Here is a 111,434-nt window from a genome sequence, read left to right as displayed (position 1 = left end):
AAGATTTTGCTTCAGTTGATGAGATGGATACGGACGGTGATGTTATCGAATTAGAGGATCTGGATAGATCAATAGGAGACATAGATTTTATTGATGACAGTTATGATTCATTGTCTGAATATACTGTTATATCAGCCTATATAAGGTTTAGGCTGGGGGAGGATTTAGAAAAGATAAACTATCTAAGGATAGTTCAACAAAGGATGAGTCATTCCCCATGTCAAAGGGGGGAGAATGTGTATGCTAATGAGGAGAAAGAGGAACAAAGTTTGAATAGAATGAGACGCTATGTGAGAATGTTCACGCGGAAGGTAAAGGAAAACTTATACGCCGATGCGGACGAGGAAAAGGTCTGATGATTCGAGAGGCACTACCGCCTCGACAATCATCCTCAGGTAACATTTAGATATGTGTCTTACGTTTAAGTAAGTACATTTATGTGTTTTAGTATGAGATACTAAAACTAGAAAACATAAAGTACAGATAGAGAATATCCTTAAACAAGAATACACATACAAATGAACAATATATGTTAATAAACATCCTGACGATGAATAATAACATAAAAGGTAAATGATAAATAAAGAATGATAAATCCTAATGTGAGGATTAGGAAACCTTGAAATGACACAGAGAAGTAGTTTGAAAAGAAATTTGTTAAAGTTTTGTTTAACAGTTGAACGTATAATTGTGCTCAGATGCATTAAAGGTGCATGTTGCGAAAATCACTATAGAAGAAGCATACCTGAATTATATATATATGATATATATTACATAAAATGATTTTGATTAGGGCATGCATCATATATATTGATATATCAGTATATCAATGAAAAGTGAATTAAAATAGCAACTCCTTGGGGATGAGAGATGTCATCACCCTGAAGCACAATTGTATGAAAAAAGGTTTTGAACCGTGAATTTGAGAATTCACAATTGGTTTTTAAAGTGAGATTTAAAGAAAGGCTTGCAAGCAAAACAAATTGATTTGAAATTGTTGAGCGTCAGTGTACGCGAGACAAAACTGTATTTGCTCAAACGAAAACTCTGTGATAGTGACAAGGTAGATGGGAAAAAAGGGATAAAGAATAACGGTTTTTATTATAAAGACTAATAATAAAGACCTAAATTCTAATGTTTCATACCGAGACATTAGTTAATGAAAGTACGGGAAGAGTAGAGTGAGTGAGAATCTACATTCTTACTCAGGAATAGACTGATATAAGTCTAGTGATGAACTTTTATGGTAAATAAAAGTTTGAGGGTAGACAATAGAAGATTGTCACGATTAAGATAAGAGAGTAGGATCTAATTAAACACAACTCGGTTAGTTTGACTTCAAGTAACTATATGTGAACAAAGTCATACGCATGTGTTTAATTAAACGGATTGGAGATTAGTCCTACAGACAGAGCAGATGTCAGTAATGGACATATCTCTTATATCCATACGAGTGGTTAGATAGAATCAAAATTCATAAGTCTGAGAGGAGTAACCTCAGCAGTTAAATAATAAACAACAACGAAACATCTACAAGAAAGATGGTCAAAGAAAGTATGAGTATTCTCAGAACCGAGTAGGTACGCTACTAGTTCTGAAATGAATAAAGAGGATCAATGAATATGTTAACGACTAACGGAGTTGTTAAGTCGTGTTAACAGATATTCATTAATGAAAATGATTATTAAATCATAAAACGAATAAATAATATACTTAAAAAGTATATTAAACGCTGAACTAAGATAGGATAAAGATGTTATCAAGGTGTAACGGGGATGAAGATAGTGAATTGGACAAGTGAGTTTCATATGTTGTCTGTAAACTACCAGGGTGTAGCAAAATCCTAATAACTTGCGATCGAGCCGTTAGATCGGTTTGATATTGGGATATGATGGTCCCATGACGGTTATCTAAGTTTTAACCGTTGCGATCGTCGAACGGAGAGGTAGGAGATGCTCGATGATGGAGATGTTGTCGTGGAACTTGCGTGAAATTTTGGCGGTAAGCCAAAAGTGCAAGTGACAACGATAAGAAGTATAAACTTTAATTAACTTGGAATTATCAACATAAGCTCCAGATATGTATATAAATGAATTTGAAAGCTGTAATGAGACAGTAATTTCAAAGGATGAAAATTCCGAGAACCAAGCCTTATGACTATGAGGTCTAGGCTAGCTGGTAACGGAATACACATGTGATGTACATGTGTTCTAAATGTCGGGCCAGAAATATGTATAGTACGGCCGACTAAAAGTGGAAAAATGTTTAATAAACATTTTGTTTTCAAAGTGAAATATTTTGAAAACGGAGCTAAAGTTGATAATCAGTTAATTAAATACAATAGTAACAGCTAAAGTACAGTTGTGATAACTGTTAGCTGTGAACAAGGGAGTAGATGTGTGTGGAAAAGAGGTTAAGAAGTCTAATTAACCTTGAAAATACCGAAAACTAGTAATAGATGTATGGTTTTACGGTAATTATGAAGTAAGTTAGAAGGTGTTTTATGGTGAGATAGTTAGGTTATAACCTACACATACACCTAGATGACCACATCATTAGTGAGAGGAACCCAATAATTCAATCTGTAACAGGAAGTTACTATAGATTAATGAGGAAATAAAAGACATTCTATACAAGATATAGAATCATGAGAGCAATATATGATGAGTAGTCTGTTTGTGGAACAAGAGTTCAGACAGATGAAGAGGGTAAGGTTGGAGATTAAAAATTCTTAACCAACATTACCCTAAAACGAGTAAAAGATGTGAAAAATTTCTAATAAGATTAAAAATCTTAATGATAAAAAGGTACAGTAAAATGTACAACCAATAATAAATAATGAACTAGAAAGTTCAAAAGAGTAAAGAGAAAGTGAATTCAAAGGTGATATCATAAGACTTAGTAATAAGCTGATATCCCGGAAATGAGTTCAAAGTTTGTACTGTCTGTAAAGAAGTACAACAAAAAGAAAAAAATTAATAAGATGTAATAAGAATACAAGTTTGGCTAGTAGCCAACTTTAAGGATGATTTCGGAAACCGAAAAGAGGTCGGATTAAGTTCGACTCTTCACGAAAGTTGTAGATTGAATGTCAAATTATATGAATATGAAAAAATATTTGGAAGAAAACTGGTTTAAATGCTTAGTTCATTGGCTTCAATAACAGCCATGACGGCAGTTTCGCAGTCTTTTAAAATTAGCTCAAAGAGCTAACTTTGAGGTCAATTTCCGATACATTCGAGAAAGAATCTTAACTCGAAGTCTAAACGGAAGTTGTAGAACGTATTTCCGACTATAAGAATACCAAATTTATTTGGTAAACGGACGCTTCATGATAAGCGATCCGGGTAGCCAAAGTAGGCCCAAAAAGAAGTAACATAAGGGAATAATTCGAGGTTAATGAATACCAAGACTTCTGATAACAGAAGTCAAGGTTATAGGTTTAGAACCTATAAGTGAAAGTACAGTGAGATGAGATGTAAAGTGATTGAGAGTTGTAAGATGCAGTTAGAGAAGAACTGCAAGGTTTAGATAACCAGTGTTCGTATACTAGTAGAGAAAAGTATACGGTCTATAAGGACAAGTAAAGTAGAGATAAAAAAAATTTGATAGATGAAAGGTAGTAAGTTGACAATAATGCACAGCTGTGCAACTATGCCATAGACGGCAGTAATTTTTATGCTGTGCAACTATGCCATAGACGGCAGTAATTTTTATGATGTGCAACTATGCCATAGACGGCAGTAATTTTTATGATGTGCAATTGTGCCATAGACGACATCAACTGTGCCATAGATGGCAGCAGTTATGCCACAGACGATGGCAGTAATGTTTATGCTCTGAAAAGCATAGAATAAGAAATATAAAAAATATTATTTGACTGTATAAGTAAAAGAAGAAGTATAAGTAAATTCGAGGACGAATTTATATAAGGGGGAGAGAATGTAATACCCCGTATTCTTATAAGCCACGTGTAAGGATTTTATTAGTCGGGAATACGTAAATTAAATTTAAGCGTAAATTTAATTTATAAGTATCCCTAAAAGTATATCGTAATAATAGAAGTTTAAAATTTAAATTGGGGATTTAAATTTTAATAATGGGATATGAACGGGATTAATTGAATAAGAAATACGACTGGAGTCGTAAGATAAAATATATTGATAATTAATATATCAATATACCACTCTTATCGGAGAGTTTAATATTTCGGATAAAACCCCGAAATTTAAAATGTCGAAACTCAGAAGTTTCGACGAGTTATTAACGAATATAAGTTAAGATATATATATATATATATATATATATATATATATATATATATATATATATATATATATATTAAAAAGAAAAAAATAATGAGATGATAAGAGGAAGGATGAGCGGTGAGAAGTGGAGGGCAAGTTTGAAAAAGGGCAATTTTAATCCCTAAACTTTTACTTCAATTAGTTTTCAATTATTAACTAATTAAGTATAGTTCGTTAGTCCAAATTAAAATAAAATAATTTATAAGTCCCGAGCGAATAATTTTGGTGTCATTATTCGCGAAATAATTGGACGAAGCTATCGTCAAAGTTTCATGAAATTTGGACGTAAAAAGTTTAATCAAATGGGACTGATTTTGACCTAATAAATCTTCTGAGATTTATTGAAAATAAAATATAAGTCGGATGAGAATAAAAATTATATTTTTATTCTTATTTTATTTTATTAGATTTTTGGGTAAAGTTTCACGAAATTTGAAAGTCATTTCCGTTTAAGCTACGGACGACTATTTAAGAATTTGAGTTAAAGTGGTATATTGACCAACTAACTATATATATGTTTCAAATGACCTAAATCAATACAGATAAGTCATTTGCTCATTTGTTTAGCAATTGAAGAGCTGCTTAGCTCTCAGGGGCTACGGAAGTTAGGGTTTCGGATTCGATCCGTTCATTTCTCGATTCTAACTCCGTTTCTTCGACGATTACTCGAGTAATCGAGGTATTAATCCCGTATTAAACGTTTATTTTAATATATTTCGATATATATCGAATATATATACGTTTATAAACGGTTACCGTATCGAATCGAACGTATACCTATTATTTTTACGTTCCGAAAGTGAATATGGATAGATTGGATTGTGTATATGTGTTAGGAGCAGAAAAATGAGGATGAATCACGTCGGAATGCCCCGGGAATCGAGTTTCCCCGGGGCTGTGCACGTTGGTGCACGGACGTGCACATATGGTGCACGAACGTGCACCAATCTGGAGGTGCACGAACGTGCACCAAGGTGCACGAACGTGCACCATCCAGGGTGCACGACCGTGCACAATGGTGCACGATCGTGCACTAGCCAGGGGTGCACGGACGTGCACCAGGCCGACGCCGAAGGGGGGATTCCTTTGGGGCTTTTTGCCCTATCTGTTTGACGTAGTTTTGTCGAACAAAAACGTTTAAAAAATGATAACTTCTTTTGAAGAAAGTGAAAAGAGTTTTTAAACCGAAGCTAAAGACTTTTAAAATATGATTTTAAAAGTAAAGTTAAACGTTTAAAAAGGACTTTAAAAGAGTTAAAGTCGACGTTTAACCGGTTTAATAGATTTAGCAAACGATGTTGCTAAATAGTTAGTAGTCGACTGTGAATGGCTTTGGCAATCAAGTCGATGCTAGTAAATGATTTTAATTAGGTATTGTTATACCTAAAATGACTTCTAGAGTGAAGTCTAAACGTTTTCTTAAGGTGAAAACGATTCAAATGGTTTTTAAAAAGAAAAGGACCATACGTGCTATGTGTTATATGTTAGATTAAACCTAGGTTTCAGGACCTAGATGTTTATACCAGAAATGAGTATTGATGTATTGTCTTGTGTTATTTGTATGTTTGATCCGACTAGCTGTCCAGCAGTCAGACCAGGACTCCAGGGAGTGTGTCACACACACGGCGGTGCTAAGTAGTTACTTAGCAGTACTGTGAGTTTACGTGTTTACTTTTGAATATCAGTATTCAATTATTTTAAATCCATAAATCGCAGTAGTATAAACTAGCCAAGAAAGGTCCATTGGAACGAGCTACCTATTGGGCAGCAATAGGGTTGCGTGATCACCAACACCGATTACTAGATGTACTTCTGTCGAGGTATAGAGGTATGTCTGTCGTGTAAGTCATTGGGAAAGTAGATGCCCTGACTTCACGGGTAAACCCTGAGACGACAGTAATACAGTTACGGTCGCGGGTAAAACCGCGATGGCAGTTTCATGATTACGGTCCAGGTACCAGAGATACAGAATTGGACGGCAGTGACTCGGGTCACGGTCTTTATTCTGTTGTCTATAAGCTCGTGATAAGAGTGTGTCTGTAAGGAAAATTGTGGACTAGGGTTTCATATGGATCAACGTATTGGTAATATTTTATATATATATAACTGTTTTATATATATTATGCGATTTTGGTATTTATTTGTAAACTGTTTACTCACTCAGAAATATTTATATTTCTGACCCCGTTGTTGTTATCCCATTTTCAGGAAACGAACTTTGAGGTCAGTCGAGCTTCCACATCCCTTCTTCAGGAAAGCTCTTCTTTGGTAATGTACATAGGATTTTGTACTCTTAGTATGCTGCAATAGTATAGGTGTGATGTGCCAGCAGCCGTGGCACTAGTCCTCTGTTTAGACACTCTGATAGGATCTAGTGCAGGTGTGTACCTATTGGGTGGCTGCTTAGTGGCATATTGTATCTAGTTACCGAGTCGGCCTCGTGTGTTTTTGTGAGGTAAAAAACAATATGTTTTATATTCGCCGGCTATGTGTAACCGGTCCGCTGTGTATTTTAATATGTTTAATACCACCGTTGCGAGACGCAAAGGTGTCCGCATTATTTTATTAAACATATTAACGGTGGCGTGTGGTCTGGAACAGGGATGCCTATGTGTTAAGGCAAGCGAAAGATAAGTCCCCGGTTTCCAGTAATCACCACGCCAGGTTTTCAGAAGGAAGCGAGGGTTGAGATAACGAGGTTATCCAACCAGTACTTCTAAAACCAGATTTCGCCTATATGTGTGTTTTCAGAAATGTGTTTGGTTAAAAGAGAAAAGTTTTAACGGTATTTTCTGAAAACGGATCGTACGCGAGGTGCGATCTTTTAATAATATTTGCGAAAAATTTCTAGAGGTTCTAGGCTTGCTACGGGTTTCGGAACAACCATTCCCATTCCCTAGCGCCGGTCGTGACTTGGGTTAGGGTGGAATTCGGGTCGTGACAAAAACTATGTATAATAGTTCATGCGATTTAAATTCAAAATAAAATAAAACATTTGCAAATCATGTAAAGCAGTTCGCAATATTTTTAATACTAATATTTAGCAGTATAAGTTGTAAACACACTCACAATACTCGCTTATTCCAAATATAAAAATACCACCCGTCGAATATTCAAAACCTTTGCTCGCCGGTTTCCACGACAAAATTCGCTGGATCTAATTTAGAGATTAAACATTAATAAATGTAATAACTCTAAATTCTAGGATCAACTCTAGACCGACTCAACCATATAAACCACATAATCACAAACCAAATTTGATTCCGACTATCTATTTCCGCGTCATCGTATTTCTATACGATACACCACATAGTTTATTTATTTCAATAAATAAACATAAAATTATAATTCCATATAATTCTAACACACATCAATTCACATAATTTTCTAAAAATACACTTTTAGAAAATCTCAACAAATATACCACATTTCATAAATAACCAAAAATATTTTTCCGTAAAATATTTTTGACCCGGGGCTCGGCCCCCCCTTATTTTCTGCCAAAAACATTTTGGCACTAACTGCTGCCAACTGAGTTTAGGACTGAGCCAACATGCTCTATCCCCTCTACTCATACTCCGGTCACCGTATTCCGGTGGTTTTGGCCGGAAAACTCAAAAACGCTAAAAACGCTTAAAAATTCATTTTAAGCCATTTTAACACCGAAATTTACCAAAATCAGTTTCAAATACATTTTTGATTTTTATCTTGTAAAAACAGCAGCCCAAAATTTTTAAAAATAATATTTTTCATTATTTTAGCCATTAAAACCGAAATATACGTTAATAATCAAAACTGATTATTAATCCTTCAAAACACTTCGATTAAATCACTTAAATTCCATAAATAATTATCAAGCATATTTCCAGAAGTTTTTCATGATTTATTTCTGTCCAAACATTAAAAATGACAAAAATGCCCTTTTTCACAAATTTTAGCCGAATAGAGTTATTAAAATTTAAACCCGATTATTAAACCGCTAAAAATTAACCATCAACCATTTAATTAACATCAACCACAAATATAACTCATTCATAAATAAAATTATTTCCAAAAATTAAAAATCCCTTTATTTACCATTTTTAAGCTATTTTTAAGCTTTAAAACAATTAAAAATCGAAACCCAACTAATTAAATTAACACCCGAATTAATTAACATTTTTAATCCACAAAAATCACACTTTAAAGCATATATAAACTTCATCATTTAGATCAGCCCAGAAATTTAAAGAAATAATTTAATTTTTCTCGGAAAAATTATTTAAAACCGAAACCCATATAAACAACAATCAAAACCAACTAATTAATCAATTAAACATCATTTTTAGCAATCCTAAGCATGTTTCTAAACCTCAACCAACATCAGCAACTAAAGACTAAGATTTGAGTTTGAAATTATACCTCAAACGAACATGCAAATACACCTTAACGATCTACGCAATATTTCCGACAATTTTCGTGAAGAAAGTTTTGAGAGAAAATGAAAGTGTAAAGCTTGGTGTTTTGATCTATGGTGTATTCGGCACCCACAAGAAAATGAAGAAGAAGATTGAAGACTTGGGCACCAAGTTTATATAGAGAAAATATCTAGATATTTAGATTAACTATTTCAATTATTTACAAGTTTGCCATTATGGCATTCCTGTAAATATTTCGAACTGTAAGGACAAAATAAATTCAACTTTACCAAATATTCAAAAACATTAAATCATAACATATGGGCTGTTTTAAAATATTTTTGGGCCTTTAAAAATATTAAAAATAATTATTTTTACGGTTTTTAGTGAAAAATCGCAAAATTCACTTTTAACACGTAAAATTGCCAAAAATCACATTTAAGGCAAACACATAGCAAATCACATTTTTACCCTGATAAATTCATCCGTGAATTTATTCACTATTTTCGAGGTCCTAATCAATTAAAATCGGACACACACGAAAATAAACGCTAAACATTCTACGGGGTATTACAGCTAATCTTTTGGTAAAAACTTAAAGTGGTTTGGAAGCTATTTGTTTGCACTCTAAGTCTGTATATGTTTTATTGATTAAATGCCATTGTTTGCTGACACAGATGTCAAACCTTGACCAACAGCAAGTTGCTGGTGTTGGTGTTGAGGGGGTTGTTGGCTCATTTCCTGAGTTACCCCCTTCAACTCAGCAGCAGCAACCTGTTGTATCTGATGGCTTGAAAGAAATGAGTAGCTCTGTTAAGAAAGTTAGAGATTGTGTCTGTTACATTAGGAACAGTCCATCTAGACTTAAAAAATTTAAAGACCTCATTGCTGATGCTAAACTTGGCACCAAAAAGTCCCTCTGTCTTGATGTGGCAACCAGGTGGAATTCCACTTATCTTATGCTTGACACTGCTTGTTTATTTCAGTCTGTTTTTGAGAGTTATGAAGCATCTGATGAGAATTTTAGGTCTGATATATATGATTGAAAGCATTCCTAATTTTTTTGATTGGGAAACTGTTAAGAAATTTGCTACTTGCATGTCCTATTTCTGTGTCACAACTTTAAGAATTTCTGGTTCTTTGTATGTCACATCCAACATGCAATTTCACATGTCTTTGATCCAACAAACAAAATGAAACATCTCCTGTTTGCTTTATCTAGTTTATTTGGGTCTCATGAAGGACCAAAATTGTTTCAAACTGTCAATGATAAGTTGACTAGTCTGTTTGTTGAGTATCAAAAGGCCTCTGTGAATGCTACTACATCTGCATATGTGAGTCTTAGTCAATCTTCAGAGGGTGTTTCTGCTCAAACACCAGTCCTGCCACCACCTGCAAAGAAACATGTGTCCCTTATGAAGGCCAAATTTGATATTCAGAATAAGGGTATAGAAAGTGATAGTAGGAAATCTGAGCTGGAAGTGTACCTGAGTGAAGCTACGGTTGAGAATGATGATGCATTCAATATTTTGAAGTGGTGGAAGCTAAACTCAGGGAGTTTTCCAATCCTTTCGAGGATGGCTCGAGATATTCTTGCTGTCCCTATCTCTACCGTTGCCTCTGAATCTGCTTTCAGTACTTCTGGAAGAGTACTGGACTGCTTTAGGAGTTCTTTAACTCCAAGATTGGTGGAAGCGCTGGTGTGCACTCAGGATTGGCTTAGAGCAGAATCCTCCCCTTTGGTGATTGAAGAGTGCTTGGAAGAATTGGAACCATTTGAGCAAGGTTATGTGCTTCAACTTTGCTTTTTTTATTTTAAATGATTTCTTTATATACTTCACATTATCTAATAATATTATCTTCTGTGTTTGTTCTTATTGCAGAGTTGCCCAACTAAGAAGTTGGACTCTTGCTGCTTTTTGCTTTTGTGTGGCAACTTGGTGTGGAAGCCAAATTTTGCTGATGTTGCTTAATGATGCCTGTTGCCTAATGCTGCCTGTTGCTAAATGCCTAATGGTGCATGGACCGTCCATGTCCCTAACCGGAAAAACATGGTGGTGGAAGCATAAAGGTTTTGATTTAACTTTGACATTTACATTCATTTTAACTAGTACTGCATTGTTTTAGTTTGAAATTTTAATTGCTTTCTAACTTCAAAATGCTTTACTTTATTGTTTAACTTGTACATTGCTTTAAAACTATCTATTTTAAAGGTTTTTAACATTTTAATTTGATGCTAAACTGTCTGTTTTGGTTTCAACCTTTTATTTTCTTTTAAGTTTGAGTTTTTGGGCTATGATGAAGCTTCCACCACTTCAAAATTCTGATACATATAAGGCCTTGATTTATTTGCATGATGAGGCTCTTTGTTAGCCACCGTGCGGATTACATCGCCTTATCCTGATTTAAAAAGCTTAAGTCTGAGCCCCTGGATTTTTAAAAATATCATTTTCTGACTTTAAAATGTAAATACTTGCTGCATCCGAGCCTCTGTTTTTTTTAACAAAATCATTTTTTGACTTTAAAATGATACTTGTTGTATTTTAAAAGTTAAAGTTTGTTAATTTCTGATTTCCAATTACTTTAAATTGGTTTCAATTCAGGAAATGAATCTGAATTCTGTGAATCATCATTAATGCTCCCAATTTGCTGCAAATGGCTCTTTTTTGAATGCTATAAATGGCAGTGAGTGGCACAGTTTTATAGTTTTACATTTTTGCTAACTTTTAAACATTAACTTCATTTTTGGATGAATGTAATATTTAACTTATTTTTGTCATTAAATTCAAAGTTGGATGAATGTAATATATAAAGGCTTAGTTATTGATTCAAGTATCTGTAATTTGCCTTAAGTTGTATTTCAATATTTCTGTTTCAGTTTGTATTCTGAAAAATTTTAAGGGTCTGTAATTTGTTTAATTAGTTTGTTTTGATAAGTTTGTAACTTGTAAATTTTTTGTTTATACTTATTCTTTTTGAATGAATGGAACTTAATTTTACTAGTATTTATGTTTGCAATTTTTTTTAAAGGCTTTAGCTAAATTGGCCCTTGAATTTAATGGGCTTTTTAAAAGGCCCAAACCGATTTAATTAACCGATATCAAACCGAACCGACCGACAAATTCGGCTAAAAATTATTTCGGTTTTTGGTCAAAAAAATTACGGTTCGGTGCCCAGTATTCTTCATTTCGGTAAGGTCGTTTTGGTTATTTCGAAACCGAACCGAACCGACCGATGCTCACCCCTAGTTCCACTTCCACCTTTTGTAGAAACAGAAATAAGAAAAGCAATTCCATTTCTACTGATGGTACTAGATTTCCTATAGAAACTTGCAGTCTAAACAACGGGCGGTGGTGATTCAATGTAATATCAAGTTAGTTTGAAAATGACCAATAACTTAGAAGCTTTGGAAGATATAACAAATTTGAAGGAATAAAAAAAAAGTTAATTACATATAAAATTACCACCTTTATACGAAATTGCAAAAATAACACGACCTTTAAAACGTGTCAATACAGGGCACCACCTTTCGTTTCTTTTCAAAAACAACATGAGTACACTTTTAATGCGTTTTTGCTGACGTGGCATGACACGTGACACTCTCATCAGGTGTTCAAGTCAGCAAAATTTTATCTAAAAATGTGACCATATTGTTTTTGAAAAGAAATAAAAGGTGATGCCCTAAATTGATAACTTTTAAAGTCGTGTTATTTTTGCAATTTCGTGTAAAGGTGGTGATTTTATATGTAATTAACCCTAAAAAAACTACCTCTACCAATGAGTTTTATCTCAAAAGGTGTAAGCGCTAGGCATGCAGCAATCTAATAGCTAGGTTGTGTGTTCGATTTCTCCCACAATCACTCCCTTCTTCAATTATAAGAAAAAAAGCACCTCAATAAGGATAAAAAGATGGAGTTAAACAATAATTAGTGTCTATATGAATTTTCTGTTTAAATAAAACGATAAAATATTTCTATACATTGGATAGTCGTAGTGTTTAGAATACATGAATTATTCTTAAAATAGGGTTCGACTGTCTCGGATTTTTAGCGATTCTTAACTAGGCTAAAAACGGGTGGACCTTACTATAGGTTAAGTGTACCGAGCCTTGATGAACATAGCATGGTCTTTTTAAGACTAGGATAAATTTTAATTCGAATTGTCGTCGGTAATGTTCAAGAGAAGAAAGTAAGGTTTAAATTTGACTAAAGAATAGTTAAAAGTCTAAGCTATCGGAAAATAAAATTGAACTAAAAATTAAACTCAATTGAGAAAAAGTCTTAAGCCGTTTCTTAAATTGTCGAAATACTTTGTGAAAGAAAAAAGGTTTAAATTGTCTCGGGCCGTTTCAGCTAAAGTTAATTATTACGATTTAGATGGAGAGGTTGATTCTGATGTGATTTTTATTCCACACCTTAAATTATCTGTAGATCTAAAAACCACGATGAATTGTAGAAATATTTTGAAATTACTAATTGAGGACTTATAATCAGTTATCAATTAAACATTATCCAAACTGCTAATTGCCTGTTTCTGGTATTTTAATTCATTAATTGTTGGTACTGTTCATGGCTACCGCTAATAACAATTTATTAAAAATACACGTCTATCAAGGCCAAACTAATTTCATACACATCCTTACGAAATAATATTCATGTTCATATTAATAAAAAGGCTTAGTTATTTAAAAAAACCCCACTTTATAATATTTTTTTATTTATACTTTGACCTACGAAAAACTTCATTTGTACCCTTTTTAAAAAAATTCATTTTCGTCTCTACCTAAAGAGCTAATTTGACTTCTTTTCATTTGGTCTAATATTCAAAATGATCCTTTATATTTAACTTAAATTCTAATTGAACATTAATATTATTAATCATTTATAATATTTTCATCTTTTAATTAATTTAATTGTCAAAAATTTAAATTTTAGGGTAGAGATGAAAACGAAAAATCAAAAAAAAGTTACAAAATAACTTTTTCCTAGGTGAGGGTATAGACGAAAAAATATTAAAAGCTGTGGTTTTTTTTTTAAGTAATTAGGCTTAATAAAAAAGAAAATGGGCTTCTTTCACAAACAACTAACTTTCTCAATTTTTTTACTTTTATACAGTCCCAATTTTTGAATCACTAAATTACGGTACACGCTACTAATATTATCTTTTATAACCTAAATCTAAATAGAATATGATCTTCTTTTCCATCATCTTTATGTCAGATCTTTTTTCTTCTTCCTCATCTCATCAATCTTTCTAACTCTCCACCTGCACCCACCGAGACATTATCTGCCAAAACCTCCGACGACATCAGCTTGTCCTTTAGCGACTTGCGTCGTAAACGGCGATCTGCATTTCATTCAAGCGGCGGCAGCGACAACAATCTCCTAGCAACATAGGCGGCGATCTTCTAGTAGCGATGGCGATAATTTCCTAGCAGCAGTTAGCAGTGATGACCTCGTAGCAACAGCAGCGGCGACAATCTCTTTTAATTATTGATACACTTACTTCCATTTTTTATTTCTTATTTTTCATTTTTTTTCCTCCATTGATTAACGATGTATCTCAAATTTTTATGCTCTGAACCTCAATTTGTTTTTCTGTAGTGGAGGGAGCTGTGATCATCAGGTTCTTTGCCTTACACTTTAAGTGGCTTTAATTTTATATCGAGGTGTCAGTTAATTTTATTTTCTTCGTCTTTTAATTTCCGTTGGTTTGATCTGAAATGAGTACTCTTACGAACTGAATGGCAGAGTTTTGTGAGTTTGTTGACTCTGTTTTTGCCTTTAATTTCTTGGTTTGTTTGTGTGAGTTTGTTTTAACTGAGTTTGGTGCTAATGTTGGGTCATAATTTGCTGACATTGATTTGATGCTGAATTTTGACCATTTTTTGATTTCCTTTACATGTTTATAATTAACTTTATTATGGATGATTTCTAATGTTTAGAAATTTTTCTGCATTGAAGGGCTTGTGTTTAGATTGGATGTTGATTGCCTTGTTTTGTTTGGCGGAGAGGAAAAAGAGGAATGCTTAAGGATATGGGTGAAATTGTTGCAATGGCTGAAGACTTTGTAAATGATGGACATGCTCTTAAGACATAAACTCATGTTAAAAATAATTGTTTAATATTTTTGAATAATTATAATGTTATTTTTATGTTGATTTTTTTACTGATTTTATCATTGATAAAAAAGACGATATTGTATGCAATATAAACTAAAAAATTAAAATTAAATTGAGACTGGATAATGATACTATCTTTTTATTAATTTTGGATTGATATTTGGTTGATATTGTGTTGTTTTTTTGTTGATATTTTGTTGATTTTTAGCATTGCCAAAAAAGATAAAAATGATGTTGAATTATTATAATTTTATAATGTTGCCATTATGTTGATTTAGTGTTGATTTACGGTTGATATATTATTGATTAAGCATTGGTGAATAAGACAATAATTATGCTAAAATATTATAATGTTACAATGTTAATATTGTGTTGATTATATATTGATATTTGTTTGATTTTATCATTAGTGTAAGCCATATCATATATGAAATAAAATAAAAATATTAAATTAAAGCAATGTTGAAAAATTTAAAAAGGATTTTTTATATAAATTTTTTTTCTCTAACATTTACTTTTTTACTATCATTTTTAAATGTTTACATTTCATACCAACTTTCTTTTATTTGTTACTATTCTTTTTAAATCTTTACATTTCTATACTAATTCTCATTTTCCAATATTTTCTTTCATTATTTTTAATTTTTTTTTCACCATTATATTTCTGCACTTAATATTTATTATATATTTGATTTTTTCTGACTTTTTTGACTTTTATTAAATTTTGACTTTTGTTGACTGTTCACATTTTTCGTCAGTTTTAATATCAAAATAATATCAACACAATATCAACATCATTTAATAAGTTGGATAATATTAAATTTTTAAATGTTTTTATATTAATTTTTATTTTTTTAATATTATTTTAATTTAATTTTAAGTTTTAAATTTCAAATTTTTTCACAGACAATGCAATTTGTTTTACTAAAATTAACTAAATATCAACATAATATCAACACAGTATCAACAACATTTAATAAATTGGATAATATTAATTTTTTATTTTTTCAATATTATTTTAATTTAATTTTAAATTTTTTAGATTTTTTTCACGGTCAATGTAATTTTTTTTACTAATACTAAAATTAAACAAATATCAACATAATATCAACAATATTTAATAAACTGGATAATATTAATTTTTTAAAATATTTTTTATATTAATATTTATGTTTTCAACATTATTTTAATTTAATTTTAACTTTTCAATTTTATTTCATGTATAATGTAATTTTATTTGCTAATACTAACATTAATCAAATATAAAAATAATATCAACATAATAATAATAGAAGATCAACAATGTAATAAACTAACTATTTTATATTTTTATATTTTTTACACTAAATTTAATTTTTTTAATATTGCTTCAATTTTATTTTATTTTATTATATGTCACTTATAATATGGTCTTTTTTGCTAATGCTAGGATTAACCAAAAATCAACACTATCAACATTATAATAATCCAACATTATTATTATCTTTTTCACTAATGTGGAAATCAACACGATATCAACATAATATCAACATTATAATAATCCGACATTATTATTATCTTTTTCACCAATGTTGAAATCAACACGATATCAACACAATATCAACATTATAATAATCCGACATTATTATTATCTTTTTGGCTTAAATGCACAAAAAATCACCAACTTTCGCGTGTGTTTGGTATTTAACACGAACTTTTAATTTTGGCGTAAAAATATATGAACTATCAAATTTTTGCATATAAGACCAAGTTTGCATTTTTTTCAAAAAACGATGTCGTTTTAAGGCAAAAACGGTGCCGTTTTATGGGGAAAACGGTGTCGTTTTATGCCCAAAATGATGTTCGTGTTATTATTGCAAAAATCAGATAGTTCGTGTATTTTTATGCCAAAATTAAAAGTTTGTGTTAAATACCAAAAACACGCGAAAGTTGGTGATTTTTTATGCATTTAAGCCTATCTTTTTCACCAATGTTGAAATCAACACGATATCAACATAATGTTAACACAAAATCAACATAAAAAAATTAATCCGCTACTCTGATTTTCTTAAGACTCATTTTTCATGTTGAATCAAAATTTGATTTACAGGTTTCAGTTAAGCAGATACACAGCCATAAGATGAAGCCATTAAAAGAAAGGCAGCTTGTTCTTCCTCCCCCGGCTTCCTCTTCCACATATTTTGTACCAATAAATTGTTATTAGTTGCTATGTTCTTAACCAATTTTCTTTTTATTCTCTGATCTCATTTTCTCTAATCCAACACCACTTCTACATTTTATCCTGTATCTGATCCCACAAGCATTATACAGAGTCTGCAATCAAGACCAATTTTTCATCAGACACAAATTTAATAAACAAATAAAAAAAAGTGTTCAATTAATTTCAAGATAAATTACTTAAAGACCAGCTGGACTGCTTCTCCAGCAAGGCGTTCTTGCGGCTTGACAATATACGCAGATTTTCTTCAACTCGTTACAGTTACTACTGCTCGTACCACTGCTATTATTCTCATCATTATTAAGGATTTAGCCAATAAAACATATAACAGCTGCAACTTATATATGTCTGCTCAATCTTAAAATTGCTATCCAATACAACATTGAAACACAAAAACATTTTTGCATTAAATGGTGACATAATTGATATTTATAGATCAATCAATCAAATTCTAATCAACAAAATATACATACTAGCGCAAGAAAATGCAAACAATTTAAACAAAATCAAAATGCTGAGATAAACACTCAAAAACTTGAGCAACCACTAACCTCCTCCGCTTAGGTTCCACTGTTAATTGACATCACCTGAAGTTGATGGAGAAACCTCAGAACCCATGATTCTTCTAACCCGGGTGAATTAAACTAAACCTATAGAAACATAGAAAATTTCCAATTGTGGGCAAATGAAAGATTGAATCTTTAGGGAAAAAGATACCTCAATCAAAATCAAGAATTAGTATTAGGACAACAGCACTGAAAAGTTAAAAAAATTGAGCAAATACAACAAATTGAGTAGCAAAAGAAAACCATGACAATTTTTACAAATAGAAATAATATTTTGGTATGGCTATCTATATTAAACATTTTGCTAATTTTCAAACTAACAGTTAACAACATAAAGGAAACATTTAAACAAAATAAAACCTAAAAAATCAAACATATAAGCACAAATCTAAACAATGGCTCCATATTTGTCTAGTAGCACAAATATAATCTGAGAAACAGGAATTAGAATGTATTACTCACAAGTAGAGCAATGTACTCCAGATCTAAAATATCAACTAATTGATTTTGCATTCCTGGAAATATAGAGCCATTGCCATTCTGAAATTCCCCTGCCATAGAGTTAATCTCCTTAATCACCCCTTTCTAACTCAAATAAGCAAGGAAAATTGGAATTTTTACCGAGATAAACTGCAAACAATCACTCTCAATCAATCAATTATGGCGACAGATCGACACAATCCTTTTGGAGTGAACGATGGCGGAAGGGTGGCGGAATGTTGTCGAAACAGTGGCGGAATGTTGTCGAAACAGTGGCAGAACGCTGGCGGAAATAGAACAGTGATGACAGGACAATGATGATTAGAAAAGGACGACAGCCACACAAAGCTTCAACGGCAGCGGCACATGCATCTTCAACGGCAGCGGCACAAACAGCTTTCGTGCGGTAGAGATGTGGAAAATAATACGAAATTTTCAGCTTCAACTGCTACATAAGAGATGATGTAGAAAATTGAAGATGGTGATAGATCTTAATAAAAAGAAGAAAATGAAGAGGAAGTAAAGAATGTCGTAGAAAGGAAATTAATTAGAAAAGTTGAGTTATGTTTGTAAGAAAACATGGTAGGCAAAGTAAACTTTTGAATTGGACTGTATAAAAATAAATGGGACACAATATACCGTATTTCGTATAAAAAGCCCAAAGAAAATATGCATGTTTATAAGCTTGGATGAACATGGGCTGGACCCAATCAGGATTGGATGAATGTGGGCCGGACCCAATCTGAAAATTATACATTTGTTTTGATATGAATCTGCAGAATAGCCCTTAGCTTCTAAAGCCATGGATTTGGGCTGAACTATTACATGGTCCATATATACAGTCATCTCCTTTTTGTTATAATAATCAATAAGATTAATATAATTTAAAAAATTAAAATTGAATAACAACACAAACACCACCACCACAAACAACAACAACAACAACAATATTCCACTAATAATTATAATTTATGTTTAACTTTTTTTATTTATATTAATTGTAATACCCTTTTATAAAATTACATATAATATTAGTATTAAAATTAAAAAATGTAATATAATATCAATTTTGCTTAAAATATAATTTTTTTAATTATGTATAACTGAAGTTATATTTATTTTAGAATTCACAGAATTTATTGTTAATAATTCTTCGAATAAAGGGTTAGGCTTTGTTTGGTTCAACTATTTGATGCAGCTGATAGCTGGTGGCCGGTAGTCCATAGTGTTTGGTGAATTTTATTGAGCTGTTGCTGTTTATTAGTAAAATTACCAATATAGAAATCTTTGTATAATATATGCTATTTAAATTCTACATATAAATTAATGAATCAAAATTAATATTATATAAATATAAAAATATTCAAATATTAAATAAATAATAAAATTATTCAAAAATTTAATTTAATTGTTTAAATGCTAAAAATATAAGATTAACTTACATATCACCTCTTGCTCTCATTAAACTATGAGCAATTTGATTTTTTATTATTTTCATTTAAACAGCTTCTACTTCTTCATAATTTTTATTTGACCGATTTTCATTTAAGTTATTGAATAAATAATGAGGCATAAAATTGGGATTCTGATCTAAGTGCAAAAATGTTGGATCCTCTAGAGCTTTTCTTTGAATATAATTGTGCAACGCCATTGATGTAACAACAATATCTCTTTGTATATGAAATGGATATGAAAGATTTTCTCTTTAAAATTTACACTATAACAAAAATAATTTAATTAAGCTGAGCTTTCACTTAGAAATTTTGAAAAATATAATATTAAGCTTTCCATGTTAGCAATAGAAAGTTTTGTAGCTGAAGCAAAACTTGTTACACGTATATTCAGGTAAAGCTATTAATATGAAACCAACGATATTACAGCCAAATAGTTAGAGCTGAGAATTATAACTGTTTTGATAAACTAAAAAGAAGACAATTATTAAAAAAACAATTGACAGGATTAAAGAATAATAAGATAATTTACCTTTTCAATGGATCAAATCAATAATAATTCTTTTGTCTTCTTGTTTTCTTCAATTATAAGAAGTTGATATATCAACAATTTTTTATAAACAATACGTTGAACGATTAAAAAGTTGTTGATATATCAATACGTATTCTCCTTTATATAGGAATGAGGTTATTTTTGTCTAATAAATTTTAAAAAGGAAACTGGTGAGAAAAAGCTACAAAATAAGGCTTTTTGAAAAGCAGCCGTTTGAGGCCTTAAACAGCTAACAGCATCTGTTTCAAATACTTCACCAAACAACTAAGGCTTAATGGCGTAAAAAATCATAAACTTTAACGTGTTTTGCAAATTTAACATAAACTTTCAATTTTGGCAAATTAAATCACAAACTTTTAATTTTTTGCAATTTTAGCACCGATCAATTTTCCTTCAAAAAAATAGAGAAAAATTGATCGGTGTTAAAATTGCCAAAAATTAAAAGTTTCTGTATTAATTTGCCAAAATTGAAAGTTTATGTTAAATTTGCAAAACACGCTAAAGTTTGTGATTTTTTACGCAATTAAGCCAACAATTAATTGCAGCTTTTTGAAAAGCAACAACTATCAGCTGCATCAAACAGCTCTACCAAACGGACACTTAACACGCCCCCCCTGAACTTATAACACGGGGTCATTAATCCAATTTATATTTTTTTTGGTCAAATGTTATAAAAAAGCAACAACTATCAGCTGCATCAAACAGCTCAACCAAACGGACACTTAACACGCCCCCCTGAACTTATAACACGGGGTCATTAATCCAATTTATATTTTTTTTGGTCAAATGTTATAAAAAGGCCAAACATTTCACAAAAATTTCACAAAAGTCCCGACCTTTCAATTTTGTCGATTTTGGCCAAAAACTGATTATTTGGTTTTACAAAAGTTCTGACCTTTTAATTTTGTCGATTTTAGCCAAAAATGAATTATTTGGTTTCACAAAAGTCCCGACCTTTCAATATTTGGCATGCCACATAGGCGTCACATAGGCAAATTGAAATCAAATTGAGAGTTGGCCACAATTGAAACCAAATAATTTGTTTTTGGCCAAAATCGACAAAATTGAAAGATCAGTACTTTTGTGAAACTTTTATGAAAGGTTTGACCTTTTTACGACATTTGGCCTATTTTTTTTAACAACTAACCCCAAAACTCTTCATTTTTGGGTTAGATTATCCCATAATTATATTTTTAATACGCGTAAAATACAAATCAAAGGTGAAAGATGCAAAAAATAAAGGATTAATATCTCAGAAAACCCCGATCTTTTAGCCCCTTTTCAATTCTACCCGACGTTAAAAACCGGTCAATTTACCCTATTTCGTATTTTCTCGTTTCAATTGTACCATAAGTATTTAATTTTTTATAGTTTTTTTATTTAAATGATGAAATCAATTAATTAAGTACGTTTAAAGATAAATTTAAATTTATTTTTATTAAAAAAAGTACAAATAAGTCTATTATTTTTAAAAACTAACTAAAAACCATAATCAAATTAAAACTAATTTAAATTCTTAATTAATTTAATTAAATCTAAATAAATTTTCATCATATACAATTAATATTTGCTAGACATGGATAACGTTTTTTAATTGTTTGCAAACGAAAAAAGCATCAATTTAATATTTCGGGGTACAATTAAAGTACGATAATGTGAAATAAGATAAAATTAACCAGTTTTCAACATTAGGATAGGATTGAACATGGGTTAAAAGGTTGAAATTTTTTGAGATATTAAGCCAAAAATAAATTAGAGAGGTTTCTAATTGTTGCAATAAAATTACCCGAAACCTATTTTTTGCAATAAAAATATAAATTATAAGATAATTTGATGCAAAAATAAAGATTTTTCAGATTAGTTGTTTAAAAAATATAAATTGAATTAAATGATTATTTGTCACAAATTCAGGGAGAGCGTTGAATTTTTATTCATAATTCTTCTACCTTCTTATGTGTAATAAATTAAATTAATAGTATAAAATAATTGCAATTATAAAATTAATATACATTTATACAGCACCGGTCTAAAAACCGGCAAGTGTAAAAATGAGGGCAAAGAAAATTAGAGATATTTAGTGAATACTAATAAAATGAAAAACAGTCAAAAAAATAAAAAGAAGACCATAAATTCATAACCCCTCTTCCTCTAGAATCTCCATTTTCATTTCGTTTCTTCGCATCCAAACACGCCTCACCTACACCCAATTCATAAATTGAAAGCTTGTACGGAATTAATTACCCAAATCGAAGAATAAAGATCGTGTATTCGGTCTCTGTGACCTGCCCATGGCTTGGCGACGCTTAATTACTCAGGTCAGCTACGCTCGACGTCTTCTTGTTATTTTCACCGTTTTGTAATTTGTATTGATATTTCTATTTTGGGTTTTGAAATTTATGAATTTGGGTATTTCCACAGTCCTATGTTTAGACTGATTTGGGGTTTGATTAGTGTGTAGGAGCTAGTGCCAGCATGTGGGTACTTTGATTTAATGTTGAATCGAGGTTTATTTGGTTAGCAATTGCATAAGTACCTGTCAAGTCTTTCTTTTTTGATAGGTGTTGCATATTGTAAGATGGGTAACCATATTACTTTAATCAATTCATGGAAATAAAATCTTTGTTTAAAAGTTTGTACTCGAATTCATTTTCTTGGAATAAGCTCTTAGTATTTAGCCGAGGTGGTCTAGGAAAGAAGTTTCGAGTTGTGATTTTTTAAGCCTTTTCTTGAGCAATTGCATTTGTTGGTATATGCATTCGTTATCCGTTTGAAGAAAGTAAATATTTCTTGAGATGAAAAGAAAGACAACAGTGTACATTAGAAATGCTTTGAATTTGAATGCCGTGTGCAATAACTTTTGCCCCCTAGCCATGTTCTTGGAACTGATTGCAAAATGCTGATTCTTTTGCTAAGCTGCAATATATTATTATACATGGGTGATTGCATGTCTAATTATATTGTTATATTACAATTGAAATCTAGTCGTTAGTTGAACTTAGTTAAATCTATCATGTCTTAGTTAAATCTATCATGTCGATATGGCTCCCTTTCCTCTATAGAATGACAGCTGTTCTGTGCTTGCTTTCTGCTTTCATCAAATTCCTTTTTCTTCTGTAACAGGTTTCAAGGCATCAATCAGAGTTGAGACAATGCAAAAATCTGCTTGCTGGAACATCTTTTCCTGTTAACAAGTTTGGAGGTAGTGCAGGTATGCTCTCTACAGTTTCAAATCTCTTATGTGTTTTTATCTTGCAAGTGTCCCGTCGTGCCATAAGTGTCTCGTGATGAAAATTGCCACAACAATGCTTTCCTTTTGTCTGTCTTTATACTCTAGGTGTTCATGCATGCTTATTATCTAAATCAGAGTCAATGAAACACCATTTTTTTTGGGTATTGCATTCACTGGGATTTAAGTGAAATGTGGAACTTCTTTGTATTTATTACAGGAAATGGATTTTTAAACACTCAAAGTAGGTTTAGGTCTAGCTATGTGGGTAGCTTTGCTCGCAGAGTGCGTGATACAGATGAAGCAAGTGAGATTGCACAGCTTCAAGAACTTTACCATCAAAATGATCCTGAAGCAGTGATAAGAATATTTGAAAGTCAATCGTCGTTGCATAGTAACCCTTCAGCGATTTCTGAATATGTTAAGGCATTGGTCAAAGCTGACAGGCTTGATGGCAGTGAGTTGCTCAAGACCTTGCAGAGAGGTGAGCTTTAAATCCAATTATTATGTTGTAATTTCTTTTGCTGATACTTCTATTGACAGTCTCTAAGTATTTGTGATAGAAATCGTGCCTTATGCTAATAAATTTTTCATAAGTAGGACTAGAAAAATTATAAATGGTTTGCAGATGGAGAATATCAATATATTGATAGTATATGACTAGCCTTTTAGCCATGTGCTACGCACGTAAGTGCTATTTATTTGGATCGTTCTTAATTATTTGTAAATAAATTCATAAATTATTACATTAACCCGAAGAAGTTATAAACTTTTAAAAATATCATTGGTTTTATTATCTATAAATTATTCAATATTAATAAAGTACTGAAATAGCCCGAATAAGAATTTGTTTTCCTTTGTCCCCTCTTTAAATTATTCTTTAATAAAATACTAAACGAACTGAATAAATATAGTTTAATAAAGGTTATTATAATACTTTTACCCCTGCCTTTCCTTCCTTCCTTCCTTCACACTTGAATATATGTTATTGTAGATATGTATGTTGCCATTGAAACTTATCATTTTTCCACATATACGATGAAAGCTAATTCTTTAGTTTCTTGGAAAATGTACTTGCTGTTACAGTTCTCTTGCAAATCTTACAAGTTACATCAATGATTTTCTTGGATGCCTGTTCCTTTGGACTTTTTATTTACTAGATTTTTCTAGCCCAGAATACTATTTCTTAAGGGCATTGTCTGGTCATTTAGGCTATTTGTAAAAGCTTAATAAGCTGTATGGAGTTTTGTTGCTGAAGGAAAAAAAAGACATTATTGATTTTTTCGAGGGCAAAATAGTTTATCCTGGGAAACTAATATTGCAATCAAATAATGTCGGTCTGTTGTATCCTATTTGGAATGCAGTTGATTTGAATTATGAAGTCAAAGTAGTTTACTATTTTGCTTTTTCCCACCCTGTGGTGCTAATGACATATAAACTCAGTTGAACATGTAACATATTCTTCATATTTTACTTTTAACTTTCTGAAATTAATTAGTTAGCTGCTAAATTATTTGTAGTTTCTCTTCTTCCCTTCCATTCTTTTATTTCACTGTCTTTGTAATCACAAGTTATGTCATGAATCTGTAGGCATTTCTGGCTCAGCAAGGCAGGAAGAAAGCATTGGAGGTCTTTCTGCTTTAAGAAACATGGGAAAATCAACAAAAGATGGGATGCTTGGTACTGCTGCTGCACCTATTCATATGGTGGCATCAGAAGGAGGTCATTTTAAAGAGCAGCTGTGGCGTACTGTTCGTACTATCGCTCTAGCGTTTCTAGTGATTTCTGGTATAGGAGCACTTATTGAGGATAGAGGAATAAGCAAAGGTATACATTTTCATGACCCTTTATGTGCTCTATTACTGATCTTACTGTGTTCCAAATTAGTAAAATCTTTTCTTCCTTTGGTTGTCGTCTATTGTTCCAGGACTTGGTCTGCATGAGGAGGTGCAACCCAGCATGGAATCTAACACAAAATTTAGTGATGTAAAGGGAGTTGATGAGGCAAAGCAAGAGCTAGAAGAAATTGTTCATTATCTTCGAGATCCAAAGGTAATCACTTTGTGCCATTATGTTCAACAGTCAATTCTTCATTATTGCATCTGAAGATTTTGTTATCATAATATATTATTCAATATTCTCATAGATCTCTATGAATAATGTGAATATTTAATAATCAAGTCCAAATCTGCTTTTATATTGAACAAGTTCAAGAGCATCGTTATTCTTGTTGCTGTCTCAAGTTATGAATAAGTTTAAGATTAAAATTTGAAATTTATATGTGTCTGTCTTTATAGTTCGGCATGGTTTGAACTATAGTAAGCATTGTGATGACTTAATTATAGATTTCCCTTGTAGTTGGAGGCCTTTATTCCCCCTACATCTTATAAAAATTGTACATTTTCTCGAATGTTGCCTTGACTATATTTTCCATGAGTCCACGACTATAAAGTGTGCTCCGGAAGAGTGATTTTCCTTAATGTTTGGTGTTTGTCCTTGGTACCAGCGCTTTACTCGTCTAGGTGGCAAGCTCCCAAAAGGTGTTTTACTCGTAGGCCCACCTGGCACCGGTAAGACTATGTTAGCTAGAGCTATTGCTGGTGAAGCTGGAGTTCCTTTCTTCTCATGCAGCGGGAGTGAGTTTGAGGAGATGTTTGTTGGAGTTGGAGCCAGGAGGGTGAGGGATCTTTTTTCTGCTGCAAAGAAGCGGTCACCATGCATCATTTTTATTGATGAAATAGATGCTATCGGGGGAAGCCGTAACCCTAAAGATCAACAGTATATGAAGATGACTTTGAATCAGTTGCTTGTTGAATTAGACGGCTTTAAGCAAAATGAAGGAATTATTGTGATTGCAGCTACAAATTTTCCAGAATCACTGGACAAGGCCCTGGTGAGACCTGGACGGTTTGACCGCCACATTGTCGTTCCTAATCCAGATGTAGAAGGAAGGCGTCAGATTATGGAGTCCCACATGTCAAAGGTATTCTTTTCCTCCTAATCTTAAGGCATTTTTGAAGGTCTGATATGGAACTATGAATTGACAGACCTTTAAATTTTGTGGTCAAACTACGAGAGTAAAGATCTTTTACACTCTACAATATGCATGCAGAGTGCAGCATGTTTGTTTGTGCAACTGTGCATCATTGTAATGTTACTTCACGTGCTATCATTATACGGTAATTCCCTCACTATATTTCTTTCTTGTGGGATTATAGGTCTTGAAGGGTGATGATGTGGATTTAATGATCATAGCGAGAGGGACTCCTGGGTTTTCAGGAGCTGATCTTGCGAACTTGGTAAATATTGCTGCTCTCAAGGCTGCAATGGATGGTGCTAAGGCGGTAACCATGGCTGATCTGGAATATGCAAAAGACAAAATCATGATGGGAAGTGAACGCAAGTCGGCTGTAATATCTGATGAGTCGAGAAGGTTAACAGCTTTTCATGAAGGCGGGCATGCCCTTGTGGCAATTCATACTGACGGCGCTCTTTCAGTTCACAAGGCAACAATTGTTCCTAGAGGCATGTCTCTTGGCATGGTAGCGCAATTGCCTGACAAAGACGAGACTAGTATATCCCGCAAACAGATGCTTGCTCGGCTTGATGTCTGCATGGGAGGGCGGGTTGCGGAGGAGCTTATCTTTGGAGAAAATGAAGTTACCTCAGGGGCATCTTCCGATCTCCAACAAGCTACTAGTCTTGCAAGAGCAATGGTTACTAAGTATGGCATGAGTAAGGAAGTCGGTGTTGTCACCCACAATTATGACGATAACGGAAAGAGCATGAGCACTGAGACGAGACTTCTTATCGAGCAAGAAGTAAAGAATTTTCTCGAAAGGGCTTACAACAATGCAAAGACAATTCTGACCACCCATAGCAAGGAGCTTCATGCACTGGCTAATGCTTTGCTCACCCATGAAACACTCACAGGGACTCAAATTAAAAGTCTGCTTGCGCAAGTAAACTCCCAGCAGCCGCAGCAACAACAGAAGCAGCAACCGATAATTGCAACACCGCAATCGAATCCTGTGCCTCCTTCGACTCCTAGTCCTGCAGCATCTGCAGCGGCAGCTGCAGCTGCTGCTGCTGCAACTGCAGCCGCGAAAGCTAAAGGTGTTGCTCCTGTCGGATCTTGACGGAAAGAGGGTATTGCTATTGGCTATCAATTTGATTCGATGTGCATATAGTGATTGACTAGCAAGACGTTACTATGTCCAATTGTAGCTTGTTTGCTGCCGGAAAATTTTGTTTGTGCATCATTGTGAGTCTTGATTTAGATTGACCACAAGCTGTATACGATTTACGGCAGTAAGAAAATCATGCCAAATGTAGCAGTTATGTAAGAGCACATGGGTGAACGTCCACAGCGGAGACCTTTTTTTTCTTTTTCATTTTACGGACTTTGCTTATACAGTTTCAATAAATATCAAATTTAGGCAGAAAAGAACTTTTGTTTTTAGTTTTTATCATTGCACAATTTCAATTTGTTAGGGGAATAATTCTGTTCTACTTAAGATCAGGGTTGTGCAATCGGTTTGAATCTAACGAACCGATTTGAATTTTTGCTATTTTTGAAAATCAAACCGAACTAGTCGGTTTGGTTTTTCCTGTTTGGTTTACATTGAAAGTGCTTGAAATTTTTTTATGCTCAAAACCAAACTGACCAACTGAATTGAACTAAATTTGTTGGTTTGGTTCAGTTTTGCACACCGTTGCTTAAGATCGGCTAATAATCATCGACGGTCCTCGACCTTTACCCTTAACTTCCCCTAAACCCCCCAACCTTTGTGGCGGCGCTTATTCACGGTACTTATGGACGATAATATCCCTACAAAAAAATTTGGCGGCTGGCGGCGCAAAAAAAAAAAAAAATTTGACGGCGCCACATCATCATAGGTCCAAAAATATTCAAAAACCCCAAAACACCCTTAATTTAACCAAATCAAAATCAAACCAAAACACCCTAGTCTAATCTAACCTAACCCAAAACAGCCTAATCAGACCATATGGCCAACAACCGCCGCCGGTCCGGCCACCACCTCCGGCCGCCACCTCGGCCGCCACCTCCGGTCGCCACCGTCTGTTCTGATCTGTTCTTCAAGAACAGATTTCACATCTGTTCTTGAAGAACAGATGTGATCTGTTCTTAGAACAGATCTGGAAATCAGATCTGTTCTAAGAACAGATCTGTTCGTCTTCTCAGACGAACTGAGAAGACGGTACTTGGATCTGCGGTTTAATGAGTTTGAAGGGTCTGTTCCTTCTAATCTGTTTGATCGTCCGTTGGATGCTATTTTCCTGAACGACAACAGGTTTCAGTTCGGAATTCCTAAGAATCTTGGGAACTCTCCGGTCTCAGTTCTTGTTCTTGCTAATAACAATCTCGGCGGTTGCATTTCGGGGAGTATCGGAAATATGGGGAAGACGCTGAATGAGATTATTCTGATGAATGATAATCTCACCGGTTGTTTGCCACCGCAGATTGGTTTGCTTAAGGAATTAACGGTTTTTGATGTTAGTTTTAACAGTCTTCAAGGCTCGTTGCCGTCTACCATTGGTAATATGAAGAAGGTGGAGCAACTTACCGTTGCGCATAACAAGTTTACAGGTGTTATTCCGGCGAGTATCTGTCAGTTGCCGAACTTGCAGAACTTTAGTTACTCGTTTAACTATTTCACCGGCGAGGCTCCCAGCTGTAGTGCGGGTAGAGGCGGAGTGGTTACGAATGGTACTCAGAATTGCATTGCTGGAAAAATGGATCAACGATCTGCTATGGAGTGTTCTTCTCAAGAAGACCGATCTGTTCTTAGAACAGATCTAGATCTGTTCTAAGAACAGATCTGTTGATCTGTTCTAAGAACAGATCTGTTGATCTGTTCTAAGAACAGATCTGGGTTTTCAGATCTGTTCTTAGAACAGATGGTCGCCGGAGATGACGACCGGCGACTGTACCGGCGGCGGGTGGATGGTGGATGGTGGTTTGGTTAGTTTGGTTCATTTTTTTTTTTTGGTTTGGTTGGATCGAATATGATTGAATTTTGGTTTGATTAGCTTATTTTAGGGGTATTTTGGGGCTTTCATTTTTTTTTAAAAAATTCTGACATGTCAGATGACGTGGCGCCGCCAGCCGCCAATTTTTTTTTTTTTGTAAGGGTGTTTTCGTCCATAAGGACCGTGAATGGCGCCGCCACAAAGGTTGGGGGGTTTAGGGAAGCTTTTGAAAGTATAGGGGGTTTACGGAAGTTAAGGGTAAAGGTCGAGGACCGTCGATGATTATTAGCCCTTAAGATCATATAATCTCTCTTTCTAGTTATGGTTTACTCGATCTTGCAATTTGTATATGCAGGCAGACACAAAATCAAGTTTAGTGTAAATACAAATACGACACAGTTATTATATAAAATTCAAATACAGAAAGTTCATAATATTGACGTATTGATGGGTCAACTTGTTTTTTTTGTTTGATCAAAGATAACAATATATATAAAAGATATAGAATGATAATTCCATGAAAGTAAATGAATCATCCCTCTAAATGAGGAATATAAATGGACTTAATAGCTACTATATGAGTCATATCCGTTTAATAAAATAAAGAAAATATATTGTGAACAATTTTATTAAAAGAACGGTTCCAAATATAATTATTTAAAATTTGAATAAAAAAAACACTTACCTTTAACATCTTTTAAAATATTTTGAACATCACATGTCTACTCGCTTGATAAACCACATATTTTCTAGTACATCAATGAATGTTGGCAGTGGAGTGATCCAACCAAACTGGACGGATAATAAGAGGTGTTTGAACGCCTCTCTTTTAAAGGTATATGTCTAAAAATAACAAAAAATCCAAATAAAAAATATATAAAAATATAACTATAATAAAAAATTGTAATAATATGTAATTTTTTAAATAGTATTTAATATAATACTAATATAATTATTACTACATATTAAGATAAATAACATTATAATTACTATATGTAATATGAAAATATAAGTATAATTAAAAATTTAATAATATTTAACTTTTTAAAATAAATTAAATTTAATTCAAACTAAATAATCGTATTTACATTAAATTCAAACTGGTTTAACTAACTTTGTTATCAAATCATGTCAGGTCTGGTTCAGTGATCTTGGTTATGATTTCAACCAGCTGGTTAAATTTTCAAAGTTAAAAAGTTTGTACAAACGAGGACAACTTCATCTATAGATACGCAATTTTTTGTTTTGGCGCGAATAAACAGAAGAAGAGCCATGCAATCAAGTCAACCCCCAGGTGATCAATTCTTTCAAAATTAACACCCAACTGCTTAATTTTGATGTCACCACCACAAATTTCCCTAATTTTTTTTAATCTTTTACAGTACAGTTTTTGTAACTTTTTTTTGTTATTCATATTTTGGAATTGAATTTTATATGTTTATGTTAGGTTTTAGAATCAGATTCAATTTTACATTTCCTGATTACTTTTGATCTGTTTGTAGATTCCCAATTACAGAGAATTATTATAGAGAACAAGCATGGTGAGAAGCTTGTGGGTATATTTCATAATACTGGTTCTGAGAAGCTTGTTATTGTCTGCCATGGATTTCAATCTTCTAAGGTTTTTAATTTTCTTTTTTCTCTTTCTGGGTAATCCCGTATTTCTGCCTAAAGGTGGTTTTTTTTATCTTGTAGGAATTTTGATTTTGAATCGTAATTGAGATTTTATTTTTCTTTTAACTGTGTAGGATCGGATACCAATGGTGAACCTTGCTGCTGCTCTAGAGAAAGAAGGAATTAGCGCCTTTCGATTCGATTTTGCTGGAAATGGGTAAGCTTTTCGTGATCAGATTTCAATGTTTATTCTGTTGTAGTACATTAATATTGAGAATGTTGAAATTTGAGGCTAAAATCGACACTGTAGATAGATATTGTCGATGATTTATCGACAAAATATTGAAATTGGAGGTCAAAATCAACTCTTTCTCGAATATTAATTAATTTTGGCCTAATTGTAATGCTCTTATAATAGTTTTTATCCCTCCATGTTCCAGGGAAAGTGAAGGTTTGTTTCAGTATGGAAACTACCACCGAGAATGTGATGATTTACGCTCTGTCGTCGAACACTTTCGTCTCCAAAGTCACGTGATACGTGCAATTATTGGACACAGTAAAGGTGTGTTCTCTCATTATTACTAAATATTCTGTCGCTCGCTTGTTAAAATTATCTTTTGCTCACTTCCAGGTTGCGTTGGTGTACTTTTAGCTATAAAAAGTAGATTTACGCAATTAAATCATTCGATGAATTTTCTTGCTTAAACTCCTCATTTGTCAATGATTATAGGAGGAAATGCAGTGCTTCTGTATGCTTCAAAGTACAATGATGTGCATACAATAGTTAATATTGCAGCTAGATTTGATCTGAAGAGGGGCATGGAGAGACGCTTGGGTAAAGACTTCTTACAAACGATCAAACAAAATGGATATATTGATGTAAAGAATAGAAAAGGTAAGCCGATCAATTCTGACTACAACCTGCAACGGTATTTCCCAGAAAGTGTTTCACTTTTTGTACTTCTTCGCAGGAATCTTGGAGTATCGTGTGACTCGAGAAAGTTTGATGGATCGTTTAACTACCGATCCTCATGCAGCCTGCTTATTGATTCATCCAGAGTGCAGGTCAGACTCAGAATTGTGATTTATGCAAAATTTAAATAGTGCTTTTAGGTGTTTCAAAATTTTCTTCATTAAATATATAAATATCACAGAAAAGCAAAAAGAAAAACACCAAAAGGGCATACACAAAATGGTGTTTTTTTTTTTATAAAAATACGTTATAAATATAGAGTTTTATAATATTAGAAGGGTTTCTGAAAATAAAAACGAAATGCTGAAACGTAATATTGAGCAAATTTCCATGCAACATAGACAAACAATTTATGGACATCTTTTCTGATTACTCAAGAGTCTTTATTCACTCTATACAAGTATACATCTCACACTGTATCTAATTAGAAAAATATATATTTTCTTAATGTTATTTCATTCCTTGCTTAGAACCTATACTTTATGGTTAAGAAACTTTTCGAATCCCAAGTTCGATATTTCATTTCTATTTAAAAAAATGCTTTTGGAACTTCCAGTTTAACTTCATTACGCCTATCATGACTTCAGTGCTATTACTTTCAGGGTGTTGACCGTTCATGGAACCATGGATAAAATGGTATCTGTTGAAGATGCTTATCAATTTGCTAAGTTCATACCTAACCATAAATTACACATCATAGAAGGAGCTGATCATGAATTCACTTCACATCAAGATGAGTTGGTGTCAATTGTGCTAGATTTCTTGAGGGAAGATCGTGATCTAGGTAACAGCATGCACAAATTACACTCGACAGATTATTCTTGTCGTTCGAGATTATGATAAGAAAAAAGAAAAACAACAATTGAAGATTAGATTTTGAAGTGTTATGGAAGTTAGATTCATAGGTTAGACATGAATTTATGATTCAGTTTGTAACAAATTTTTATGTTTAAGGAAATTATTCTTGATTTCCAGTTATTATCTGCATAATCACTAAGCAACTAGAATAGCGAACGCTCTGCCACAAGATATTGAACTTGAAACTGGGAGAGAAATGCTTACATCTGATTAGCTTATATTGTATACATTACAATTACCGATTGCATACAGTGGAAAGTCAAAAATGCTGCACGAAACGACACAATTCGAGCTCCACGAAAACTTTTTCAGGTGTCCATCCCTAAACTATGCTTATATAATAACTAGGATGCAAGAGTCTTCGGCTTGGCACCAATTTTTTTCCAAGAAACACTCGGCATAATTTGTTTAGTGTCAACGCGATCCTTGAACTGTACAGCAAAGTTGAGCAACGAGTCCAGGAGAGAGTCTGAAAGAAGGTGTGGTTTCAGACCCAACTCGATAAGCTTAGTGTGTTTGGCATTGTAGTAATGTTCTTCTGCCTCCACTCTAGGATTCGGCACAGATATTGTTTTGACATCTATCCCGAGCTTCTCTCCTGCTTTTGTTACAATGGAAGCGAGTTCGTTGACGGAGAACTGCTCGGTAAATTGATTGAATACCCGAAACTCTCCGGGATTTGCTGGATTTGCAATTGCAAGTTCCACACATTGAACTGTATCCCGTATGTCAAGGTAGCCCCTCGTCTGAATCAGAAATGTTAAACAGTGAGAACAAAAATAATATGCTCGAAAAAAAAAGCAATAAACAATGATGCATTGATCACAGTTGTGAAGCAAAATCACAGAAAGTAGCGAAAAACAGAGATATGCTCATAAGAACGGGGATCACTCTGGTTCATACTATGGTACAGGGATTTTGCGGTTTTCACAGTTCGAATTTCTTTTATTGTCAAATAAAAATATAATATAAAAAATCCGTTTTTAACTGCCATTTCCCATATCTTTTTAAACATTTGCATGAACTCCAAGGCACAAGCTAAAAAATATTTTTGACATTGAAGCCTTCATCAAAACATCTGATTTAGAAACTGAAATAGCATCAGTGACCAAAAAGATCATTTTCCCTCACTTTTATATCAAAAGCATAGAACAAACAACATAAGGTGGTATAGCAAAACAATAGTAATAAATCTTACCTGGCCTCCTTTTCCGTACACAGTCAGCGGATGGCCAACAGCAGCCTGGACGCAAAACCGATTTAATGCAGTACCAAACACTCCATCATAATCAAACCTGTTGCAGAGTTCTTCATGCATCTCAGTCTCATCAGTTCTTACCCCATAAACCACTCCTTGATTAAGATCAGTAGCTCTAATTCCCCAAGCTTTGCAAGTGAAGGCTATATTATTCGAGTCATGGACCTTACTAAGATGGTAGAACGAGCTGGCTTGCTTCGGGTAAGGCAAAGTGTCTGTTCGTCCATTATGGTTGATTGTTATGTAACCCTCCTCAATATCAATGTTCGGCGTTCCATATTCTCCCATTGTCCCGAGCTTTACGAGATGGCATTCCTCTCTGAATTCCTTGATAGCAAAGAGAACATTAAGTGTTCCAATAACATTGTTGTGCTGAGTAAACACAGCTCTGGATCGATCAATCATTGAATAAGGAGCCGAACGCTGCTCCCCAAAATGGACAACAGCATCAGGTTCAAATGACTTGAATGTTTCAGTTAAGAATTCAAAGTCGCAGATATCACCGATATGAAGGTCAATTGTTTTTCCAGTGAGTGATTTCCAACAACTGATCCTGTTCTGGATGGAGGATATTGGGGTCAGAGAATCTAGACCGAGTTGATGGTCAAAAAGACGACGAATGAGGTTGTCGACAATTGCAACCTCGTAGCCTTTCTTCGATAGGTGGAGGGCAGTGGCCCAACCACAGTAACCATCTCCACCAATGACCATGACCCTCTTAGGCTTCGATGATTCACCAAAAATCTGGTTGGCATTCGAGCTAGATTTCGTTGGAGCTTCCTGGCTCACGGGAGCTGCAGTTGCACGGGGAACACAACTTCTTTTTGGTCTCTCTCCTAGCAAAGCAAGCTTTCTAAAAGAAGATTTCGAAGTTTGAAATGTAACAAAGGTATGATGCGTTATTGGACATTGGTTCAATGGCTGAGAGTAAGATCTGCAGCTAGAAGGCAACTTTAAAGTGCAAGAAGTTGAAAGCAAATGCGCCATACTGGAGTCGGTTTCTGCTTAAACAAATGCACATACACCTGCAAAAATGTCAAATACATTAAAGGGTAACCATGATCGAACTTCAGCACGAATAACATATGCACTGCACTGTCTAAATCAGGCTGCCTGAGAGACAAAATTTTACAATCAAAAACTTCTAGAAACATCTGAAATCTTGGAGATTCATTTATATATTAACATGAATTGGATAAAATAGAGCTGAAATTGCTACTGAAAATCCATAAATGAGGATAAGCACCCAAAAAACCCAAGTGGTAAGACCATTATTTCATCAATTAGTGCCACTAAAGCCCAAATTCCTGATTGAAATACAAAAACAGTCCACATTTCTTCAATCTCAAACTCCATAACAATCAAAATTTCCAGTCTTATAAACAAAGAACAACACAGTACACGAATAGGCAAAATTGGATACACATCAATTATGGGCTATTAATTACGCTATTTTTAAAGCACAGTACATTAGAAGCAGTTCAAGGATCGTGAATTTCCCATGATAAAAAGTAAGATAAAACATAAGCAGAGATAAGAAAAAGAAGTGATTGAATTACCTCGGAAACAACAAATAGGATGTAAGAAGGGAGATGATGGATTTGTTTGTTTGTTTAATGTCTACTGGTTTCTCAACGAAGCATCAATTTAGTGTAATCGCTGGTATATTCGCTTTATCTATGTATTATACACGAAATAGGTATAAAAAAAATATGGGAAAAGGGTCAAATATGCCCTCCATGTTTAGCCTGAGGATCAAATTGGCACTTTATGTTTGGAAAATGCTAAAACACACTTAATGTTTTTAAAAATGCTCAAATTAGCCTCTCTTTCTACCACCGTTTGAAAATCTGTCAGTTCTTGCCTAGTTGGAATTGGACATGACATTTTGAACATGAGGTGGTTCAAATATGCCTTCAATGTTGACAGGCGGTTCAAATATACCCGTCATGTATGAAAAGGTTCAAATATGCCCTCCATGTATGAAAAAGTTCAAATACGCCTTTTATATATGAATAGGTTCAAATACGCTTTTCATGTATAGATAGGTTCTAATATCACCAAAAAGGGTGAGCATAATTATCGATCGACCAAATTAATCGACCAAGCTAATGACTTTCGGTCGGTTTGATTATAAATTCAATTTATTAGTTCAGTTTTGATAAAAAAAATGTAGATTTTAAATTTTGGGTTCGTTTTGACATTAAATTATCTAAATCAATCGAATGAGATGGCCTTCTGAAACTTTGATAAATCTGTCTCGTATCAAAAGATATTACTATTACTTGATATTAGCAATAGAGTAGATTTTAAGAAAAATACAATCACTTTCGAGATCGATTCGATTTTAAAATTTAAGTTTGAAACTTAATTTGACAAAATATCATTTTAGAAGTTCGAGTTCAAACTCGATAGAATAATTGAAACTCAAACTTTATTCGACTTGATTATATGTATAAATATTTAAAAATTAAATTTTATGAACAAAAATAAAGATTTTATTGTATTTATATATATAATAATAAAGTATAAATTTTTTTACTAAATATTAATGCTCAAATTCATTTTGAACCTTTTTATACATGAAGGACATATTTTATCCTTTTTATATATAAAGGGCATATTTGAACCTTTTTATACATGAAGGACATATTTGAAAAATTTTATACATGAAGGGCAAATTTGAAAAAATTTATACATGAAAAACATACTTGAACCATATGCTAAATATTGAGTGCATATTTGAACCAACTCAAGTTCATTAAGTCACGTCGGATTCTACCTAAGTAATAAATGACGGTTTTTAAAACGGTGTTAAAAAGAGGGACTGATTTGAGCTGTTTTTCAAACATTAAGTGTGTTTTAGCACCTTTTCAAACATAGAGGGCCAATCTGCTTCTCATACCAAATATGGAGGGTTTATTTAACCCTTTTTCCTTTTTTTTTTTATCGAATTTATCATATTTTACTAAATCAAATTTGAAACAATTGTATTTATTAGAAAAATTGAAAAATAGATTTGGTGAATTGACATAATATAAGACATACATTTTTACGTTACATGTTTTGCATGATTCGTAAATCTACTTATAAAAATAAAAAATATCGAACGAACGACGTTTTAAACTATGATATTTTTTACCTTATCTTTTCTTTTTTTTCACAAAGAAAATTTTTCCTCTATTCTCCTCTATTATATTTTCTATCATAAGCTAAACTTTATTAAGTGAAGACTAATACAAATTAATTGTAAAATAGTTATCTATAATTTGATTCTTGATTTCTTATTTACTTACAGTGTACAAGCTATAATTTAATTTTTTAAAATTAAAAATAATTGTCCTATTAACTTTTTGATGATCTTTAAAAACAATGACGATTTATGAAAGTAACAATTTCTCTACATGTATTTGAACTTTCGATTCTTCTATCATAATCAAAAACTACAAACAAAATTAATTATCTTGTTATTATATGTAGATCTATAGTTATTTTATTTGTATATAATAAATATTATTTTATCTATTTATGTATTATTGGATGAATTATAATGCTGTTTATTTAATAGTAAATACATAAAGTTCATAAAAAAAAGTAAATACATAAAGTATATTAAAATAAAATAATTATAAAAATCCATCTAAATATTATTTTTGTGTTATTTTTGTATAATATTTTTGAAAAAAATCAACCAAAAACCATTGTATCAACTTAAGAATAAAAGTAGTTACATTGTAAGGTGTAAGGTAACTTATAAATTTGATTAATAATTATGATTTATACTACAATCATAAGAGACCTAGTCTCGGATTCATTTTGCCAACCTACAAAAAAATGAATTAAGTAATTGCGCTGAAATTGGATACAAGTTTGATTGTTCGAGAAATCTATAACTAAAAACTTGAAGTATGACAAAGATTGTTGAAACCAACAAGTTAATAATCATATATGACCTATGATTTTTGGGCATCCTTACAAGAAATCTCCGGATATTTAAAAACGATCAAAAATACTCATCATCTTTGCGGCGTTCAAGAAACCCCCTAAACTCCAAATATGATTAGAATACCCTCATATCGTCGTTTTCTTGTGAGCTATCATTCTAATCAAAAAATTGATGCGCCATGCCATCAAAACACCCTAAAAAATTAAAATACCAAAAATATCTTTAAAATTATTAAAATTTAATTAACCAAACCTAATTCAACCAAACCTAAATCATCTAGTCAGTCCATCCACCGCCACCCTTTTCCGGTCACCGCCACCTTTTTCCAACCACCGTTATCTTCTTTGACCTGTTCATCTAAGGAAGAACATACCTCGATCTGTTTTTCTTTTGAAGTACAGATTTGGATCTGTTTTTCGAAGAAGAACAGACCCAGGACGGTTCTTCACGAAGAACAGATAGGTATGTTCTTCTCGACATGAAGAACAATCCCTGCTGTACTTTGAGAACACAACCATTTGTCTTTGAAGAACAAAGATATGTTCCTCATAGAAGACATAAAAATTTTCTGATGGCGGAGGTAGTTGAAAAACAGTAGCGACAGTTAGGGGTTGAGTAGGTGGCGGCGGGTAGCGGTTAGAAAGTCAAGTAGGTGGTTGGTTTAGATTGGGTTCGGTTTTTTTATTTTAAATTCTTTTAATTAAATTTTAATAGTTTTAGGGGTATTTTAGGTGTTTGAATTTTTTATGATATTTGATGATGTTTCACCGTCATTTTTTTAAATGATAACTCACCATAAAAAGACGGCGCCAGGGTATTTTAGTCATATTTGGGGTTTAAGGGATCTTTTGAGTGCCGGCACAAAGATCATGCGGTTTCTTGATTGTTTTTAAAGATCAAGAGATTTCTTGTAAGGGACCATGAGTGATTATTAGCTAAAACCAACACAAATCTGCGACAAAACCAATTAGAACCATTACAAGAATCTCGAGGAAATCAAAAAAACATTATAAAACATAATTCATCAAGAAGCAGAATAGTTAATCGCCAAGAAAGATGAGATACTAATTAAATCTGAAAAACACTCGAAAAAACCAAACATATCAACTTGGAAAACACACTAAAACCAAACGATAATCTCAATAACAAAGCAATTTATATATAAAAACGAAATATATATAAATGGGCAGATTGACTATGATTCTCAGTAGGAGTGTCAAAATGGGTCATGACACGATAAAATGATTCACCTAACACGTAAATTTGGCGAATCCGGCTGAGGCTTACCGGGTTCGTGTCATAAACGTGTCAACCTGTTTATGACACGAAATAAATGGGTTGTGTCACATGTTGACTCGCGAACCCATCTAACCCGCCTAACCCGTTTACAGATGATATTATTCATTATAATATAGAAATAAAATAGTTATAATCTCATAAAATAAAATTATTAAAGTAATTAAATATAGTTATATTAATTTATAAATAAACTTAGTTATATTAAGTTTTTTAAAATTAGACTATTAATTGATAATTTGAGGTTAAAATTATATTTTTATGATCGAAATATTTTAAAATGTTAAACGGATAGTGTTAGTCGTGTCGTGTTAGCCGTGTAACTGTATTAATCATGTTATCCGTTTATCTTAACGTGTTAATCAGGTCGTGTCGTGTCACTCATTTAAAATTTGTGTCGTATTAGGGTTGAAAGTTTTGACACGATTAGTTAAATGGGTCGTGGTTCGTGTTAACCCTAATCGTGTCAGTAGAGTGGGTCGACACCACACGTTTACGACTCGCTAATCCATTTTCACGCCCCTAACTTTCAGTAAAAGAGTGGAGATCGGCGCCTCCCACCTACCAAATCTTGTGATCAAATCATCGCTTTCTTAATTTTTTATTTGTTTTTATTTTTCTAAAACCCTATGGAGTGCATAGTTGTACAATACCATTTATTAAAGAATTTAACTATCCAAACAAAAATTTGGATACCCATTTCCAACGCTAGCAGTTGATGAAAATATCTAATTATTTTCTAGCTAGAATTTTAGACTTTTAAAATTATTATTAAAAATTACCACTAGTAAACGAATAACATTATTTTCATATAGCAACAAATAAATAGACAATTTCTATTTTAAAACCCCGCTAACATGGCTACACTGACAACAAGCACATTGCTCAACTTTAACTTACGAAAATCCCACCACAATTTCTTTTGCAATAAGTCCTCTAAAATAAACGTATTTGTTATATATGAGAAGCTAAGATATTTTTGGTTTTAGCATATGCATAGGTATATTCTTCTCACGTTAACAACTTTTATAAAATAACATTTCTGTCCGATTTTAAAGTAAATATTATATTTTATATTCTATTTTTACTAATAATTGCATTGTAAATTATATTTAAACTATTAATAATTTATTTAGACAATATAATAAAAATAAATAAAATTAACTACAATATCAGTAGAAATGAAATAAAATATTTTATATGAGACACTAATATATATATATATATATATATATATATATATATATATATATATATATATATATATATATATATATTATTTTCATTCGCATGTATTAGAAATATATTAAATATTATAGGTATTTTTCTTCCATACCCCCTCGTTTTTATTATGAAAATATAATATAAAATATATCATTAATTTTATTTATTAGTCTATATAACACACTCATTAATATTCAAGAAAAAAAGTATGAGTTTTTTTTTCTTCAAAACTACATCTAATTATCAAGTCGAATATAAAAGAGTTATATTTATAAAAAAATTGGAAAAACTCAAAAATTAAACCTAACAACCTGACATGGAATAAACAAAATGCTCCTGATTCGCATATCTACTTACAAAAATAAAAACCAAATTATTAAATATTTCTTTAATAAAGTGCAGTCTTTAATTAAACTTCTCCAATTGCCCCCAACCTAATTTCTGATATCACAAACTACAGTCACAACATTCGATTCAACCATTATCTGACAAGCTCGTCATAAAAAAAGGGATAACAAACTTTCACAAAAAAAGGACAATATAAAACTATTTTAAAAATAAGATAAACAATAAAAAATAATAGGCTTAATCATAAAATATACCAAAACTTTTCGAGTTTTGTCGGCTATATCCAAACTCTTAAAAATCGGCCCGTTTAGCCTAGTTAAGCATATTTGATACCTTTTATAGCCATTTTTTTAAATCGAACTATTTTTTGCCCAACATGTCTGCCACGTCATTGACAACTCATCGAATTGTTGACACGGCAACAATCCTCATGACAAAACCACATAATAACCAAACCAAAATCAAACCCAATATTTAAATCAAATTAATTAATTATATTATTGTGAAATTTATATATATTTAAAAATAATTAATATTTCTTAATTAACTAATTGAAAATAATTTAAAATCCTAAGTAATTTAATTAAATCTAATTAAACTTAAATTTAAATCAAATGAATCTTTTAAAATTGATTTAAAATTCTATTTAATGTAATTAAATTTTAATTTATCTCGAGACTTCATATTTATTACGAGATAAAACTAATTTTGAATTTTTAGTTCATGAGGTACAAAGCCTGGTAATTAATTTTTAGGTGAGAGTCAATTACCACATCACTTGAAACTAACGATGTTAGTAAAAAACTGACTGTAGTTTATGGACCAGAGGGTTTGTGGACTGAAATTGATTTATAAGGATGATGGTGATAAAAGGCCCACAAGTTAGGGACAGTGGGTGATTTTAAAAAAATGCCAAAAACACAAGGAAAACATCAACGATACACCTTCAGAGTATGGTGACCAGTCGCTGGAATTTAGTTGGAATCTTTTTTTATCAACGACGGTCAACACGTAGTATGCTAATTGTTGACCAGTGGACCGTTGACTCTATTGACTATATTTGTATGCATGTTTTATAAGTGTTTTAAGATGTATTTTAAGCGTTTTGTTTAGTGTTTTTTGGTGTATTCTTTAATGTTTTTAGTGTATATTTGAATTTATTGACTAGTATGTATGATTGTGTTCTAAGTGTTTATTATTTGTAAATTAAGTGTTTTATTAGGTATTTTTAGTGTCTTTCTTTATTTTTTTGTTGTAGTTTTGGCACACTAATATTAAAAAGTAAACCTGTTTAATTTTAGTTAATTTTATTTGTTTTTAAATCAGTATTTTTTTATAAATGTTTGTTTTTTCAGTATGTCTAGAAATTAACTTTCCTTGCAGTAATTTTATAAATAATTTTTTTCAGATAGTTCTAAAAATATCTCAAACATGTTTTTTTTAAAACATGACAGAAGAAATATATTTTATGTTGTAAAGAACGATTTTGAAGGCGGTGCCCTCCAAATATTCTTTACAATCAATTTAGGTTATTAGAATCAAATTATAATGTAGGGTATTTTTTTATGACATTTGAAATTTTGGACAAGCCTTTCACTTTACGTCGTTTCAGTACACTCCAAGATCAATAAATGTCGAGGCGCACAATTGGACTGAGCAAGTTAAATTACCCCTGTATGAATATAACTATTAATTTTTTGTATTTGTTCCTTATTTTGTGTTATTCTATTTCAGCTAAACAAAAAACAAAAAAAATTCATAAATTGGACGAAGTAAGCATTTTATATATGCATCTCATCCCGTAAAAATAGAAAAAGTTACTCTTTTATAAGAATTAAGAAATCAGTTATTTATAATTAATTTTTATTAAATTTTTTAAATTACTCTTTTATATTTTGAAGTAAATTAATATAAAATAATAGTTTATTAAAATTAAAGTCACTACATAAATATCGTCCAGTAGAATTTTATCTATATCTATACCATATATCTATATCTATCTATCTATAACTAGGGGTGAGCATTTGGTCGGTTCGGTTTTTCAAACCGTCCTAACTGAAATTTTTGGTTTTTATAACCGAACCGACCGAACAAGAGGCATTAACCAATACTGTTTCGACCGAAACTTATTTCGGTCGGTTCGGTTAAGTGGGCCATTTTGTGGATTTTTATGGCTTTTTTTACTGATCCATGAAATTGCATTGCATGTACTAACTTTGCTAAAACAAAAGAAAACGAAGTTCAACAGTTCCAAAGCTTGCATACGAGATCTGAACAAAAGCCATTAAAATTTGAAAGAAGAAATATGAAGAATTTACAAAAATAAATGTTACTATGTTAATCAAAATTAAAGATTAATAAGTGATTTGGTGGTGTATGATTTCAAAAAGAAGAGCTATCCCTTATTACATCAATTTTTTAACCTCCATTATGAGTTGAATCGGTCACTTTCAGTTGAGATTGATGAAAGAAAAGAGTAATTAAGGTTAAAAGATTTAACAATTAAGAGTTTGCAGCTATTATGTTGAGGAAAGAAAAGAAAAATTAGGCGGCTGGTGTTAGGGTTGAAAGATAAAGATGGTGACAGTGTGTTTAATCCTTTAGTGTTGGAGTAAATTGAAACGCTGAGTTTTAGTCAATACACAGTGTTTCAGTTTTCGGCCGGTTCGGTTATAATGTGTAATTTAAACTGAAAACCGAACCAACCGACCAAAAATCAAAAATTAATAATTTTATAACCGAACCGATTAACATTTTAACACCGAACCAAACCGATCAAAAATTTCGGTCGGTTTGATCGGTTCATTCAAAATTTTGCTCATCCCTATCTATAACTATCTTATATGTAGGAAGGGTGGGGGGGGGGGGGGGGGGGGGGTAGAACAGGCGAAATTACAATAATAGATTTCATTAAGGGTAAACTATTAAGGTAATAGCGAATTAAGTGCAAGTTCAATTTTAATAAAAAAAAACATTAATTTCAAACGTAGTAATACAGTACAAGTTTAATTCTACCAACAAAATTAGTAGTTAACATGGAGTTAAACACATGATCCTCTTTATGTTAATTTCTTTATTCATATTAAATAGTATATATATTTTGCTAAATTAAATAATGCGGCTAAGTTACTCTATTTACAAAAGAGTTTAACTTGAATACTAGTATCAAAATATAGGCTGCATATTGCGAACAATTTAAATTGAAATCTATCAATTTTTGATCGATAGTTTATAGTATGACATGGCATGCTACGAAGCACGAACTGTTTTAATTGAAAAAGATTTGGTTCCTCAACCGCACTTGCACCCATTGGAAACATATCAAAAAGGAAAACTACAATTTATATTTGATGATCAAATGTTCTAATTCTACAATATCAATGAACTGAATGACTTAATGTGTCATGTGTGCGCCAACATCAATTATCACTAGCAGTGTTTTAAAAACCGGACCGGACCGGCCGGTCGGACCGGTTGAACCGCGAACCGGCCAGTGGTCCGGTCTGAAACTGCAAAAAACCGGATCTTTTGATTGGACCGGGTTGGACCGGTTGAACCGGATTGAACCGGTAAAAAACCGGATGTTGAACCGGATCGGACCGGATTGAACCGGTAAAAAACCGGTGAATCAGAATTTTTTTTAAATTTATCAAACCGGTTGAACCGGTCATTAAACCGGTTCAACCGGTTGAACCGGAAACCGGTGGCCTCACCGGTTCGGCCACCGGTTCGGTTTTTAAAACACTGATCACTAGCGAGCAACATTGCTAGAAAATCACATATAAATAGTGCACACATTAAGAAAATAAGTAAACAAAGGTACGGTCATTAGTTTTACGTACAACGGATCATTCGGTGTTATAATTATAAATTAAATAAAAAATAAGTAATAATTTACTAAAAACTAAATTATAGTATTAAATAATTTTATTAATATTCAGCATATATAACGGGTCATGTAAATGTCGTTCACGTGCATAGCACATGTCTAGAAAATTAAGAAACAATAGATCAATAAAGAAAAGAAAATCATAAAATTTAAAAGGACTATACCGCCTTTGGGCGTTGTGTCAAAAATAATATTTTAAAAATTTATTCAAATATGTATTTATTAGATTAATTTGAATTAGTCCAAGAATAAATATTGATTATTTAATTATTTATAATATAAATAATCAATAATTAAAAAATATATAAAATTATGTACAAATCTAATTCCAACAAGAATATATATATTAGTATAATTAAAAAATATACATAATTAAGTACAAGTCTAATTATAATAAATATATATAATGGGTCATAAAAATATCATTTACGTGCTATATTTTTAATTATAAAAAGTAATTTATAATAATTTATAGTTAAAATATTTTTTTAATAATTTAATTTATATTTAAAATAATTAATGGGTCACATAAATGCCGCTCACGTGTGTAGCACGTGGCGAAACGCTAGTACTATATATAAAAGTACGGACGAGGGGGGGGGGGGGACAGGCAAATTTACTGAATAATCCCTTTCAGTTTACTACTAATTAAAAGTTTTATAGTCATTAACTACTTAGTTATTTGATTGATCACTATTGTAATTACAGTTCTAATTAGAATAGGTAGCTAAATTATCTCCAATTTAGTTTTTAGTATGTAAGAAATAACTAAATTGTCTCCAAATTAGTAGGAATACTTATCTTTTAGTTTGATTGAACTACAAAATTAAAATACTCTATTTGGTCAAAATATTATTATATAAATTTCTATCTTATATTTTTAAAGATATTATTAATAAAATTAAATTAATTATTGTTATTATAATACCAAAATAAGAATAAATTCAGTATGCAAAAAAATTTAATAACCGAATATATTATATTTACTTTTACTATTAATTATAAATAAAAAATTAATATAAATATAATAAATTTATTAATATGTTCATCTCTTTATTTTAAGGTGTCTAAATGTAAAGATGGACCTGAAGCAAATTGGATAAACTTGATTTCTAAAAAAAAATAGTATAATTTGTTATAGTAAAACAATTGAAAATTGCTCCGGTTTTAACTAACTAAAAAACCGAATGCTAATTTTGTTGAAAATTAATGGATTGAACCAAATCGGTTTGTTTAGATTTAGAAGCTTGAAATTACACATATAGAAGAACAAAAATAAAACGGCGACTAACAATTTGACCACAATTAATTATTATCCTCGTTAGCAATGATGGAGTTAGGAGAGACATATAGGGTCGAGCTAACTTTTGAATGTTGTTTACTACTTCCTCTGTTTTAATAGAATTGTCCACTTTACTTTTTTTATTTATAATTTATTTTTAATTTATTTATTAGTGAATTTTAAATAAAGATAATATAAAAAAATTGAATATAAAAATTAATTTATTTTTGAAAGTGGATAAAATTTTAGGACAAAAGAATTTCTTAAAGTGGACAACTTTATTGAGACGAAAGGAAATTATTTTTACAATCAAATAAAAAATTCTCTAAAAAAATATATAATTAAACAAAACTAACAAAAATCTTGTTTTTTTTATTTCGTATAACCCCACAACATTTAACAATTACCAAACGATGATGCATAATGACATAATTGCACAAAATGCAAAAGAAACATTTCCAAAGGATTAAAACTACAATTTGGTTCTGAAAACTCATTCCCACAGCCTGGCAAAACTATAAATTGTCTTTTTATATCTTTAAACAATTTAAATTTGTGGCCGTTATTCAGTCTCCTTCATATATGGAGTCTTATTAAACAAATTATGCTAAATTAGATATATTTGTTTGTTTTTAAATATAAATTCAAAATATCTATAATTATTAGTAATGATATTTTTTATCATAAATTATTATTTTTAAATATAAACATTTCTATTTTCTATAATTCAAATACATATGTACTGATACTATTTATTTCCACCTTAAATTACTAAAATTTGACAAACAATAGCAAAAATAGTATAATACCCAAAAATAAAATAATTATAAAATAAAAAGCTGAATTATTTTTTCCTGGGAAATTCTATAAAAAAACAATCTTTTACTCTCACTCTTCTCATCTCTTCCTTTCTAATAACCAGAAAGGAAGAGAATTAGAAAGCTTCGGTCCGCCATTAAAATTCCTTGTTTTTTTTTGCTTCAATGGCAGAAACCAAGAAATACATTTCAAAAGAAGAGCTTCAAAAGCACAAGCAACGGGGAGATCTCTGGATCTCAATACAAGGCAAGATCTACAATGTCAGTGACTGGAGCAAAGAACATCCCGGCGGCGAGTCGCCGTTACTGCATCTCGCCGGCCAAGATGTTACCGACGCTTTTGTGGCGTACCATCCCGGCTCCGCATGGCAATATCTTAACAAATTCTTTACTGGGTATTATCTCGAAGACTATTCCGTTTCTGAAACGTCCAAAGATTACAGGAAATTGGTCGCTGAGTTTTCAAAATTAGGGTTCTTCGAAAAAAAGGGGCATATCGTTTTTATTACTCTTGTTTCCATGGTAATGCTGCTTGCTATGAGTGTTTACGGAGTTATATGTTGTGATAGTAAATGGGTCCATCTCCTTTCGGGTGGGTTGTTAGGGTTTATGTGGATTCAGAGCGGGTGGATGGGTCATGATTCGGGTCATTATCAGATTATGTCGAGTCCTAGGTTCAATCGTGTGGTGCAGGTTTTATCTGGTAATTGTCTTGCAGGGATTAGCATTGCGTGGTGGAAATTGAATCATAATACTCACCACATTGCTTGTAATAGTCTTGATTTTGATCCAGATCTGCAGCATATGCCGTTTTTCGCGGTATCTTCGAAACTTTTCAATTCGATCACCTCTTATTTTTATGAAAGGAAGATGAATTTTGATAGTTTTACTAGGTTCTTGATTAGCTATCAGCATTGGACATTTTATCCTGTGATGTGCCTTGCTAGGCTTAATTTGTTTGCTCAATCTATAATTCTGTTGTCTTCTAAGAGAAGAGTGGCTCATAGGGGTCAGGAGATTTTGGGTGTGCTTGTGTTTTGGATTTGGTATCCTTATCTTGTTTCTTTCTTGCCCAATTGGGGTGAGAGAGTTATGTTTGTTCTTGCGAGTTTCGCGGTGACCGGTATTCAGCACGTTCAGTTCTGTTTGAATCATTTCTCGTCCAGCGTTTATCTTGGTCCACCTAGTGCGAATGACTGGTTTGAGAATCAAACAAAAGGGACTCTTAATATAAGTTGCTCAACGTGGATGGACTGGTTTCATGGTGGATTACAGTTTCAAATCGAGCACCATTTGTTTCCTCGTTTGCCTCGATGTCAACTTAGAAACGTCTCTCCGTTTGTCCGAGAACTTTGCAAGAAACACAAACTACCTTATGATATTGCATCATTTTTGAAGGCTAATGAAATGACGGTCCAGACTCTCCGGAATGCTGCGTTGCAGGCGAGGGATTTTTCTAATTCAGCGCCGAAGAATTTAGTTTGGGAAGCTGTTAATACTCATGGATGAGATTGGACTCGTTTGAAGCTGTCTAAGATTTTGATTAGGTATCTAAAACTCGATTCCATTGATTTAGGTGGAAGATTAACTATCTGTCATTTCTTGGAGGCTTCAATTGCTTGTATCTCATTTCATTTAGTTTTTTCAATTAGGATAAAGATCATTCATACCGGTTATGTGCAGTCTGATGTTCTCGTATCGTATGTTCTCAACTCTGCTGCAATGGAACTAGTGGGATGTGAAGTTAGTGTTGTTTCTTGCTTTTGATAATATAGTTTGTTTTTACAAAGCTTTCTGTTGCATTTAGTTTTCCTTTTGTTCATTGCCTGTCTTTGAACATTGGGGCTGGCTGTTAAGAATGTGTTTCTAATTAAATGTCTCATTTCCGGCTTTATCATGCAATTGGATTTTACATTGGTTTCCAGATTCCGAAAACCGTTTCCGATTACTTCATTATTTGTCGAAATCAACTGTTGCATTCAAATTTTAGTACTGGTGTGTTATATTCCAGCATTATTTGCCAAAAATGCTGATATTTTTGCTTTTGTTGATGATATGATAAGATAACTATTATGAAACACTAGTTTTTAAGAGGACCCCCAGAATTGGTGGCTTCTTCCAATTATTTTCGCCAAAAACTTCTTCCAAATAAATGGAGTGAAATTGGGACCACTTTTGCTGATATTTATTATCCAGGTGGTTTTGGAGAGACTAGACATCTAGATGAAAAATCGAAATATCAAGAAATTGGACTGTGTTTTTAGCCTTTGATTAAAAAAATAAAAGTTGGACTGTGTTAAATTTTTAGGAATTATTATTAAAAATCCTCTAATGTTAGGTTTGTAGCTAGTAGTTGCTAATTTCTTCTGACTTTTAGAAAGTCGATTATTTTTTCTTAATTCAGTCAGTTATTTTTATTAATTTAACTGGTTAAAATGTTTCATTGTTAAAAATAAAATTCAATTTGGTCTTTAAGCTTATTTTCTAAAAAAAAAAAAAAAAGTTTGTAAAATCAAAATGGGTTGCTCATAATTAGCATAAAGTTGTTCTAACAGATTTTCCTTTGTTGTCAATTTTTGCCAGTAATAAACTGCGTGCTATAATTAGAGGTGGAACTACCTTTGAACTAGAATAAACTCTGATGCGAATTAAAATTAGAATTTTTTTCAAAAATAAAGGTAATTTTAAAAAAACTAAAATTAGTTTATAGTAAATACAGGGTTCGTTGGATTATCAAAATATTAAAGACAAATTATAAAATTAAGCCGAGCAGAAAAAAAATATTGATCTACAAAAATTGTGTACTATTGAGAAAGGTGATATTAGCACTACTGATAGTGTTCAATTTTTTTCCAACGTAATACCTAAACATACTTTAGTTCGTATTATAATATGCATGAATTATAATTTTGTAATAGCAAAGTATGTTATATTATACTTTCTCCGGTTTAAAACATTAGTCTATTTTTTTATTTTCATATAGTTTAATAAATAGTAGATGAGGACTTGGCCTGCATGAGGTCGGGGGTTCGAATTCCCGATTTTTCTCAGGCCGTAATTTGCCTGATTTAACTTTAAAAAATATATATTAATTTCCGCTAACCCCTACTAATAACTAACCCTAAAATAAGTCTCCCTTTGATAAAAAAAATATAGTTTAAAAAATACAATTAATGTTCTATTTTTTCATAATTTTATCTTCATTATTCTAATTATATTTTTATTAAATATCATGACTAATTTATATTTTTTTCTAAATAAAGATTAACTTAATTAAACCAAGCTGGGCTTATCAGCCATTACAAGATGATCAACATCAGGAGGGACAGATCCCCTCCTTCTCAGACATTCCAAACTAGAGGGATAGAATCAAGCTGTTGTTTTTGAAGTGATCTACTACAACCTTAGAGTCAGAGATCAACTCAAAGGGGGTTATGCTTTCTTCAATAGCTAACTTGATACCATCCCTGATAAGGCTTCACCCATACTTATCTCCATGCTGCCTACTAATTTTTTTTTTAGCCTAATATCATTAAATGATAACCTTTAAATAAAAATAAATGAAAAAAATCAACAGTTTAAATAGTGAATTATGAATATGGATAACTATTTAAGACAAAAAAAAAGATGAAAGTGGACTACTATTTTAAGATGGAAGGAGTAATAATTTTATGTAGTGTCACACTAAATTTAATGTAGGTATCACATAGCGCTACGTGGAATCGTTATTTCTCGTATATTTGCCAACAATGGCCCAATCCCAAACTTACCTCAAGTTCATCTCTAACTTTTGGCAATCTTAAACCTTTCCCTAATCCTGAATTAAATATTATTTCTATTTTAAAAAACAGTTAACGTTCGGATTAAAGTCTATCTAAGTTTTTAATAGATAAATCATTGTATATCAGGATCCAACACTGTGTGAATTATTATATGTTACTTCCTCCGTTTCATAATATTTGTCGCATTTGGAAAAAAAATTGGTCCATAATATTTGTCATATTTAAAATATCAAGAGAGCGTTTATTGTTATTTTCCAAATTTGTCCCTAACAATAAATAACTTAATAAGAATAAAAAGATTAATCAAACATAAACAAGTTGTAATTAATACGAACAATTTAGTAAAAAAGCATATAAATCAAGACACATTTATTATTTTTTAATTTATGTGAATGCGATAAATATTATGGACCGGAGGTAGTATATGCTTAGTAAGACGAAAATAAATATTTATCGAATATATGTCCATTCCACTACTACAAAAAAAAATGAAAAAATTCCACATTATAATTTATATAATTAATTCCAACATTTTTTTTGCTAAAAATTCCACATTAAGTTAATTATTCTTAAAAAGCATGATAGTCAAAATAATTCAATTTAAGTGAAATTAGTTTCTTTCAAAACAGATTACACACGCACTAACACAAATACGACACACGTTTCAAATACTAAACCGCCCCATCTCTCGCACGCTATAAAACAGTACGGTACGACGGTTACCAACTTCATTTTCAAACCCAACTGATTATGATCCTCAAACAAACCCTGCAATGCAAAGATCAGCGCCTGCTGGTAATTTCAAGAACACTGCACCATCATCATCACCACCACCACCTTGCATTGCATGTAAATATCAACGTAGAAAGTGTCCACCAGATTGCATTCTTGCACCACATTTTCCCGCAAATGCACCACCTAATAAAGATTTTGAGAACGCACGTAAACTGTTTGGTGTAAGTAACATAGTGCAAACTCTCAAGAACATACCCGATTTTACGCAGAGAAGAGATGCTGTTGTGAGTATGGTTTATCAGGCTAATGCTAGAGCCAGAGACCCTGTTGGTGGCTGTCAACGTATTCTTGTTCAACTGAATGAACAAATTCGGCAATCTGAAATGGAACTTCAGTCTGTTATGAGTCAGATTGCGTATTATCGGAATCAAGAATTCGCGGCTAGTTCTTCGTTTTATGCTCACAATCTTGCTCGTACATCGGCTGTGTATGAACCTATGCCAGTTCAGCAATATGGGGGGTACTCTATGTATGGCTTAGAACATCAAGAACCTTTACCAATTCAGCATTACCCTATGTATGACTTGCAAAATCAAGAACTGGCGCGAGATCAAGAAATTGGAATTGCTTTGAAGGATGAAGCAGAAGGATCGTGTGCAAGTGGCGGCTTTCGTAATTCAACTTCTTCACGAGAAAGCGTATCGGATTTTGGTGGTGTTAAGTACGGTGGTATTGAATCTGTTTTTGTTGGGTCTGATGAAAGAAACAAAACTGTTTCTTTGGAATTTCAAGATCCTACAAATTACAGGTAGCTTGGTTATCTTCTTTTACTTCTTTCTCAATTTTTGGCTATACAACTTAATTAGATGTTTAGATGATACATTGGTTGTGATATAATTAGAAAGATTTTCTAGCTTGTTTAAATGGGAAATTACTGTCTGTCAAGTGTGTTAAGAATTAGATGTTTAGATGATACATTGCTTGGGACAAAATTCTAGCTTGTTTAATTGGTAAATTACTGTATGTCAAGTGTGTGTTCAGAATTACAACTCCTTATGTAGCTGTTATTAATTTGTTTTCATGAGAGTATGAATATTCTCTTTTTAAAGAATTAATTACTCTGTTCTGTGAATTTTGTAGACTTTAACATAGTGAAATCATCTCATGCATGTCATAAAGTTACTAGTTTGTCATATCAGTAATGGCCTTGCATGAAATAACATGTTAATTAGACTTAAGTTTCAGCGTTTGTATTGGTTTTGGTATATTTTCAGAGCAAACTAATTTGATTCGACGAAAAGAACCGGTGATTGAAGAAGATCAGAAATTAACCAGTTAGATATGAGCAGGATCACTATCTGAAGGATGCTTCTACACAATTTACTCAGAAAAATGGTGAAGGATCAATGTCCTAGACTACAACAGAAGTTTCTATAAAAACACAGTGAAATTTCACTTATAGCTAGATGATTTTAGTTATGTAGAAAAGCTGTGCATTCTGATACATATCATTAGACTTGTTTGATTCTTTGAGGTTAGATGAAAATATTGTAGCTTCTTTGAGGTCCTATAGCTTTCAAACAGTAATGCTGTGTAAATACATTTCTTTGATTGGGTTCTGAAATGAATCAAACTCATACTTCATTGTGAATAATGTATATATGTAAGTCCAGACATTTTTTTTTAATTTTAAAATACATGACTTTATTAATTACGGTAGAAAGATAAGTTAATGCTCGAGCTAGGCAATATACTCGACGAGTATTAAGCTTACCTCGAACAGAAACGTGTGTGGCGAAGTTTAAACTTGAGGTTAGCTTTGAAATTCGTCGAATTGTCAACCTAATCTCGAGTTTAAGATGAGTTAAGACACGAGATAGGATCCTGACACATCCAATGTATTGCTCAACTCGAGCAAAAAAAAACCATATACACACAATTAACAAACTTCTCGTAAACATACATGAACTTTCATTTTTTTCCCAAATTCATACACGGTGCTGACTTCACTTATTTATTGGTTAAAAATGACTTACACCTCAACAAATTGCACCAATAAATGAGTGTCGTATCACCACCGTGTATAAATTTAAATAAAAAATAAAAATTGGTCTATGTTTATAAGAAATTTTAAAGAAAACCCAAAAAATCAAATACATGAGGGATAACATTTTTGAAGAAAAGCAACTACCAAAAATGGAATAAAAGCAAACCTTGATTCCATTTTCGTTTTAAATTCAATTAAAATTGCTGAGATTTACGATTTTTTTTTGGATTGAGATTCCCTCAAGTTCATTTGAATTTAAGGGGGTCATGTTTATAATCTACACCGTTCATTGTAAAATAAACGGTGTAGATTAATTTGATCAAAATTGTACCTTTTTGATCTACACCGTTTATTTTACAATGAACGGTGTAGATCGTGAACATGACCCCCTCAAGTTCAAATGAACTTGAGGGAATCCCAATCCTTTTTTTTTTGGAAATTTAATTATAATTGACATCCATTTTGAAGTAAACTAAGTCAGAATTAATTTCTTCCAAAACAGATTACACTCGCACTAACACAAGATGACACACGTTTTAAAATGCTAAATCGCCCCATCCCTCGGACGCTGTAAAACAGTACGGTACGACGGTTATAAACTTCATATTCAGTATTGAAAGATACAAAATTTGCAAACCCAATTGATTATGATCCTCAAACAAACCCTACAATGCAAAGATCAGCACCTGCTGGTAATCTCAAGAACACTGCACCATCATCATCATCGCCACCAGGTTGCGCTGCATGCAAACATCAACGTAGAAAATGTCCCCCAGATTGCATTCTTGCACCACATTTTCCTGGAAATGGACCACCCAAAGATTTTGAGAATGCACATAAACTGTTTGGTGTAAGTAACATGGTGCAAGCCCTCAAGAAGATACCTGATCTTAATCTGAGAAATGAGGCTGCTAAAAGTATGGTTTATCAGGCTAATGCTAGAGCCAGATATCCTGTTGGGGGTTGTCGAAGTGTTCTTGATCAACTGCAAAATGAAATTACGAAATCTGAAATGGAACTTCAATCTCTTACGACTCAGATTGCGCATTATGGCTTGGAAAATCAAGAACTGGCGCAACATCAGGAAACTAGTAGCCATTTATTTGCTACTAGTGGTTTGAGAATTGCTTCGACTTCTTCACGAGAAAGCGTATCGGATTTCCTTGGTGGGTCTGATGAAAGAAACAAAACTGTTTCTTTGGAATTTCAAGATCCTACAAATTACAGGTAGCTTGGTTTCTTTTTTCTTTTCTTTGGCACAAGATTAATTAAATTGCTTAAAGATTAAAACTTGAATTGAGTAATTATTCGCTTGGCTTACATAGAATTGAAGTATTGAGATGAGATATTGGGGCTGTGATGAAATCTTGAGTTATATTACGCAATCAAGAAAATCGAAACCATTAGATTTCAGATTATCGAAGTAAATATTCTTGCATTTATTATTCCTACGAGTTAAACAGAATAGTTATTGAAGTACTAATATTCATTCATGTACCATTTCTTGATTCCAGAATATTAGTTATATGCTATCCAGCCGTGTTTGGCTCTTTCTACAACATAATTAGATGTTCAAATGATACATTGCTTGTGATTTAATTAGAAAAAAGTAATTACATATGTTCTGTAAATTTCGTAGATTTCAGCATAGTGAAATCATCTTATGCAGGTCATGAAAATAAAGTTATAACAGAGTTGGTTTAAGTTTAAACTTTAAACTAGTTTATCATGTTAGTTATGACATGTTAATTAGACCTAAGCTTAAGCATTTGTTTTGGTTTTGGTATAATTTCAGAGCAAACTTATTTGATTCGACGAAAACGTTAACACCATTATAATCTGAATTTTTCTCAATTCAGTTGTTATCTTTCTTTTAACAGTAAAAAAACCGGTGAATGAAGAAGATCAGAAACTAACCAGTTGGAGATGAGCAGGATGACTATCTGAAGGATGATGCTTCTTCACAATGTACTCAGAAAAATGGTAAAGAATCCATATCCTAGTCTACAGCAGAAATTTCTATAAAAACACACTAAGATTTCACATATAGCTAGATGATCTAGTTCTGTATAGAAGTTGTGCATTCATCATCTGATACATATTACAAAACTTGTTTCATTCTTTGAGGTTATATAGCTTTCAAACAATAATGCTGTGTAAATACATTTCTTTGATTGGGTTCTGAAATGAATCAAACTCATACTATATACTTGAGCCTTAATTCATACTTTTTGTTGTTTCCATTTGGCTATTTCTTTGTTATTTGTTTACATCTCTGATTTTTCAGTCTGCTTTGCATTTCATTTTGCTATATTCTTTTTGTATTTCCATTTTTTAGCATTAGAAAATGATATTGAATAGTGAGGTTTTGTGAATAGTAAACTGCATTTAATAGTTAGACTATTTGCTATTAGCCTCTCGGTAAACCGGGGTAACCAACACCTCCCAACTTCTTGATAACAGCTCTTTGCATCTAACCAGCAAATTTACAGCAGATAACACTTGAAGATTGCCACCTAGAAACACCTGACAAATCGCCTTGGAATCGATCTCAACCACCAGACGAGTACAACCTGTTGCTCAAGCTATCTCTAGACCTCGAAAAAACAGCCCATAATTCTGCAATGAAAGCAGTACAAGACCCAACATTACAAGTAAAGCCCTTGACCCAAGTTCCATTATGATCCCTAAGGATACCACCGCAGCCGGACCGGGATTACCTCTACAGGCCCCATCAGTATTCAATTTCCACCAGCCATTAGGAGGAGCACTCCACCTAACAGAAATCACCCTTCTTGCACGAGGAGTTCCATTGCTAACAGGAGATAAGCTGAACGCCATATCAATATGTTCTTCCAAAGATTATGAAGGAAAGACAAGGTTTGCTTGAATTTGAGAAAAAACATAGTTATTCCGCCATTTCCAAAGCCACCAAACAGTCGTAGAAAAATAAGCCGGCCAAGTAGATTTACTACCATTATTAACTTCCCCTTGCAAATTATTTTTGATCCATCCTTTCCAGATTTGCGTACTTAAACAACATTCACGCAATAAATGAAGAAGAGTCTCATCTTTGGATTTACATAACTGGCAAACAGCATTCTGATCAAAACCATGCCGAACCCTTTCAACATTAGTCATAACTTTCCCATGCACAACCCGTCAAAAAAAAATTCAATTTGAGGTACAATTGAAACATAAAAGGACAAATTAGAATAAAATTGAAGTTTTAATGTAATTGCTAAAGGGGCTTAAGGGGGGAGGGTTTTGAGTGATTAGGCCTATTTCCAAATGTTCGTACTGATCATTAAAATCTAAATCCAACAATAATTCATGAAAGCGACAAGAAGGAGGTATGAAAAGAAATTACAAAAAATCAACACAGTTTTTTTTTTTATTTTAAACGCCTAATTATTTTTAAAAAAACCACCTTGTAATTTTTTTACGTTTATACCCTGATTGAAGAAAAAATTCAATTGTACCCTATTTTGGGTTTTCATGTTTCACCTCTACTCGAAGTACTAAATTAATCTCTTTTTATGTGAAAAAAGTCTAGAATAATCCTTAATATTTAACTTATATTCTAACTAGACATTAATATTATTAGCTGTACAAAAACATCATATTACTAATAATAATAATTTAATTGATATTATTATCAATAATGTTTTTAAATCAAAAACCGTAAAAAATTAAAATTTACATAAAATAGTATTTATCTACAACTTCTTTTAAAAAAATTCTGGATCCCTTTTCGAGGGAGGAGCACGAGCTCCTCCTCCTTCTATGGAAGGAAGGAACAGATCTATGCTCCTCGCTTCCATGGAAGGAAGGAGCAGCTTGTGCTCCTTTGTGCTCCTTCCTTCCATAGAAAGGAGGAGCTGCTCGAGCTCCTTCCTGAAAACAAAAAAATATTTTTTTTTAAAATTTAGTTGTGGGTTTGAAAAATCGGAGGAGTACGGTTTTAAGTCGGAAATATTTCTTTAAATAATTTAATAAAATATCTAAAAATAATAAATTATTAGGATTTATTTGAACATTTTTAAAGTTGAAGTACTTATTTGTATTTTTCAAATAAAAAAAATATGATGTAACCCTTCTATTTAGTTGTTATTAATGTTTTTATCCTTAAACTATTTAAATCATCAATTGTATCCTATTTTGTGGTAGAGGTGAAACATAAAAACCCGAAATAGGATACAGTTGAACTTTTTCCTGAATCAGGATATAAACGTAAAAAAATTACAAGGTATGGAATTTTTAAGTAATTAAACCTAATTAAATACTCAACTTTACCAATTATGGTGAAAAAATAAGTTAATGCAAGAGTTAATCAATATACTCGGCGAGTATTGAGCTCACCTCGAGCAAAACCTATCTGGCGAAGTTTAAACTCGTGGTTAGCTTCGAAACTCATCGAGTTTTCAGCCTAACCTCGAGTTTAAACTCTTGCAGATGGGTTCAAACACGAGATAAGCTTCTTGCATGTCCATTATAATGCTCAACTCGAGCACAAAAAATCATACCATCAATTCACAAAATTTCATAAAATTCATATTGAGAGACATATTGAGAAAATAGTTTTGATTATTAAGTAATTTTCAGCATTTCTACAAAATTGAATGTAAAGAAGAACAAGAAAAATCTAGACTTTCAATATGTTTTCACTTATTAAGAAATAAAATAACAAACCAAAATAATCAATGAAATATACCTGGCCAGCAAATGGCGGAGTGGCAAAATATAATTTTCGGCAACAACGGAAAAGCACCAGAGAAAGGAATAAGAACAATTGTTATATGTTCAAACTGAAATGGATCTTCAAATACTCTTTAAAAATTATGATGGATACGCCTTCTTGATTATGACGTGAATTGTCAAAAAAACGTAAATCGATCAAACGTCAATTGCCAAATACATAACTTACTGATTCAGTGTCAGGTTTATGAGATATTTTAAACGATGACAAAGAAATTTCTGTTGATTTTTTTTTGAAATAAAAAAACTGAATTGATAATTTAAAACGATACAGATGTTTGATATCGTGATTAGGTGGTTATTTTTAATTAACCAATTGAATTGATAACTTGTTAATTACACTTCACATCCATTTTGAAGTAAATTTAAGTCAAATTAATTTTTTCTAAAACGGATTACACTGACACTAACACAAGATAACATACATTTTAAAATGGAGGAGGTATTGCCCATAATATATAGTCAGCTAATATTCGAAGCAGACTGTCAGATTTTTATTTATGCTGTCAATTCCTCCTCTAGTACTGATAGAGATGTCGGAGGAGTTATGCAAGATATATTTAGCTTAGTTTTCCAATTTACAGAAATTAGGTCAGTTTTCCAATTTACAGAAATTAGGTCTTTATATGTAACCGCAAATATAATTGGTGGCGAAAAAGACACTTGTCAATTTTGTAGTTTCACAATTCATAAAAAAAACACAAGATGACACAGTTTTAAAATGTCAAACCGCCCCATCCCTCGCACGCTATAAAAACAATACAGTCGGCGGTTACCAACTTCTTATTCAGTACTGAAAGATACAAAATTTGCGAACCCAATTGATTATGATCCTCAAACAAACCCTACAATGCAACCATCAGCGCCTGCTGGTAATTTCAAGAACACTGCACCATCATCATCATCATCATCGCCATTCAAACCACCTTGCGCTGCATGCAGACATCAACGTAAACAGTGTCCCCCAGATTGCATTCTTGCACCATATTTTCCTCCAAAGGGACCCCCCAAAGATTTTGAGAATGCACGTAAACTGTTTGGTCTAAGTAACATATTGCAAACCCTCAAGAAGATACATGATCTTGATGAGAGAAATGAGGTTGCTAGAAGTATGGTTTATCAGGCTAATGCTAGACACGCAGATCCTGTTGGGGGTTGTCAAACATATTGTTGTTCTACTGAAAAATGAAATTGCGAAATCTGAAATGGAACTTCATTCTCTTATGAATCAGATTGCTTATTATCGGAATCAAGAACTTGCGGCCAGTTCTTCGCTATATCCTATCAATCTTGTTGCTCCATTGCCTATGTATCATCAACCTTTACCAATTCAGCAGTATGGGGGGCACCAAATGTATGGCTTGGAAAATCAAGAACTGGTGCAAGATCAAGAACTGGTGCACGATCAAGAACTGGTGCAAGATCAAGAACTGGTGCAAGATCAAGAAACTGAAATTGGTACTACTGGTTTGGGAATTGCTTCGGGAGGGGAAGCAGAATCACCAACTTCTTCACAAGAAAGCATCTCGGATTTTGGTGGTGTTAAGTACGCTAATATTGAATCAATGTTTGATGGGTATTATGAAAGAAACAAAACTATTTCTTTGGAATTTCAAGATCCTACCAATTACAGGTATCTTGGTTATCTTTTTCTTTTCTTTGGCACAAGATTAAATTGCTTAAGGATTAAAACTTGAAATGAATTTTTATGCACTTGGCTTACATAGAACTGAAGTATTGAGATGAGATGTTGGGGTTGTGATGAAATCTTGAGTTATATTACGAAATCAAGAAAATTGAAACCATTAGATTTTAGATTATAGAAGTAAATATTCTTGCGTTTATTGTTGCTACGAGTGAAAGAGAATAGTTATTGAAGTACTAATGTTCATGCGCCATTTCTTGATTCAAGAATATTAGCATCCACCCATGTTTCGGCAGCTCTCTCTACAACTTAATTAGATGTTCAAATGACTCATTGCTTGTGATTTGATAAGAAAGATTTTCTAGCTTGTTTGATTGGCAGCTTATTGTCTGTCAAGTGTGTGTTAAGAATCACAACTGTAGAGATGAATATTGTCTTTTGAAAGAAATATCTACTCTGTTCTGTGAATTCTGTAGGCTTGAGCATAGTGAAATCATCTCAATTCTCATGCATGTCATAGACTTAAAGTTCTAACAGAGTAGGTTTAAGTTTTAACAGAGTAGTTCATGTCAATAATTCTATAGTCTTGTATGAAATAACATGTTAATTAGACTTAAGTTTCAGCATTTCTTTTGGCTTTGGACTCGAATACGGAGAAACGAGACACTCGGAGACGGATAAAGTAAAATGTTATTATTTCTTAAGTTTTTTTATGTTAAAATTGAGGTTGTGCACGAAACTCCAAGTTCTTAAAACTGAAAACATTGTTCGAATTGTCCGTGCTATTTAACTAGTATTTTGTATGGAAACAAAAATGACGCTATAGGAAATGCCTAAACGAAAGAATAACGTGATGATATTTTATAAGAATATATAGAGTTTTAGAGTTTCAAAAATGTTCGCGCAATGCAAAAATGTAGGATTCGATAAATTTACGTAAATATAGGTTATAGAAGTGTGGATACCAGGTATTCTAGGAATCAAATTTCAAAGGAGGGGCTGCCAAAAAATGCTAAGCATGTGAAAGATATTAATGGGCCCCAATGACAACCTATTTTTATTTAATTAGACCAACCGTAAGGAGATTAAAACCATTGAATAACGCTATTTTTGTTTTCTTTCACTGTTAATGGCTCCTCTACAGCTCATTGTATTCTGTGTTCTACACTTACAGAAAAACATTTGGATTATATTTGAGGTGTTGAATTGACTTAAAGTTGCCAACAAATATTTACAATTTAGATGGTGACATATTAATGAATTTCTCATACAATTAGCAAGTTGATTTCAATACACCTTGAATTAATTAAGCAATGTTAATTTTATTCTATAAATCCTGTCTCTAGACCAACCAGCAAATAAACGGTAGTACGGTAAATCCTTATTGCTTGATGGCATGACTCCAAATCTATCTATAGTTTTTTCTTGCTTTTTGGTTCATTTCTTTATTTCTTTTTTTTTTGGTAAGCCCATCCGGTTTTCAAGGCTTTGCCCTGACTAATCCGGATCCGACCCGCGTCGCGCATCTGGCATGTTGGGTGAGTCTTCCAGTGGGAATTTTCTGCATTCACAAGGACTCGAACCCGAGACCTTGCTTAAGCGATACCAAGCCGCTTACCACTTGGACCAACTCCCATTGGTTGTTCATTTCTTTATTTCTTCTTATACAGGAGTGTTCAAAAGTCAAACCGAACTAAACTTAAAAATTTGATATGGTTTGTTTCTCAAATTATAAAATTATCATTTTTTTTAGTTTGGTTCGGTTTTGAATTCAGAAAATATCAGTTGAGTTTACAAGCCGAATCATAAACTCCCTCTCCAATTAAGTTTGGTTTAGTTTGAAAAATTTAATTTCTTAATCTTTTTCAGTTCTATTTAGGTCACTTTGATTTGAAATAAATGCACAGATGTATTCTTACGTGTTATGTAACCAAACCATATATAGTTTTATGTGGGTGTATTGTGAAACTTATTTAGGAAATATTAGTCATTTTAACCCATAAAACTGTATGACATGATCAATTTGATATGTTTCAATCATAAGGTATTTGAATCTATTGAAAATGATTTTAAAAAGTTTTAGATCTACTTGACTTTAATTGATTAAATTTAATATATTTAATTATGCGATACAGGTTTATAGATTGAATTTACTCTTCTTCTCGAAATTTAATTATGTTAACATAGAATAGTAGTAATAAAAAAATTAACATAGACCAAAGAATCCGAAGGTCATCCATTGATCAACTGCTACTACTGAAATCAATAGCATTTTCTGATAAAGAAGGAGATGAATCAGAAGAAAGATCATTAAGAATAGAGCCTGAAGAATGAGCTTCTCTTGCACTACCCTTATTCCTAATATCTTCAATCATTCTATGAACCATACTCATCTTCGGACGGTCTCTCGGCAATTCAGCTAAGCAAAGCAAAGCCACTTGCATAAGACCGACCATCTCGTCCTCCGTCTCCTTACTCCTCAACAACTCGAAATCAAACACTTCCCACGTCCACTCGTCGCGGGGAACTTTCTGAACCCATTTCGTTAAACTAGTTTCTCCTTCCCCACTCGGCGTTTTCCCTGTCAAAATCTCGAGCAAAATCACTCCAAAACTATACACGTCGCATTGTTGAGTGAATCTTCCGTACGTGATGATATTGTTGTGGTTCAAGATTAGCTCGGGGGCTTTGTAGGCAATGTTCGAGAGAGGCGGCGAATGCAAGATTTGGTGTATGCCAATGTCGGAAATGCATCCGTTTCCGCAATTATCGACTAAAATGTTTGAAGATGTTAAGTTTCCATGAAAGAGCTTAGCTTTATTGTAGCCATGGAAAAATGCAAGTCCTTTTGCTGATCCTGAAGCTAATTTTAGCCTTGTGCTCCAATCTAATGGTGTTCTCCCTGGTCCTCTATTGCCTACATACATCATCAGTTAAATAAAAGTATTAGCATCATAGCAAGACATTTAGGGGGGCAATGATGCATACGCAAGATTAATCATGGATCTTACATTATTGGTTATTTAGATTTTTTCAATTGATTAATATGGAATACTCCTTGATATTCTCACTTTTTAAAACTTATGGAGGTTTCGAGTTCGAGTCTTCACACTACCACATTTATCTATTTAGACGAGAATTTATCACATTTACAATGAATGTAAGAAAATGAGCTAATCATAGCAAAAAATTATATGTTCATCTCGTATTTAATCATGAATTTTTTTCAAAAATTTGCTATAAAATTATGTCTACATCAATCAATTAATATTGATTTATTTGTTTCTATTTTAAATTGGTTATCAAGAGGTACAACTACAAAGTATTGACCAATTTAGTATCAATTGAGTTAATTAATTGTTTTCTAATCTACTAAATGAACAAATTAAGGTGAGTAATGAAATTGTAATTACCATGTAAGAGAGAATGTAAGCTTCCATTTGCTAGAAAATCACACACCATTAGCAACTCATCCTTAGAATTATAGTAAGCTCTAAGGCTCACAATATTAGAATGCCTCAACCCACCGATCATTCTCAGCCACCCACCAACCTCCGCCCTCCGCCTCCTCCTCTCTCTCACCCTCTTCACCACAACCATGTCGCCGCCGTCAATCTCCACCTTATAAGTGGTCCCCACAGAACCTTTCCCCAACAATTCAGCTGATGACTTCAATAAATCTTCCACGTCACTGAAACCCTTACACCCTTCAAACACCACCATTTCCTCACTGCCAACCGCCTCACCGCCGCCGTAATAGTATCCTCCGATTTTGGGATGGTGGGACCCACCTTTTCTTTTAGTAACATCCCCACGGGCCCCACTGCTGTTTTTTCTTTTCCTGTAATAACAACAGCACGTGATGGTCAAAATCGCCGCCACAATCGCCGCCGTGTCTATGCCAACGATCATCACCACCACCCAACTGCTCACTTTTTTCTCCACTCTTGATTTTACTGGCATATGCACACTCTGATTATTTTTATTATAACATTCTCTAGGCAACGGCTCACCGCAGAGCTCACCATTGCCGGAGAAAGAGCTCGCCGGGAAATGAGACAGCCAAGCTGGAATCTTTCCGGTGAGATGATTATCTGATACATTGAATTCCACCACAGAAAACGATGACAAATCACCAGAGTCAATACTCCCATCAAAAGCGTTACCTTCTAGCTTAAGTGTCAACAACCGTGGCAAAGAAGCAACTTCACTCAACGGAATGTGACCGGAGAATTCATTATACGAGAGGTCAATCCGGTGGAGACGCTTGAGAGAAGAAATACCAGACGGAAAACCACCTGAGAGACGATTATAAGAGAGGTAAAGATGCTTAATATTAGGCCATGCAGATAAATTTAAGCTAGTGAAAGAATTAGTGACGAGTTTGTTGTGCTTAAGACTAAGAAGTCTGAGTTGAGTGAGTTCACTCAGTGTATGAACAGAGCCGGAGAGGTTAAGATTTTCAAGAACGAGCCTGGTAACTCGTTGGGTTGACGGATTGCAAGTGACACCATACCATGAGTCTAAACAAGGGTGGCTCGAGTTAACCCAGGAAGATAGGGTTTGTGATGATTCTGATAAGGAATTCTTGAAAGATAAAAGTGCAGTCTGGTCGGAGCTCGATGAAGAAGAAGAAGAGGCAGAAGCAAAAATGAAGAGGTAGAAGAAGCAAGAAAAGATGAGAGAATGTTCCATGTAAGCAAAAGTCAACTTTTTTTCGTTTACAGAATCAGAAGTAAAACGGGGTGTGGTTTTTAAGTAGCCGTTGAGATAATAATTGTTTGGTTACATGGACTTGCTTAAACCCGTGGTGGTGGAGCGCAAGGGTACGCGTTAGTTTAAAACCAAACACATGGTTTTTTTTTTTTTTTACAAATATAATTAATATTTTTCTAACAAATAAAGTCAAGCCATTTATCTTAATTTTTAAAAAATGAATACATATCTATTGGATAATTTCAGATAATTCACAATAAAATAAATTTTATTCTAAAATTATCAATTTAAGCACTCTTAATTGTTTATGTTAAAATGAATTAAAGAAAAATATATTCAAATAGTATGAGGTATGGACAAAAGTCGTTGATATTGTGGGTTCAACTCTTCTCACAAATACTCTTAACACTTCTTTTCTATTAATAAAAAAATTTCTGTCAAATTAAAATGATCAAACAATAAACCTTTAGTAAATATTAGGATAAGAATAAGAAGCAGCTTATATTGTGATGTGGGAGAAGGACGCTACGTAAGCCAAAAATGGAGTCCAGTTGTTTTGAAGTAGACAAAAATGGACTCATTGAGACTTATTTGTATTGGGTGAGGAGTGACGAGTGATGAGCAAGTGTTTCTGTCGTTTATATGAATGAATTGTATTTATGGATATAGGTGAAGATTTGTTACTATAATTAACAATCTGCGGAGAATTGTTGAGAATATTGAAGAAGATATACCCCAACTCTGCCTGCATCACATAAATAGAGTACTTTTTTATATTAATTAAATAGTTTTATAGATTCATCTTATCAATTTACATGAAAGAAAAAAAAATGAACTGTAAGCAAAATGGTATAAACGCTGATATTCTGTTAGATCGAGGTTATTTCTTTCATAAGCATTTTCTCGATTTGAAAAAGGCTTAGTGCCGAAATGTTGAGCAATCTCAAATTTTTTAAGGAAAAAATTCTCATTTACTAGGGATGCAATTATTCAAAAATATCTCACATTTTTTATTTTTTCGTTTATAATTTTATCTTTTAATTTTTTTAATTTAAACATATTTTTCAATGTTCACTTTCAATTGTAATTATTTGTTTAAACTGCGGCGAGAAAAATGTTCATTAAACCTCTTATATTACTTCATTTTTAAAAATATGATAAAAATATAAATTAAAAAAATATGAAGGAATATAAACGACATATTTGAAATTTTTTATGCTTCAATTTGGACAAATGTGTTTGGTATGAATGTAAAATCTTTTCGCCCAAGATCTTTGGTATTTATTTATTTCTCTCAGGAGGCATAGACTGCTCGTATATAAAGAAGGTCTTATCTCGGCAGGAAAGAACAAGAGGGAAAATGGAATTCTTGAATTTTTGTGACTCGCCCCCGTGGTTCAGGACATCTCTCTTTCAAGGAGGCAGCGGGGATTCGACTTCCCCTGGAGGGTGGCTAAAAGTGAAATTGGAAATTGAAAAATTTGTTAAAATTGAAAATTTTAAAAGGTGAGACCATAAACGAAAAAGAATCAAAAAGGTGAATTATTTTTTCGTGATAAAAAATCCTTTTAACTTATTGATTTTCAAGATTTGTTATATTTAAAAGAGTTATTCTTATTTGAAAATATATGTTTGGTGTGTTTTGAGTGGGTGATCTAATTTTATTATTTAATGTGTTAATTTTTTGTACTACTACTAATAACATTAACATTTAATTAGAATATAGACTAAAAATAAAAAACCGTTTTATATTTTTATTTAAATAAAAAGAGGTCAATTTAATATTTTTAGATAGAGTTAAAACATAATGATTCAAAGAAAATTGTGCAAATGATTATTATTTTTTACGTTGGAATATAAACGAAATAAAAAATCAACATAGATGGTTTTTAAGTAATTAGGCTAAAATAAAACTAGTTTTACATTTGGTAAATTATGTCTAGGAATGGGCCATTGCTGTATACCACTAGCATCATCAGCCCACTTTACCTTCAAAAGCCCAGTCCATAAGGATACTTCAAAAAAATTATATATGAATGAATAAATTTTTGAAAGACATTAATACTAGAAAATAAGGGAAAAGGTGCAAATATGACCCTAATATATAGCACGCGTCTCATGTTGGCACTTCATGTATTCTGGATCTCAAAAAAAACCCTAACGTCTTGAAAACGTATCAAATATAATCATTCCGTTAACATTTCCGTTTAAGGCCGTACACATTTATATTTAACATCATCCATGTTTTGTGTTTTTTTGATACTTTTTCGTAACGTTAGGGTCATATTTGATATTCGAAATATATGAGGTGTCAATAAGAAATATGAGATATACATGAGGGTCATTTTTGCACCTTTTCTCTAAAAAATAATACTCCCTCCGTCCCAATAGAGTTGTCCACTTTGAAAAAAAATTTTGTCCCAAAACTCTTGTCCACTTTCAAAAAGTAACTAACTTTTACACTTAATTTTCCTATATTGTCCCTATTTAAAATCCACTAATGAGTAAATTGAAAGTGGACCCTATATTTAATAGGGGTATGACAAGAAAAATAAGGAAAATTTTATAAACCCTATAAACAATAATTGCTTTTCTTAAACTGTGTGATAAAGGGAAAGTGGACAACTCTATTGGGACGGAGGGAGTAACATTGATATTGGAATGTTGTATTCTTCTGAATTTTTAACGTTCAAACCAGAAAGCAAACAACCTTTTCTTGATTTTTTTGACTGTTTGTCTCTAAAAAGAATTCACTGTAACTCAGATTTTCCAAACCATCTGCTCGGACAGCGGGCTCTGACAAAATTCCAACTGCACCTCTCAAACCAGACCAAGACCACACCGTAAGTAACCACGTGCATTCTAATTTAACCTTTTCTTCCACCATTTTGTGTCGAATGGGCCTCAATCCAGTGTGAGCCTAATTCTTTCAGGGCCCAACACCTTAATCGCTGTGATTCCGGAATTTTGCGTCTCAGTTGACATCACGTTAGCCAATTTCTTGTTTCTATTAGACTAAGTCAATTCTTTTTGACAGAAATAAATTTGTTTCTTTATATAAATCAGAATCTTACGAATACCCATATATATTATCTTAAATTAAAATAAAAAGTTTTTCCTATAAAAATTAAATTTTTATACACATCATGAATGTGAATTTTTTAGGTAGACTCATTTTATCACGTTATATGGGGTCATCTAACCCAATTTATATTTTTTTGAGCAACGAACCCCCGAATTCTTCAATTTTAGGTCAAATAACCCCATAATTATATTTTTAAAACGTATAAAATACAATTTGGAGGCGAGGGATGCAAAAAAGTACTTAGATATTTTCTTAATTATTGCGATATAATTATTCTAAATATATTTTTTGAAATAAAAATATAAATTATCGGGTTATTTGACCCAAAAATGAAGAGTTTTGGGGTTAGTTGCTCAAAAAAGTATAAATTGGGTTAGATGACCCCGTGTCATAAGTTCAGGGGGCGCGTTGACCCTTTCTTCATATTATAACATACTATTAAAAATAGTGGCATGACTGTAATTTTAATTGTTACTTTTTTTTACACTTTTTAATACTAATATTACAATTACATCATTATTTTAATGATGTGTTATAATATAATGGATCAATACATAAATGAAGTGGTGGACTGAGTATCTAAATATTTCTCAACAATTTCATGAACTCCCTCACAATTGAGAGTTATGAATATAGCCTATATAAAATCTATCACTCTAAATAACATTGTAAGACAGGAAGTAACCACCAATTAATTTTTTTATTCACAAAATAACGTTAAGGAAGCAATTTTTGATGGAGTAGACCCAAAAAAAGTCACTAATTAAGTGAAGATGCATTGCTTCTCTTAGCCTTAGGGTCTGTTAGGCTTAGCTACAGGTTGATAATTAAAGATCATGAATACAAAAAAACTTTAACCTTAAAGTCATCAATTCAATTCATTTGATCCAAAATTTACTCATGCTTCCTTTGTTTGATGTGGAGAGACCATCACTGCTCCATGCTATCAACTTGGCATTTTCTATTGATTATGGCTATTGTCAATACTATGTAGTATCATCGTTCGAGGGGCTAGACTTTTCAAGTGTATTTTTATTTGGCTTCGAGTCTCAACGCTGTCAATTTAAACTGATTTAACTTCATCTATATCTAACACTAATTGTTGTATAAGTTTCATTTTTCAAAATCTATAATCGCACATTGCTTATGTGCCGCTTATTTGTTGTGTCTATTAACGAAAACATCTCATGAGCTAACAAAGAGTTTCCGTAACAAATCGGGCTTGCACGCACAAAAATTTAGGCCAAAAGCTCGAATTTAGTGTAAAATCCGTCAAAAAAATAATGCTTATTTTAAACTACCTATATTTGACTTGCTTTAAAATCAAATATCTTAACGTAACATTTTTTCCTAAAATCTCTATGCTTATTATGCTATCAGATTTTTACTCACAATTAGAATTTTGTTTTAACATTTATTTGTTTGTCTGTATAAATTATAATGCAGTCAGTTTATATACATTATTTTCGTAAACAAACTTATTTAATGCCGCTGCTTCTCCTGATTATCTCATATCCAACGAACTTGTATTTTGGAAGGTGCACTTCGAAAAGGCGAATTCGGCCTCAAGTTATATTTTATTCTCCATCATCTTTTTGAGATCAACACTAACAACTAACTTCGATCTCTCAAGAAAAAAAAAAGTCTAATGAGCAAAGGATCATCGCGCTTCTCAAACTTGAGTGTTAGCATAAATTAATTCAGAGTTAGCAATTTTTGTCGATTAAAAAATATTTTCTAATTTCAAGCAATTAATCTATAAACTGACTTATCGCGGCCTGTAAATGAGTTAATTGTATACAGTTTGAAGGTTAATTAGCCTAAAATTAAAAAATACTACTCTTTAATTGATTTAGCAATTAAAACGCATAAATTCAAAAATGATGAACCTTACTCATATCCCAACTGCTTAAACTGAATGTTAATAATGGTTTGAATTTCACAACTCAACAATTTAATCAAGATGACGCATTTCCTGGTACAGATACAAAATTTATTACCAAGAATACAACAATTCTTTAAAGAATCCTAGTTAATGAAAGTTTGATGATGTATAAACAAAACAAAAGATGAGCCAAACTAATCAATTACAGAAACAAAAAAAGTATATCATAATGTAGTAAAAATAATCTCGATTTCAAACAATTTTTTCCTTAATCTAATACCAGAACAAATCTCAATTACCCTGTTTCCCCAATCCATAATTGCAAGTTAATTAATACTCATTAAAAATTCACAAAACCAAAATTAAAAAAAAAACAGTAATGAAACAGATCAGAAAGTCCATTTCCAGATCTTGATTCTCAGGTCAACCTTACACTTAGAGCCACTAGTGACCGCCACCGTAGGTGACTTACCTTTAGGTAGGGTGCCTTTAATTCCGTCGCAAGTAACTCTAATTCCGACCTTCTTCGTCTTTAATCCGCCCATTTTCACTTTCACTTTGGTATCCAACTGAATCTTCAACGTCACGGCACCGTTCTTTTTCTTCAGATCAGATCTCAACGCGTTTACTGAGTCGGCATCGAGATCGTTCGACCCGGAAACGATGACGTTTCGGAAACTAGTCTGGTTTTTCTTGCTGAGGTTATGAGCCGGTAATGTCCCGTTCCCGAGAAACACATCGCCGTCGCTTGAAAATGAGGAGATTGTAAACGGGTCGTAGAATAAATTTAGATGAGAATTCGGGTTCTTGGAGATGACGGTGAAGTTAAACAGAGATGCCACGTGTGAAGAGGAGGAATCCGCCGATGTTGTCAGATTAAGCCGGTGAAGGCGGAACGACGGAATTGAGAAATCCGGGCGGTGGGGACGGTAGAGAATGTAGAGAGCAGCCCCGGCGATTGCGGCCATTAGGATAAGGAAGAGGAGGATGAGTAAGCTCCAGAAGCAGCAGCAGCAGCAGAGTTTTCTTCCGCTACGAGTGCGACGGCGGCGCGGCTGAGGACGGTAAGGCGGGCGGGAAGTTGGGTTATAGAGATGTGATTTGGTGGAAGCTGGCGGTGGATTTGGAACTGGAGTAGTAGTTGCTGGAGTAGGAGTAGTAGTGGCGGCGTTGTGGGCGGTTCCGCCATTCACGGCGGGTTTGGAAGAAGGGAAGACTCTGTCCGACATTTTAGGAGAAGTGTAAGAGATTATCACAAAGGGAGTGAATTGTGAAATATAGAAGAAGAAGAAAATGAAAAATTGAAGAAGAAGATGTTAACAGTGGACCAAAATATATGAATTTTTTATTACTAACTTTGAGGTCAAGTTTATGGCAAGTTCTTGAACGGACATCTAATCTGATGAACACACGTAGTGTTGAGGTAAATCTTTGGTGCTTGACACGTGATTGGTGCTACCGCGTGGGCTCCATCTTTTTGTTTATGTCAAGCACATCAGATTATTAGCCCCATTAAATTTCATTTTTCTTCTCATTTATTTTTTAATTTCTTTTTAACACACAAAATCTAATTACGTTAGTAGTTATTAGTCGGATTTCAAATTTTAAAGCGGATTTAAACTGGGACTACTGAGCCTTGAAACCGAATCCTCAGTTAGCTATTAAAGTAATTGTTTATAGTATCAAATAAATTTAAGTTCATGACTTGAGGAAATTCCCTCTACAAAAATTATTTAATCTGATTTTACCTCTTTAATTAGATGGCAGAAAATAATTAAAATATTTTATATACATTAGAGATAGGATGGTAAATTATAATAAAAATTAAAATGAGTCAAAATGTTCCTTACAAATACTTTTGTTTAAATTACTAATGTGACTTTATTTGATTTTTAATGGCAAATTTGAGAGATAAGATAAAACCTTTATTAATTTACAATTATAGGAAAATGTCTATTTTAATAATTAAGACCTTAAAATTTTGGAGAATATAATGATTTGACGCTTTCTAAGATACAAAATTAGTGGTTTTGCCCTTTTGATATTCTGTACTCTTTCTATGGATTTTAATTAAGTGTTTTTAGTCCCAAAAAACTATAAATTATCTACAACTAGTAAAAGGATGACATGTTATTAAACAATAATGGAATTAAGAGTAAAGTCTTCACCTAGTATGAAGTAATTTAGGATTTTTAAACTCAATGCGGAAGGCAAGAATATCAAGTTTTCTAAAGACATGTTGTAAAGAATAGTAAGATTTGCCTTAATCAAAGAAAAATTAAATAAGTTGAGAGGCTAAAGGGCAAAATAAAAGATAAATATAATGCAGATAGTATAACAGCAAGAATTGGGAGAAAAAAGAATCATATAAATCTTGTCTACCACCATCGATTTAAAATAAAATGAAAATGTGATTTAATTAATTAAAAAATTAGACATTTATTAATATTTTAATATAAAGTCCATATGATAATGAACAAATACTTAGGGGCCGTTTGGTTCAAGGTTGGGAATGAAAATCGGAATGGAATCGGAATGAGAAGAAATGGGAATGGGAATGATTGTTTTCATTTTTTGTTTGGTTCAAAATTAGTGTAGGAATGGGAATGGATAAAGTTTAATAAAAATATTATTTATTACTACCTCCGTTCTTTTTTAGTTGTCCATTTAGGCAAAATTGCACATATTAAGATAGTGAGATTTTTGTCTTAAATACTCCCTCCGTCCCACTCTAATTGACAAAATATGGAGTTTTTGGTGTCCCATTCTAATTGACAAAACTAACATAACTATAATTTTTTTCTTTAATTTTCCATCTTTATCCTTATTTAAAGTCATGTCTTTTATGAAAAAAATGGTGAATATTTAATGAAAATGTGACTAATATACTAATAGCATTAATTAGCTCTATTATCAATAGAAGGGTATACAAGTAACTTTTTATGTCATTTATTAGTTTGTATTGGTTATTATAATTTAGTTATTTTGTCAATTAGAGTGGGACGGAGGGAGTAATAGAAGTAAATACTAATATAACCCTACTATATAATAAATACTTTGTAAATTGAGTTATAGAGTCATTTATTAGGGAGGGTTAAATTTGGAAGATAATAGCTTATATTATCTTAAAATTCTAAATGGACAACTAAATGTAGACAAATTTATTTGTCTAAATGGACAACTAAAAAAGAACGGAGGGAGTATTTATTAAAAATATATTTTTTATTTTTTTAAAATATTTTTTATATAAAGAAATAAAATTATTTTAAAAAAAATTTAGAAAAATTAAAAAAAATATTTTTAAAAAATAAAAAAAATATTTTAAAAAAAATTAAAAAAAAATTTCGAAAAATTAAAAAAGTTATTTTCGAAAAAATTTAAAAAAAAAATTAAAAAAAACTAAAAAAATATTTTAAAAAACTAAAAATTATTTAAATAAAATTTATAAAAAATATTAAAAAAGTTTTTTTTTATTATTTTAAGTATATTTTTTAAAATAAATATTTGAAAATAGTTTTTTTAATAATTATATATTTATTATTTATTATTAAAATATTTTGTAAAATTTTGATTTACATTCCCAAAAGTCCATTCCCATAGGGTAAGGGGGGAATGGGTGATTCCCATTGAGGGAGTAATCACATTCCCATTCCCTACTACAATTTGACAAAACAAACATAAACAATGGAAATCATTCTCATACCCATTCCCATTCCCCCTTTTTATGGCGAACCAAACGACCCCTTAATGCTGCAGGCTCAACATGACTAATTCATTAATTAGTTAAGTAATCAAGGTCATTAGTTTCAAATAACTTTAGCTTTAATTCTAAGTCACAATTTTGGGTTGTTTATAGTATGATTTTATATGAAGTTTGTCAGTATCAGAATCTTTAATTATGAGGGTTATTATATTTATGTTATTGTTAGAATTTTTATATGATGATGCTTTTATTGTTCTAACATATAAAAAATAAAAATTTGTCTTATTTTTTTGAACTGATAGAAGCTTGAAAACAAAAGATTATAAAATGGAATAAATTGCAATGATGATAAGTTTTTTGTACTGCCTAGGCCACCGACACTAGAAGCATATTTAAATCTGCATGTACGTATGAATGAGGTAATAGTTATTAACAATTATGGTTAAAAAGTGGACTAGTTCCCTTAATAAAGTCTTATAATAAAATATTTCAAGTATGATCTTGTGAGCAAAACAGTTGGTTTGGTTAAATTTCAATAAATTTAACTTAAATCAAATTGAATGAGTTATTACATTTGTTTAACCGAGCCGACAAAATCAATAGTTTCAATTAAAATCGTGTAAAAGAATTAATCAAAATCTTATAAATACAAACCAACTAATAGCATTAATCAATTAATTTGATTAAACAGATAAAAGTATAAAATGTAATAATTACAAATAAATAAAAAATATATACATATGGTTAATTAGGTTAACCAAAATTTCAACCATAGCCATATTAAAACAATAATTTACCGAACCGACCAAACTAATCGAAAACTTAACCGTAATAGATCTATTCATTCAATTAATTCAGTATCAATTGTAAAACATGGCCATGCAATAGCTTGAAACGGATTGAAACTAATCATTAAGGAACAAGACATGACAAGTTTAAAGACAAAATCCAACATTTAAGAAAACAAAAACCTTGAGAACTAATCAAAATCAACCCCATGAAAATGAAAAAGTAGCAATTGTCACCATAGAATTCAATTCTTCTTTCACTTTCACCAATTCTACTACTTGATTAAATGTCGTAGATGATGATGGAGACCCACTAAATTGAATTTCAGGTGGGTGTGCCATTCTCCTAATATATACAACTATATAACATGAAAATGTCAAATTTATATTATACACTAAAGAATCAAACACCTACTAAATACAAATGACTCATATTCACCTACCAAGTTCCCCCATGTGTGCCTCTAACCAGGGATCTGTCTGCCATCCTCAGGTTTTATTGTACTTAATGCTACTCAATTGTCTCCAAAGATTACTCGATCCAACAAATGTGTCACGTCAATATGCATTCAGTTTAAACCGAAGCGGGCGGGGACTTTTTTTCTTTTCAAAAGAAAACCAAAATTTTAACGGTTGATTTTAACAGGCGGAGACTTTTTTTCTTTTCAATTTTTCAGTTCGGTTCCAATTATTTCGATTTAGGTATACTAATTAAACTAAACATTTTCTGTCCAAAACCAAGTCACAAATCGACTTTTATGACACTAAACCAAATCTAACTTGATCTATCAGTTGAGTTTGGTTTACATTAAAACATAACTAAACTTTTTTATGTCCTAAACCGAACTAAAAATTAAATTTTTTATAATATCAAACCAAACCGAATTTGTTGGTTTGGCCTGGTTTTCAGTTTAGTTTGATGTTCACACCCTCCTATGCAACATTTCTTTCACAATTAGAAGATAAAAGTCCCACTTTAGATATTTATTGATTATTTGAATAAAGAAAGTAAATCTTATCAGCCCATAAAATAATTATATTGCATATTGACATGACACATTTGTTGCATGAGATAATTAATCATGGGTTTATCTACCTTACAAAATTATATAACAATCAATCTAACTTTTGGACCTCTCAAACAGATTGCTAATCAATTCAGATCACCTATTAGAGTCCCTTCTCTAAATCACAGCAAATCCCTGAAATTTTAGCAACTCACCGGACAGACCGGTGAGTCGAGATTTCCTGTTTACAATTATGACATATGAAAATGAGAACAATAATTGTAAATAAGAAATAATAAGATATCTAATTGCTGAAAAATAAATGTTTATTGAAAGTAGACTGAACTTCAAAGACAGTATGAACACATGTGCCTTTATGTTATCTTTATCAATGTTCTTTAGATTGGAGCACAATCATATCCAACCATGCCACAGCAGCTTTTACCACATGCACATGCATGTTAGTATTTTAGATGCACAAGCCAGGAAAAAAAAAATTCAACCGAAAAGGAATAAGCTGCATGTGAAGGCATGAGCATTAAGGGTATAATATGCCTAATAAAAGAGAAGTTATCAAAATAAACAGAATCTATTAAATTTCAATTAGTTAAAAAAGAAAAAAACTAAATTTCAATTCACTAAGCTACAACAACACCTCATGTATTGTTATTGATTGTTGTCAATGACGAAAATAGATCTATAATCTAAATGGCACTCCTGTAAAATTTCATTTTTGGTTCACACAGCCTTTCAAAAGAATGAATGTAATCATCAAGGATTTTGAACGTAAGAAATTTATAAGAGGAGTATGACTCATCTAGTTGCTTGGAAGCCTTTTAATGAATGATACAATGACAGATCATTTGCAGCGTGTACCACCTCCCGGCTCCTCCTACACGGACTTTTTCAGCTGACGGTGGATGGTGTCACTTGAATTTCCTTCTGTCTCTCTACTCTCCTCACAGACGCTCTTTGATGTCACCTAATCTGTCATAGTCGAAATTCACAGGTAAGTAAGTATTTTGGTCTTTTCCTATTCTTTCCAAACAGCATTTCAAAAAGGGTTATCCACATGATAAATCATAGTGAAAATATGATTCCAGATCTAAAATTAGCTGTGGACTCTTTGTCTAAATCAAATGAAAACATAGAGACTAGCAGTTGAGTTTACATGGGAAAAGGAGATATCAGATGAAAACATAATGAATTAGCAATTGAGTTTACAAGGGAAAAGAAGATTAATCACAACACACACTCAATGGGATAGCGAACTGGACAGTCAACATCCTAGAAAATGCAATTTCAGTGATACGGACCCTTCAAAATAATTGAAGATGCTCCAAACTACAGCATGTCAAAATTGTGTCATTAGCATCCTTCAAAAATTAATTTTCATCTGGAAAAAGAGAACCTACACCAAGAACGAACTGGAAGCATACAGTGTATACATTTCTGATCAAGGGCAAAACCATAAACCTTTTTAAAGGAACACATTTTATAGTATAGTATAAAATAAAAGAACAAGGTGGTAAATATATATCAAAAATAACGCAATATGTATAATTAGACTGATTGATATGATAGATTAACATTTTCTTTTTGGAAAAGGTGGTCAATTGACCACCTTCTCCATAATGTGGCTTCGCCACTGGTTCATCTGAAGGATGGGAAAATGGTCCTTGCTATCCTAGAAGATGCAAAAGCAATTGAATGGACAAATTGAAACACAAATAAAACAATTTAGAGGGCCATTTAGTAATAATCTAGGAAACATATAATTGACCTTATCTATACCATGAATGAGATGCATTGGACAAATGGCTGTTAGGATTATCTTTAGTTTCTTTCATCGTCTCAGTTGACATCAGCTTATAGAGTGACTGGATGATACATACCTCTGAGTGTTTATCTTTCTATGCATGAGCATGATAGTCAATAAAACAGGAACCATTGCTGAGCATAAGTGCTCCAAGGAGTGGCCACTAATAAAGTAATGAGTTGCACGGTATATCTTTTTGTCAAGAGCGCCTTCAAACTTGGCTAGAAGGGAAAAACCTGTGTTACATCATGTTGGCATTTAGACAAAATAATTGAGCAACAGAAATAACCAGAGTTCATTGTACAAAAAATTATTTTCAGTTTACAATAAGTATAAAATTGGTGTTCATTAAGTTTATCCACTCAAGAATTCATGCAGTCAGCTTGATCATGAAACCTAAATTAAATTGGGGAAAAGGAATTGGAATGTCATACCCATGAAAGGGCAACAATTCTTAAAGAGAATAAACAAAGGTTAAAAAATGGCTACTGGATGGAAATTTGCTTCAAAATTAAGTAAAACTTGCCTCATGAGCGAGAGAAGGTGAGAACTTTCTCATGTCTCCTAAGCCTATCCTCCATATGTTGGATTGGTTACACTATCCTAACAATCAAATTAAAATCAAGTTAGAACTTAGAAACACCCTACTGCATTCATCATATGTCTTGATAGCAATTGGTACAAAACTAACTAGGTCTTTCCATATGTTACCATAACCAATAAAAGTTTACCACTCTTGGTTATAAGAGACAAACTTTCTTTCCACTAAATCCTTGCTTATATTATGTTTCATCTTATGAAAGGGGGTTCAAGAGTTTTATTGACAGATGTAATCATGTGCATCATCATAATTTATGGAGCCAGGCCATACTTTTGAATCATCCAATAGCAGACAAAGCGGACAAAACAGAGGCCTCGAATCTATCTTCCCTAAAATCCTATACAAGTTTTGAGATAATGGAAATGGAAGAGACATAAAAACAAGTGCAAGACAAGATTCCGTCAAAACTTATAGAAGCTAAGAACAATTTTTTTACCTTACAGACTTAAGCTAGTCTCTTTTAAACTTATATTTATGAAATCCCAGCAAAGCATTTTGGCAACTTTTTAGAGTGTTGCACATATTATGCTTTTGACTAAATTAATGAAGTTGCTAAAGAGGTGCCACAGCTCTTTCATTGAATGCACATACATCCATATAGAAAAATGGTATTTGTCACTGTTAGTTTACATATTTCTTTTTATGTCATACATAAACAAAAGTTCAAATTTATTCACTCTTCACTAAGTAATATAAAATCAGATAAAGAAATAAGTGAGGGCGTGAAATACCTGCTGCCCAAAGCCAATAAGTTGAGTGTGTATATTTCGGTGGGTACAAAAATGTCATGCCCGGTATGGCTATGCAGGGAATCAGCTGGGACATCATGCACAACCGAAGGTCATTAAATATTCTGCAACCAACTAGCAACCAAGGCTCAGCGTAAAACTATACAATGCCAACAAATGAACAGTTGCATATAAAAAAAAGGATTTGAAAAAACTACCTTGCATATGCTGTGGTGATCAAAATTACAAAAAGAAGTCCAAAAAGACAACAAAATCCGATTCGCCTCCCAACTCTTTCTACAATAAAACCAGAGAAAAGCGAAGAATATGCTATCATCGTCTGCATTTAAATTGCACACATGAATAAATAAACTGAAAGCAAAACCATCAGATATTAAAAGATACAAAATGAATCGAATTCTTGAATAAGCTTCGATCCATTCCAATTTCCACATACAGCAGAAATAAGTAATGCTAACCGGTAAAATATCCCACATGACTCTACCATCATCAGGCTTGAGATGATAATAAGCAGACCCAAAAGCAACACCTATAATTCCTCCATAAAACACAGCCCAACTCCAAACTTCTCCTCTTAAACTGCACAAACAGAGCACAAAACATCATAAAACATTACATAACAAAATTCAAATACATAACAGTAACACTAGGTAGCACGGATACTTCATCCCCGTTTCAGAAACATTTCAGACACTTATGTTTTGGACACGAAATTTCATATTTTTACATACAAAACCTTAAAATAGCACTGTTTCGCCGTGTCCACTGTCGGTGCCCGTGCTACCTATCAGACTATAAAGAAAGAAAAATGAATAACCTTACTGTATATTTAAAAACGATCCTTGCAGAGATAAAACAAAACCCACAACACCCACAACAAGAAACGGAAAATTGGTGATAACATTCAAAGTATTAGGCACTCCTGTGACACATAACCTCGCAAAAAACGACAAGTCGTCTCAATTTACAAACATTAAACCCAGAAAATACAGTTTAGAGTGACGAAGAAGATGAATTTTTACCAATTAGATTACGCATATCAGCAAATAGATGGTGATGATTATGAGATAGCGGGATTTTGGGCGTGGCTAACATTAGCAAAACCCAAAATAAAACTGCAATTAGCCATATCTGAAGATAATTTCTCTTAATTTTGCCGCCTCCGCCTCTTCCTAAATTCATTATCTCTACCTCTTTGTTTCCGATTATCCATCCCATTTCTTCCTCTCCGGTGACACTTTCGTCTTTCTCTCTCTAGAAATTAAGAGAGAGATAATGAAAATACTGGTTTTGTGAATTGTTTGTTTGGTGATTTGTTTTCATGTCGTTAAGCTGAGTTTAAATTTTCATTCATCAACTTTGGTCTGATTTGACGATGTTCTTGTTCCAAGTTTCACAATACAACGCAATGCATACATTAAATATACTGCTGATTTCTGCAGTACGACATGTAGTTACGGCTGAGCAAGACCGAAGCAAACCGAAAAACTGAACCAAGACAAACTGAGAAACTGAATCGAACTGAATCGAAATTGTTGTTTGGTTCGATTTTTAATAAAAAAAATGGTTTGGTTTGTCTTCAGATTTTTGAAAGATTTGGAGTTTTGTAAATGATTCGGTTTGGGAGGTTGTAAAACCGAAATAACTAAAATACCGACAGAAGTAAATTTTTCATTAAAATTAAGATTTTTTTTGATTTTTAGTCTAAATTTTGGTATTTTTTGTTATTTAACCATAAAAATTAAGATTTTTATTTAATTTATATAATAATTCAAACCAAAATTTGAAACCGAATCGGCTAAAAATTTCGGTCAAAAGTTTTTTTTTGTTTGGTGAAAATAACAACAATTTGGTTTGAGATTTAGGGAAGTTTGGCACCATCGGCTTTGATCGATTAAGAACCGAACTAACCAATTCTCTTCCTATATGTAGTTCTCTCTAGGGGTGTCAAAATGGGTTCGCGGGTCGTGTTCGTGTCGTGTCAACCCACTCTGTTGACACGATTAGGGTCAACACGAACACGACCTATTTAACTAATCGTGTCAAAATTCTCAACCCTAACACGACACGAATTTTAAACGAGTGACAAGACACGATACGATTAACACGTTAAGATAAACAGGTACACGATTAACACAATTACACGGCTAACACGACACGACTAACACGACCCACTTAATATTTAATTTTTTTTTAAATCATATAAATATAATTTTAACCTCAAATTTATCAATTAATATTCAAAATGTAAAATTTTAATATAATTAATTTTATTTTTAATATTAATATAATTAATTTAGGAATTTTATTTTTTATTTTTTATTTTTATAATAATAACTATTTTATTTTTATATTATTATAAATAATAAAATTTGTAAACAGGTTAGGTGGGTTAGATGGGTTCGCGAGTCAACCCGTGACACGACCCATTTATTTTATGTCATAAATGGGTTGACACGTTTTCGACACGAACCCATTAAGCCTCAACCCGGATTCGCCAAATTTACGGATTAGGCGAATCGTGTTATCGTGTCATGATCCATTTTGATACCCCTAATATAAAGGAGAGATAGAAGAATACATCCTTCCATAGCGATTACGAATGCGGAATAATAGAATAAACACTATAATGAAGAGTTTCGGTTTCTCTCCTCTCGCCTATATATCTTTTAGTTATGTGTTTGTTGGTGTGATTTTGTGATGGTCCAAAAGCACTATATATAAGAGAAGAGAGGACCGAAATTCCAATTAGGGTTTCCCCTAAAACTTAATCTCAACCGTCCATCAAGGTAGAGTTATAATAGATAAGGATCTCCTTCTTAATAACCAAATTAATTAGGTATATCTTACTTCCTATAGAAAATAAGATTCCTAATTAGACCACATTACGGGAAAGGAAATAGGCTTGAGGGTCAAGTAAGGACCCTTAAGGTATTTTTTTACAGTCTCCCACTTGGTCGTTAGGAATATTCATTGATATTTTCATTAGAAATCATAAGGCGCACATAAAAAGTTAACCTTTCTTTAGTTGGTTATCATAAGTGCCTTGATTAATCTAGTAGTCAATGTGAGTCATGGCAGTTATATAATTTTGCAACATGCTTCCTTCCATGTACCACGTCATTAACAACTATCATAATTAGGCCATTATTAGGAGTTTATCATAATGGTCCCATAATATCTTAAAAAGACAAATTCTGTTATCATAAGTAAAAAAAATAATATGTGTGCACAATGGAAAACATAATGGAAAAGATGTAGAATTCTATTAAGAGCTCAATGATAAATGTCAAATACAGACATAATAAATGGTCAGAAAAGTAATAACTATGAGCTATCTTCAAGACCCATACTTTCAGTGTGTTTCTGAAATGGCTTTGGAGGTAGTCCTTTCGTAAATATGTCTGCAACCACATCATGCGTGCCTAAGTGATCAATGACAAACTTTCCTCTTCTAACATCTTGTTTCAGTGATAGATATTTAAGGTCCATGTGTTTGGCTCCCTTAGATATCCGATCATGCTTGGAGAATTGGATTGCAGCATTATTGTCACAGTAAATAGTCAAAGGCTTAGAGATGAAGCTCAAAGCCCCGAACTGAGAGACAAAATTTCGCAGCCATGCTCCTTGATTTGCAGCCTCAAAACATGCCACATATTCAGCTTCCATAGTAGATGTATAGAGCAACTCAGATTTCTGGCTTTTCCATGATATTGCACCTCCAGATAAGAGGTACACATAGCCAAGAGTGCAGTGTCTAGAATCTAAACATCCACCAAAATCTGAATCAGAAAATCCAACCATCTGTAGATGTGTTGACTTTCTATATGTGAGCATGTAATTTCTTGTTCCTTTTAAATATCTCAACACTTTCTTTGCAGCTTTCCAATGAGCGAGTCCTGGGTTACTTTGAAATATGCCTAACATGCCAACTGCATGGCTAATGTCAGGTCTCGTGCAAACTTGTGCATACATCAAACTCCCAACAAGTGAAGCATAAGGATAATTTTCCATTTCTTTACGTTCCAATTCATTCTGCGGACATTGATCAAGATCAAGTTTGTCTCCTTTATGCAATGGAACAACACTAGAAGAACATGTCATCATGCCAAATCTTTCAACAACTTAATCAATATAGGCTTTCTGAGACAGTCCCAAAATTCCAAGTGATCTATCACGGAATATCTCTATTCCAATTACATAGGATGCCTCGCCCATATCTTTCATTTCAAAGTTCTCAAATAAGTAATGCTTAGTCTCATGTAAAAGACCAAGATCACTACTGGCCAATAAGATGTCATCAACATACAGTACCAAAAATATGAACTTACTCCCACTGATCTTGAGGTATATACATGGATCAACAATGTTTTCCTTAAAACCAAAAACAGTAATGGTTTCGTCAAACTTTAGATACCATTGCCTCGAAGCTTGTTTCAGTCCATAAAGTGATTTATAAAGTTTGCAGACCATGTCTTCCTGACCTTCGATAATGAAGCCTTCAGGTTGACGCATGTAGACTTCTTCTTGCAACTCTTCATTAAGAAAGGCGGTTTTTACATCCATTTGATGTAACTCTAGATCATAATGAGCTACTAATGCCAAGATAATTCTAAGAGAGTCTTTCCTGGACACTGGGGAAAAAGTCTAAGTATAATCAATGCCTTCTTTCTGATTAAAACCTTTGGCTACAAGTCTAGCTTTATGTCGTTCAATATTGTCATTGCAGTCGCATTTGGTCTTGAAGACCCATTTACACCCGACTGGCTTATGTCCTGTAGGCAATTGAACAACGTCTCAGACTTCATTTTCAGCCATAGATTTTAATTCATCTTTTATGGCATCAATCCATTTATTAGAATTAACATCTTTAAGGGCTTGTCTGTATGAAATCGGATCTTTAATAATCCCAATATCAGATTCTACTTGGTAAAGCAAATAATCATCGGAAATAGCTGATCTTCTCTCACGAGTAGATCTTCTTAATGCTGGTTCCTCTGGTGCTTCAGCCATATGATCATTATTGGCAATAATCTCATTATGGAGTTGTGGATCGTTGTTTGGGTATTCCTCATTGTCAATTTGTTCGACAACTCGGAGATTTCCAACACCTTTCGGAATTGAGGGTAAAGGGGTAGGTACCCTTATTTCCTGAATGATCACATCTTGTACTTTATCACTCCCACTGATTTTGCCATTTTCATAGAATATAGTATTTTCGGTTTCAACAATTCTTGTACTATGGTTAGGACAATAAAACCTATATCCTTTGGACTTTTCAGGGTAACCAATAAAGTAACCACTGAGCGTTCTGAAGTCCAATTTCTTTTCATGTGGATTGTAAATTCGAGCCTCAGCTGGGCATCCCCAAATTTGGAGATGTTTTAAACTAGGTTTCCAGCCTTTCCACAGTTCAAAAGGGGTCTTTGGAACTGCTTTGCTAGGAACCCGGTTTAAAATGTAAACAGCGGTTCGTAAAGCATCCATCCACAAGGATATTGGTAAATTGGCATGACTCATCATGGATCTAACCATTCTCATATAAGTACGATTTCGCCTTTCAGCTACACCATTCTGCCATGGAGAACCAGACGTTGTGTATTGGGCAACAATTCCAAGTTTTTGGAGAAGTTTTGCAAAAGGTCCAGGATGTTGTCCTGTTTCATCGTACCTTTCATAAAATTCACCACCTCTATCTGATCTTATGATTTTCACTTTTCTATCTAAATGCCTATCAACTTCAGTTATGAACACTTGTACAGCGTCCACAGACTGAGATTTTTCATGCAATAAATAGAGATAACAATAACGTGAGAAATCGTCGATAAAAGTAATGAAATACTTCTCACCTCCAAACGTTGGAACGTCGAAGGGTCCACAAATATCTGTATGTATGATTTCAAGAAGCTGTGTACTTCTTGTGGCTCCTTTCTTTGTATGTTTAGTTTGCTTTCCTTTAATGCAATCTACACATGCTTTATGATTGGTAAAATCAAGACTTAGAAGAATTTCATCTTTTACCAATCGCTTTATTCTTTCACTGGAAATGTGTCCCAGCCTTTTATGCCACAAGAATAAGAGTCGTTCTTAGACGATTTATGTTTTGTTTCACCATTAGTATGCAGGGTGAGATGAGTTTCAGAAATTTGACTAGGAAGATTAAATCTATAAACTCCATCAATTAAAATTCCAGAACCAATACGGCTTGAATTTATAAATAAATTAAAACAACCATCTCCATGATTAACTTTAAAACCAGCACTATCAAGTTTACTTACTGAAACTAAATTACGAGAAATAGATGGAACATAAAGAGTTTAAAATAAATCTAACTGAAATCCACTATCCAAAATAAGACGATAAGTGTCAATAGCTTCAACTGGCGCTTTGTCTCGGTTTCCCATGAATAAAAAGTTTTCGCTTGGGCTTATGGTTTGGGTCGTAAGAAATCCCTGCATGGAATTTGAAACATGAACATTAGCACCAGAACCAATCCACCAAGCATGAGAAGTAACATAAGAAAAGTTTGATTCAAAAAAGCTTAAGAAACCCATGGGGTTACCTTTCTTTTCGAACCATTCCTTTCGTTTTTGACAATCTTTCTGAAAGTGTCCAGGTTTATTGCAAAAATTACACCTGGCCTCTTTCTTTGCCTTCTTCTCTTTTGATTGATTAGAATCATTCATTTTTTGGATGGTGCTCTTTTATGGCTTGAGTTATGCCTTTTCCCAACTTTAGATCCAGCTCCTTGGACAAGATGTGCAACCTTAATACCTTGTTGGTTTAGTATGCCCTCTTCTTGAACCAATTTATTAGCCAACTCATTCACCGTCCATTTATCCTTAATGGCATTGTAATGAATTTGGAAAGGTCCATACTGAGAAGGCAAAGAATTTAGGATAAACTGAACAAGAAAAGAATCGTCCACCATCATTCCTAAATTCTTTAGCTTTGCCGCAAGATTCGTCATCTTAATGACATGATCATGAATTGAGAGTGTGCCATCAAACTTCATGGTTGTAAGATCTGCCATAAGTTTTCCTGCAAGGGATTTGTCTGCAGTCTTAAACCGATCTTCTATTATTTGTAAATAATCCTTAGCATTTACCGGTTTAGGTAGGGAAGTTTTGATGTTGCTAGCAATTGTCATACGTAAAAACATAAGGCTCAATCTGTTAGACTTCTCCCAAACTTTATGGAGAGCCTTTTGCTCATCATTACTTGTTTCTATAAGAGGAGCTGGCTCTTCAATTTGAAGAGCCAAATCCAGATCAAGTACTCCCAAGGTGAATTCAACTTTCTCTCTCCATTTTGATAAGTTGATTCCCGTGAGAAGTGTGACAGACGAAACAGATGATGACAAATGCGCAGGAAAAGATGATGCAATTTGTAGAGATAAAATTGAATTTTAAAGCATTCAAAACATAAACAACACATAAAAATTGAATATATATGACAAGAAAATATAGTGCTCATGTGGGACGTCACTATAAATTCTACAAATAATACCATTAAAAGTCATAATATTCATCATGCATAATTAAGTAATATATTTACTTTAATTAGACACATAAAAAAAATCTGTAGATTTTTTTAGTCTGTATATATATTATTTTTTTATTATTAATCAAAATATAATTTTAATTATCTGTGGATAATTATTAATTCATATATTGACTAAGACATTATAATAATGGTAATATAATATTTTATGATTTATAATTTTTTTTTAAAATCGAATTTAATATATAAAAAAAATAACATAATTGATCTAGTTATAATATATAAGTCTGCTAATGTCCGTAATTAACAACTCTATCTGACCAAATAATAAAATAAAACATTATGGTAAATACATATATATAAAAAAAATAACAGAATAAGAAAAAGATATAATGTCATTAGAATTCATCATTACCATGAATAGTTTTATGATTCTTTGCCAAAAGAACAACTTTGCAACGTGATAATTTATGGCCAATCGAAACACATAATTGCGATTATATTTATAGCAAAAGAAGAAATTCAATGACATTTTAACATTAATTAAACTGTTCATATAATAGTAAGACAATAATAAATATAAAACAGTCTAAAAACGCATGAAACATATTTAATCGACATTATTTTACCCGTACAGCAATAAACGATTAATTCAATGGAAATCAATCACGATTTAGATCTATTTTATTTTATGGACAATATGTGTTCGATAACCTAAGTTCCGATACTATATGTAAGTTAATTTACTTGAACCCTAAGATCTTTGAATAAACATGATAATCACAAATAGACTAATATAAAGGAGAAATAGAAGAATACCTCCTTCCATAGCGATTACGAATGCGGTATAATAGAATAAACACTATAATGAAGAGTTTCGGTTTCTCTCCTCTCGCCTATATATCTTTTAGTTATGTGTTTGTTGGTGTGATTTTGTGATGGTCCAAAAGCACTATATATAGGAGAAGAGAAGACTGAAATTCCAATTAGGGTTTCCTCTAAAACTTAATCTCAATCGTCCATCAAGGTAGAGTCATAATAGAAAAGTATCTCCTTCTTAATAACCAAATTAATTAGGTATATCTTACTTTCTATAAAAAATAAGATTCCTAATTAGACTATATTACGGAAAAGGAAATAGGTTTGAGGGTCAAGTAAGGACCCTTAAGATATTTTCTTACAACCCCTAATTCTCTCATCTTAGTGGAAATGTTTTTCTTTTACAAAAAAAATTAATTCAAAATTTTGACTATATAAATTTCGAATCTAACCACACCAATTATGTTAAATTGTTAGTATAAAATAAAGGCTTAATTCCTTAAAAACCCTCACCTTGCATTTTTTCTTCGTTTATACCCTGACCTTGTAAAAACACCATTTGTACCCAATTTTGGGTTTTTATGTTTCATCCCTACCCAAAAGTATTAAATTGTACTCTTTTCATTTGTAAAAGAGTTTAAAACATAATTTTTTTTATTTTAAAATATACAAATAAATCCTTAAACTTAAAAAATAATTAAATACATCCAAATAATTAATTAATTTTTTTAATTTTATAAAATAAAATAAAATAAATAAAATTTATTATTTTTTTTAATTTTTTTGTCGGAAATATTTTTTTATAAAATTTAAAAAAATTAAAAAAATATAAAATATTCGGAAATATTTTTTAAAAAAATTAAAAAAATTATTATTATTTTTAATTTTTTGAAGAAGATGATATTTTTGTACTATTAATAACATTAATATCTAATTAGTATATAAGTTAAAAATGAAGGATTGTTTTAAACTATTTTTCAAATGAAAAAAGTACAATTTAATGCTTTTGGGTAGAGATGAAACATAAAAACTCAAAATTAGATATAAATGGTGTTTTTACAAGGTCAGGGTATAAACAAAAAAAAAATACAAGGTGGGATTTTTTTAAGGAATTAAGCCTAAAATAAACTATCTCTAAAGGTTTTATTTAGCCAAGATATAATCAGCTAATTACAAGATCTCCTAACAAAACTAAGGGCTTGTTAGCACCAGCACTAATAATATTTTCCCGTCTCCTTCGTAAATTGAATCAAGTAACTTTAAACTAGCAGCCAAAAAAGTTACCGAAATTTTGGAAAAATATAGAAAAATTGTTACTACAGTGTATTTTTTCTTTTAGTAAAAATACCGAAATTATATTAAATTCAAACAACTATTCACACAAGCAAAACAAGAAGCTCAAAAGCTTTACAAGTGTATTTTATTTTTAAAAGAACAATTACATTATATAAATTTAAATTTTTTTCGCTGAAATAACAAGTAGTTCCAGTTTAATTGTTTAGTTACTATTGTGTGTGCGTGCGTGTGCGCGCCCGCGCGTATTGAGTGTGTGTATGTTCGGGTGGCTCATTGATAATCAAAGCCTTATTGGATGACTGTTTTTTAGTATCATCATTTGATTTCGATATGATGAGGAGTTGTATCTTTATATTATAAATACTTGGCCTAATTACTTAAAACTCATCATTTTTTACACCCGACGTTGAAAAAAAAACAATTAAACACTTTTTTGCGTTTTTAGATTTCATCTCTACCAAATTATTAAATTGACGGCTTAAGTAACAATTTCCCCCCTCAACTTGTAATAAATGGGCAATTAACACATAAATTAACTATGTGGACAAATTAGTCATAAATTTGCATATTATAAGCAATTTGCCTCCTCAACTTGTAAGTAATTTGTTCCTCAATTGGAAATTTGCCCTATAAAATTTTAAGCTAATTTTTTAAAATGGGACTAATTGTATAATTTGCTCATAATTTGCTCATAAAATTTTAATGTATCAACAAGTTCATGACTAATTTGCTCATAAAATTAATTTATGTGTTAATCATCGTTACTTACAAGTTGAGGGGGGAAATTGCTATTTTAATCTTACATTGACCTCTTTTTATCTAGAAATATTTTTAAAACAATTTTTTATTTTTAGCCTATATTCAAATTAAATGTTAATATTATTAATAGTACAAAACACTTCTTCAAAAAATAATAAATATTTTTTATTAAAATTTATATAGATTATTAATAATTTTTAAAATCAAAAACCGTAAAGCAAATATACTATTTTTTTTAAAGAAAATTAAACTCAGAAGGAGCTGCGTTTGCTCCTTCTCTAAAAAGTAATAGCGGCTCCTTCCGTTGCTCCTTATAAGATGGAAGGATCAGCCGGCTCCTTCTCAACGGCAACTCCTTCAAATATAGATTCTGCCTAAATACTTTTACTTCACCAGTTGAAGTTTAGCCTATAATAATAATAAAAAAATGGGTTATTAAAAATAATAGTAGTAATAATTAAAGAGGGAATTTTCCAGGCTACACTATTCTCTATTTTATTTATAATTTTACATTTTTTTTCTTCTTCTAATTTTCTAACTTTTTTTTACGAACAAATATCTTCTTATTTTTTTTAATTTCACAAATTTCTTTTCACTTTTTTAAGATTTATTCTTTTTTTTTATAGATTTTTTCTGGTGTTTTTTTATTGTATTTTTTTAGTGTAACTATAGTGTATTATAGGATATCCATTATATTTTTTTAGTTAACTATAATTTTTTTATATTGTAATAATAGTGTATTTATGGTGTTTTGTAATGTTTTATGGTGTATACCAGAAAAATACTATAAATACACCATAAATACTGCAAATACACCATAAACATTACAAATACACTATAGATATACTAGAAAAACGATAGAAATACATCAAAAAAATATACCAAAAACACCAGAAATACACTATAAATTAATCAAAAATACACTATAACGTAAATAGATTATAAAAACACTGTAAATACACCATAAATCAATTCGTTCTTTATAAAATCAGTAGTATTAAAATAAATAAATAAATCCATGAATAAGAAAAAAAATAAAATAATTATATAAGTAATAAAAGAATATTATATACAAAAAATCATAAATTTACTATAATTTATTTACAAAATCATAGCATCACAAAAAACTTAAAATTTTGCAAAAAAATCTAAAACGATATCGAGAAATTCATAGCGCAAACGAAAGAGGCGATCGGAAAAGCGCGAACGGAAGAGATGAACGAAAAAATAACCGGAAAAGACGAAAAACCCATTGGAAATAGACGAACAGAAACACAAACAGAAAACCGTATAGAAAAGACGGACGAAAAGACAACGGAAAAAGACAAACAGAAAATCAAACGGAAAAGAAGAAACAAAAAATGTAAAATTTTGAGAGGGGAGAGAAAAGAAAGTGTGGTTATATAAAATTTTAACCTACATGTTAAGTATTTTTATAAATATGTTTATTATTAGTGTAGAGTGAAAAATTATGGAAAATAGTGTAAAAAGTGATAATACTTTTCAATATCTTGTATTTGACAATTTACCTCGTAATTAAATTCGAATTAATTTTTTTTCACTTACTAAACAAATATTGAGAAGTAAACAACATTTTATTTTTTAAAATAATACTACTAATTTTGTTTACCTCGAATCTTGTTTTTAGAGACAAATAAAGAAAATTATGAATTATAACCAGCATAACCTCATAATATAAATATTACATTATCAAAAACTACAATTTACATATTATATAAATCTAAAATTTGAATGTTCAATATTTTTTCCTTCATTAAAAAATTATAGAGCCTCTTTTATCAATTATTCATAAAAATAAGGGCTAATTACTTAAAAAAAAACTCACCTTGCAATATTTTTTCGTTTATACCATGATCTAGGAAAAAGTTCATTTGTACCCTTTTTTTGATTTTTCATTTTCAACTCTACCCTAAAGCACTAAATTGAACTTTTTTTATTTAAAAAAAGCTTAAAATAATCGTTCATTTTTTTAATTTATTTGAATTTTTTCAAATAAAAAAAAGATGATATAACCCTTCTATTTAATTATTTTTAATATTTTCATCCTTTAATTAATTAAATTGCCAAAAAATAAAATTTTGGGGTACAATTGAAAACGAGAAATAAAAAAAGGGTACAAATGAATTTTTTCCTAGATCAGGGTATAAACGAAAAATTGTTTTAAGGTGGGGTTTTTTTAAGTAATTAGGCCTAAAAATAAAGCAGTTGGGAAAATATTTTAAATATGCAATGAGTTTAATTATGCATTTCTAGTTAACAAATGAAAGATGAGTACTCGCATAACATAGATTATCATTCACATCACCTAACGATCATGCACATCTGCTGCTCTACTTGGTTGTCAGGTTCCAGCAACAATCAATTCAAGATGGTGAAGATGCAATTTTTGTGCATTGCTTTATGGAAAATTTAGAAACATGGTGAAGATGCAATTTATGTGCATTGTTTTATGGGAGATTGGTGGCATCATTCTAAATATGAATGGTGACTATATTAGTTAGATTCGCAGGTTTTATAATTTTTTCTAGCAATCTTGAGACTCAACTAGATGAAGCTAATGTGTGAATATATATTAATTAAAGTCTGATCCATGGTTTGATCGTTTTGTTCTCAATTTTTTTTTAGATACCTCTTAAATTGAATTTGATTTAAAAAAATTGCTTAATCTATTGAAAGGTCATACTCCGGCTCCTTAGATTATAAATTAATTCAAAATTTTCATTATTTAATCGATTGGTTCTTCAGATTTACAACATGTTTTCAGAGAAAGAAACGGCAGATGCGATTTTCAAGTTTAGTTATAAATTTAATTTGATTAGTTCTTTTTCTATTTATCAAATGATTTTGTAGACAATAGTTGTAGTTTTTTCTTTAAAGAAGCTTCAACTTTGAAGTTATCATTTTTTCTTTGTAATCATTGTTTTCCTCCGTCATAAGCGAGATATTTAATAAATGAAAGGATCACTTTACCTGTAATATCCCTAATTTTCAAAATAAGGAATTTTTGAAAACGCGGTGAATTGGAAATTAGCGGCGGTAAAGTACCGGCTTAGAAATTAATTTTCGGTGTTTAAAATGCATGTGATTGATTTATTTGCAATGTGTGATTAATTATTTAAATGTTTACGTGTGCATGGCTACGAAAATTGATTTATTGTGCATGGGTGGCATTTTTGTAATTTTCGGCCATTAAATGATAAAACCGATTTAAATAATTAAAATGTTAAAAAAAATAAGTTATAAATATATTTGCTCAAGAATTGACCTTATAAGAGATTAATTTAGTTCGGAAACGTTTTTCGAGAAAGATTTTTACGGAACTTCGAAAACCGTAAAAATAAGTAAAATAAGCTACATTAACTTAACTTGGGGAGAAAGCAAGTGAATATGAGGTGACACATGTTGGACACTTGTCAACATGCATGTAGCCTAAGAGTGGAGCTAATGATTGAAGTTAAAAAGGGCAAATTAGACCCCACAACTTTTCAACAAAAATGCTATAAGTGGAAATCTTTTTCTTCTCCATTTTCTTAGGAGTAAAAAGTTTTTTTTTGAGAAAACCAAAAGTCACTCTCTTCTTTTCCTTGTCTTGGCCGAACCACACTCTAAGAAAAATAACAAACCCCATTAATTTGTAACTCAAGCTTTTTGAGAAGGTAAGATTAAAAGCTTTTAAATGGGTGTTATGTGATTATTTTCGTGGGTTCTCATTCTTCTTCTTCTTCTTCGGTTTTATGCTTGAATGGGAGGTTTTAATCAAAGTTTTTAAATATGATCTTTCTTTTAAAATATGGGTTTTTAAGAGGATCAAATATTTGGGTGTTGTTTGTTTTTGAAAAAAATTTCGGTTTTAATAAAATTTTAGTTCAAGAGTTTAAAACCTACATGCAATCATGGATTGTGGTTTTAATGAGTAAGATAAAACATGGGTAAGAGTTGGTTTTAAAAGATTCAAATTTTTTAAAGTAGTTATGTGTTAAATTTTTATTTTTAACTTGAACAAGTATTTGAACTAAGCTTAAAAATGCTGGAAATTTATATTTTTAGTGTTAAAGCTTGATTCTTGAGGAAACTTAAAGGTTTTTTTAAAAGAAAAATTTAAAGGGTTAAGTTTATGGTATAATAAGCCGAATATTTTCATGATTTTTCATGAAGTAGGGTTTGAAATTTTATGATTTAAAATGTTTTAAATTATTTAAGAAAATTTAGTGGTTTCAAAGATCAAAGTGTAAAAATTTAATAATTTTTTCTTGAAACCGAAAACAATGGAATTAAAAAGAAATATTTATGAGATAAATTATTTTAGGTTAAAAATTGTTAAATGGGTGAATATGTGTGTTATGTGTTTAAAATTTTGAAATAAAGATTTGTGGGTAATTTATTTGTGATTGCCGAATAGTATTATGATTTTCTATTCCTTGATAATTTGTTGTGTTTATTATAATGTTTGCATGATTATTTAGATTGTTTACAAGATCAACTTAAATGTGATACATGATATAATTTTTGATAAAATTTGTTAGTGGAAATTTTAATGTGGCCGAATATAATTCTATGATGGCATGAAAATATTATGAAAGTTATTTAGTGGGTATGCCGAAATGTATATATGTGTGATTTATGTGATTATTGTAAAATGATTTATGGGAATTTCCATGTTATATGTTGATAGTAGGAATTTATAAATTTTGTTTGTAAAATTTTTGGTTGGCCGAATATGTCTTTGGAATTGCATGCTTAATTTGTGGAAATTTGATTATGGGTAATTGTTGAAATTATATGTATTGGATTTACATGTTAAGTTTGAATGATATTGGTATGGAATATGCTAGATAGGTTGTAATTGCATGAAATGGTGTAAAATATGCCTAGGATGCAAATGTTTGAAAATATGTTTGAATGATAAATAGTTGTTAGCCGAATATATGAAAAATGCAAATAAATGATTTTATTGTTTAGTTGGCATGATATTTGGTGATTAAATGAGATTGAGATTATGTTTAAATGGTTATGTGGATTTAAATGTTCAAATGCTTAATTTTGACTTGAAGCCGAATGAACCTATGATTTAAAAGAAATTGTACTTTTAAATTTCTTGAGTAATAGTTGAGTAAATAATCATGCCACGAAAATGTTTAATTGTTAGAAATTGTGATATATGGTAATTTTGGTGTAGTGGCCGAATAGATGGCTATATGGTGTGTGATTGTTTAATTGTTTATGATGTGGTTAGTATTGTAATATTTAATCAAGTGTGATTAAATATTTTAGTAGAGTTAAAATTCATTCAATTTGAAATTGATTGGCTAATTTTGGTATAGGTGGTTTAGAGAGTAGGGTGGTGGTCGGCGAACCACTACCGGCCGGTAAACGGAGCACGGTGTCTCTGTTTAACCGAGCCAAGATTCGGTCGGGTTGAAACCGAACCAAATTGGACCGGGGCCAAGTGGGGCCGAAACCGTAATTAGATCCCGGACTTAGAACTTTGGACTTTTATTTAGACTTGACTAAATAATTTGGACCCAAAGTTAAAAAGTTAAAAAGGTAAGTAATAAATTAAAAATTGGGTAAAAGGACCAAAATGAAAGATTTGAAAGTATAAGGACTAGTATGTCCTAAATGGATTTTTGGTGGACTTGAAAGGTAAGTGGAACCTTGGAATTATTAAATTCAAAGTTTTCAAGTTTTAAAATTTTAATTTGGGCTTGGACCCAAAAGATTTATATTTTTAATGGGTAAGAATTAATTAGTTAGATATAAACTAATTAATGTTTTATTTAATTAAAATTGGAAAAATTTTAATTAAAAGATGTATATATGTATATTGTATTTTTATAAAAGAGGATTTTGGAATAAGGGTATTTTGGAATATGAAAATTAATAAGGACCGAATAGTATTTTCTAAAATATGGGAATTTTTCCGAAAGGGTAAAATGGTAAAATTTACCTAAGGATTTAGAATGGACCAAATTATGAAATTTAATTGGATTCCTAAGATTGAACCCGATACGTAGTTTGTGTACGGGCCACGATGTCGATCGTGATGATTAGTGGGAAACGTTTTGATTAACAAACGTTTAGAGAATTGACGAAAGGTCAATCTCGGAATGCGAGACATTCACGGGGCAATGATTGAATAATTGCCGAGGAGCTAAATGTGGATTAGCGTGCGTAAATAATTGTGGAACGACAGTCTGTGAGTTTGCATTATTACATGCATACATTAAAGTAATAAAATTACTATTATTACTTTAATGTGGAAAAATTAATATCGTAAAGCATTTTAAATATATCGTATATTTATTTTGAGTAAATAAAATTATTATGGAATGAGTCTATGAAACGTGCCATCCTATTTGGGCTATAATAGGACTATGTGATCACTAGTTATTGCATGCATATTTATTTTTATGTAAAGCGGAATGTACTGTGTGAATCTAGACGACGGTCTAGAAGTCTGAGACGACGGTCCAGACATTGCGGGAGAGCTTCTAAGACGACGGTCTGGAACCCCGAACAAGTTAACGGCGATGGAACGATAGAGTTCGGCCGATTGATTTAAGAACTAACGACGTCATGGAACATTAAATGTTATCGGTCGTTGAGTTCATGAGAAAAGTTGGGAACGGTCTAAACAAAAGTTTAGAACTGTAAAGGATAGTGGAAAATAAACTAGAGTCGAGTGAATCTACGGGATCAGCCGACTAGTTTATTAATCTAAGTCTGAAAGGAGACTTAGAGGAATATGGATTAGAAACAGCATTTCATTTCAAAAGCTTTACGTTTCTGTGATTGAACCGGTAGTAAATATTTAAATATATCTATTTTATAACGAGTTAAATTATTTAATGTGTGTTTATAAGATGTCAACTCACCAGTTAATCTGACCCCGTTGTTGTACCAATTTTTCAGGTACGTAGACTGTCATTTTTGGTGAGGCTTCATATTCTTGCTCATGAAGTCTCTGTTTTGGGCGATGTGGTATTTTGTAAATATTTTTTCTATCTTAGCGCTGCAGTAGTAATGTCTACATAGACGGAACTCTTTAGCATGCTTTATTTTGCGATGAACTGCCACGATAATACTCTGTTTAATTATCATCGCTTTGTTATTATTATATTTATATATGCATGCTTATTATGGTATTTTGTGATGCCTCTCGAGTATTTGAGATACCGAGATAAATGTGGAAAACAGTAAATGAAACTGTTGGCATCGAGACAAAAATGTGTATGTGGGCCCGACGTGGCATATATGTGATTTGCATGTCTTACCCTAAAAACGTTTTGCAAAAAAAAGGGTTATAAAAATTGATATGTTGTGAAAATGGAAAAGAGGTCCCGTGAAATGGTTGACCTAGTATTTACGTTTCGGAATTTAAAGTGTATGATTTTATTCCGCGAAAAATTTATAGTGAATTTCGAAACAAAATTATAAGAGAAAACTTTTTAAAGAAAAGTTAAATTGTTTTTAATGAGAAAAATGGATTTTATTTTAAGGCTTGCTACGGGTTTCGGAGCAACCACTCCCATTCCCTAGCGCCGGTCTCGATCCGGGAATCGGGTCGTGACATTACCCCTCAATTTGGCACAAATTAACAAAAAAATCCAAAACTGAAAAATCGGATCACTTTTATCCCGAACTTGACAAAATCAGCTCATAATTTACAATAATTAATCATATTTAAATACTAATTATTTATAGTTTAACCCTAATTAACTTGGGGCCTTTTTTAAACTTTTTTCAAAACAAATTTCAATTTTTTTTTCAATTTCCGGCGAGGAGAAGCTAAGGAGCTCCTCGCCGGAGGTCTGCTACAATTAAAAAGATATTTATATTAAAAATATAAAATTTGAGGGTTAATTTGTTATATATATAAAATTTGGGGGTTAATTTTTATTTTAAATTTTTAATTAAGGGATTAAATTATTAGTTTTCAAATTATTAGGTATTAATTAAAGTTGTTAAAAAATTTAGAATCATTTAAAATTTTTCTTTCAAAAACCACTTAGGAAAAAAACCCACCATCAAAATTGAAGATTGCGCCTCACTCTCTTGGAGGAGAGTGAGGAGAGGGAAATTTTGATCCGATTTTACAAAGTTTAGGATAAGAATAATCATGGTTCTTAATTTAAATATTTTTAATATTTTATACTAAGTTGAAGGGGTAAAGTGATCCTTTGTTCTATAATAAATTTAGTGATACCGTCTGAAAAAAAAAAAGACAGTCCACAATGAAAGGTGTGAATGCATAGTACTCGAAATAAATCTCCCACGTGCTTCTCCAACCAAATACAGATAAACAGCACTTTAAGACACCACACAATCCATTGGTCACAGGTCAACAACACCACCCAATACACCTCACTTTTACCAATTTAACCCCATCCCCATCTTAATATCAGTGGGCAAACTTGTAAAATACACCCAACACATTGGTCCCCTTAATTCACTCCTTTCCTGTCTTGTCTATTTTCCCATTTTTCACTTTCCCTCTTGAATTGAGTATTTGCCATTTTCGTAAATAATCAAAATGGACACTCTAAAATAATCATAATTATTACAGTAAAAAATTATAAATTTTACCCTACTTTATAATTTAAACATAAAAATTTGATATTAATAATTTTTAAAATAAGTTATCAAATTTTTATTCAAAACAAGGAGTAGTTTTTAGATCATAAAAATGATGATATTAATGCTAAAACTATATGCGTTTCGGTATTTATCATATTTTTTTTTATTAAAAGATTATTTGATATATAATTATTAAAAAATTAATAATTAATATTTCAAATTATCGAAATTAAAAATGCATGTTCAAATTACAAAATATACTGAAATTAATAATTTGTTTTACAATTAACTCAAAAAGAAAAAAAACATGTTCATTTTGTTGGATGTTTTGAGTGGATTTACACACAATTGAAAAGAAAATAAATAATCATACAACCCTAAAATTATGAACCAAATTTCCCAAAATAGAAGTTAAATTTCAAAATCAAGAAAAAAAATGCACCTAATTATAAAATAAAAAACATCTACTAATTTGCATTATTACTGCCTCTATTAACCATCTCCTTGTACCGTACAATGGAGTCAACCCGCTGCAACTTGAGCTGCTGTTTAAACCGGTTAATGAAATCGTCAGCTTTAGCGTCCACCTCAGCATCATCAACCTCCGTCATTCTATGACCGCCGCTCTTCCCTTCTCTCACCGTCGCCGGCCGGCGAGACTCAACAATGTCATCATCTTCCTCTTCAAAATGAGCAAAAGCAGATTTAGTACTCGCAGATTTCCTCATTTTCTTCGCTAACTTCTTCGACACTTCTCCGGCTGTCGGCTTCGTGTCGGACTTTGATCTGCCGACTTGGTGAAAATTAGTCTTTAGTTTACTATAAATCTCGTCCAGTGTCTGTTCTTGATCTTGAATAGTATCTTCTTCAGGTTCTTGATACTGTTCTTGAAACGTGTCGGTTTCTTGATGTTCTTGAAACGTATCGGTTTCTTGATGTTCTTGAAGTGAATCTTGATTCGTAGGAGTGTGTGGTTCTTGATTTTTGGGCAGTTCTTGAGAGAAATAATTGTAAAGATTAACGGATTTGATTCTTTGAAGCATGGACGGAGATCTTGAAAGAAAAGATTGGTTTTGGTGGTATTCTTCTAGTGGAGATTGATGATAATTAGTAGTAATAATAACATTATTATCAAAATGTTGAGTTTTTTCTGCAGATCTGAGACTATGAAAGTTGATGGACTTGAGTCTTTGAAGAACAGAGGGAGATCTAGCAAGTTGGTGATTGTGTTGAGTATTATTAGAAGTGGGCTTGGGGGTGGCTAAACTAGAGGTGACAAAAATGGTGCCAATCATGAGATTGAGGAAGAGGAAAAGAACAGTGGGAGTGAACCAACTGTTCAGTGAAGCCCAGATTGAGGGTATAGATGTTAAAGATTCTTCAAGCATGGCTTTTTTTGCTTTTTTTCTTCTTCTTAGGTGGTAGAGATATGGGAGATGGGTTTTATGGAAATAATAGGGTTATGTTTTTGAATTTCTGTTTTTCCATTTTTGTATATAAAAATTGTGGTTTGGGTATTGTTTTTAATGTTTTTTTTTAATACTATTGGTTATGGAGGGACACGTTTCGAAAGATGACAGGTCTGTGACGGAATGGGGACAAAACAGAAGAAGTGGATGCAGGTAAAATAAGAGGCTGTAGGGTGTAGCTGCATTCAATATTTCTATTAGCACTAGCAGAGGCGATAGGACAGGTTGTGTGAGGTGTACTCCATGTACTGCCAGTTCAACGGCGTCGTTTAGGAACTGTTACTGAAATTTCTGTGATGTAAGGTGAAGACTGAAGAGCAAATTCCTTATTTTTCCATTAGGAATGTGCCAATAAACAGACCGAATTAATCTCTTTAATTTTGTCATTCACAAATCAGCAAGTATACTGTATATATAGGAATATCTTATATATTTTGCTAGTAGATAGGGAGTATATTTTATTCACACGTTTAAATTTAAGTGAGATTTTGAGAAATTTAATCAAGAGATATCAGAATTTTATTTAAAAAAATGTTGACTGAAAGTTTTGAAGGATAACTTATGAGAAATTTAGGTGAAGGTTGGGTGTTGAATGCTAAACTAATTAATTCTCCAATTAATGCCAACTATTTGGAGTGATATTGTAGCTAGAGATGTAAACGAGTTGGGCTATTCGAAACATTCGAGCCGAGCTCCAATATCAAATAAGAGGATTCGCCAATGGAGCTAAACGAGTCTAATACACATATAATATTAAAAATTATTTTTTAATTATATTAAATTTTTCTATTTAAGTTTTTATTCTTTTAATTATTTAAATATTACTGCTTCAGGTTTTTTTAGTTGTCCATTTAGTCAAAAATTGTACATATTAAGTGTATACACCTATTTTCTGGACAGGTAAAAAGTGATAAAAGACTGAAGCGTCCAATGATGATTTCCATAAAAATATATTAGGGTATCGAGCTATCAATTTGCTTGCTGAAATCTAAGCAGGCGTAATCAGTGCACAACTGCAAATTTGGAGGATTAAAATATAATTAGCCAAAAATACCCTATAATCCAAATAGATTGTGGTCTAAGTACATAAATTGGTCTAATTGCAATATATTAGAAGTTTATGGACTAATTTGTAAATTTTACGAATTAAAATTAACCATATCCAAATTCATATGGTCTTAAAAGCCTTTTTGACACTTTTAGGCATTAAAGCTGACTTTTAACACATTTTTAGTTCGCTAGCAAGTCCAAATTTGAAAATTAAAGGTAACAAAACTTAAAAGTAAATAATTAAAAGATAATCCTAATCACTTATCACTTAACACTTCCTCAACCTTAACCTAAACAACTAGGCAAAATAGTAAATTAACTTAAGTAAACTCTAAATTCTAATCAGCTCTATATAAACAGCCTTAAAACAGCTGAGTCAATGGTCAGACCGGAAGCACAAAACTCTATCCTAGAAAATTCGACCCCCGAGCAAAAAATCCTAATCTGGCTGAACTCACCAACACACATAAAAATATTCAATTCTAGTCCTAAAAACACCTGAAGTACGCTTTGATTCTCTAAGAACACAACTCTGCACATATTCGAAGTTAGATTTCGCATTCTCTTCGGCAACAAATGAGCCAAGGACTTAGAACGCTACTTCTGAGGACCCTTAATTTTTCATTTATCACTTTATGCCATATTAGTTGTAAATCGCTGAGTTATTTGCCAATTAGGATGCATATTGGTTTATTTCATTATTTTAGCCATAATTGTCAAATTACGTGTCTTAGTGAAATTGCCATGTAAATTCAAAATTTATATGATTATAAGTTGTTTTAATACATGATGTATGCTAACAATCCAGAATTACGAGCTTAGAATGCATTAAGCTTGTTTACCTCAAGTTGCCTTAGCTAAATTCACCAAGAAATCAGCTGTTTTGTGTTTAAATTCGATATTATACACTTTAAATCAATCCAAGTATGTGTTTTTTGCATTCTTTATGCTTTTTGATGCGTTTTGAGTGTTTTTACATGAAACACCGAGTCAAAACGACAACATGACAAACTGCTGCTACCCTTACCCCAGACGACGTCGCTGTCACCGCCATGACACACTGCCGGCGCCGTTGGCTTATACTATCAAAACAAGCGAACCCAACCACATCCAGATCGAGTTCAGGGACCACCCGATCTAGGAATGAACCCCAATTCAAACCAATAGAATCGTATTGATGAGGCGGACAACTTCCATGTTCTAATCGAGAACCAGTTTTCACCACACCAACGCGAGTGTCAGGCACTAAAAAATCAACGAGGTTTAAAAGTATTCCTCACATTGCATGCATAGCAACTTCTTTTGAGCATGTTTGCAATGTTTTGCTTTCCAAAAACATGACAAATCCAGTATTAAGAGACTAATGGACTAACCATGTTAAATTAGCTAAATCAAATCAATTATAGCCAATAACTTAGACATCTTAGTACTATCACGAAAAGTAGTAAATGTTGTATAGGGTATTCAAAATCACCTAATAAAATCAATCAAACTTGGACTCCCGATTTGGTCTTTGTACATGTAATCAATCTAGACCAGCCAGACTTTTGATATTTGTTAGAAACTGCCATGTTTAGATGTATGCTTAGGAGTACCTGTTACTTGCTTTGCATGACCAGTTCAGATTGGGTTATATGCGAGGCTCAATGTTTATACACTTTCATACTTGTTTACATTTCCAGTATTATATCTGTTGGCATGCTATTTGAATATTGAGATGAGATAAACAAATATGTCCGGTAAATAAAACAAGTAACTAATAAGCCAAGCACATAAGTTCCAGGGAGGTCCACAAAGCCGGTCTTTTGGTCCAATGCACGATAATCTTACCTATAAGCGAGTAATGTTATCTAGTCGGTATAAAAAGCATTTGCTGGTTGAACTAGGCGACGACTCCATTTTTTAACCCTTTTCTATATCCGAAGTCAGCCATAAGTCTGGGCGAGCGGCCACCGAACCCCGTTCCGCTCAGATTAAGATAGTGATTGTTTTATCTTAAATTGTAAAAGAAAATACTAGTATAACCCTATAATTAATAAATGCACTGTAAATTAAATCGTAGAGTCAGTTATTAAGAAGAGTTAAATTTGAAGATAGTAGCTAAAGTTATATTTAAGCTAATAAAGACAAATATATTTTGCTAAATTGACAAAAAAAGTGGAGAGGTATATTTTATAAAAAAATAAAATACACCAAATATTAGAAAGTATCGTTATTGATTGTATTTTTATTGAATTTAAGTCGAGATTGAATAGCTCGGCTATTGGTGGAGCTCGAGTTTCAAAATTTAGGCCTATTCGAGCTCGAGCTCGAGCTTGTATGACACGCTTGAGCTCGAGCTTGGCCTAACTCGAGCTTGTATGACACGCTCGAGCTCAAGCTTGGCCTAACTCGAGCCCCCTTATACCCATACCGGTAGCTGTTAGCTGTTGCTGATAGTTGTTAGCTGATAGAGTATATGTGTTTGATGAAATTTGATTAGATGGAGATGTTTATATGTAAAATGACCTAGGGTATAATTTTTATTTTTTTATTAAACTATACATAAATTATGCTATATTATATTTAATAAAAATAATTGAAGTATTTTTTTATAAGAAGCAATATTTGATTTAAATTTATTTATATATTTACTTTAATAAATATATGATTTATTTAAAGATTATTGAATTAAAGCCATTCTAATATAAATAAGATAATTTTATATAATTCTTAAATGATTACTATATTTAAAAATAATTTAAAATTTTTTATATATTATAAAACAATTATTTTATATATTATAAAACTAATATATTTTAGTAGTGATAATTTTATCTAAATAATTAAAAATAGAAAAACAGCTACTAGTTGTTGGCAAAAAAATTCAAATTGGAGTTTTTTCAACAGCAGTTGTTGTAGGTACAAAAAATTCTAAAAACCTTTAAAAATACTTCGCTAAATGCTCCAGTGAAATTTTCTAAAAGTAAAAGTTAAAAGTTCTACCGAAAAGTTAAACCAAACGCCCACGTAATTTTCAAATTTTTAAATGAACTGCTTAAAAATGTCAATTTCTTTAGAAGTAAATTTTTTAAATTTTAATAAATCAAGAGTCCCATATATTATTTTAAACTGTATTACTATTACTTGCAAATTACAATTGTTCATACAATTGTTTTTCAAATATTATCTTCATTATTTGAGTATAACTCTCCCTATCTTTTAATAATTTTTTTAAATTGTGGTACATTTTGAGTCTTGATTTTTTTTATTTTAATGTTTGAACTTCATTTATGACAACTTGATCAAAAAATTAAATAACTAGTTAATTTGATTCTTTACAAATACGGAACAAAATTCTATTTTTTATAGTATAATAATGGAATTTTAACTTAAAATTAATTATTTATTTATTATTTAAGAATATACTTTTTTCAATATAAAAAAGATAACGCAAATTAAAAAAATTAATTAATATTTATGAAAAAAAAAGCTATAATAACAAATTGTAAACAAACAAAATTATTGAAAGTGATTTTAAAAATTATTCTTTAAATATTTTTCGTACATAATATTTTCTATTGAATAATAAAAGTCTTTATTTTATAAAAATACAATTTATTTAAAGAGTACAATTAGGGATAATTTTATAGACTTTGAGTAAGGCAAATGTAATAATGATATAAGGGTCTACCACCATCACCAATTGATACAATTATTTGGATATGGATGCCTCTTTTTGACTGTAATAAGAATTTTGTGGGGAAATATGGGTCCCCAACGCTCCCTTCCGGATACACATTTGCTAGTGTATAAATAAACAAAGGGTATTATTGGCGTCAATTATGCTTTTATCATAATGCTTTAGGTTTTTATAGTTACACTTACAATCTCATACAAATATTATGCTTAAATCTAAGTCAAGTTATTTTTTCACTATTGATAATCTTCTTTCCTCTCACCTGCTAACTTTTTCACTATCTTTCTTATGTTTTACCTCTGGTCACACCTGATCATCAATCAGAGAGTGTTTATCCCATGCAATCATTGCGCCACGTCATTTTTACATCAAGCCAATGAGCATTTGCGATAGGGAATCTTTTAGTTATTACTTATTTTTTTTATCATTTAATTTTCCACATGCCTAACGCACAATTGGTTTGTTGCACGAATGATATGGCGCAACGGTTGTGTGCAATAATTTTTCTCAATCAGAAAGCAGAAATTTCGAAGTAAAGGAGGCAACCCTGAAGAATCATGCCACCATACCAAATGCCCTTCATTGTGGGCGAGTCTAGTTATCTGGTAGATGCCTGGAGTTCGGCTATTTCTAAGTCAGTATCAACTATAACATAATTTATAGAATAAATATTTAAATTTACCTCTAATTTAGAGTCTAGCGAAGGTAATTCAATCATTATGTATATTAATCATTTTCTAAAAAATGAGAGGTAAATAAGTATAAAGTGTTTATCAAATATTATTATTGCGGCATGTCATTTTTATAACAAATCGATGAAAATATGAAATCTTTTAATTATTATTTATTTTTTATATCATTAAATATTATGCATTAGTAACATTACTAACACACTATTGGCTACATGATGTAACCGTTGTCTTGTATAAATTTTCATAAGTACATCTTACCTTTTATTATTAAACTAACATATAGATGGAGAAAATTCTTAAACAGATTGAGTCTATCACGTCATTTTAAACTACGCCAATCACATTATAATATTTTATTAAAATGATGGAAAAATGTAATATAAATGATGGAAAAATTATAATCATCATTAAAATTTGAACACATTTATTATACGTTTATTATAATTTTGCCATCATTTTAACGAGTTGTTCTAATGTGACTGGTCTAATATACAGATGACGTGGTAAACTCAGTCTACCTAAGAATTTTTCTACCGAGGCATGATGAGTTCTTGTGCATTCAGTTTAAATTGAATCAAATTGATTGTTTTCAAGTAGAATCCAATTAAATAATAAAAAACTTTAAACTGAATTAATCGATTCATTTGGATATTTTATGCAATTTGTGATAAAAAAAAAGATGTTAAATATAATAACAAATTAAATGTTAATATTTTTATAATCCAGCCTAATTTTAACTGAATGAAATTTATCAATTTAGTTCGCTTATTCGGTTTGGTTTGATTTATATACACTCCTACCTATACGGATGGTTATAACAATACATTAATTATTGATTTATTGTGGTTGTGATTAGATTTGTTCATGGGATTAGGTTCAGATTAGACTTATTAGGTTTTATTTTTTTTATGTAAGCACAAGTCTGACCCGAGCTTTATATTTGTTATTCAAACTCGGCGCTTGTATTCTATATATGCGGTTCCGCCAAATTTTTGCAGGTTTAAATGAGAAGTTATATAAAGATGAAGGTCTGATTTCAAACCCGCTCAGAAAATAGTGGGTTTTTTAAAGGTTGAGTTCGAACCATACTTATAATAAAAAAATGAGAAAATTATATGGTACACTGTGGAAGCCTTAATTAATCTCACTTTTACTGTTTCAAATGTCCGTGTTGAATAATACTTTCTAAAATTGTTTCCTACGTTATGCTATTGAAAATTACGGTGCCGTTTGTTTTTGCTGCTCCACGAATCTTCCATTCATCGTCATCAACGCTCCTCCTCCTCTTTGTTTCTTCGAAGAAGAAATAAAAAGAAACGAACGGTTCCAGCGATGGTTTAATAGGCGAAATTTGGAATTTCTGCGGCGGTGATGGAATTTCTTCTTCTGCTGGTGAGGTGCGGTGATGGTTGCTTAGAATCTGTTGTTATTAAATTGGGTTGTTGATCGATGGTTGTGGCGGCTGAGGGTTTCCCAGATTTTGTGGATTTGTTTGAATTGATGGGTTTGCGGTGGTTTGCTGACATCTGTGGATCTGATGAAATCAGTGCTGGATTTTTGATTAAAATGGGTAGTTGATAATTTTAGGAGTCAGCGAACAATGTAAGTGGGTATGCAGTTCACTAACGGTTTATTAGTAGTTTCCTAAAAGTTTTATTAATTATTTTAGCGAAGCCATTAATGAGAAAATAGAACCAGAGATTTTTTATTTCAGGAGTCTGATTTATTATTCAATAAAACGATAGTAAACTGTTAGTAAACGTTTAATAAATATAACTATACTTTATATTTAATAAATTAGCTATAATTTTTAGTAAAACTAATAAACTGTTAGTAAACGTATGGTAAATTAACTTATTTTTTAGTAAACTGATAGTTTACGATTAATGAATTAACTATACGGTTAAAAAATAAATTAATAGTAAATTTGACTTTTAAGTAAACTGTTAGTAAACATTTAGTAAATTGATAGTAAAGTTTTTGTTAGTAAACCGATAGGAGATTTACCGTATTTTTATAAATAAAAACCGTTAGTAGAATGTTAGTAAATCGTTAGTAAACTTTTTGTTTGTAAACCGTTAGTAAACTGTTAGTAACCCGATAGTAAACTTACTGGTTTTTAAATAAAAAACCGTATTTTTCAACTCAGAAAGTGTAATTTCGCAACTTTTAAAAATCAAACCGTAAAAACCAACCCAAACAAACCGTATTTTTCAAAATATTTATACACAGTATGAGTATTTTTGAAAACTCTCTAAAAAAATCAATAACCAAATCTGGTCCTACGCGGCTAGACCGGACGGGCCCAAGTCTAGTGGTGATCCATATAAACTAGTGACATTTACACATTGCGTCGAGTATAACTGTTTGGACTCTGTGGGCTAGACATGGCATGGGCTTAATCTAGCAATGATGTATGATTCTAAAATACTTGTTAAGGCAGCCCCATAATTTTATATAGACTGGGTGCGTTTTTCAGGCTTTGAAACATGGACTAATTTGGGCAAACTCCACATTAAAATAGATCATTTCTAAAAGAAATATCACCAACAAGCCCAAACCACATTGCTTCGCTGAAGTTGTACTTGAAATCAGTGTCAAAAAGTCTAATGAGGTTGAATGTTGTACTATTTTAAAGGGTGCAAAAATGAATCTCATGTATACATTGTGTCTCTTATTGACGCCTCTTATATTTTGAATTTTAAATATTATCTTAATATTGTGAAAAAAGTATCAAAAAACACAAAAAATAAACGACGTTGAATAAAAATATGTATGACATTAAATGAAAATATTACCATAAGGGTCATTTTTAATGCTTTTTTAAAACGTTAGGGCACTTTTTGAAATTCAAAATACGTGAGGTGTCAATATAAAATGTGGACTATACATTAGGGTCATTTTTGCATTTTTTTTCCCTTAAAGGTTTAATTCCTTTAAAAATTTACAAATTATGATATCTTTTGCAAATTTTATCGTATGATTTTTTTTTTGATATTGGCAAATGTCTATTTTCAAATTTTTACAAGTTAAAAACTTACTCATGTGGAGGGAGAAATAGTATTCTATAGTCACATTATTATTTTTTAATAAAAAATTGTTCGGTGATTTGAATTACAATAAAATAATAGTTTGTCATTTGAATTGTCAAAATTAAAAGTTTATATTATAATTGTAAAACACGATAAATTTTTGTGATTTTTAAAACAATTAAATCATATTTAAATAGAAAGCTAAAGATAGTCACTAAAACCCTAGCTACGTTTTTTTAAACAAAATTTCTTATCATTCTTCCAAAAGTAAGTTCATTTGGAGATGTCGTTTGCTTTTTTCACTAACGATACGTACTTTCAATTTTACTTTTTTTTAATGTTATAATAAACTATGTGTTTTTATCTATTAATACGTGGATTGTCTTGCTTTTTGATAATTTTTATTTGCTTTCTTTTTTGTAGCGATTTTATTTTTATCTTCTTATAGAAATTTGCTTGATTTGTTTATAACCGGATGTACATTTGTTTAAAAAAATATTAAACTCAAGCAAATATCAAAACTTCTTAACAAATTGATCGGATATTAAGCAAATAGAGCTGTAAAGATAAATAATTTAAAAACAATTATATATTCGGTTTATTGTCAATTGGACGTTATAAATTTTCTTTCTTTTAATTAACGAATGTTAGAGTGATAAGATCAGCAAACCAAGTTGCTTGATTACCTGTTAAGGTGATTTATTATAAGACTGATTTTATATTGCTAAGACATTGTATCGAGATTATTTATTTTAATGATATCAGTACAAGATGTCGAACAAACAAGGGAAGCCCACCTCAAAGAGAGGAACAACTCGTCAAAATGACACTAGAATGGATTCAGGCGGTGCTTTGAGGACCAAATTAGTATGAGTATAAGAAAGATAGAAAAAAAAAAGATGAGTAAAGAATGTGAAAAATAGTATTAACCGTTACATGGTTTGAGGTACATATAGAGAGTTCTGACATGTCCGAGTCTGTTGTCCCTTTCGGTTAATCATTTTATTAGAGGCGTGACATGCGACCTGCTCTTATGGTGTCAGACGTTCCATTGTAAGAGGGTCTTTGGTGGTTCCCCTTCTTTCTCATTTCTTTATACGTTATGAAGTTCTTTTGATATCTCGAACCGAGTTCAGACATGTTGAATTTATTCCTTTTTTGGGTCCGAGCTCAAACATGTCGACTTGGGTTTCATCTCGGGCAGTCCATCCTTAGGATTACAGATTGAGTTTCGGTCTCAGAGCTAAGACATGACTATAACTAGTCTGCATCTCGGTAACGTGACTGAGTTATGGTGGGTCTTGGTTTCGGTAACATGACTGAGTTATGATGGGTTTTGGTCTCGGCAATGTGATAAAGTAATAGTAGGTGATGAATCACCAAACTAAATCCGAGCTTTACCGACCTGCACACTACAAGCAAACAGAGGTCAGAAGGAACTCCGGTGGGGGTCACCGGACGTTCACTCCGACGCTCAAGTAAGGTTTTGAAGTAGAGGAAGAAGAAGAAGAGAAAAGAGTGTGTTTTCAGTAGAGAAAAAGAAAATTACCTAGGGTTTGTCCTTAAACCCTCTATTTATAGTTAGGGTTTAAGGACAAACCTGCCTTGCTGGCAGGCTGTGAGCCCAGTGGTCCCAGGAATCAGTTATGCTGACGTGGTAGAATATCCCTGTGGGTGGCACGGGTTGTTAGGTGTGTCAGAGGGAACATTCCTCACGTACCTGTCAGAAGATCTTCTGTGGTCCCAGGATCTGGTACACGAGTGAGCGCTCTTGGGCAGGACCTCGGAGCCCGGATAACTTGGGAGTCAAGTTATCATGGTTCCTGTACTTGAGAGCAGCTCAGAGCTCGGGCCAGATGGCCTTCGGGCTTTCGGGCTCAGGAGCTCGGAGCTTGGCTTAGGTCTGACTTGGACATACTTCAGAGCTCGGGTAAGATTCTTGGTCCGACCTTATCAGGCATGATTGTCTCGGATGATGTTTGAATTCCCATCGATCCGGTGACCCCCCAAGTCATGCGTTCTATGGTTTCAAGAAGGTCGGACATTGTTACCAGGTCGGTGAAATGCTTGACTTAGCGATGTTCGTTCCTGGCGAGGTTGCTTCGCCCCTACTAGATGTGCTACGTTATCACTAGTCCCCCCCCAGTGTGTCGGATATTTATGTCCGAGATGGTAGTTTTATCCGAGTTATTAGGTCACGTGATTCTGGGTGTACTTACTTTGTTTTTGGGTGATCTCTGACACCGAGCCGCTTGTCAGGAAGATGGGTGAGCTGATATGGCTATGTGACAAGACCTGTCCTTTCGAGTTGGTGTGCATGACAGCTGTTTGGGTGGGTATCTTAAATGGCGGTTGTGCTTCAGCGCACGTCTCAGCCACGTGTTTAACAGTTATTGCTAGTGCAATTTTCTAGGAGACGTTATGAGTGGAAAGAGAGAGAAAAATTAAAGGCGTGTCCTTTCAGTTTCCCTCTCTTTTCAGGTATAAATTTCATTTTTCAAACATTTAGAAACTTTTCATTTCTCTGTTTCTCTGAGTTGGACAATTAAAAACTTACAATTTCTCAGTTCATCGCCTTCTGAGTTTCTCTGTTTCTCTGAGTTTAAAAACCTTTTGGTTTGTTCTTCGCATCGTTGGGGAGATTTTGCTGGTTCTGTCAATTGAAGTTGTTCGCTGCTGTGCTTGTTTTTTCTTGCGAAGGATTTACTGTGCTCTGTTGTTTTCTCCAAGGATCATCTGTGCTATATACAAGTGAGTATTTCTGAGTTTTTGTTTTAGTTCTTTGTTTCCTTTAGTTTTGAATACGTGTTTGAATTTCTGTGTTCTTAGTGATAGGCCTCTGGTTGTGTGTTTGATTTCTGATTTCTGCCTTTGTAATTTTGATTTTGGATTTCTGAATCATAGAGAGAAAGAACTCCCATTGCGTTTTGTGGTCTGTTGATTTTCAAAAATGGATGAAACTTGTTCGTGTTTGCCTTGTTTTATGTATTTTAGTATTGTGACTTGCTAGATCTTTTGTTGTTGATTTCCAGAAATTGAAATGCCTTGTTGTGTTTGAGTTTATGTTTTGCTTTGAGCGATGAGTTTCCAGAAATTCTGGAAATTCATCGTGATGTTCTTCATGTTCTGATGGTTTCACCCCTTAGGAACTCTATCTTTGATCCATAATTTCGATTCTGCAATAAGTTTATCTAGTTTTTCTATTTGAAACTTGTCTCATCCGAGCTGGTTTCTGTGTCTATAGGTATGTCGGGTGAAACCTTAGATCATGAGGAAGGGAGGGGTTATGATGATCACGGTGTGGGCACAGACGAGCCGTCTACGGAGTTCGTAGTCGTTCGCCCTCTCCGAGGTAACACCCCGGATGTGGAAGAGACCGGGACCTCTCAACCTTTACCGGTCGAGAAAGGGAAAAAGAAGAGACAAGCTCCCGAGGCCAGCGAGAAAAATGATGATCGTGATATCAAGGCCTCCCGGTGCACCCGGGGTTATCTGAGAGCAGTACGGGAAACGTTCGGTATTCCTGTCGAATACGAGCTGTCTTTGGTGCCCGAGGGGCAAAAGCTGAACGACGTGCCTCCTGCGAACACCATCATGCTGACCCTGGAGCATTTACAGTCTGGGATCCGGTTTCCCCTGCGCGAGGACTACAAGCAGCTGAGCCGGTACTTCGAGGTTCCCCTGTCTCAGATTCACCCTAATGGGGTTCCGACACTTCTCTTGCTTCTTGAAGCTCTGCGAGAAGACCGGGGTGGTTCCCAGCATGAGGTTATTCTGCTGTTTATACCTCATGTCTCTGAAGGACCGGAACCACTTCGCGTACCTGCGGTTCCGGAGTGAAAGAAAAGCGGTTCCCGGGGGGTTGATCTCCGGAGTGATTGATTCACTCCGGGATTTCAAAGAAGATTATTTCCAAATTACCCATCCTTCGGCCTTTGATGGGATGGTCACCTCGTGGGTGATCAAATGCTACAAGCCGGAGAAGTGGTTCCACATCCCGGGACCTCTAGAAGATAACGACATTGTGATCCTTCGGGATGATGCCCCTCCGGGGAAAAAAGCACAAGCTGATGACTTGTGCCCGAAGCTTGCTTTCGACTACTGGAAGAATTCAGTGCCCGGTGCTGGGGGTTTGTTTTTGTCCTCGTCGTGTTTGTGTTTGCTACTTTTTGTTGTTTGTGTGTTGTTTGTTTTTGTTCCTGTTTTAAATTTGGGATTTTTGTGTTTTTGCAGTGGAGAGCCTCGATTTAGGAAAGCTTGCTGGGAAGAAACGCAAGAGGCCGGCGAGCCGAAATGTTACACCGGCACCTCCTCCTCTCCCCAAGGCTGCCGAGGTTCCCAAGTCTCCTGCTGCCGAGGCGCCTGCTGCTAAGGGCGTTCCTGAAGAACCCTTGCAGG

At 32.2% G+C, this 111,434-nt stretch overlaps 11 protein-coding genes and 2 long non-coding RNA genes across 16 annotated transcripts; 6 read left to right on the top strand and 7 right to left on the bottom strand.

The window, feature by feature from the left end:
* The first annotated feature begins 13,777 nt into the window (after positions 1-13,777).
* LOC126667077 (uncharacterized) lies at positions 13,778-14,872 on the top strand. Its single transcript, XR_007638068.2, has 2 exons — positions 13,778-14,372; positions 14,668-14,872. It is a non-coding gene; the product is annotated as an uncharacterized LOC126667077 (long non-coding RNA).
* Positions 14,873-16,842: 1,970 nt separating this feature from the next.
* On the bottom strand, positions 16,843-18,669 carry LOC126670783 (uncharacterized). 3 transcript variants are annotated; one of them, XR_007638792.2, is made up of 4 exons: positions 18,072-18,668; positions 17,595-17,693; positions 17,223-17,410; positions 16,843-17,138 (listed from the first exon to the last, which is right to left on the bottom strand). It is a non-coding gene; the product is annotated as an uncharacterized LOC126670783 (long non-coding RNA). The 3 variants fall into 3 exon arrangements; XR_007638791.2 differs by having other exon boundaries at positions 17,223-17,322; positions 18,072-18,662; XR_007638790.2 differs by having other exon boundaries at positions 17,223-17,693; positions 18,072-18,669.
* Positions 18,670-22,164: 3,495 nt separating this feature from the next.
* Positions 22,165-27,781, top strand: LOC126668813 (ATP-dependent zinc metalloprotease FTSH 4, mitochondrial). Of its 2 annotated transcripts, none has more exons than XM_050361999.2 (7): positions 22,165-22,408; positions 23,214-23,292; positions 23,540-23,803; positions 24,910-25,146; positions 25,247-25,371; positions 25,826-26,302; positions 26,538-27,781. In XM_050361999.2, exons 1-7 carry the CDS (start codon positions 22,382-22,384, stop codon positions 27,456-27,458), a joined length of 2,130 nt encoding a protein of 709 aa, XP_050217956.1. In that variant the 5' UTR covers positions 22,165-22,381; the 3' UTR covers positions 27,459-27,781. The 2 variants fall into 2 exon arrangements, with proteins under 2 accessions (XP_050217956.1, XP_050217955.1); XM_050361998.2 differs by having other exon boundaries at positions 23,214-23,301.
* Positions 27,782-30,450: 2,669 nt separating this feature from the next.
* On the top strand, positions 30,451-32,878 carry LOC126668986 (uncharacterized). Its single transcript, XM_050362258.2, has 7 exons — positions 30,451-30,607; positions 30,816-30,934; positions 31,062-31,144; positions 31,368-31,489; positions 31,658-31,822; positions 31,899-31,992; positions 32,503-32,878. Exons 1-7 carry the CDS (start codon positions 30,586-30,588, stop codon positions 32,738-32,740), a joined length of 843 nt encoding a protein of 280 aa, XP_050218215.1. The 5' UTR covers positions 30,451-30,585; the 3' UTR covers positions 32,741-32,878.
* Positions 32,879-32,919: 41 nt separating this feature from the next.
* Positions 32,920-35,685, bottom strand: LOC126668983 (UDP-sulfoquinovose synthase, chloroplastic). Its single transcript, XM_050362257.2, has 3 exons — positions 35,576-35,685; positions 33,957-35,041; positions 32,920-33,504 (listed from the first exon to the last, which is right to left on the bottom strand). The coding sequence occupies exons 2-3, from the start codon at positions 35,001-35,003 to the stop codon at positions 33,103-33,105; spliced, it is 1,449 nt and encodes a 482-aa protein (XP_050218214.1). The 5' UTR covers positions 35,004-35,041; positions 35,576-35,685; the 3' UTR covers positions 32,920-33,102.
* Positions 35,686-46,857: 11,172 nt separating this feature from the next.
* LOC126669414 (acyl-lipid (9-3)-desaturase-like) lies at positions 46,858-48,713 on the top strand. Its single transcript, XM_050362875.2, has one exon. The coding sequence runs from the start codon at positions 46,985-46,987 to the stop codon at positions 48,326-48,328; it is 1,344 nt and encodes a 447-aa protein (XP_050218832.1). The 5' UTR covers positions 46,858-46,984; the 3' UTR covers positions 48,329-48,713.
* Positions 48,714-51,242: 2,529 nt separating this feature from the next.
* Positions 51,243-53,023, top strand: LOC126667348 (protein LATERAL ORGAN BOUNDARIES-like). The gene is made up of 2 exons (XM_050360303.2): positions 51,243-52,144; positions 52,611-53,023. Exons 1-2 carry the CDS (start codon positions 51,375-51,377, stop codon positions 52,618-52,620), a joined length of 780 nt encoding a protein of 259 aa, XP_050216260.1. The 5' UTR covers positions 51,243-51,374; the 3' UTR covers positions 52,621-53,023.
* Positions 53,024-53,864: 841 nt separating this feature from the next.
* On the top strand, positions 53,865-55,610 carry LOC126667349 (LOB domain-containing protein 24-like). The gene is made up of 2 exons (XM_050360304.2): positions 53,865-54,610; positions 55,264-55,610. The coding sequence occupies exons 1-2, from the start codon at positions 54,054-54,056 to the stop codon at positions 55,280-55,282; spliced, it is 576 nt and encodes a 191-aa protein (XP_050216261.1). The 5' UTR covers positions 53,865-54,053; the 3' UTR covers positions 55,283-55,610.
* Positions 55,611-61,875: 6,265 nt separating this feature from the next.
* LOC126670551 (probable leucine-rich repeat receptor-like protein kinase At1g68400) lies at positions 61,876-64,537 on the bottom strand. The gene is made up of 2 exons (XM_050364305.2): positions 63,200-64,537; positions 61,876-62,703 (listed from the first exon to the last, which is right to left on the bottom strand). Exons 1-2 carry the CDS (start codon positions 64,479-64,481, stop codon positions 62,030-62,032), a joined length of 1,956 nt encoding a protein of 651 aa, XP_050220262.1. The 5' UTR covers positions 64,482-64,537; the 3' UTR covers positions 61,876-62,029.
* A 5,142-nt stretch (positions 64,538-69,679) lies between these two features.
* Positions 69,680-70,859, bottom strand: LOC126670738 (NDR1/HIN1-like protein 13). The gene has a single exon (XM_050364556.2). It carries the CDS (start codon positions 70,699-70,701, stop codon positions 69,862-69,864), a length of 840 nt encoding a protein of 279 aa, XP_050220513.1. The 5' UTR covers positions 70,702-70,859; the 3' UTR covers positions 69,680-69,861.
* Positions 70,860-75,540: 4,681 nt separating this feature from the next.
* Positions 75,541-79,546, bottom strand: LOC126670599 (uncharacterized). The gene is made up of 7 exons (XM_050364370.2): positions 79,162-79,546; positions 78,962-79,061; positions 78,598-78,718; positions 78,337-78,458; positions 78,122-78,243; positions 76,866-77,025; positions 75,541-75,957 (listed from the first exon to the last, which is right to left on the bottom strand). Exons 1-7 carry the CDS (start codon positions 79,355-79,357, stop codon positions 75,930-75,932), a joined length of 849 nt encoding a protein of 282 aa, XP_050220327.1. The 5' UTR covers positions 79,358-79,546; the 3' UTR covers positions 75,541-75,929.
* Positions 79,547-84,821: 5,275 nt separating this feature from the next.
* LOC126668693 (uncharacterized) lies at positions 84,822-85,289 on the bottom strand. Its single transcript, XM_050361876.1, has one exon. The coding sequence runs from the start codon at positions 85,287-85,289 to the stop codon at positions 84,822-84,824; it is 468 nt and encodes a 155-aa protein (XP_050217833.1).
* Positions 85,290-97,462: 12,173 nt separating this feature from the next.
* LOC126670506 (pathogen-associated molecular patterns-induced protein A70) lies at positions 97,463-98,616 on the bottom strand. The gene has a single exon (XM_050364257.2). It carries the CDS (start codon positions 98,500-98,502, stop codon positions 97,582-97,584), a length of 921 nt encoding a protein of 306 aa, XP_050220214.1. The 5' UTR covers positions 98,503-98,616; the 3' UTR covers positions 97,463-97,581.
* Between the last annotated feature and the right edge of the window lie 12,818 nt (positions 98,617-111,434).

The sequence above is a fragment of the Mercurialis annua genome, linkage group LG2 (assembly GCF_937616625.2).
Source record: "Mercurialis annua linkage group LG2, ddMerAnnu1.2, whole genome shotgun sequence".
NCBI lineage: Eukaryota > Viridiplantae > Streptophyta > Magnoliopsida > Malpighiales > Euphorbiaceae > Mercurialis > Mercurialis annua.
The sequence above is the reverse complement of the archived record's forward strand: the minus strand, read 5'-3'. Positions and strand labels throughout refer to the sequence as shown.

Excerpts from the sequence above, each read along its gene's own strand:
- LOC126669414 (XM_050362875.2), top strand. The coding sequence starts at position 46,985 with ATGGCAGAAACCAAGAAATACATTTCAAAAGAAGAGCTTCAAAAGCAC.
- LOC126670599 (XM_050364370.2), bottom strand. The coding sequence starts at position 79,357 with ATGGGATGGATAATCGGAAACAAAGAGGTAGAGATAATGAATTTAGGA. Across the intron at positions 78,459-78,597 it reads TCATGTGGGATATTTTACCG|ACGATGATAGCATATTCTTC; the intron begins GTTAGCATTACT and ends ATTTAAATGCAG. Across the intron at positions 75,958-76,865 it reads AGAAAGATAAACACTCAGAG|ATTAGGTGACATCAAAGAGC; the intron begins GTATGTATCATC and ends CGACTATGACAG.
- LOC126668986 (XM_050362258.2), top strand. The coding sequence starts at position 30,586 with ATGCAATCAAGTCAACCCCCAG. Across the intron at positions 31,490-31,657 it reads AATTATTGGACACAGTAAAG|GAGGAAATGCAGTGCTTCTG; the intron begins GTGTGTTCTCTC and ends CAATGATTATAG. Across the intron at positions 31,993-32,502 it reads TTGATTCATCCAGAGTGCAG|GGTGTTGACCGTTCATGGAA; the intron begins GTCAGACTCAGA and ends TATTACTTTCAG.
- LOC126670551 (XM_050364305.2), bottom strand. The coding sequence starts at position 64,481 with ATGGAACATTCTCTCATCTTTTCTTGCTTCTTCTACCTCTTCATTTTT. Across the intron at positions 62,704-63,199 it reads CTTACATTCTCTCTTACATG|GCAATAGAGGACCAGGGAGA; the intron begins GTAATTACAATT and ends TGATGTATGTAG.
- LOC126670506 (XM_050364257.2), bottom strand. The coding sequence starts at position 98,502 with ATGCTTGAAGAATCTTTAACATCTATACCCTCAATCTGGGCTTCACTG.
- LOC126670738 (XM_050364556.2), bottom strand. The coding sequence starts at position 70,701 with ATGTCGGACAGAGTCTTCCCTTCTTCCAAACCCGCCGTGAATGGCGGA.
- LOC126667348 (XM_050360303.2), top strand. The coding sequence starts at position 51,375 with ATGCAAAGATCAGCGCCTGCTGGTAATTTCAAGAACACTGCACCATCA.
- LOC126668983 (XM_050362257.2), bottom strand. The coding sequence starts at position 35,003 with ATGGCGCATTTGCTTTCAACTTCTTGCACTTTAAAGTTGCCTTCTAGC. Across the intron at positions 33,505-33,956 it reads TGTACGGAAAAGGAGGCCAG|ACGAGGGGCTACCTTGACAT; the intron begins GTAAGATTTATT and ends TTTCTGATTCAG.
- LOC126668813 (XM_050361998.2), top strand. The coding sequence starts at position 22,382 with ATGGCTTGGCGACGCTTAATTACTCAG. Across the intron at positions 23,302-23,539 it reads CAAGTTTGGAGGTAGTGCAG|GAAATGGATTTTTAAACACT; the intron begins GTATGCTCTCTA and ends TATTTATTACAG. Across the intron at positions 26,303-26,537 it reads TGGAGTCCCACATGTCAAAG|GTCTTGAAGGGTGATGATGT; the intron begins GTATTCTTTTCC and ends GTGGGATTATAG.
- LOC126668693 (XM_050361876.1), bottom strand. The coding sequence starts at position 85,289 with ATGACAATTGCTAGCAACATCAAAACTTCCCTACCTAAACCGGTAAAT.
- LOC126667349 (XM_050360304.2), top strand. The coding sequence starts at position 54,054 with ATGCAAAGATCAGCACCTGCTGGTAATCTCAAGAACACTGCACCATCA.